Consider the following 143,291-nt stretch of genomic DNA (forward strand, 5'->3'; position numbering starts at 1 on the left):
CCTCCCTTTGTTCCGCGATGCCATAACGCGGGCGAACTCTGAGACTGACTTCTCTTGGTGTAATTGTCACAGAGCGGTAATGGCCGGAGATCCGGGGCGCCTGGGCGGCCCCAATGAAGCCGGTTCCTCTGGCTGCAATGACGTCATGGAGTTAACCTGCATTGGGGCGGGTCCTTAAGGTCAGTGATTTATGAACATTCATCATTATTTCAGCACATTGGTCTTATAATTGTACCTATTTTTCTGACGGGTTTAAAACCTTGTGAGAGACGGGGCCGAGGCTTGGCTTTCAGAGGAGAGGGCCCCGGACCCAGAGCTTCATGACGTTCTCTCACGCTTGGGTGGAGCCCGCCCCTGGCCTGTCATAGGGGAAGGATGAGCCTCGTTCTCAGGCGCCAGAGGAGGCTTCGCCAGGACTGGGGGTAGAACTGTGGAGAGGCAGGCTGGTTCGCAGATTTCACAGGAGGAATTTGATAAGGCGCTTCCGGCGGGAGGACTGTTTCTGGGAGAAGTCCCAGGAGAGTGTGGGTCTCCTAGCTGTTAATAGGGATAATGAGCCCCCGCACCTTTGTTCTGCAAGGTTCTGGGCGGGGGAGTACAGTCTCCCTTCCTGGCTTCTCTTTGTGGCTCCTTCCCCATGACTCCCTCTGCCTTCATTCCCACAAGAAGGGTAATGCCCTCCCTCTTCATCTCTCACTCTGGGAATCCCTCTTCAAGGCTCAGCCCAGGCTCTTCCTCCTTTCGTGCATGTGGCAGGCTTGTTCCGGGATCTCTGGGTGTTAGTGATTTCCCCAAATAGGTTTCCACTTTTCCTTTGTGTCAGTAGGTCTTGTTCCCTTTCTACCCCAGTGGGATGGGGGTAACTTGTAGACAGCTTTGGGGGCTCCCCAGTGCTCAGCCATGTGCCCGACCCTCAGGCCAGACCAGCATTCACAAATGCTTATGGAGTGAACGCTTGAACAAGATGCAGGGCCAACTATCTGATTCAGACTTGGGATGTTTGGTAAGTACCGGACTGGGGCACGTTGGAGTTTGAACCTTGAGAACCACTTCTAGCAGATACAGGGCAGCCTCATGGTTCTTCTCTAGGACGGTCCTGGAATGTGCACAAATGTATCTGATGTTGTAGGAATTGTTAACATTCGGAGCTGTGGCTGTCACCTCCAAGGAGACCCCGGTGCCCTTCTCAGCAGGATCTGTGCAGGGATGTGTTGCAGGACAATCAGAGGAACCTGGCCTGCCTTGGTAAGCACAGATTTTCCTTGTCTCCCAATCTGTCAAGGGCTTTGCTTTCTTTCTTGGTATGAATTATGGGCTTTCCTGAGTGTTTTTATCTCTTGTTTTGCCTAACAGTTTTGAATCTTTATGGACTTGTTGTGAGGGAAAAGACCTTTGTTTTGTACCTCTCTAAAGTGATGCTCCTGAGGTTGTGCCTTATTCACTTTCTGTTCCCTCAGAGATAATATTTAATTATTTTTATATTATTGTATTATAGTATGATGTAATAATATAATGATTATTAAAAATAGTAATCTAACCCTAATATAGTTTTCTGAAGACATGAAAAGTTTCTAACCTGTTATCAGGATGTGTGTCAAATGATTTAATTTTTTTACCTGACTGCAACTCCAGTCTGTGACCCACTTCTCCCTAGTTCCAAAGACTACGAAGAGAGCATCTTATGGTTATACCCTTTAGGACTTCCTTGTTCACTTTTCCCAAGAGAGAGAAGGAACATAGTAGATGGTTTAATAAACGTTTATTGCATTATATTAAATCTGAGATGGTTCCCTGAACTTACTTTTTTTCTATTTCCAACAAACAGGACTTGTAATTTCCAAACCAGATATGATATACCATTAGGAACAAGGTATAAAACTTGGGATGCCAAAGGGAGATGTCTGACGAAGCACCTGTCCATGTAAATAAGTGAAAACCAGATGGGGAAAAGGTACAGCATACAACATCATGAGTGGTCTTTAATAGGAATCACTTATAAAATGTGGATCCAGGAAACTGCCCTTTTATCCCTTCCTAGGAATGTGGGGAAGAGTGGATTTTCTCTGGCAAGAGATCCTTCCCATTTATCCTTTCCTTGTTATCCTGTTATATATTTGTCATTCATTATTTATACCAAAGTCCTTATCAAATTTTCTTTGCATTATTCTATACAGGCTTTCCATGTTTTTATAATGAGTATGTTTATGGGGCTAGCTCAAAAGAAAAAGTTATATACTAAATAGTGCAATTGCATCAGAGTTTAATTATTTTGTTACTTTTACTGCATATTGCCAGTTTGCTTGCTATTGAATTTCTAGCATTCTGCCATAAATGAAGGACTGTACCTGTTTCTTCAACTCTCAGAACATTGAGTTTTGTTGTTTTAATGATCTCTGCTGTATGTTGGCGTTGATCCTCAGCATTGTTCCAATTCATACCTATAGTTACTTAATTGATTAGTAAGGTTTGAATGATTTTTCAATTGATATTTAAATTTGTGTTTGCTTTCATTAGTTTTTCTCTTTATATTATTGGACGATTTATCTGTTATAGATAAGACAGTTTCTCTGACAAATATTTAAACTTTGCTTGTGAATTTAGCAATACTATATACCTTACCTCTGAGGGTAAGTATGTGAGTATGAGCCTTATCAGTTATTTGTTCTCAACCTTAGGTAACTAAAATTCTAAAATTATAGATGTGTTGCAGCCAGTATTGGTGGAGCAAAGTAGTTTTCACACTTAATGAAATCAAAGGCCTTTGATATAGTGAATTTATATATTGTGCAAATTCTTCTTCTATGTGCCCATCAACATGAGAATATTCGTTTCTAAGATATGAATCTTTGTGTCAGGGAGAAGTTTGGGGACATTAAGAGGACATTTCATTTCCTAAAGGCATTTCAGCCTTTTCTCCTTTTCAGTTATTAGCCCAACTTATTCAGAACTTATTAAAAACTAATTCAAAACTAACAAGTTCTCACCTCTTTATTTAATATATGTATACAATGTTCCTCACTGGGAATCTCCCACTTGGGCAATGAAGGGAGGGAAGTACATGTTCTCAACTCTTGTCTGGGACTATCCTTTGTCCTTATAATTCCATAGTATGTTGTATTTTTGTTGTCATCATATCTTTTGTTTGCTCTTCTTATTTCCCTGTAATAGTTCACCTAAGTCTTTCCTTCTTCCACTGATTCTCTCATTGTCATTTTTGAAGTGAGGTAATATTGTGTTATAGGAATGTATCTTAGACATTCCCCCATTATGCATGTTGTGGTAGACACTATTTTCAAGTTGCAAATACAATACCAACAGCAAAAGAAAACAGCATGAGTAGTCACTAGATTCATATACAAGCATTTACAATGTGGGTGTGCCTGGCAATGAAAACAGACAATCGACTGTATATATACTTCTAGAAACATTTTTCCACACTCTTAATGCACAGTATAAGGTCTACATGCCACGAGCATATTGTTTAAACCTCAAGTACAGAGAGAAGTAGAGAGGGAGAAACAGAGACATTAGATGCTCAAAACAAAGAAAGGTTCAGGCAGCCCAGAATCTCATTCTAAATATCATCAGGCTGCTCGAGCTTTATGCTTACAGTTTGAAATAACGGGCAAGTTAGGAGCATAGTATAAACACCATGCAGCTTGCCTTCCTTTCTATGCTCCTACACTGTCTGGTGAAGAACCCTCGTGGTTTGAGACCCAATGAAATTTGGCAAATGGATTATGACCATATAATTCTTTTGGTCGTTTTGTCTTTTATGCATGTTGGTAGACACTTTTCGGTTGCAAATGCATACCAGCAGCAAAAAGAAACAGCTGAAACGTACACTGAATTCCTTATACAGCATTTACAATCTAGGTGTGCCCACAACAATGAAAACAGACAATCTGACACATATACTTCTAAACATTTTCCACAGTTTTATGCACAGTATAAGTTCTACATGCCACGAGCATATTGTTTAACCTCAAGAGTACAGACAGAAGTAGAGAGGAGAAACAGATACATTAAGATGCTCCTCAAAAAACAAAAAAAGAAAGAGTTCAGGCAGCCAAGAATCTCATTCTAAATATCATCCCAGGCTGCTCGAGCTTTATGCTTACAGTTCCCAAATAACGAGAGCAAGTTAGGAGCATAGTATAAACCTGTACAGCCCTTCCTTTCTATGCTCCCTACACTGTCTCCAGTGAAGAACCCTCGTGGTTGAGACCAGCCGAAATTTAGCAAAATGGATGTGACCCATTATAATTCTTTGGTCGTTTATACTTACATGGCCCAGACACTATTTCAGGATTGCAAAATGACACCAGCAGCAAAAACAGCATGGTAGTCACTAATTCTATTTCCATCCTGGGTGTGCTAAGCAATGAAAACAGATAATCGACCCTGCATATGCTTCTAAACATTTTGCACACTTTGTTGTGCACAGTTTAGATTTTACACGCCATTAGCACCTTTTAATCCTCAGGCGTACAGACGGTGGTAGAGAGGAGAAACAGAGACATTAAGGGCTCCTCCCAAAACAAAAGAAAAGTTCAGGCAGCCCAAAGAATCTCATTCTAAATATCAATGGGCATGCTCGAGCTTTATGCTTACAGTTCCAAAATAACGAGCAAATAAGGAGCATAATAAAAACCTCTACAACTTGCCTTCTTTCTAATAACTCCTACACTGCCTCGAACCCTCATGGTTTGGACCAATGAGAATTTAGCAAATGGATGAGTTCCATTATAAATCTTTTGGTCTGTCTTATCCTGTTGTGGTAGACACTTTTTGGATTGCAAATGCAATACCAGCAGCAAAGAAACAGCACAGTAGTCGCTGAATTCCTTATACAAGCATTTACAATCATGGGTGTACTTACAGCAATGAAAACAGACAATCGACCTGTATATACTTTAAACATTCCACACTCTTATGCACAGTATAGATTCTACATGCCACGAGCATATTGGTGACTCATTTTAGAAGTAGAGGAGAAACAGAGACATTAGATGCTACTCCAAAAACAAAGAAAGTTCAGGCAGCGAAGTCTCGTTTCTAAATATCAGGCTGCTCGAGCTTCATCAACTTACAGTTTGAAATAACGAGGAGCAAGCTGGGCATAGTATAAACCTGCAGCTTGCCTTCATTCTATGCTCCTACATAACTCTCCGGTGAAGAACCATAATGGTTTGGACCCAATGAGGCCCCAGCAAAAATGGATGTGACCGTATAATTCTTTTGGTCGTTTATCTTTATCTGCATGTTGTGTTGAGCACTTTTTCAGGATTGCGATACCCAATACCAGCAGCAAAACAGCCCAAGCTGAATCACAATTCCTTATGCAAGCATTACAAGTCCTGGGTGTGCCACAAGCAATGAAAACAGACAATCGACCTGTATATAGTTCTAAACATTTCCACAATTTTATGCACAGTATAAGATTCTGTGCCACGAGCATATTGTTTAAACCTCAAGTACGAACTTCAAGTGAGGAAAAGATGCGATGGGCAACTCCTCCAAAAACAAAAGAAAGGGTTCAGGCACTCCAAGAATCTCATTCTAAATATCATCAGGCTTCTCCCGAGCTTTATGCTTACAGTTTGAAATAACGAGAGCAAAGTTAGGGCATAGTATAAACCTGTGCAAACACCTTCCTTTCTATGCACCTACACTGTCTCTGGTGAGAAGAACCCTCGTGGTTTGAGACCCAATGAAATTTGGCAAATGGATGTGACCCATTATAAATCTTTTGGTCGTCTGTCTTTTATCCATGTTGTGGTAGACACTTTCAGGATTGCAAATGCAATACCAGCAGCAAAAGAAACAGCCCGAGTAGTCACTGAATTCCTTATACAAGCATTTGCAATCCTGGGTGTGCCACAAGCAATGAAAACAGACAATCGACCTGTATGCTAAACATTTGCACACTTTTGTGCTGTTGGTTTACATGCTATTAGCATACCTTTTAATCCTCAAGTACAGAGAGTAGTAGAGAGGAGAAACGGACAGTATGACGCTCCTCCAAAAACAAAAGAAAGGGGGAGTCACAGGCAACCCTAGAGAACTTATAAATCTAGCTTTTTATACTATTAATTTCTTGATTTTTCACAAAGATGTACTAGCTCTGGCAGGGTAGTGTCCATTGCAAGGGACTCCATCTTTAGATAATCGCCAGATGATGTGGAGAGACCCAGAAAATGGTGAATGGAAGGGACCAGACAGGTAAACTGCTTGGGGGAGAGGGTTTGCTTGTATCCCCACAGATGTACAAGGATTCAGATGACTGCCAATGAGCCAAATTCGCTTTGTCCATCAGAGAGAGATGAAAGGAAGGAGAAGACCCAAGAAACATTGGGTGGTTCCATTGCTGACTGTGCTCACCACTGAATGAGCATGGCAGTTATGGCATTTGACTCATGGACATCAAAAATTTTAGGACTTCAAAACCCTCAGGAATCATTGGATTCTCTGAGACATAAGACTGTTGCAGGACTTCAAAATCTGCTGGAATCATTGGATTCCCCACCACATAAAAAGACTGTTGCAGGACATCAAAAATTTGCGGGGATCATTGGATCCCCTGAAATGTGAAGCAATGGACAATAGATTGGTTTTGGACTATCTCTTGGCTGCTGAGAAGGCGTATGTATGAATGTTGTTTACATACGCTCCTTCTAGGACTTCTGGAAATCTTTTACAACACTATGTTGATTCATATTGTTTATTGTATCACTACTTGCATGTACAATTGATGTTTGTTGCACCACATTGAGCCTGCACTGTTTGTGGGGAGAGTCATCACTAATAGCCTGTGCATTATTGATATGTGCTTGTGTAATACCTCCCATGCTGATGGGTTTGTGCATACCTGTTTCTAATAAAACCCTTTAGCCCAGAAACCTGTTAGCAATCCCCACTTCCCTTTGGTGTTTTTCTTCTCCCTTCCTGAGGTGTCAGGGAGGGTATGATCATCTCCTTTTTAGTGCTTCCCTTTCTCATAACTCAGGGGAAGCATGATCACCTCCTTTTTGGTGTTTTCAACTCCTTTCCTGAAGTCCAGGAGGCGTGATCCCCTCGTTTTGCAGGAGTTCCTCCCGAGAAGTCAGGGATGGTGTGACCACCTGTATTCTGACAAAGAAAGCAGGAGATGTAGAGGCTGGAAACTCTTGAGTCGATTGCACTGGGTCAGGACAACTGTGCAGTGAGGACCTGAATACCAATTGGACAATGCTCTATGGGCATATGCTTGGAAAATGGCCCTTCCCACTATCCTGTGCTGACTTGATGATTGGTGTATACAGAGAAATGTAGGATGGACTAGGGGGTGGAGTAAGATGAGCAAGAGTCACTTTGGATCTAGGAGGGAAAAGGAAGGTTGCAGAGATCACCTTTGCTTCTTCACTTCTACTAAAGACCAGAATAAAGACCAGTACTTTAGCAACCCTGACTGGCTGATTCTAAGGTGTCCAGGGTGCTAACGCAGTCATCTGTCAAGCATAACAATACACACAGTGTAGGAAAACCTTTCAGATGAAGGAACTTGTTTGATCCCAGAGAATTTACACCTGAGAGAAACCTTATGCATGCACACAGATTGTGGGAAGGCCTTATTTGAGAAAACAAACAAAAAACTTATTCAACACCAATGGACTCATAGTAGAGAAAAACCTTAGATATAGGTAGAATGTAGCACGTCCTTCCTGTGAAAGACGCATCTTGTACATCACAGTTCATACTGAAGAGAAACCTTATCAGTTTAGTGCATATGGAAAGCCTTTCTGCTTGAAGACAGCTCTTAAACTGTACATCAAAGGGTTCACAGGAGAGAAAAACGTTATGAATTAATCAGGGAAATCCTTCATTCAGAGGACCCATCTTACTACAGAGAGTTCACAATGGAGAGGAGCTTTATTTATAAATGTGAAAAGTCACTTCACCCACATGTTACCAAACACCAGAAAGTTCTAGCAATAATTTTACAAATAATAAATAGGGTGGGGAAAGCTTTCCCTTAGGAGTATAGTTTTTATGTTTATACTACAATGTTTATATTGGAGAGAAATCTTTTGAATGTGTAATGAATGTGGGAATTTGACATCTTCTAATACTAATAAAGTCTTCCGAAGATCATGAATTTCAGGAGGGTTTTAAGCATTGCACACACACTTAGCTAAAATTAGTAATTCTCACAGTAAAATGAAAGCTTATAGGCCAATCCCAAATTTTCCATAGTGGTGCTCCATGGTGCTTTTGTTTACTCAAGTCTTGAAGCACCTTTCTTCCCTACTTTGCATGCTTATTTCAGGTGGCAAGTTATTCTCTTAACAATCTTGATAAATCCCAAGTGCTTCAAAAATTTTGGTGAATCCCGAAAGTGCTTCCTCAATTTCTCTATAAATTCAGAATCACCATCCTTTCTCTTTCCCCTTTTTATCACATAGGAAGATGTTTTAACACTCAATCAAGGTAGGAAGGGATCTCAGGAGTCACTATCTTATTAAGGTTGAGGACATAGGTCCAAAAGCTTGTAATACTATTTTTCAAAGACAACAACAAAAAAAAATTAATGGCATTACAGGATGATGGTTGAAATTTTTGCGTGTGTTTGTGTGTGTTGCAAGGAAATCAAGGGTTAAATGTTTTGCCTATGGTCACACGGCTAGGAAGTATCAGGAAGTGTCTGAGGTGGTGAACTCGTCCTCAGAGTTCCATGGTTGGTGATCAATCTACTATACACATAACTGCCCCTAATTTTTTTTAAAGGCAGTATAGGTGTCATTTATTCAAAAGATCATTTTAAAATCAAATAGTCAAAAGCTTCACAGAGTCTTGGAAGCCATTATCACAATTTTCTAAAAAGTCTCTCAGACAAGTGGTGTCATTGTCCCATGACTGAAAGTATCCAAGTAGCCCTGAGCCAGCATCCCCGTGAGCAGACATGGCTGGTCCCCTTTCCCTCTAGTCAGAAATCAGAGAATGGAACTTGTGAGGGCAAAGGAGCCTAAGAGGCCCATCCGCCAGTAAGTTATGCCGTTAACAATATTTTGATGAATCTTTGAGGTAGATGGTTTTTACATCGACTTTTCCTAGTTACACTATAAGTGATGAGTCGGAGTTCAACCTCAGCTCCACAAGATGACTGTGATTACCCTGAGAATAGCAGTCATGTACACTCACTCCAATGTGTGAGTATGAGTGCTCCATGGAAGTGTCCCCAGAAGGGTGCTTGGGAGAAGTATTTCTGGTCCCCTGTAAAAATAAGGATGGGGGCTCTGAATGCCCCAAGGTGACATCTAGCTCTCAATTATTTTTAGGATTGCTCCAATTTCTTGGTATGGAGAATATGAGAAATAAATATGTCCACATGCCTACTTCAAAAAAGATGTTTATGAGGCAGCTAGTTGGTGCAGTGGATAGAGCACCAGTCCTGAAGTCAGGAGAACCTGAATTCAAATCTGGTCTCAGATACTTAACACTTCCTAGCTGTGTGACCTTGGGCAAGTCACTTAACCCCAACTTCCTCAGCAAAAAAAAAAAAAAAAAGAACAAATTAGCTAGAGGAATTAAAGGGTAGAATACAAAGACTGTTTACCTTCTCTGAGCTCACGCTAGCGGAAAAGAGCATGCAAAGATCTGGCTGGTTGCACCAGCTCCCAGATTTAAAGTCTTAAAAATCTCTATACAATTGTCTGTTGAAAGAAGAAAAGTAAAACAATTGTTGCCACTAGGATTTATATTTTACTGAAAGGATACATATACAAATAAATCAATTCTAGGCAATTTTGAGGATAAGGCAAGTCTTGTCTCTATAGCATCCCCCTGAGTAGTCAGGGTGGTCTAAATATGTGGCTCTAGGCTGACTTCCAGCAAGAGCAAGAGAAGGGACCGTGTGACTGACTGGTCACTCCAGGAAAAATTTAAATAAGGAAAAAACATTGGGTACCAGATAGAAATTCAAGCTATTCCTTCTAAACCTTTTTGGTTTGCTGGTAATTTTTGTTTGAGCTGCTTACAGTATCTTATAAGAGCTTTAAAGAGCGGTACTCAAGTTTACACTAATAGGTTGATTTCTTCCTAAGAAATACTTCCTAACAAAAGATCATTATCGTTACACCCCTATGGACTACTCTACCCTGGTAGCTCCTCTTTGAGCTGCATGGCCCTTCATCCGTCAAGCAGCATGCTGTTTTGGAGCTCAACCCGGATCCACGGACGGACCACCAGTAGAGTGAGATGAGTATTAGAAACTTTATTTTGGATAGCATATGTTGCTATCCCCTTGAGATCCAGGGTGAAGGGGGTCTCTAGGAACCGGATAGGCAGGTCATAACAGGATTGAAGAAGGAGGAGGCGAGGCTGAGCTTTGGGAAGCACTAAGGAGGGCAGCGTGGTACCTGATTGGGCCACGCCTGGGCTGTGCTTACACCTCCACTTAGGACTTGCCTGCTTGCGCCTCAGTACCTCTCATCCCTCAGGCTTCACACTTGACTTAGACACGCATTCCTTGCTCCACAGGGACTTTGCTTGCCATCTCCCTCTTTTTAATGACTAAATATTATTTCTCATGTTGACGAATGAGGTGCTCTTCATACAGCACCTCTAAAATTTTTAAAGTCCATATAAAGCATCCTAACACAGTAGGCAAAAGCAAAAAAACGTAATACAAATGGCTACATAGGGCCCATGGGATACAGTGAAGGGGATTGGAAAATCTGTTGGATACAATCACTAAACAGCCCCAGGCACAGGGTATAGTCATCTCTTTGCTGGCTGTTTCTGGCGTTTCTTGGTCATCTCCTTCTCTTCTTCTTCATGCCCAGCACACAATAGAACTTTCCTTGTCCTTCTTTCCAGGATGGCAAGCCCCATGGGATGCGGAGACAAATATCCGACCCTCTCTGGTACTAAGGATGGACCTTGTAATTTCCTTCCTCGTCTTCAAAAGGACCTCCAGTGTTCTCCTGGAGCTTGAGCGCAGTTTTCACAGGCTTAGTTTTCCATTGCATCTATAAGTTTGTGCCAAATCATGTCATTTTCCTGGAGGCAGCTATCCCCAGCCAGGCACCATGAAATATATAAAGTCTTATCCATCTGCAAATAGAATACATTGAGATTCTGTCTACTTCCTTCCCTTTTTGTTTAATAAGAATTGGCCTTCAGAGTACAATGGAATGACATTCCACTAAGGTCCTTCCTGTAGATTATAAGGGAATGTAACATGTTTAATGGAGAATGTGGCAGGTGGCCATCTGCTTAGATGTAAGCTAGCCCCATTCTTGGTCTTTATGATATTAGAACCATGAAGGAAGTAAATATACAATATTGTGACTGAAGGAATTTCTATGGGAGGCCACAGTGGCCCAAAGGAATCTAGAAAAGGTGTCAATACAAACCTGGATGTCCACACGGCCCACATGTGTCACATCCATTTGCCACAAATCATTGAGGAATAAGTCCTGGGGATTAACTCCTTTACTGAGTGGAGGAGGGAAAAACTGAACTTCCTATCTGTTGGAGCTGATTTGGTGAGGCCATTAAGACGTGTGAAATTACTGGTAAGTGGAAAATCATGGACACATTCAGGGGATCATGGCTACCGTAGGAAGGAGCATTGTAGCTTATGGTGCATCATTGCCCCCAAATATGCACCTCCTGCACAGCACTGATGAGAATATGCATACGGGATATAGTAGGATATTTCCTAGTCTGATCTTTGAGTCAACAAGAAGGTCAACAATTGAAGGATTTCTGAGGGCTGTAGGACAGCATCCCCAATGTCTCTGAGCACTTGGACATATGAGCCATCACGATGGCGATGTTAATGGGCCCTGGTATCTTACATCCACGAGATGCCCTAAAGGCTGCATCAAAGAAATAAGACCTTGACATATATTGCCAATCACTAATTTGTCCAACCAGTTTTGAAATAGGTTCAAGTATTCACCTTGTCTAGTGTAAGTTAAGTATCTGATAAATAACTTTGCAAGTCCCCATGCGGAGTCCCAGGTAAATGATGGGATAGTTATGGCGGGTCACTGGGGCTACCAATGGTCATGCTGGAGCAAAACACTCATTCTTGAAACTGAGACGATTTTCCTGCTACTGATAACGTATATCATCCATATAATGCAGTATCATGGCAGTGTACCTTCTAGTGGTTCTAGCATACTTTCACATACACCTGACATGGTGGGACTCAAACATCCTTGGGAGAACTTTCCATTGGTAGTACAGACTGACACATTGTTTATAGGGGAATGCTAAGCAAATCTTTTTCTCCTCCTGGGATAGAGGATAGAAGACACTATCTTGTATATCTGTTACTGTAACTGTGAGCAGTGGGTGCTAGGTTGGGAGATGGCATGTGCCAGGCCTTGAGGCTCCATAGGTTTCCAATGAGAAGTAGCATTCAGCCCTAAGGTCTAATGGCATTCTTGTTGCCAGATTTTTCTTTTATAATAAATACAGAGCTATTCCATGGGCTGGACGTTGTTTCTATGTCTATATTAGCTATTTATTATCGTTATACAGGTTTGGGCTTTATATAAACTGAGAGAAAGGCCATTGGGGCACAAACCGGGTGTTAGATTTCCAAGATAATGGTTTGGGCGATTTGAAAGGTGGTGTCAAATACAAGTGAGCCCCAATTAAAAAATCCTGTGGAGATGGGCCATATAAACTGAGGCTCCACAAACCTTCAATATGTCCCTGCCCCCATATATTGTGTACCCGAGACTGCAACCACCAGAGTTGGAATATCCCCTCTTTGTCTGCAAACTGCCAGGGCAGATCTTCTGCAATCCTGTGAATGTAGCACAAGGATATCCATTTGAAAGGCACTGGAGCTGATATTCTCGCATCTCTTTTATCATTTCTTCTGAGCTCCCCATCTAAAGTGGCTTTATTATGACGATCAATGATAGCATTATCCACCTGCCAATTTCTGTATAAGGAGGCGGGCTTCTCCTCACCTTTTACTCAACAGACACCTGTGATGGGCACAAATTCAGGAAAAGGTTCATCTGGGCCCTGTTTAATTCTAGTCATTGAGGACCTTTGGCACTTGGTCTTGAATTTTGCTAATCATTCGTTTAGCTTTGATGAGACACAGCTGCATACACACATCATTACATTGGTCTCATTCTTTTATAATTTTCAGCTTTCTGTATTATTTGATATAAACTTGTCTAAAGGTCTCAAAGCACTTCAGCGGGCACAGAGGCTGACAGAGACATATCTCCTCAAGGGAGGCAGAAATTGAAGAGGCCATGCCCAGAGACAGAGGGACCTTCTCTCCTATTAGCTTTCTCCTCCCTCATCTTATCATAATCCTTGCTTGGTTCTTATCCTCTCTCTTTACTTTCTCATTACTCATCTTATCCACCCCTCCTGTTCTGTCATGTTGCTTCCTGCTTCTTTACTCACCTCTCCTTTCTTCTTTCACATCATATCCCTCTTCATCTTCCTAGTTATTTCCTGGGTTCTTCACAGCTAACTTCCGCCAGCTCCATTTTATATGGGCACAACTGGTCTAGTGAGGTGCCAGTTGGACCTCATTTGTTTTATGACCTCTGTTTGCACTTCATTATCTGTTTATGGATTGTGACTGCACCTCTTAAAGTACCCCCAATCATGGTACCATTCTAGGGATGGCTCCCAGAATCTCCTTATCATAGAAATATCTGACTTGCTACCTCCCATTTTAATTTCTTCAATTATATAACAGTATTCTCTAGCTTCCTTCCCTGGTACCTCCAGGTCTGGGACCCTCACAGCAACCTGTCATTTCTTTCTCCCTAGAGCAGAGTTCTGTCTCTCTTCCACCTGAGGGCCTGCCACAAGGTGGTGCTAACCAAATTGTCCCCTCTTCGTGCACCACTTGTTATTTACACCCCTATGGACTACTCTACCCTGGTAGCTCCTCTTTCAGCTTCACTAATATCCGTTCATCAATGGCACAGCTAGGCCACCATGTCTTTGAGAGCTTAACACAGATCCCCAGAGTCAGACCACCAGTAGGTGAGGGTGAGGCAGAGAACTTTTATTACTTAGATAGTATATATATATAGCATATACATATATACCTATGTTGGGGATCCAGAGGTGAGACTCCTCTAGGAACTAGGACTGGGCTTGAGTCATAGCAAGTTTAGCCCGAAGAAGGAGGTCATGCTGAGCTTTGGGGGTACTAAGGAGGAGACGAGGTACCTGGGGTCGGGCATTGCCTCCTGGGGTTATGCCCACTTCCATAGGACTTGCCTGTGCCTCAGCCTCTAAGCCCTCAGGTCCTCCCATGGCAGGCTTGCATTCACTTTGCTCCTAGAGGCACAACCCTTACAATTAGAAATACTGAAGTGCGTGGAAGTCCATTTATCCAGGCAGATGGCGAGCTAAAAAAATCAGGGGTTCTCCTTGGAATATAATGGGACATGAACAAGAGCAAATGAGCTGTTTAGATGGAAATAAGCGAGATTTAGCCCAGGAGGAAATTCTCCAAAATCTTTACAGAGGCAAGCCAGTAAATCAGGGACATGCTGAGTCATCGACTTCTCTATATTTCTACTGCTTTTCAAAGTCCTCATGAGACTTCCGAAAAAGTCTGGAACCACGTGTGTCTCTTTCAAGGAAATCGAGGTATTTCTGTTTTTGGCTCTCAGACCAACACCTCCTCACACAGGCGCATTGTGGTCCTTTGTGCTCAGGAGGACCACGGTGCTTCAGGTCAGGTATGTGGGTCTGGCTGTGGCTGATCGGTCCCAGCATGAGCTGGAAGTCTCTGCCCAAGTCAGGTACAAATAGTCACACCACGAACATCTGAAGTGGGATGTGCCTTCGCTTGTGCATTGCACGTTCCTTCTGCTCGCCAATTATCGTCAAAGGTCCCAGAGACCAAAGCGTTTTGGCTTAAAGCCAAAGCAGGCCGGAACAACAGCGGTTTGTACGAAACGGGGGCTTCCCCTCAGGCGAGGCTCTTTTTCACAGCTTACTCCCACGTGGCCCCCTGGATCAAGGCCCCGGAGAGAGCGGCCGGGACTCTGGGCGCGGGTCAAGACTGACGCCTAAAGGCCAGGTCTGGGAGGCCAGACAAGGGAACAGCGCCCTGCAGGGGTGACAGGAGGAGCTGCCTGAGGCCCAGGCGGGCAGCGCCCACCGGCTCCAACCCCTCTGCCCCGCCCTTCCTTACCCTGCCCTGCTCAAGGGAATGTAAATGTATCTCAATTAATTAATTAACTATTAATAATAACATATGATTATAAATTGTTGCGTATTGTTTTATAAAATTGTGCTATATTAGTTGCTAATTATAAAATAATGAAATAATATGACTAATAAACATATGGTGGGCGGCGGTTACTTTCTAACCTACTAGGACTTGCGGGTCACTGCGAGCATGCGCCACCGATGCGCTCACCAGCCTAAACTGCACTTCCCAGCAAGGCGGGTGCGGGCGCAGCATCCACGTGGTTCCCCTTCAGCTTTTCTGAACCAGAAGTTGCGGGCTCTGTCTCTCCTACTTCGCAGTCCCTGCGGCCCGCTGTCCGGGCCTCCAGCTCAGACCCAGGGCCACTTTTCAAGCAGAGACTCCTCAGCCCCTGGGGCCCCGTGCAGAGTCACGGGACAGGCTCCTTCCTGCATGGCTCCCGCTCGGGGAGGCTCGAGGGAGAAATGGCCTTGAGCTCCCTCCGCCCGCCGCTCCTCGGTGGGTGGGAGCTTGCCCCTCTAGGGGCCCCAGGAGCCAGGGCTTTGAGGGATGGGACCTGGGGATGTGGCGCCGGCTCCGCCCGTCAGCCGCGCCCCAGCGAACGTCTCGCCCGTCCTGCTGCCGAGCCCAGAGGAGGAGGCCCGCCCGGAGTCAGGAAAAGAATCGCGGCGGGACCTAACCATCAGCCGGCGGAACCTTCACCGGGTCTGTTCTGTTATTTTCTCGCATGCCTGGTCCCTCCCCCCATGCCGTTTGTACTCCCTCTTGACCCGTCTCCTCAGCGGGCCCGTCACTTCTTCGCCCTGCTCACCATCCATGGTTTCTCCTTCAGGATCCTCCTCCTCTGCAGGCCGTCTCCCTCAAATTCTCACCAGCCCAGGGGCATGTCCGTCTGATGGGCGTCTCCTCCACGGCCGTGTCTCTCCCTCCACCGACCTGTCTCCCTCCGCCCTCCTGTCTCCTCCATGGGTCCTCTTCCTTCCTGGAGCAGGCATCAAATACGAGCCCGTCTCCCTCAAGGCCAAAATCTCCCCTCCCTTGAGCCCGTCTCCCTCAGGGGACTCCTTCTTGGGACAGCACCTTAGATATTCCATTTTCCCGCCTCCATATTCCGCATCTTCCCTCTGCTAATTGCCCCTCCCCCTTCTCTCGTCTCCTTCTGGCGGCCATGGGTCCGTGTGGGCGAGGCCTCACTGGCACCCACAGGCTCCGCCCTTGTTTGCATGATTTTCGGGTTTCTCCCTGGGACCAGGGCCGCTCAGGGCGAGCATCGTGTTCCCTCCCTTTGTTCCGCGATGCCATAACGCGGGCGAACTCTGAGACTGACTTCTCTTGGTGTAATTGTCACAGAGCGGTAATGGCCGGAGATCCGGGGCGCCTGGGCGGCCCCAATGAAGCCGGTTCCTCTGGCTGCAATGACGTCATGGAGTTAACCTGCATTGGGGCGGGTCCTTAAGGTCAGTGATTTATGAACATTCATCATTATTTCGGCACATTTGGTCTCCTTATAATTGTACCTATTTTTCCTGACGGGTTTAAAACCTTGTGAGAGACGGGGCCGAGGCTTGGCTTTCAGAGGAGAGGGCCCCGGACCCAGAGCTTCATGACGTTCTCTCACGCTTGGGTGGAGCCCGCCCCTGGCCTGTCATAGGGGAAGGATGAGCCTCGTTCTCAGGCGCCAGAGGAGGCTTCGCCAGGACTGGGGGTAGAACTGTGGAGAGGCAGGCTGGTTCGCAGATTTCACAGGAGGAATTTGATAAGGCGCTTCCGGCGGGAGGACTGTTTCTGGGAGAAGTCCCAGGAGAGTGTGGGTCTCCTAGCTGTTAATAGGGATAATGAGCCCCCGCACCTTTGTTCTGCAAGGTTCTGGGCGGGGGAGTACAGTCTCCCTTCCTGGCTTCTCTTTGTGGCTCCTTCCCCATGACTCCCTCTGCCTTCATTCCCACAAGAAGGGTAATGCCCTCCCTCTTCATCTCTCCTCTGGGAATCCCCCTGCTGAGGCTCAGCCCAGGCTCTTCCTCCTTCCGTGCATGTGGCTTGAGCTTATTCGGATCCTCTGGGTGTTAGTGATTTCCCCCAAATGAGGGATTTTCCCACTTTTCATTTGGGTCAGTAGGTCTTGTTCCCTTTCTACCCCAGTGGGATGGGGGTAACTTGTAGACAGCTTTGGGGGCTCCCCAGTGCTCAGCCATGTGCCCGACCCTCAGGCCAGACCAGCATTCACAAATGCTTATGGAGTGAACGCTTGAACAAGATGCAGGGCCAACTATCTGATTCAGACTTGGGATGTTTGGTAAGTACCGGACTGGGGCACGTTGGAGTTTGAACCTTGAGAACCACTTCTAGCAGTTCCAGGGCAGCCACATGGTTCTTCTCTAGGACGGTCCTGGAATGTGCACAAATGTGTCTGATGTTGCAGGAATTGTTAACATTGGGAGCTGTGGCTGTCACCTCCAAGGAGACCCCGGTGCCCTTCTCAGCAGGATCTGTGCAGGGATGTGCTGCGGGACAATCAGAGGAACCTGGCCTGCCTGGTTAAGCGCAGATTCCCCTTGTCTCCCAATCTGTCAAGGGCTTTGCTTTCTTTCTTGGTATGAATTATGGGCTTTCCTAAGTGTTTTTATTTCTTGTTTTGCCTGACAGTTAGGAATCTTTATGGACTTGTTGTGAGGGAAAAGACCTTTGTTTTGTACCTCTCTAAAGTGATGCTCCTGAGGTTGTGCCTTATTCACTTTCTGTTCCCTCAGAGATAATATTTAATTATTTTTATATTATTGTATTATAGTATGATGTAATAATATAATGACTATTAAAAATAGTAATCTAACCCTAATATAGTTTTCTGAAGACATGAAAAGTTTCTAACCTGTTATCAGGATGTGTGTCAAATGAATTAATTTTCTTACCTGAGTACAACTCCAGTCTATGACCTATTTCTCCATCGTTCCAAAGACTAGGAAGAGAGCATCTTATGGTCATACCCTTTAGGACTTCCTTGTTCACTTTTCCCAAGAGAGAGAAGGAACATAATAGATGGTTTAATAAACGTTTATTGCATTATATTAAATCTGAGATGGTTCCCTGAACCTACCTTTTTTCTGTTTACAACAAACAGGACTTCTAATTTCCAAACCAGATATGATATACCATTAGGAACATGGAATAAAACTTGGGATGCCAAAGGGAGATGTCTGACGAAGCACCTGTCCATGTAAATAAGTGAAAACCAGATGGGGAAAAGATACAGCATACAACATCATGACTGGTCTTTAATAGGAATCACTTATAAAAGGTGGATCCAGGAAACTGCCCTTTTATCCCTTCCTAGGAATGTGGGGAAGAGTGGATTTTCTCTGGCAAGAGATCCTTCCCATTTATCCTTTCCTTGTTATCCTGTTATATATTTGTCATTCATTATTTATACCAAAAGAAGTCCTTGTCAAATTTTTCTTTGCATTATTTTCTAAAGGCTTTCCATGTTTTTATAACGAGTATGTTTATGGAGCTAGCTGAAAAGAAAAAGTTATATACTAAATAGTGCAATTGAGTCAGAGTATAATTATTTTGTTACTTTACTGCTTGCTATTCAGTTTCTAGCATTCCGCCATAAATGAGACTGTACCTGTTTCTTCAACTCTGAGAACATTGAGTTTTGTTGTTTTAATGATCTCTGCAGTATGTTGGCGTTGATCCTCAGGGTTCTTCCAATTCATGCCTCTAGTTACTTAATTGATTAGTAAGGTTTGAATGATTTTTCAATTGACATTTAAATTTGTGTTTCTTTTTTCATTTGGATTTTTCTCTTTATAATCTTGGACCATTTATCTGTTATAGATAGACAGTTTCTCTGACAAATACTTAAACTTTCCTTGTGAATTTAGCAATACTATATACCTTACCTCTGAGGGTAAGTATGTGAGTATGAGCCTTATCAGTTATTCGTTCTCAACCTTAGGTAACTAAAATTCTAAAATTATAGATGTGTTGCAGCCAGTATTGGTGGAGCAAAGTAGTTTTCACACTTAATGAAATCAAAGGCCTTTGATATAGTGAATTTATATATTTAATACCTGAAATTCTTCTTCTATGTGCCATCAACACCCATGTGAGAATATTCGTTTCTAAGATATGAATCTTTGTGTCAGGGAGAAGTTTGGGGACATTAAGAGGACATTTCATTTCCTAAAGGCATTTCAGCCTTTTCTCCTTTTCAGTTATTAGCCCAACTTATTCAGAACTTATTAAAAACTAATTCAAAACTAACAAGTTCTCACCTCTTTATTTAATATATGTATACAATGTTCCTCACTGGGAATCTCCCACTTGGGCAATGAAGGGAGGGAAGTACATGTTCTCAACTCTTGTCTGGGACTATCCTTGTCCTTATAATTCCATAGTATGTTGTATTTTTGTTGTCATCATATCTTTTGTTTGCTCTTCTTGCTTCCCTGGCAATAGTTCACCTAAGTCTTTCCTTCTTCCACTGATTCTCTCATTGTCATTTTTGAAGTGAGGTAATATTGTGTTATAGGAATGTATCTTAGACATCTGGAGGCCATGTGTCCCCCCATCCATTAGCATCTCCAGTTTCAGTGAGAGAAATATTAATACTTCGTCTCTTTCATTCTAAATCATCATATAATTGGACCCCTAGATGATTCCCACCTGCTGAGTAAAAGAAAAACTTCAGCCTGATTAGACCAACATAAGACTACACCAGTCCAGGTGAGAGGTAGGTGGGTATAAGCACTTTGACCACAGATCAGTAATGCCCTTCAATACAGGTGGGCTGATTCAAAGATTCTGGTCCTATTAGATACTACAGGATAATACTAGAGTCCTTGTCCCCAGTGGGCCACCCTGGTAAAGAAGTCCATATATTGTCCTTATATTGACGTCTCCATGATTGCTGTTTCCTTTAAAAATACAACTCATAATGTTAGCCTCAGATCTATACTTTATACTCCAAAGTGAAATACCTGGCCCAGGTTGAGTTTCTTAGGCCCTGATACAAAGATTGGGTTGAGATTTCTTTTCCTCCTGCCTCATACACTCTGCTATTTGCCAGGGCCCACATGGGTAACCACGTTTATTCCCAGTGAGTAAAACGATTTCCATCGATTTGGAGGCCAATTCAGATTTCGCATGGTGGAAATTGGCAATAATCTAGTTCCCATCTGAATTAGTGCAAGGACACCATATATCATTGTTAGCACTGAATGTGGGTTTGATTCCACCTTGTTATATTTTGTGCAATCTAATTGGGTTGTCTTGAGCCTCCACAGGTAAGTCCAATTATACTCACTACTTCCCAACCACTCCCCTTCTCAGTCTGATTCAGACAGTATCTGCAGGACAGACTCAGTTAGCAACCATTGATGTTTCTCTTTGTCAGACCAAAATCCCGTCCCATTGTGCACATCCAACCTTTTGCTCAAGAGCCAAGCTGGGCTCAGAGGGACAGCTAACCATGGCCACCGATCGAATTGTTGAGGTCCTCCACAAATCCAGCAATCTCGAATGAAGAAAGTGTCAGCAACTGTCTGTATCAGGTTCTAGAAGCTATTATCTTTTTTTTTTTTTTTTTTTTTAAATTTAGATAGCCTTTTATTTACAGGTTATATGCATGGATAACTTTACAGCGTTAACAATTGCAAACCTCTTGTTCCAATTTTCACCTCTTACCTCCACCCCTCCCCAGATGGCAGGATGACCAGTAGATGTTAAATACATTAAAATATAAATTAGATACACAATAAGTTATACATGACTAAAACGTTATTTTACTGTATAAAAGAATCAGACTCTGAAATATTGATCAATTAGCCTTGAAGGAAATCAAAATGCAGGTGGGCATAAATATAGGATTGAATTCAATGTAATGGTTTTAGTCATCTCCCAAAGTTCTTTCTCTGGGCGTAGTTAGTTCAGTTCATTACTCTCCATTGGAAATGATTTGGTTGATCTCGTTGCTGAGGATGGCCTGGTCCATCAGAACTGGTCATCATATAGTATTTTGTTGAAGTATATAATGATCTCCTGGTCCTCTCATTTCACTCAGCATCAGTTCATGTAAGTCTTTCAGGCCTTTCTGAAATCATCCTGTTGGTCATTTCTTTTTTTTTTTTTTTTTTTAATTTATTAATAGCCTTTTATTTACAGGATATATACATGGTAACTTTACAGCATTAACAATTGCCAAACCTCTTGTTCAATTTTCACCTCTTACCCCCCACCCCTCCCTAAATGGCAGGATGACCAGTAGATTTAAATATATTAAAATATAACTTAGATACACAATAAGTATATATATCTAAAACATTATTTTGCTGTACAAAAGAATCAGACTCTGAATTATTGTACAATTAGCTTGATGAAGGAAATCAAAAATGCATGTGTGCATAAATATAGGGATTAGAATTCAATGTAATGGTTTTAGTCATCTCCCAGAGTTCTTTTTCTGGGTATAGCTAGTTCAGTTCATTACTGCTCCATTAGAAATGATTTGGTTGATCTCGTTGCTGAGGATGGCCTGATCCATCAGAACTGGTCATCATCTAGTATTTTTGTTGAAGTATATAATGATCTCCTGGTCCTGCTCATTTCACTCAGCATCAGTTCGTGTAAGTCTCTCCAGGCCTTTCTGAAATCATCCTGTTGGTCATTTCTTACAGAACAGTAATATTCCATAATTTCATATACCACAATTTATTCAACCATTCTCCAACTGATGGACATCCATTCAGTTTCAGTTTCTAGTCACTACAAAAGGGCTGCTGTTGGTCATTTCTTACAGAACAGTAATATTCCATAATATTCATATACCACAATTTATTCATTCTCAACTGATGGACATCCATTCAGTTTCAGTTTCTCCCGCTACAAAAGGGCTGCACAAACATTCGTGCACATACAGGTCCCTTTCCCTTCTTTAATATCTCTTTGGGATATAAGCCTAGTAGTAACACTGCTGGATCAAAGGGTATGCACAGTTTGATAACTTTTGAGCATAGTTCCAAACTACTCTCCAAAATGGTTGGATTCGTGGAAGCTATTATCTTTCCCTAATAATGGGTTGTGAACCAGGGCTGCAAGGGCAAATGACAACAAGAATAATATGATATACATAATGTCACAGTAGAAGAAAAAGATCAGCTTGTCTCAACACGTTTTTGTTTTGAGCTGTAGTCTCAAGTATCCTTTAGGAACTACAGTCCATTCCTTAGGAGCCTCTACTGGTCCTTTAATTCGAGTGTGATGACTCCAGCCACGTTCACGGGTCCTCACAGCAGTGTCCGAAGTCAGGAGCGTTTGGAAAGGTCCCTCCCAATTCGGAGTCAACTTGTCTTCCCTCCAAGAGCGGATTAGGACCCAGTCCCCAGGTCTGAATCGGTGAACAGCAAAACCTAGAGGGAGAGTCTGAGCAACGAGACCTTTCAATTGTATATTTTGTAAATGATCTACACGGTTTACAATATAATTTCTCAAAAAGATATCTTTAGTCTCAAAAATTGGGTCTGACTTCTTTGGATTCAGTGACCCCAGGTATGGATGACAGAACAATAATTCATAAGGAGACAACCCAATATCCCTTTGAGGTTTTGTCCTAATCCTAAGCAAAGCTAAGGGAAGACACTTAGTCCAAGGCAACCGGATTTCTAAGGTTAATCTAGTAAGCTGTCTCTTAATCTCCTGATTCATCCTCTCTACCTTCCCTGAGTACGGAGGGTACCAGGGAGTATGAAACTCCCAGGTTATCTCCAACGCCTTGACCATGGATTGTAAAGTCTAGCTGTAAAATGTGTACCCTGATCCAAATCAATGCGCTCCACCAATCCGTACCTCGGGATGATCTGCTCTAGGAGCATTTTGGCCACAGCTGATGTAGTAGCGTGGCTTAAAGGGTAGGCCTCCACCCAAGAGGTCAGATGGTCCACTATGACCGGCAAGTATTTGAGACACCCCACAGCAGGTAGTTCGGTATAATCCACTTGTATGCTCTGGAAGGGCCTAATGCCAGGGAGTCTTCCACCTGGTGGAGCTCGTTGGAGAGCTGCCTTATTCGTCCTTTGACAAATGAGACAGCCATCTACCACCTGACGAGCCAAAGTGTATAGTCCAGGTGTCACATACTTAGTGAGCACAGCATCACACAGGTTCTGAACATCCCAATGGCTGCCCTGATGTAAGTGTTGAAGTACATTCTCATACCTGCTTTGGTCAGTGCCTCTCGTCCGTCAGGCAAGAATCAGTATCCCTTAGCGTCCTCCTGGGCTCCAAGGGTCTGGAGCTTTTGCTTCTCACCTAGGGTATAGGATGGTGGAGGCATTTGTGGGGTTAGGGCTGGTATTAACACCATCATGTCCTCAGGACCAGCGGATCCTCCCTCTCCCGCTTGCTTTGCCTCTTCATCTGCCAAACGATTTCCTTTAGCTGTGAAGGAATCTCCAGCCTGGTGCCCCTTAATATAAACAACAGCTATATGCTTAGGCAACATCAAATTAGTCAAAACCTCGGTCACCAAGGCCTCATGTGCCAGTCCCTTACCCTTACTGTTGACTATACCTCGTTCCTCCCAGATTTTCCCCAATACATGTACTACTCCCCAGGCATACTTAGAGTCTGTGTAAATTGTTCCACTCTTTCCACTTAGCTTTCTCAATGCCTGATTAAGGGCATACAGCTCACAAGTTTGGGCTGACCAGCTATCAGGTAGGGATCCTGACTGAACTACTGATAATCCTCCTCCTTCAATGATAGCATACCCATTCTGTCTTTTTCCTTTTACTACTCATGAGGAACCATCTATAAACCAACAAATTTCAGTTGAGAGAGTTTCCTCTTGTAAATCTTCCCTCACTTTAGTCTGTAAATCCACTACATCAATACAATCATGTTCTAATAATGTATGTTCTCCAGGAGAGGCAGACAGAAAACTGGCCGGATTCAAATCTGCATCTTGTGTTAACACTAGATCATCTTTTTCAAGCAGGATGGCCTCATATTTTAGTATTCTAGAATCAGTTAACCACCTCCCAGCCCTTTGATTCAGGATTGACCGGACTTGGTGAGGGGCACACACAATCAAACTTCCCCAATAGTTAATTTTCTACTTTCTTCCACTAGAACAGCTGTTGCTGCCACTGCCTGTATGCATGAAGGCCATCCCCTTGGTACAGGATCTAGAAATTTTGATAAGAAGGCTACTGGGTGCCTCTGACCTCCCCTTATCTGGGCTAACACTCCCAAGGCCACCCCTTGCTCAGTATTAACAAACAGATAGAAAGGTTTCTCCAAGGACAGCAACATTGCTAGGGCTCTCCTCAAATTCTCAAAATCTTCTTGTGTTTCAGGGCTCCATTCTATTTGGTCAGGCTTTTCTTCCAACAAATATATATATAAAGATTTAGTCAACAATGCATATTCATTAATCCAATTTCTGCAATAGCCTACCAGTCCCAAGAATTTCCTGAGTTCTTTTTTTGTCTTAGGCCTGGTCATCTGGAGTATTCCCTCAATTCTAGTTGAATCGAATTTCTTTTGTCCCTCACTTATCAGATGTCCCAAATATTTCACTGTCCTCTCTGCAAACTGTAATTTTTCTTGTGATACTTTTAGTCCCTTTTGACACAGAAAATTAAGTAAATTAATAGTGGTTTGGGCTACACAATCTCTTTTCCTCCCCTTTATAAGCAAGCCATCTACATACTGCAATATTTTAGTCCCCTTATTCGGGTATACACAATTTTCTAATATCCTTTCTAATACTTGCCCAAACAAATTGGGTAACTCAGTATATCCTTGTGGAAGTACATTCCAATGATACTGTTGTTTCCTCCCAGTGTCCGGATCTTCCCATTCAAAAGCAAAAATATTTCTACTCTCTTCTGCCAGGGGACAACTCAAAAATGCATCTTTTAAATCTATCACACTAAACCATGAAGTGTCCTCTGGTATTTTCCCCATTAGGGTATAAGGATCTGGGACTACTGGGTGTGAGGGGAGAACTATCTTATTGATCTCTCTCAAGTCTTGTACCATCCTATAAGTTCCATCTTTTTTTCTTACAGACAGAATAGGAGTATTATATGGTGAAATGCAGGGTTCAATAAAATTTGTATCTAACAACCTCTTTATAACAGGCTGAAGACCCTTTCTTCCTTCTAAAGGGATAGGATATTGCCTCACCTGAACAATAGGTACCCGGTCTCTAATCCTCACTCAGATGGGAGGGATCATAAGACGCCCTGGGTTCTCAGGATCTGCCCACTCCTGAGGATCAATTTGGTTTTTATCTATTTCCCTCATAACATTAGTCCGCACAGGTACCAACAATGATTCTTTTTTTTTTAATAGGCTAATTATTTAGGATATTCTGAGGTGACTAATCTTAAGATTGAAACCTCTTCTTAATTACATCTTACTCCATCCTCTATGAGGATGACCTAGATTTAAAGTATATTCAACATATCTAGATACCATCAGTACTCTATGACGACATTATGCTTCAAAGACATCAGGGACTTGAAATTTTCTCCATTAACCTGAAGACATCTAATCAGTGTGTTCTAGTTGATCAATTATGTTTTTCACTAGGTTCGTTTCTGGGTAAGCTTAGTAGTTCATTCTGCTCCTGAAAGATTTGTTGATCTTGCTAAAATATTCTTAACTCCTCTGAGGGCCCTACATTAATATTTCAAGGCAATCTGAGTGATTATATCAATAATACCAGCCCTGACTCCCCTCCAATCTCCAATTCCATGGCATTATCAGACAAGCACTTGTTTCTCCTACCCTACTTCCTTTTTGGCTAATTTTCCTGTTGGTAATCTGGACCTTAGTCTTCTGCTCCTGATCCAAATTCTACACTCAGTCTCTTGGCTCCACCTATTCTTCAGGTTCCTCTTGGTTTCCAATGCTCCTGGGTCCCTTATAGCCTCCATTCATCAATGAAACCCTGGTGTTCCTGGCTCTCCTTTGGATTCTGCTGGAATAATGCCCTATTTTCATGTCCACATTCTCCCTCGTCTCTTGCTCACCTCTCCTCTCCATTCCCTCCTTTGGTTCTCATCTTTTCCTGGTCCCTTATGCCTCCTTAGAATCCTGTTGTGGCTTCCCAGGATCCCAATGGATCATATCATTCCATCCTCATTTTCTCAATTTCTTGTCTTTCTCTGCCAAGTTGCTCAAACTTGTCTCTTTCCAGTGTCCTCTCATCCCTCCTTAGGTATCAAATTTTGGTGCTTCCGTCCCAGGAAGGTCCCAAAGGAAATCCAATCCAGGCCCTAAATTTTTTCTGGGCAATTTTTCTTTTTAATAAATTTCTTCCCAAAGTTGGACACCAAACTGTAACATTCTTCACCCTCAGGGATTATTCAGGGGCGGTAAATTTTCCTCCCTTCCCAACCCTTTTAAAATTCAGGTTGATTAATTTTTTCCTGGGAATTCTGGGTGCTTTGGTTTTTTTTGTCTCTTCAACTCCTCTTTAACCCACCCAAATTTATCAAGGGTTTTTTTCAAACCCCTGCTTTAATTCCTTCCTTGGAAACCCTTGTTTTTTCCTTTTAGCCTTGGGAATTGTTGGTTTCCCCTTCAGTTCCCTCCAGGCTTTCCCCTCTTCGGGGTGATTCCCCTTTTAATCCCTTCCCCCCCTAGCCTTCCGCCAATTGGGCTAGCTCCTTGGGGAGTAAATAATTATTTTATTCCTTCTCTCTTTATTTCCTGGGCCCCCAAACCCTCCGCTTCCTTTTTTGATCCCAACTTAATCCCCCTTAATAAAATTTTTTTTGGTTCCTAAAGTCCCAAAGATAAAGCCCAATTTTCTCAAATTTCCTTTGAAATACCGGCCAGGGGACCCCCTGAGGAAACTTATTTTCTGTTACCCTAGGATTTCTGGCCTGGTTTGCCTTCCTCCCTTTAAATGGGAAGGTTCTTTTTTTTCTCTTCAACTTTGTTTATAATTTTCCTTTCAAGCACCTTTACCTCCCTTCTTTTCAAACCTCTTTCTTCCTTAAGGGTTTATAGGGGGGCCCCAGGAGGACTTTCCCCTTAGGGGAGGAGCCTTCCCTTGGTTGGGTACTCCCTTGGGGAGTAAATTAGGGAAAAACCATTAAAGGGCCCAAGTTTTCCTGGGCCCTCCCTTTGTTTTCTAACCTCCTTTGGGCTTTAATTTCCTTTTTTAAAGCCCCAATTTCCTTTCTTTGGGTTTCCAATTTTCCTTGGGGCCCAACCCAAAGAAAAAATTTTTGGTTGGCCCTAACCAGGTTGGATAAACTCCTCCCTGGATAGGAGGTTTTTTCCTTAACAAATAAATTTCCTTTGCCAGCAACCCACCCCAACCCTCGGGGTTTGGGGGCCAAACCTCCCCCTACCTTCTTGGTTTCCCCAAACTTAAGGAAGGGAAGGGATTTAATCCCAAGTTCTTTGCTTTTCCCTTTGTTTTCTTTCCCTTTTAAACGCTCCCAAATATTGTAATTTCCTTTTCCCTTCTCCTTTGCCTGTTTTCCCAACCAACAAAAGAAAGGTACCCTCCTTCCAAACCCCGGATTGCCTCAAAGCCCTTTCCTTGGGGTTAAAGGCAATTTCCTCCCACCTTCTTTAAAGAACTTGGGCTTTTTTCTCTTGCTTCCTCGGCCAAAGAGATTTCCAGGTTCGACTTTCCGCTTACTTTTTGGGCATTGTAATTTTCCTAGACTTAAAGGCTTCAGGAATTTTATTTGGTCTTCTTTCCCTTTTTTTTTTTTTTTTTTTAATTCCCAAATAAGGTTCCCCGGTTTGGAGTTTTTAAAGGCTTAAGGGAGGAAGCAGTTCAAACCTTTGGCTTTTGGCCCAAATTAACCTGGGTCAAATCCATTCCCTCAGGACCCTTAAGAAGACCGAATTCCAAAATGGGACAAGTCCTTTTTTTTTTTTTTTTAAATTCTGGCATTCCCGGTTTAAAAAGTTTTTAAACCTTTGAGGGGGGAGTATAAGCTGAAAAAGGGTGTTGGCCAAAACCAGGGGCTTGCCCCAGGCCCCTTTTTTGCCCAGAATTTATCCAAAAAAGCCCCACCCCAGTTCAAAACAAAATTTGCGGTACCATAGGGGGTTCCCTGAAAAGGGAATGTTGAACAGGGGAAAAAACTTTCCCTGCCCCTTCTATCCCTCCTCCTAAGCATGGGATTTTCGGAAATGAAACAGGCCTTATTTAATACTAAAAGGGTTTGAAGGGAACCCTTGCTAACGATTTTGTAGGCCATCTCCTTACTTGGCAATTTTTAAAGGGCCCAAGCAGGGAAGGAGACAGGTTGTTTCCAAAGATCCCAATTTTCTTCCCTGTTTCCAAATTTTTGGGTTGGTTCCTTGGGCAGCCATCCTGGGGAGGAAAACCAGGGGCCAGAAACCGGAGGAAAGCCCAAGGGCAGATGGAAGGGGTCAAAGGAACCAAGGGAAGGCCTGCAGACATTTCAAGTCAGGTGAATCCCAAACCAATGGAAGGAACTGGCTGGAGGACTGGCTTTGGTTCAGGGGCCGTTCTCCGTTATGGAACCAGGGGCCCCCTCATCAAGCAATGGGCCCCAAAAGGACTGCCAGGCGGTCAAGTGGCAACAGAGGCCAAGGCAGCCACCTTGAACCACGGGTACCCAGCTTGATGGCCGGGGCAGAGGCAGATACAGGCCTCAGGCTGCAGTTTTGGCCCAACAACCCACCTCAGTTAGGGAAGGGGTCCTGCCGAGCAGAATCCTCAAAGGCCCTGCATGGCTCCCATTTCTCTGGAAGAACCTGGCCCCAAGATGGTCAAAGGTTGGGAACCATCCAACAGCCTGGTCAAGATGCCCCATCTCGTTGGTGGACCCATGGCCCAGCCCTTGGTTCCCCCTCCATCCTCATAAGCCCCCTATTCCTGGTGCCGCAGCTGGCATGTCTGCCACACAGAAGCCAGGGAATACCACTACCGCGGGGCTGCTGATCGCTCCCAGAATCCCTCCAACCTCGTCGGCCCTCAGGGTCCAGGTTTACATCCTTCAGTATCTCCACGGCTACAAGGAAGGCTCCTATAAGCTACACTGGGCCTGGGCAGTAGGTCAGTTTACATTTAGGGCAAATGATTCTAAGGTTTGGCTGTCCAGGAAATGGTCCCAGGTCTCCTCAACCCCCCCACCCCCCCGCCCCCCACCATGAAGAGGGCCTGAAAAGAGGCCTGCAGGGGCTGCTTTGGATCTAACTGAGGGTCTGCCCAATGGCCTCTAAGTCCTTCTTTGTTACCATGGGGCATCAGCCAGGCGGGGAAAACTCTCAACTTCCTGGAAGAACAAAAATTCTCCTTGGTCCCCCCTGCAAAGCCCCCGCCCCGAGGACAAAGAGCTTCCTTCTGGGATGGAGGTGGGGCTGGCTGAGGTGGAGATGCCAATGTCATTGCACTGGAGAAACATCCATTCAACTGAAGATTTTCTATTCTATTCCAGCTCAAGCTAATAACTCAGTACCCACCAAGCAGGTCTGGGCTTGGAGCCAAAGGGATATAAAAGAGACAGTTTAAACCCTCTCCTTGCAGAGGACCTAAGATGTCAAGGGAATTCTTCCCTGTTTGGCAAGGCCTCCTGGCTGGGAAAATATTCTGCTCCAGGCCGGCCCTCCCTGTATCCTCAACCTATCCTCCCCTGAAAATTTGGCTTTCTTTGGGATCCTCTCTCCCAAACTTTCCTTTATCAGGGCAAGGCTGACTCCCAGTGCCCTGCTTTGATCCAGCTTTTGGGGTTTCCTCATTTGGCCGCACCAGAGGGGTTTCCCAAGGCTCCCACCCCATGCGGTTCCAGGGGTGCAGGGGGCCAAGCCCTCTCTCCCCGGAACCTGCCCAGACCCCATCTTTCCTCCCTGACCCCCAACCCTGACCTCAGCATTTGGTTCCCCACCTCCTCGGGTGACAGCGGGGCCTGGGTCCCGGCCTCTCAGGGGGAGTGGGGCTCCCTCAGCCGGCCCGGGCTCTCTCCCTCCCGGGAACCGTGGCCCCCTCTGGGGCAGGCCTTTAGTCCCTCTTCCCAGCTCTTGGGGAAGATGCCCGTGGAGATGGGCGGCTGCAAGGGGGCCTGGGCTCAGAGGCCTGCCCCTGCCAGGGGTCCCTTGAGCCCCGGGAGGGAAGGGGGAAAGCTGGGAGGAGGAAGGTGCCCAGGCTCCGACTGAATTTAGACCGGCCCGGCCCCACCCTCGGGACAGCGGGAAGACTGGGGAAACTATTCAAAGCCAGAGGGGGGTGGGGGGCCTGCCCGGCCTGGCCCTCAGCAGCGCCCTGTGGGTTCCGTGCTCTTCTGGGAGTCCCTTTCTCCAGGTGTTCGTCAAATTCCAAGGTCAAAGGGGCCAAACCATTTGGGCTCCCAAAATAGCTTGGGAACAAAGGCAGGGGTTTCTTTGTTGCAGGCAGGGGCTCTTCCCCGTCCCGGACCGGGGGCCAGCTTGCTCCCCGTGGCCCCTGGATCCAGGGCCCCAGAGGGGGCGGGGACTCTTGCCCAGGGGGCGGTCCCTTGACCAGGCCCTAAAGTGGTCCCAAGGGAGGAACCAGGGACCCAAGGGGAACAGCGGCCTCTGGGGTGTGACCCAGGGCTGCCCGGGTGGGGGGCCCGGGCCGGGACCCGGCACCCGGCTCCCCATCTCTCCTGCCCTCCCCCGCCCCGCCCCCCTTCCTTACCCTGCCCTTCCTCCCTTCCAAGGGAATGTAAATGCCTCGTTAATTAACCATTTGGAAAATTATGGTTATAAATTATTATTTTTTAATTTTTATTAAATCTGTTCTATATTGAATAAAAATTAAAATATTTAAGTAATATAAATAATTTGGCCTTTGGTTTTATTCCCAACCTTGGGACTTGCAGGTCACTTGGGGAGCCGCACCTCCTCCGGGGAAACTTCCTTCCCATAAGGCCTCGGTTGCCGCGGGGCGCCCGGCATCCCGTGGTTCCCTTCAGGGGCCCGGAACCAGGTTGGGGTTTTCCCCGCCCGGTTGCGGCCACGCTTCCGCCTCCCGCTCGGAACCCGGGCCCGCCCCTCCGAAGCCCGAGGGCCCCTCTCCTCTCAGCCCCTCCGGGCCCGATGCCGGAAGTCACCGGGGATGGAAGGCTCCTTCCTGCCCTTTGGGCCCCCTCCCGGGGGCCCGAGGGGGAGTGGCCCGCCGGGCCCCTCCGCCCGCCCTGCCTCGGTGGTGGGGCGCCCCTGAGGGGCCCGGGGAGGACCCGGGGACCGGGGACCGGGGATGTGGCTCCCCGCCCTAGCCGCGTCCAGCGTGCTCCCTTGTCCCTGCCGGGCCTAGGAGGGAGGGCCGGAAGTCCCAGGGAAAAGGGGTTACGGCAGGATTAATTTGGCGGAACCTTCCCTTTCCTCCGGGTTCTTTCCTGCCATTTTCCCTTGTTGCTCCCCTCCCCCCGCCCTTTTTGCCTCCTCCCCGCCGGCCCGTCTCCCTCCCATGGTTCCTCTCCTCCGCGGGACTCCTTCTCGGGGAAGCCCAGTCCTCCCGTGGGCCCTTTCCCACCCCGGTTCCCCCTTCCCTCTGGTCCTCCCTTCTCTCCGTCTCCAGCTACACCGGCCTTGGGTCTGTGGGGCCGGGGCCTCCCAGGCACCCGGGCTCGCCCCGGGTTTGCAAGTTTTCGGGTTTTCTCCCCTGGGACGGGGACCCTCGGGGGCGAGGATCTGTTTTCCCCCCCTTTTGTTCCCGCGTGCTCCGGGGCCAGACTCGGGACTGACTTCTCTTTGGGTGTAATTGTCAAGGCCGCGTAACGGCAAAGGCGGAAGGATCCGGGAACGCCCTGGGGTGAAAACCGTTTTCCCCTGGGCTTGTGACGTCATGGAGTTTGCTTTTGGGGGGCGGGTCCCAAGGTCAGTGTTTGGAGACATTCATCATTATTTCGGCAATTTGGTCTCCCCATTTGGTCCACCCTGGTGGGTTTAAAACCTTGTGAAGGGGGGCCCGAGGGCCGGCTTTTCCAAACAAGGAGGGCCCCGGACCCCAGAAACTTGGCGGTTCTCTCCAGCGGGTGGAAGCCGCCCTGGCCTGTCTGTCATAGGGAAGGATGAGCCTCGTTTGGGAGGCCCAGGGAAAGGGACTGGGGTAGGGGCTGTGGAGGGGGGCTGGTTCACGGGCCCCCTCGGGAGGGGGGTTGGGGTCCACTCAAGGGCAGCTTCCCTTGGGGAGGACTGTTTCTGGGAGGGTCCCAGGGAGGTGGGTTGGCTGTTAATAGGGATATGAGCCCCCGCACCTTTGTTCTGCAAGGTTCTGGGCGGGGGAGTACAGTCTCCATTCCTGGCTTCTCCTTGTGGCTCCTTCCCCATGACTCCCTCTGCCTTCATTCCCACAAGAAGGGTAATGCCCTCCCTCTTCTTCTCTCACTCTGGGAATCCCCCTTCAAGGCTCAGCCCAGGCTCTTCCTCCTTCCGTGCTGGTGGCGGCTTTTTGGATCCCTCTGGGTGTTGGTGCTTTCCCCAAAATGAATTTTCCCACCTTTTCATTTTGGGGCAGTAGTTCTTATTTTTCTCCCAAGGGGAGGGGGTCTTGTGGGCAACAGGGTTCTTAAGGTGCTCACCCATGTCCCCAACCCTCAGGCCAGACCAGCATTCACAAATGCTTATGGAGTGAACGCTTGAACAAGATGCAGGGCTGGCCATCTGATTCAGACTTGGGGTGCTTGGTAAGTACCGGACTGGGGCATGTTGGGAGTTTTAACCTTGAGGAACCACTTCCTAGGTTCGGGGCAGCCACATGGTTCTTCTGTAGGAGGTTCCTGGAGTATGCACAAACCTGTCTGATGTTGCAGGAATTGTTAACATTGGGAGATGTGGCTGTCACCTCCAAGGAGACCCAGGTGCCCTTCTCAGCAGGATCTGTGCAGGGATGTGCTGCCGGACAACCAGAGGAACCTGGCCTGCCTGGGTCAGCAGAGATTGCCCTTGTCTCCCAATCTGTGAAGGGCTTTCCTTTCTTTCTTGGTATGAATTATGGGCTTTCCTGAGTGTTCTTATTTCTTGTTTTGCCTGACAGTTATGAATCTTTATGGCCCTGTCCTGAGGGAAAAGACCTTTGTTTAATACCTCTCTAAAGTGATTGTATGCTCCTGAGGTTGTACCTTCTTCACTCTCTTTTCCATCAGAGATAATATTTAATTATTTTTAATATTATTTATTATAGTAATTGTAATAATATAATAATTATTTAAAATAGTAATCTAACCCTAGTATAGTTTTCTGAAGACATGAAAAGTTTCTAACCTGTTATCAGGATGTGTGTCAAATGAATTAATTTCTTTAACTGACTACAACTCCAGTCTGTGACCCACTTCTCCCTAGTTCCAAAGACTAGGAAGAGAGCATCTTATTAGGACTTCCTTGTTCATTTTTCCCAAGAGAGAGAAAAAACATAGTAGATGGTTTAATAAATGTTCATTGCCTTGTATTAAATCTGAGATGGTTCCCTGAACCTACCTCTTTTCTGTTTCCAACAAACAGGAACTTGTAATTTCAAACCAATTATGATAACCAATAGGAACGGGAATAAAACTTGGATGAAAAGTGTCTGAAAAAGCACCTGTCCCGTAAATAAGTGAAAACCAGATGGGAAAAGGTACAGCCATAGGAAACATCATGAGTGGGTTTTTTGGGAATAACATAAAATGGGATCAAGGGAAACTTCCCTTGTTCCCTTCCCAGGAATGTGGGGAAGAGTGGATTTTCTCTGGCAAAGAGGCCCATTCAATCCTTCCCTTGTTATCCTTTATATATTGTCATTCATTATTTATAAACAAAGTCCTTGTCAAATTTTTCTTTTAAAATTTTAAAGGGCTTTCCTTTTATAAGGAGAAATTTTTGGAGCCAGCTCCAAAAAAAATTATATACTAAATAGTGCAATTGGTCAGGTATATTATTTTTTTTCTGCTTGCTATTCGCCTGGCTTTGCCTTAAATTAAGGGTTACCTGTTTCTTACTTCAAACATTAAATTTTTGTTGTTTTAAATGGTCTCTGCCCTGTGTTGGCGTTGAATTTAACGTTTTCCAATTCATCCTTTAAGTTTACTTAATTGATTAATAAGGGGTTTGGTGGGTTTTCAATTGACATTTAAATTTGTGTTTCTTTTTTTTTTTCTCCTTTTCATTCTTGGTTTTTGTTTTATAGATAGACGGGTTTCTCTGACAAATTTTAATTTTCCTTGTGAATTTGGTAATACTATATCCCCTCTGAGGGTAAGTCCAAGTTAAGCCTTATCAGGTTTTCTTTCCCCTGGTTAACAAAATTTCTAAAATTATAGATGGTTCGCCAGTATTGGTGGAGCAAAAGAGTTTTCACACTTAATGAAATCAAAAGCCTTTGATTTAGTGACTTTATATATTTGATATCTGAAATTCTTCTTCTATGTGGCATCAACACCCATGTGAATATTTTATGTATGATATGAATTCTTTGTGTCAGGGAGGAAGTTTGGGGACATTAAGGGGACATTTCAGTTCCTAAAAAAGCGTTTTCAGCCTTTTCTCCCTTTTATTTAAACATTTAGAACTTTAAAATAATTCAAAATAACAAGTTCTCACCTTTTTATTTAATATATGTATACATTGTTCCTCACTGGGAATCTTCCACTTGTGCAAATGAAGGGAGGGAAGTACATGTTCTCAACTCTTGGCTGGGACTATCCTTTGTCCTTATAATTACATAGTATGTTGTATTTTTGTTGTCATCATATCTTTTGTTTGCTCTTCTTATTTCCCTGTAATAGTTCACCCTAACTCTTTTTACCACTGAATTCCATATTTGTCATTTTTTTAAAGTATTGTGTTTATAGAAATGTATCTTAGACATTCCCCAATAGAACCTATTAATTTTTTTTATCAGAAAAGAGCTAGGATGAATGTTTTGATGAATGCAAGAGTTTCTTTTCTGTTTTAGACTTTCTTGTAGTGTTGGTATAGAAACTTAATATAAAGTGTAAAAGCTCATTATAGTACACAAAACTAATATGTCATATATTGTATATTTTATTATTTGATAATCTTTATTGATTGAGGAGATAGAAGATATGTTTAAGTGTAATGCAGCAGGAAATGGAATATTTACATTTTTCTCTCTTTCAGGTTGGGACAGTAGGTCTGAAATCAAAAGACAATCCCAAAGCTGGACATTTCTTTGGAGGGAATTAAGGCCCAGGTCTTATAAGGGATGGTAACTTTGGACCCGTGAAGTTGAGTCAAATCCTGGGTTAGGGCACCCAACTAGTAAGGAAAATAATAAATGAATGTAATGAATGTGGCAAGACTTTCAGCCAGGAGACTTAACTTACTCAGTACAGGAAAATCCATATGGGAGAGAAACTTCATGAATGATTAGACTGTGGGAAGGCCTTTGCGGAAGGAAGACCTCATTTTGATATCAGATGATCCATACTTGGGAAATATACTAAGAATGAATGACTATGGGAAGATTTTTCTGCCCTTTGCACAGCTCTGAATTTACATTGAAGAATTGTTTTGGAGGAAAATCTTATTAGTGTAAAGGTTTGTAAGGCCTTTGCCTGATCAAAAACATAAAATCAAAAGATTCATACTGGAGACAAACCTTCTAAGTGCAGTGGAGTGTTAGAGCTTTCCTTCACAAGAGGGGCCTCCTTGATATTAGAATATTCTCACTAGAGATAAACCTTGGCAAGGTGTTTTGCCATAGTACAGTTCTGATCAGGCATCAATCTGGAGAGAAGCTTTATGAATGTAAGCAATGTGGGAAGTTCTTTTGCTTGGAAAAAGTAGGATATGAAGTATACCCTAAAGTTCTCACAGTGCAAAAACTGTCCTTAAAGAACAGAAGAAGCCTAAACCCTTTTAAATGACTTTCAGGGAAATTGATAGGAGATATCCAATGGATGGGTCCAATGTTAGGGATTGACTACCTATCAGTTACAACCATTATGTGACATTTTAACTGGAAACAGTGCTTTAAACTCACCACGCCAGCTTGCAAAAGAAGCTCAAGAGATTTTGAGAGAGGTTGAAGGGTGTGGTTGAAAGTCACACAAATATCCTTAGAAATATAGTTTTTTTTTTACACACAAAGAGGCACCCACAGCATTCCTTCATCAAGCAGACAGTGTGATCGAGTGGGTGAGCCTCCCAACACAACCAGAACAAACTTACTTTTTTGCCAATTCTTGGTGTCTAGAATTTTGTTAAAAGGCCATTAAGGAGCAGTACAAATTCTAGGATAAGACATGATAAAATACACCTTTTTATACTTAATGCCTTAATGTTGCTGTGAAACCATCCCAAATTTCAAATTTTTGGCTTCGGCTCCCATTTGACACAGGGGTCTTTAAGATAACCAACTTTACAATAATGCGATGGATTCTAGAAGAAAAGGTTTCCCAAGTTTTCCCTCTTCAAGGGCCAACCTCTTTGGGTATCCAAACATAATATTTGTATATATATTCTCAGACTTAATTATAAAAGAGTAGTCAGAACTCCTTTTTCAATTCCCCAGCAGGAATGGGGAATTTATGCAATTATTCTAGCTAGCTCTTACTTATCCAGGAGATATACATATATTATCTGATTCAGCCTATTCAAGGGGGTGTGGAACAAAAAATTTCCCACAGCCCAAATACAATTTAGACCAATATATATCACCTTAAAGGAACTTCAACAGCAAGTGAGAAAGCATCCAGGTAAGATTTATATCTTGCCTCCACTGTAGTGGACTTCCAGGTTAAATTTGGGATGTAATTTCCAAAGGCAGATAGCCGCCCTAACCATTTGGCCCAAAACCCTTTTTTCCAAGCAGCCTGAAATCTCATTTCCAAATAAGGGGGGTGGCTTTAAACTTCTTTTGGAAAATAACAAAGAAAACCTAGGAGCATAGTAAAAACCTGTACGGCCTTTCCTTTCTAACCCTACACCCTTCCAATGAAGAACCCTCGTGGTTTTGGACCCGGGAAATTTGGCAAATGGATGTGACCTATTATAAATCTTTTGGTGTCTGTCTTTTATCCATGTTGTGGTGAACCTTTTCAGGATTACCAAATGCAATTACCAGCAGCAAAAGAAACAACCCAAGTAGTCACTGAATTCCCTTATACAAGCATTTGCAATCCTGGGTGTGCCACAAGCAATGAAACAGACAAAACCTGTTGTACTTCCTAAACATTTTGTACACTTTTGTGCACAGTATAAGATTTTACAAACCATTAGGTATTGTTTAAACCTCAAGGGAAGATAGTAGTAAAGAAGAAAGCGGAAAAAAAGTGCACTCCAAAACAAAACTAAGGGTTCAGGCAGCCCAAGAATCTCATTGTAAATATCATCGGCCTGCTTGAGCTTTACGTTTGAGATTTGGAATAACAAGAGAAGGAAGGTAAGGAACATGGTAAAAACCTGTACAGCTTGCCTTCCCTAAAGCTCCTACTGCCTCCAAGGAAGAACCCTTGTGGGGTTTTAGACCCGGAAATTTAACAAATGGATGTGACCCTATTATAAATTCTTTTTGGTTGTCTGTCTTTTTATCCATGTTGTGGTAGACACTTTTTTCAGGATTACCAAATGCAATACCAGCAGCAAAAAAACAGCCCCAGTAGTCACTGAATTCCTTATACAAGCATTTGCAATCATAACTTTACAAGCAATGAAAACAAGACAATCCCTATCTATACTTCTAAACATTTTGCCACTTTTGTGCAAAGTATCAAAATTTTACGGGCCACCTAAGCTATTGTTTAAACCTCAAGTATAGACAGTGAGGAGAAATAGAAGACATTAAGATGCTCCTTCCCAAAAACAAAAGAAAGGGTTTAGGCAGCCCAAGAATCTCATTTCTAAATTCTAGGGCGGCTTTACATTTGCGATTTGGAATAACAAGAGAGGAAGGTAGAACAAAGTAAAAACCTGTACAGCCCCCTTCCTTTCTTGCTCCTACACCTGCCTCCAATGAACCCTGTGATTTGGGCCGATGAAATTTGGCAAATGGTGGCCTATTAAAATCTTTTGGTCGTCTGTCTTTTATCCATTTTGTGGTGAACCTTTTTCAGGATTCCAAATCAATACCAACAAAAAAAAAGCCAGTAGTCACTGAATTCCTTATACAAGCATTAACAATCCTGGGTGTGCCACAAGCAATGAAAACAGACAATAAACCTGTCTATCCTTCAAACATTTGCACACTTTTGTCACAGTATAATTTACAGGCCACTGGCGTTTTTTAAATCCTCAAGTAGGGAACCAGTGGTAAGGAAGGGAGAAAATAGGAGCAAAGATCTCCTCAAAAACAAAAAAGGGTTTGGGCAACCCAAATCTCATTCCTAAATTCAGGCTGCTTTCGAGGTTTTAATTCTTTGATTTGGAATAACAAGAGAGGAAGGTAGGAGCATAGTAAAAACCTGTACAGCTTGCCTTCCTTTCTAAGCTCCTACACTGCCTCCAAGGAAGAACCCTTGTGGTTTGAGACCTGATGAAATTTGGCACATGGATGTGACTCATTATAAGTCTCTTGGTCTTTTGTCTTTTATCCATGTTGTGGTAGACACTTTTTCATGATTGCAAATGCAATACCAGCAACAAAAGAAACAGCCCTAGTAGTCACTGAATTCCTTATACAAGCATTTGCAATCCTTGGGTTATTACCAAACAATGAAAACAGACAATCGACCTATCTATACTTCTAAACATTTTGCCACTTTTTGTCAAAGTATCAAAAGATTTTACAAAATTAACTAATTTGGTTTTAAACCTCAAGTATAGACAGTAGTAAGAGGAGAAATAAGAACATTAAGATGCCTCCTCCAAAACAAAACAAAGGGGTTTGGCAGCCCAAAATCTCATTCTTTTCAGGCTGCTCGGAGCTTTCTGTTTTGGTTTGGAAAACCAACAAGAGAGGAAGGTAGACATAGTAAAAACCACCTTGGCCTTCCTTTCTAAGCCCTCCTCCTCCAAGGAAGAACCCTTTTGGTTTGAGACCCAGGAAATTTAAAATGGATGTGACCTATTATAAATCTTTTATTTGTCTGTCTTTTTTATCCATGTTGTGGTAGACCGTTTTCAGGATTGCAAAGCAATACCAACAAAAAAACCCAGGTAGTCACTTGAATTCCTTATACAAGCATTTTCCAATCATGGGTTTCCCGGCAAATGAAAACAAGACAATGGCCTGTCATACTTCTAATCATTTGGCACACTTTTATGCACAGTATAAGATTTTACAGGCCACTAGCATATTTAAACCTCAAGTATAGACAGTAGTAGAGAGGAGAAACAGAGACATTAAGATGCTCCTCGAAAAACAAAAGAAAGGGTTCAGGCAGCCCAAGAATCTCATTGTACATATCATCGGGCTGCTCGAGCTTTACGTTTGCAATTTGGAATAACAAGAGAGGAAGGTAGGAGCATAGTAAAAACCTGTACAGCTTACCTTCCTTTCTATGCTCCTACACTGCCTCCAATGAAGAACCCCTGTGATTTGAGACCCGATGAAATTTGGCAAATGGATGTGACCTATTATAAATCTTTTGGTCGTCTGTCTTTTATCCATGTTGTGGTCGACACTTTTTCAGGATTGCAAATGAAATACCAGCAACAAAAGAAACAGCCCGAGTAGTCACTGAATTCCTTATACAAGCATTAGCAATCCTGGGTGTGCCACAAGCAATGAAAACAGACAATCGACCTGTCTATACTTCTAAACATTTTGCACACTTTTGTGCAAAGTATCAGATTTTACAGGCCACTAGCGTATTGTTTAAACCTCAAGTATAGACAGTAGTAGAGAGGAGAAATAGAGACATTAAGATGCTCCTCCAAAAACAAAACAAAGGGTTTAGGCAGCCCAAGAATCTCATTCTAAATATCATCAGGCTGCTCGAGCTTTACGTTTGCGATTTGGAATAACAAGAGAGGAAGGTAGGAGCATAGTAAAAACCTGTACAGCTTACCTTCCTTTCTATGCTCCTACACTGCCTCCAATGAAGAACCCCTGTGATTTGAGACCCGATGAAATTTGGCAAATGGATGTGACCTATTATAAATCTTTTGGTCGTCTGTCTTTTATCCATGTTGTGGTAGACACTTTTTCAGGATTGCAAATGCAATACCAGCAACAAAAGAAACAGCCAGAGTAGTCACCGAATTCCTTATACAAGCATTAGCAATCCTGGGTGTGCCACAAGCAATGAAAACAGACAATCGACCTGTCTATACTTCTAAACATTTTGCACACTTTTGTGCAAAGTATCAGATTTTACAGGCCACTAGCGTATTGTTTAAATCTCAAGTATAGACAGTAGTAGAGAGGAGAAACAGAGACATTAAGATGCTCCTCCAAAAACAAAAGAAAGGGTTTAGGCAGCCCAAGAATCTCATTCTAAATATCAGGCTGCTCGAGTTTTACATTTGCGATTTGGAATAACAAGAGAGGAAGGTAGGAGCATAGTAAAAACCTGTACAGCTTGCCTTCCTTTCTAAGCTCCTACACTGCCTCCAAGGAAGAACCCTTGTGGTTTGAGACCCGATGAAATTTGGCAAATGGATGTGACCTATTATAAATCTTTTGGTCGTCTGTCTTTTATCCATGTTGTGGTAGACACTTTTTCAGGATTGCAAATGCAATACCAGCAGCAAAAGAAACAGCCCGAGTAGTCACTGAATTCCTTATACAAGCATTTGCAATCATGGGTGTGCCACAAGCAATGAAAACAGACAATCGACCTGTCTATACTTCTAAACATTTTGCACACTTTTGTGCAAAGTATAAGATTTTACAGGCCACTAGCATATTGTTTAAACCTCAAGTATAGACAGTAGTAGAGAGGAGAAACAGAGACATTAAGATGCTCCTCCAAAAACAAAAGAAAGGGTTCAGGCAGCCCAAGAATCTCATTGTACATATCATCGGGCTGCTCGAGCTTTACGTTTGCGATTTGGAATAACAAGAGAGGAAGGTAGGAGCATAGTAAAAACCTGTACAGCTTACCTTCCTTTCTATGCTCCTACACTGCCTCCAATGAAGAACCCCTGTGATTTGAGACCCGATGAAATTTGGCAAATGGATGTGACCTATTATAAATCTTTTGGTCGTCTGTCTTTTATCCATGTTGTGGTAGACACTTTTTCAGGATTGCAAATGCAATACCAGCAGCAAAAGAAACAGCCCGAGTTGTCACTGAATTCCTTATACAAGCATTTGCAATCATGGGTGTGCCACAAGCAATGAAAATAGACAATCGACCTGTATATACTTCTAAACATTTTGCACACTTGTGCACAGTATAAGATTTTACAGGCCACTAGCGTATTGTTAAACCTCAAGTATAGACAGTAGTAGAGAGGAGAAACAGAGACATTAAGACGCTCCTCCAAAAACAAAAGAAAGGGTTTAGGCAGCCCAAGAATCTCATTCTAAATATCAGGCTGCTCGAGCTTTACATTTGCGATTTGGAATAACAAGAGAGGAAGGTAGGAGCATAGTAAAAACCTGTACAGCTTGCCTTCCTTTCTATGCTCCTACACTGCCTCCAAGGAAGAACCCTTGTGGTTTGAGATCCGATGAAATTTGGCATATGGATGTGACTCATTATAAGTCTTTTGGTCTTTTGTCTTTTATCCATGTTTTGGTAGACACTTTTTCATGATTGCAAATGCAATACCAGCAGCAAAAGAAACAGCCCAAGTAGTCACTGAATTCCTTATACAAGTATTTGCAATCATGGGTGTGCCACAAAGCAATGAAAACAGACAATCGACCTGTATATACTTCTAAACATTTTGCACACTTGTGCACAGTATAAGATTTTACAGGCCACTAGCGTATTGTTTAAACCTCAAGTATAGACAGTAGTATAGAGGAGAAACAGAGACATTAAGATGCTCCTCTAAAAACAAAAGAAAGGGGGAGCCACAGGTAACCCTAGAGACCTTCGAAATCTAGCTCTTTATACTATTAATTTCTTGATTTTTCACAAAGATGTACTGGCTCTGGCAGGCAGGTTTTATAACCCACTGGAAGGGCAGTGTCCAGTGCAAGGGGCTCCACTATCTTTAGATAATCGCCAGGTACTGTGGGGAGTCCCAGAAAGTGGTGAATGGAAAGGACCAGATAGAAACTCCTTGGGGGAGAGGGTTTGCTTGTATCTCCACAGATGGAGAAGGATTCAGATGGGTGCCAATGAGCCGTATTCGCTTTGTCCATCAGAGAGAGATGAAAGGAAGGAGGAGACCCAAGAAACATCGGTTGCTTCTGTTGCTGACTGTGCTCACCACTGAATGAGCATGGCAGTTATGGCGTTTGACTCATGGACATCAAAAATTGTAGGACTTCAAAACCCTCAGGAATCATTGGATTCTCTGAGACATAAGACTGTTGCAGGACTTCAAAATGTCCTGGAATCATTGGATTCCCCATCACATCAAAAGACTGTTGCAGGACTTCAAAAACTTGCGGGGATCATTGGATCCCCTGTCATGTGATGCAATGGACAATAGATTGGTTTTGGACTAACTTTTGGCTGCTGAAGAAGGCGTATGTGTGACTGTTGTTTACATACCCTCCTTCTAGGACTTCTGGAAATCTTTTACAACACTAACACTATGTTGATTCATATTGTTTATTATATCACTACTTGCATGTACAATTGATGTTTGTTGCACCACATTGAGCCTGCACTGGTTGTGGGTAGTGTCATCACTAATAGCCTGTGCATTATTGATATGTGCTTGTGTAATACCTCCCATGCTGATGGGTTTGTGCATACCTGTTTCTAATAAAACCCTTCAGCCCAGAAACCTGTTAGGCAATCCCCACTTCCCTTTGGTGTTTTTCTTCTCCCTTCCTGAGATGTCAGGGAGGGTATGATCATCTCCTTTTTAGTGCTTTCACCTCCCTTCCTGAGAAGTCAGGGGGAGCGTGATCCCCTCGTTTTGGGGTTCTCACCTCCCTGAGAAGTCAGGGATGGCGTGACCACCTGTGTTCTAAAATAAAAGAAAGCAGGAGATGTAGAGGGCTGAAACTCTTGAGTTGATGCTTTGAGGTCAGGACAGCTGAGCACTTGAGGCTAACTTCCAACTGGATAATACTCTGGGCATATGCTTGGAAAATGATCCTTCCCATTATCCTGTGCTGGCTCAATGATTGGTGTATACAGAGAAATGTAGGAGGGACTGGGGGGTGAAGTAAGATGAGCAAGAGTCACTTTGGCTGTAGAGGAGGAAAAAGGAAGGTTGCAGAGATCCTGCTTCCAACCCCTTCACTTCTACCCCTAAAAACCAAGAATAAAGACTAAGAACTTTTGCTTATCCTGACTCTGGCTGATTCTAAGGTATCCAGGGTGCTAATGGGGTCATCACAATAAACCTTAACAATGCACAGTGTAGGAAAACCTTTCAGATGAAGGAACTTGTTTGATCCCAGAGAATTTACACCTGAGAGAAATCTTATGCATGCACACAGATTGTGGGAAGGCCTTATTTGAGAAAACAAACAAACAAACAAAAAACTTATGCAACACCAATGGATTCATAGTGGAGAAAAACCTTATATATAGGTAGAATGTAGAACGTCCTTCCTTGTACATCACAGAGTTCATACTGGAGAGAAACCTCCTCAGTTTACTGAATGTGGAAAGGCTTTTTGCTTGAAGACAGCTCTTAAACTGAACATCAAAGAGTTCAGAGGAGAAAAAAACGTTATGAATTAATCAGGGAAATCCTTCATTCAGAGGACCCATCTTACTACAGAGAGTTCACAATGGAGAGAAGCTTTATTTATAAATGTGAAAAGTCACTTCACAGAAGCCCAGGTTACCAAACACCAGAAAGTTCAAGCAATAGTTTTACAAATAATGAACAGGGTGGGGAAAGCTTTCCCTTAGGAGTATAGTTTACTAAATGTTCATATTGGAGAGAAATCTTTTGAATGTGTAATGAATGTGGGAATTTGACATCTTCTAATACTAATAAAGTCTTCCGAAGATCATGAATTTCAGGAGGGTTTTAAGCATTGCACATGCTTAGCTAAAATTAGTAAAACTCACAGTAAAATGAAAACTCAGAGGCCAATCCCAAATTTTCCATAGTGGTTGCTCCATAGTGCTTTTGTTTACTCAAGTCCTCAAGCACCTCTCTTCCCTACTTTGCATGCTTATTTCAGGTGGCAAGTTATTCTCTTAACAATCTTGACAAATCCCCAAGTGCTTCAAAAATTTTGGTGAATCCCGAAAGTGCTTCCTCAATTTCTCTATAAATTCAGAATCACCATCTGTTCTCTTTCCCCTTTTTATCATATAGGAAAATGTTTTAACACTAAATCAAGGTAGGAAGGGATCTCAGGAGTCACTATCTTTTTAAGGTTGAGGACATAGGTCCAAAAGCTTATGTCTACTATTTTCAAAGAGAACAAAAAAAATTCATGGCATTATAGGATGATGGTTGAAATTCTTGTGTGTGTTGCAAGGCAATCAGGGTTAAGTGTCTTGCCTATGGTTACACAACTAGGATGTGTCAAGTGTCTGAAAGTGAATTTGAACTCATGTCCTCCCGACTCCATTGTTGGTGATCTATCTATTATACCACATAACTGCCCCATTTTTTTTTAAAGGCAGTATAGGTGTCATTTATTCAAAAGAACATTTTAAAACCAAATAGTCAAAAGCTTCACAGTCTTGGAAGCCATTATCACAACTTTCTAAAGTCTCTCGACAAGCGGTGTCATTGTCCCATGACTGAAAGTATCGAAGTAGCCCTGAGCCAGCATCCCCGTGAGCAGACATGGCTGGTCCCCTTTCCCTCTAGTCAGAAATCAGAGAGTGGAACTTGAGGGCAAAGGAGGCCTGAGGCCCATCCCTTGATAGTTATGCCAGTTAACAAATATTTTGATGAATCTTTGAGGTAGATGGTTTTTACATCGACTTTTCCAAGGTTACACAATAAATGATGAGTCGGAGTTCAACCTCAGCTCCTCAAGATTACTGTGATTGCCCTGAGAATAGCAGTTATGTACACTCAGTCCAATGTGTGAGTATGAGCGCTCCATGGAACTGTCCCCAGAAGGAGCATGGCTTGGGAAAGTAATGTTTCCTCCCCTTTAAAATAAGAGGTGGGGGGCTGACCTGAATGATCCCCAAGGTGACATCCAGCTCTCTATTATTTTTAGGATTGCCCCAATTTCTTGGTATGGAGAATATGAGAAATAAATGTGTCCACATGCCTACTTCAAAAAAGATGTTTACGAGGCAGCTAGTTGGTGCAGTGGATAGAGCACCAGCCCTGAAGTCAGGAGAACCTGAATTTAGGGTTGCCAATGTCAACTGCTTTTTGCCAGTCCAGCTTTTGGGGTTCCTCATTTATGACGCACCGCCAGAAGGGGGTTCCCCAAAACTCCCTCCCCATGCGCTGAATCCCAGGGGGTGCAGGGGAGCCAGCCCTCTCTCCCCTGAGCCCCGAACCTGCCACTAGACCCCGTCATTTACCTCCCTGACCCCGAACCCTGACCTCAGCATTTGGTTCCCTGACCTCCTCAGGGTGACGCGGGGGCCTGGGTCCCGGCGCTCTCAGGGAGTGGGGGCTGCCTCACACTGACCGGCCCCACTCTCTCCCTCCCAGGAGCATGTCAGCCCCCTCTGGGCAGGACTCTTCCTAGTCCTCTTGTCCCCAGCTCTTGGGGAAGATGCTGATGGAGATGAACTGACTGCAGAGGGCGCCTGGGCTCAGAGCCTGCCCCTGCCAGAGGTCACAGCCAGGCGGAGGGAAGGAGAAAGCTGGGAGAAGGGCTGCAGCGGCTCCGACTGGTCCCAGACCAGGCCCCATCCCCACCCTCAGGACAACGGGCACGGAGCTGGGAAACTATTCAAGCCAGGGCGGGGTGTAGGGGACACCTGCCGGCCTGGCCTGCTTCCACTGGCACCCTGTGGTCAATCCAGTATCTTCTCCCGGTCCCTTATTCTCCCAGTCTGGCCAAAGGTCAGAGACAAACGTTGGCTCAAGCCAAGCAGGCCCTGAGCAACAGCAGGGGTTCTTTGTGCCCCGAGCAGGGCTCCCTCGGACCAGGGCTATTTTCTGACTTGCTCCCGTGGCCCCTGGATCCCTAGAGGCCCCGGAAGGCAGGCCCGAGACTGCGCAGGCGCGGGTCAAGACCCCGGCTCCCTAAAGTCCGGGTCCCGGGAGAACCAAGGACAAAGGGGAACAGCGCCCTCTGCGGGTGTGAGCGGGAGCTGCCCCTGGTGGGGCCCGGGCAGGAGTTCTTCGGCGCCACCAACCACGACTCTGCCTCCCCCGCCACTTGCCGCCCTTCCTGCCCTTGAGATGTAGTATATCTCAGTCAATTAATTAACTATTAATGAAAATATATGATTATAAATTATTATTTTATGTTTATATAAAAATTATTGTATATTATTAATAAATTATAAAATATTAATGATAATATATAATAATAATTGGGCACAGCCGATTCCTTGCTCTAACCTATGGGACTTACCCGGGTCACTTTCTTGAACATCTTGCCGCGAGTCACTCCCGGAGCCCAAACTTCACTTCCCATAAGGCCGCGTTGCCGCAGGGGGCGGCACTTGGCATCGCACGTGGTTCCCTTCAGAGCTTTCCCAGAACCGGAAGTTGGGGCTCTCGCGCTCTCCCCCTGCCCGCAGTCCCTGCGGCCGCACCTTCTCCGCCTCCCAGCTCAGACCCCAGGTGCCGCCTCCCGAGTTTTCTCCTCAGCCTCTCCGGGCCGATGCAGTCACCGGACCGAGGCTCCTTCCTGCGCTTGTGGCTCCGCTCGAGGAGGCTCCGAGGGGGAGAAATGGCCGCCGGGCTCCCTCCGCCCGCCGCTGCCTCGGTGAGTGGGGGCGCCCCCTGCAGGGGCCCCGGGGACAGGGCGCTTTGGGGACCAGGGACCTGGGGATGTGGCGCCGGCTCCGCCCATCCGCCCCAGCGAACTCCCGCCCATCCTGCTACTGGGACCAGAGGAGGAGGCCCCTTGAAGTCAGGAAAGGGGTCAAGGGAGGATGTCCTGATGGGAGGAACCCTTCACTTGCCTCCTGGGTCTGTTCCTGCCATTTTTACCACTTGTCCTGAATTACCTCCCCAACCGCCCGCCCATGCTCCTCATGACTGGTCTCCCTCCCTGGGCCCGTGCCCTCCAGCGGTCCCTGCCTTCATGGGCCGTGCCCGTCTGCAGTCCGTCTCCCTCCACGCGGGCCCGTACCCTCACGGGCCCGTCTCCTCCATGGGAGCTCCCTTCTTCAGGGACAGCGCCGCGAATCGGCTCCCAGCAGGCTGCTGCCCCGTTGACCGCGCTCGCTTCCCTCTTTGTTGCCCCTCCCTTCTCTCCCGTCTCAGCTACGCGGCCTCTGGTGGGTCCCTGTGGGCGCGGGGGCGTCCTCACACACCCACAGGCTCCGCCCCTTGTGTGCGCAGTTTTCGGGTTTTTCTCCCCTGGGACGGGAGGCCGCTCAGAGGCCGGATCGTGTTTCCCTCCCCTTTGTTCCCGCGATGCTCAGCGCGGAGCCGGGCTCTGAGGGACTGACTTCTCTTTGGTGTAATTGTCGCCAGGCAGCGTGGTAGCGGAAGGATCCGGGAGGCGCCCTGGCGCCCCAATGAGAAGGCCGGTTTTCCTCCTGGGCTACAGCCAATCACAGTGTTAACCTGCTACATTGGAGCAGGTCCTTAAGGTCAGTGATTTATGAACATTCATCATTATTTCGGCACATTTGGTCTCCTCATAATTGTACCTATTTTTCCTGATGGGTTTAAACCTTGTGAGAGCGGGGCCCGAGGCTTCGGCAGCTTTTCCAGAGCAGGAGAGGCCCCGGACCCAGAGCTGTGACGTTCTCTCACGCTTGGGTGGAATACTTCCCTGGCCTGTCTCATAGGGAAGGATGAGCCTCGTTCAGAGCGCAGAGGCCACTTGGGACTGGGGGTGAGGGGGCTGTGGAGGCAGGCTGGTTGGGAGCCCTACACACGGGAGGTTGGGGTCCACTCCGGACAGCTTCCGGCGGGAGGACTGTTTCTGGGAGAAGTCCCAGGAGAGTGTGGGTCTCCTAGCTGTTAGCCACAAGGGATAATGAGCCCTTTTGCTTTGTTCTGCAAGGTTCTGGGCGGGGGAGTACAGTCTCCCTTCCTGGCTTCTCTTTGTGCCTTCTTCCCCATGACTCCCTCTGCCTTCATTCCCACAAGAAGGATAATGCCCTCCCTCTTCTTCTCTCACTCTGGGAATCCCCCTTCAAGGCTCAGCCCAGGCTCTTCCTCCTTTCCTGCATGTGGCTTGAGCTTATTTGGATCCTCTGGGGTATTTTCTTTCCCGGAAATAGAGGATTTTCCACTTTTCCTTTGGGTCAGTGGTTCTTGTTCCCTTTCTCCCCCAGGGGGATGGGGGTGTCTTGCAGACAGCCTTCAGGGTCTCCCAGTGCTCAGCCATGGCACCCCGACCCTCAGGCCAGACCAGCATTCACAAATGCTTACAGATGAATGCTTGAACAAACATAAGGCAGGAGCTGGCCATCTGATTCAGACTTAGGATGTTTGGTAAGTACGGTTCAGGGCACGTTGGAGTTTGAACCTTGAGAACCACTTCTAGCAGTCAGGGGCAGCCATGGTTTCTTCTGTAGGAGTTCCTGGGTATGCAAACCTGTCTGATATTTACTAAGGTGATATTACTTGTTGGGAGATGTGGCTGTCACCTCAAGGACGGTGCCTTCTCAGCCCAGGATCTGTGCAGGGGATGTGATGCCCGGACAACCAGAGAGACCTGGCCTGCCTGTTCTGGGTCCTTGAGATTGCCCTTGTCTCCCAATCTGTGAAGGGCTTTTCTTTCTTTCTTGGTATGAATTATGGGCTTTCCTGAGTGTTCTTATTTCTTTTTTTCTTTCTTTCTTTTTTTTTTTTATTTAATAGCCTTTTATTTACAGGTTATATGCATGGGTAACTTTACAGCGTGTAATTGTAAACCCTCTTGTTCAATTTTTACCTCACCCACCCTCCACCCCCCTCCCCTAGATGGCAGGATGATCAGTAGATATTAAATATATTAAAATATAACTTAGATACACAATAAGTATACATGAGCCAAAAACATTATTTGCTGTACAAAAAGAATCAGACTCTGAAATGTTAGCACAATTAGCTTGTGAAGGAAATCGAAATGCAGGTGGGCATAAATATAGGGATTACTGGGAATTCAATGTAATGTTTTGTCATCTCCCAGGTTCTTTCTCTGGGCATGGCTAGTTCAGTTCATTTACTGCTGCTCCATTGGAAATGATTTGGTTGATCTCTCGTTTATACAGGGATGGCCAGGTCCATCAGAACTGGTCATCATATAGTATTGATGTTGAAGTATATAATGATCTCCTGGTCCTGCTCTGTTTCATAGCATCCAGTTCGTATGAAATTCTCTCCAGGCCTTTCTGAAACCATCCTGTTGCTCATTTCTTATAGAACGATAATATTCCATAACATTCATATACCACAATTTATTCAGCCATTCTCCAACTGATGGACATCCATTCAGTTTCCAGTTTTTAGCCAGTACAAAAAGGGCTGCCACAAACATTCGTGCACATACATGTCCCTTTCCCTTCTTTATAATCTCTTTGGGATATAATCCCAGTAGTAGAGTGTTCTTATTTCTTGTTTTGCCTGACAGTTATGAATCTTTATGGCCCTGTCCTGAGGGAAAAGACCTTTGTTTTGTACCTCTCTAAAGTGATTGTTTGTATGCTCCTGAGGTTGTACCTTCTTCACTCTCTTTTCCATCAGAGATAATATTTAATTATTTTTATATTATTGTATTATAGTATGATGTTATAATATAATAATTATTTAAAATAGTAATCTAACCATCGTATAGTTTTCTGAAGACATGAAAAGTTATCCTGTTATCAGGATGTGTGTCAAATGAATTAATTTCTTTAACTGACTACAACTCCAGTCTGTGACCCACTTCTCCCTAGTTCCAAAGACTAGGAAGAGAGCATCTTATTAGGACTTCCTTGTTCATTTTTCCCAAGAGAGAGAAAAAACATAGTAGATGGTTTAATAAATGTTTATTGCCTTATATTAAATCTGAGATGGTTCCCTGAACCTACCTCTTTTCTGTTTCCAACAAACAGGATTTGTAATTTCCAAACCAGATATGATATACCAATAGGAACAAGGAATAAAACTTGGGATGCCAAAGGGAGATGTCTGAAGAAGCACCTGTCCATGTAAATAAGTGAAAACCAGATGGGAAAAGGTACAGCATAGAACATCATGAGTGGTCTTTAATAGGAATCACTTATAAAATGTGGATCCAGGAAACTTCCCTTGTATCCCTTCCCAGGAATGTGGGGAAGAGTGGATTTTCTCTGGCAAGAGATCCTTCCCATTTATCCTTCCCTTGTTATCCTGTTATATATTCGTCATTCATTATTTATACCAACAGAAGTCCTTGTCAAATTTTTCTTTGCATTATTTTCTAAAGGCTTTCCATGTTTTTATAACGAGTATGTTTATGGAGCTAGCTCAAAAGAAAAAGTTATATACTAAATAGTGCAATTGAGTCAGAGTATGATTATTTTGTTACTTTACTGCTTGCTATTCAGTTTCTAGCATTCTGCCATAAATGAAGGAGTGTACCTGTTTCTTCACTTCTGAGAACATTGAGTTTTGTTGTTTTAATGATCTCTGCCCTGTGTTGGTGTTGATCCTCAGCGTTGTTCCAATTCATGCCTGTAGTTACTTAATTGATTAATAAGGTTTGAGTGATTTTTCAATTGACATTTAAATTTGTGTTTCTTTTTCCATTTGGATTTTTCTCTTTACATTCTTGGACCATTTATGTGTTATAGATAGACAGTTTCTCTGACAAATATTTAATCTTTCCTTGTGAATTTAGTAATACTATATAACTTACCTCTGAGGGTAAGTCTCTGAGTATGAGCCTTTTCAGTTATTCTTTCTCAACCTTAGGTAACTAAAATTCTAAAATTATAGATGAGTTGCCGCCAGTATTGGTGGAGCAAAGTAGTTTTCACACTTAATGAAATCAAAAGGCCTTTGATATAGTGACTTTATATATTTAATATCTGAAATTCTTCTTCTATGTGGCATCAACACCCATGTGAGAATATTTGTATGTAAGATATGAATCTTTGTGTCAGGGAGAAGTTTGGGGACATTAAGAGGACATTTCATTTCCTAAAGGCATTTCAGCCTTTTCTCCTTTTCAGTTATTAGCCCAACTTATTCAGAACTTATTAGAAACTAATTCAAAACTAACAAGTTCTCACCTTTTTATTTAATATATGTATACATTGTTCCTCACTGGGAATCTCCCACTTGTGCAAATGAAGGGAGGGAAGTACATGTTCTCAACTCTTGTCTGGGACTATCCTTTGTCCTTATAATTACATAGTATGTTGTATTTTTGTTGTCATCATATCTTTTGTTTGCTCTTCTTATTTCCCTGTAATAGTTCACCTAAGTCTTTCCTTGCTTCACTGAATTCTTCATATTTGTCATTTTTTAAAGTGAGGTAATATTGTGTTATAGAAATGTATCTTAGACATTCCCCAATAGAACCTATTAATTTTTTTTTATCAGAAAAGAGCTAGGATGAATGTTTTGATGAATGCAAGAGTTTCTTTTCTGTTTTAGACTTTCTTGTAGTGTTGGTATAGAAACTTAATATAAAGTGTAAAAGCTCATTATAGTACACAAAACTAATATGTCATATATTGTATATTTTATTATTTGATAATCTTTATTGATTGAGGAGATAGAAGATATGTTTAAGTGTAATGCAGCAGGAAATGGAATATTTACATTTTTCTCTCTTTCAGGTTGGGACAGTAGGTCTGAAATCAAACAGACAATCCCAAAGCTGGACATTTCTTTGGAGGAATTATGCCAGGCAAGTCTTATAAGGGATGGTATCTTGGACCGTGAGTTGAGTCAAATCTGGAATTGTGGCACCCAGCTAGTGAGGAAATAATAATGAATGTAATGAATGTGGCAAGACTTTCAGCCAGGAGACATATCTTACTCAGTACAGGAAAATCCGTATGGGAGAGAAACTTCATGAATGATTAGACTGTGGGAAGGCCTTCTGCTGGAAGATAGACCTCATTTGACATCAGATGATCCATACTGTGAAATATCCTAAGAATGTAATGACTATGGGAAGACTTTCTGCCTGACTACAGCTCTTAATTTACATTGAAGAATTCATATTGGAGGAAAATCTTATTAGTGTAATGAATGTTGTAAGGCCTTGTGCCTGATCAAAGAACTTACTCAAAAATCAAAAGATTCATACTGGAGACAAACCTTCTAAGTGCAATGAGTGTGGAGAGCTTTCCTTCACAAGAGAGACCTCACTTGATATTAGAATATTCTCACTAGAGATAAACCTTGGCAAGGTGTTCTGCCATAGTACAGTTCTGATCGGGCATCAATCTGGAGAGAAGCCTTATGAATGTAAGCAATGTGGGAAGTCTTTTGCTTGGAAAAAGTAGGATATGAACCAAACCCTAAAGTGCTCACAGTGCAAAAAGTGTCCTTAAGAACAGAGAAGCTAAACACCTTAAATGACTTTCAGAAATTGATAGGAGATATCCAATGGATGCGTCCAGTGTTAGGATTGACTACCTATCAGTTACAACCATTATGTGACATTTTAAGGGGAAACAGTGCTTTAAACTCACCACGCCAGCTTACAAAAGAAGCTCAAGAGACTTTGAGAGAAGTTGAAGTGTGTGGTTGAAAGTCACTCAAATATCCTTAGAAATATCAGTTTTTTACTACACAAGAGGCACCCACAGCATTCCTTCATCAAGCAGACAGTGTGATAGAGTGGGTGAGCCTCCCAACACAACCAGAACAAACTCTTACTTTTGCCAGTGCTTGTGTCTAGAATTTTGTTAAAGGCAATTAAGCGAGCAGTACAAGTATCTGGGATAAGATATAATAAGATATACACCTTTTATACTAATGCACAAATTAATATGTCTACTGTGACATCCCAAGTGTCAAATGTTATGCTTCTGGCTCCACGACGACACAAGAGATCTTATTAAGATAACCAGACTATTACATAATGTACGATGGATTCTAGAAGAAAAGGTTTCTGAAGTTCCTCTTCAAGGGCCAACTCTCTTTACAGATGTATCCAAACATAATATTTGTACTATATATTCTCATGAGGTTAACTATAAAGGGGAAGTGAGTCAGAACTCCTTTTCAGTCCACTCAACTTAGATAGACTAGATTGTATGCAATCATTCTAGCTGGCTCTTACCACCCAATATCCGGGAGATATACACCTTATTATCCTGAGTCCAGCCTATTCAGTAGGTGTGGTACAAAGAATTGCCATAGCCCAAATAAAATTTGTAGCCTGTAATATATAACAGCTATTTAAGGAACTTCAACAGCAAGTGAGAAAGCATCCAGGTAAGATTTATATCTTGTATGTCCACTCTCGTCGTGGACTTCCAGGTTGTATTTGGGATGGTAATTCAGAGGCAGATAGCCTTCTAACCATGTTGGCCAATACTCCTTTATTTCAAGCAGCCTGAGAATCTCATTCCAAATATCATGAGGCTGCTTGAGCTTTATGCTTACAATTTGGAATAACAAGAGAAGAAGCTAGGAGCATAGTAAGCCTGCCTGACTTGCCTTCCTTTCTATGCTCCTACCTGCCTCCAGAAAAGAACCCTCGTGGTTTGGGCCAATGAAATTTGGCATGTGGATGTGACCATTATAAATCTTTTTGAGTCGTCTGTCTTTTATACATGTTGTGGTAGACACTTTTTTTCAGTTACAAATGCAATGTCAGCAGCAAAGAAACAGCCAGTAGTCACTGAATTCCTTATACAAGCATTTGCAATCATGGAATTGTGCCACAAACAATGAAAACGAGACAATCGACCTGTCTATGCTTCTAAACATTTGGCGCACTTTTATACATAGTATAAGATTTTACAAGCCACTAGCATATTGTTTAAACCTCAAGTATAGACAAGTAGAGAGGAGAAACAGAGACATTAGATGCTCCTCCGAAGGCAAAAGAAAGAGGTTCAGGCAGCCGGGAGTCTCATTGTACATATCATCGGGCTGCTCGAGCTTTACGTTTGCGATTTGGAATAACAAGAGGAAAGGTAAAGACATAGTAAAAAACCTGTACAGCTTACCTTCCTTTCTATGCTCCTACCTCAATGAAGAACCCCTGTGATTTGAGACCCGATAGAATTTGGCATATGGATGCGACCATTATAAATCTACTTTTGGTCTTTTTGTCTTTATCCATGTTGTGGTAGACACTTTCAGTTGCAAATACAATACCAGCAAGAGAAACAGCCCAAGTAGTCACTGAATTCCTTATACAAACATTTACCAATTATGGGTGTACCTGGCTCAATGAAAACAGACAATCGACCTGTATATACACTTCAAACATTTTACTGCTTTTGCACAGTATAACATTTACAGGCTACTATTATTGTTTAAACCTCAAGTATAGACAGTAGTAGAGAAGGGAAACAGAGACATTAGATGCTCCTCAAAAACAAAACAAAGTTTCTAGACGGCCCAAGAATCTGTTATGAAATATCATCGGGCTGCTCCAGGCTTTATGTTGTGATTTGGAATAACAAGAGAGGAGGTGAAGACATAATGATATACAACACCTTCCTTTATAATAACTCCTACACTGCCTCAATGAAGAACCCTCTTGGACCCGATGAAATTGGCATAGATTGTGTCCCATTATAAATCTTTTGGTTTTTGTCTTTTATCCATGTTGTGGTAGACACTTTTTCATGATTACCTGCAAATGCAATACCAGCAGCAAAGAAACAGCCAGTGGTCACTAATTCCTTATCCTGACATTTGCAATCATTAGATTGTGCCACAAGCAATGAAAACAGGACAATCGACCTGTATATACTTCTAAACAATTTGCACTTTTGTGCACAGTATAAGATTTGCAAGCCACTGGCGTATGGTTTAAACCTCCGCATTATAAGACAATACTAGAGGAGAAACAGAGACATTAAGATGCTCACTCAAGAAACAAAACAAAGGTTCAGGCAGCCCAAGAATCTCATTGTAAATATCATCGGGCTGCTCGAGCTTTACGTTTATGATTTGGAATAAAAAGAGAGGAAGGTAGGAGCATAGTAAAATCCTGTACAGCTAGCCTTCCTTTCTATGCTCCTACACTGCCTCAAAGAAAGAACCCTTGTGGTTTGAGACCCAGTGAAATTTGGCATATGGATGTGACCCATTATAAATCTTTTGGTCTTTTGTCTTTTATCCATGTTTTGGTAGACCCTTTTTCCGGATTGCAAATGCAATACCAGCAGCAAAAACCCAGCCCGGATGACACTGAATTCCTTTTACAAGCATTTGCAATCATGGGTGTGCCACAAGCAATGAAACAGACAATCGACCTGTCTATACTTCTAAACATTTTGCCAACTTTTGTGCAAAGTACAGCTTGCCTTCCTTTCTATGCTCCTACACTGCCTCCAAGGAAGAACCCTTGTGGTTTGAGACCCGATGAAATTTGGCATATGGATGTGACCCATTATAAATCTTTTGGTCTTTTGTCTTTTATCCATGTTGTGGTAGACACTTTTTCATGATTGCAAATGCAATACCAGCAGTAAAAGAAACAGCCCGAGTAGTCACTGAATTCCTTATACAAGCATTTGCAATCGCCGTTGTGCCACAAGCAATAAAACAGACAATCTATATGCTCATATTCCTAAACATTTTGCACACTTTTGTGCACAGTATAAGATTTTACAGGCCACTAGCGTATTGTTTAAACCTCAAGTATAGACAATAGTAGAGAGGAGAAACAGAGACATTAAGATGCTCCTCCAGAAACAAAACAAAGGGTTCAGGCAGCCCAAGAATCACATTGTAAATATCGGGCTGCTCGAGCTTTACATTTACGATTTGGAATAACAGGAGAGGAAGGTAGGAGCATAGTAAAATCCTGTACAGCTAGCCTTCCTTTCTATGCTCCTACACTGCCTCCAAGAAAGAACCCTCGTGGTTTGAGACCCGATGAAATTTGGCATGTTGATGTGACCCATTATAAATCTTTTGGTCTTTTGTCTTTTATCCGTGTTGTCGTAGACACTTTTTCATGATTGCAAATGCAATACCAGCAGCAAAAGAAACAGCCCGAGTAGTCACTGAATTCCTTATACAAGCATTTGCAATCATGGGTTCACCACAGCAATGGCGACAGACAATCGACCTGTCTATGCTTCTAAATGCTTGTTTACCTGCCAACTTTTGTGCAAAGTACAGCTTGCCTTCCTTTCTATGCTCCTACACTGCCTCCAAGGAAGAACCCTTGTCGTTTGAGACCCAACGAAATTTGGCATATGGATGTGACCAATTATAAATCTTTTGGTCTTTTGTCTTTTATCCATGTTGTGGTAGACACTTTCAGGATTGCAAATGCAATACCAGCAGCAAGAGAAACAGCCCGAGTAGTCACTGAATTCCTTATACAAGCATTTGCAATCATGGTTGTGTCACAAGCAATGAAAACAGACAATCGACCTGTATATACTAATAAACATTTTGCACACTTTTGTGCACAGTATAAGATTTTACAGGCTACTTGCGTAGCTAAAGGTTCCTTTCAACCTCAGTATAGACAGTAGTAGAGAGAGGAGAAACAAGAGACATTAAGATGCTCCTCAGAAACAAAACAAAGGGTTCAAACAGCCCAAGAATCTCATTGTAAATATCATTGGGCTGCTCGAGCTTTATGTGTTTGTAAATTTGGAATAACAAAGAGGAAGGTAGGAGCATAATGAAACCTGTACAGCTTGCCTTCTTTATATGCTCTACTGCTGCCTCGGAAGAACCCTCGTGGTTTGAGACCCGATGAGTTGCTTTATGGATGTGACCATTATAAATCTTTTGGTCTTTGTCTTTATCCATGTTGTGGTAGACACTTTTTCAGGATTGCAAATGCAATACCAGCAGCAAAAGAAACAGCCCGAGTAGTCACTGAATTCCTTATACAAGCATTTGCAATCATGGGTGTGCCACAAGCAATGAAAACAGACAATCGACCTGTCTATACTTCTAAACATTTTGCCAACTTTTGTGCAAAGTACAGCTTGCCTTCCTTTCTATGCTCCTACACTGCGTCCAAGGAAGAACCCTTGTGGTTTGAGACAACAATTTGGCATATGGATGCTGACCATTATAAATCTTTTTAGTGCTTTGTCTTTTTATCCATGTTGTGTTAGACACTTTTCCAGGATTGCAAATGCAATACCAGCAGCAAAGAGAACAGCCAGTGGTCACTGAATTCCTTATACAAGCATTTGCAATCATGGGTTGTGCCACAAACAATGAAAACAGATAATCGACCTGTATACTTCTAAACATTTTGCACTTTTGTGTGCACAGTATAGATTTTACAGGCACTAGCGTATTGTTTTAAACCTCACGTATAGACAATAGTAAGAGAGGAAATAGAGACATTAAGACGCTCCTCCAAAAGCGAAGAGCAACCCTAGAGAACTTCAAAATCTAGCTCTTTATACTATTAATTTCTTGATTTTCCTAAAGATGTACTGGCTCTGGAAGAAGACGGGTTTAGAACCCTGGAATAGAGTGTCAGTGCAAAGGGCTCCACTATCTTTAGATAATCGCCAGGTACTGTAGGGGAGTCCCAGAGAAGTGAGTCAATGTAAGGACCAGATAGAAACTCCCTTGGGGAGGGGTTTGCTTGTATCTCCACAGATGGAAGGATTCAGATGGGTGCCAATGAGCCGTATTAAGCTTTGTCATCGGAGAGATGAAAGAGGAAGACCCAAGAAACTGGTTGCTTCTGTTGCTGACTGTGCTCACCACTGAATGAGCACCTTGGCAGTTGTAGCGTTTGTCTCACTTGGACATCAAAAATTGTGGGACTTCGAAACCCTCCAGAATCATTTGGATTCTCTGAGACGTAAGACTGTTGCAGGACTTCCATCTCCTGGAATCATTGGATTCCCATCACATCAAAGACTGTTGCAGGACAAAACTTGCGGGATCATTGGATCCCCCTGTCATGTAAAACAATGGACAATAGATTGGTTTGGACTAACTTTTGGCTGCTGAAGTAGGCATATGTGTGACTGTTGTTTACCCTCCTTCTAGGACTTCTGAGAATCTTCTTTTCAACACTATGTTGATTCATATTGTTTATTATATCACTACTTGCATGTACAATTGATGTTTACATTGCACCATTGAGTTTGCACTGTTTGTGGGGAGAGTCATCACTAATAGCCTGTGCATTATTGATATGTGCTTGTATAATACCTCCATAGTGATGGGTTTGTGCATACCTCTGTTTCTAATAAAACCCTTCAGCCCAGAAACCTGTGGGGCAATCCCCACTTCCACTTTGGTGTTTCTTCTCCCTATGGTCAGATAGGGGTATGATCATCTCCTTTTTAGTGCTTTCACCTCCCTTCCTGAGAAGTCAGGGGGAGCGTGATCACCGGTTTTTCGATGTTTTCACCTCCTTTCGTGGGAAGTCAGGGAGAGCATAATCCCCTCGTTTTGGGGTTCTCACCTCCCTGAGAAGTCAGGGATGGCGTGACCACCTGTGTTGTAAAATAAAAGAAAGCAGGAGATGTAGAGGGCTGAAACTCTTGAGTCAATGCTTTGAGGTCAGGACAGCTGAGCACTTGAGGCTAACTTCCAACTGGATAATACTCTATGGTCATATGCTTGGAAAATGGTCCTTCCCATTATCCTGTGCTGGCTCAATGATTGGTGTATACAGAGAGAGAAATGTAGGAGGGACTGGGGTGAAATAAGATGAGCAAAGTCACTTTGTGGTTTATCAGGAGGAATAAGGAGAGGTTGCAGAGATCCTGCTTTAACTCCTTCACTTCTACCACTAAAAAACCAAAAATAGAAGACTAAGAACTTTCTGCTTATCTAATTCAAGCTGATTCTAAGGTATCCCAGGGTGCTAATGGGGTCATCACAATAAACATAACAATACACAGTGTGAGAAAACCTTTCAGATAGAAGGAACATTTTTGATCCCACCAATTTACACCTGAGGAGAAATCTTATGCATGCACACAGATTGTAGGAGGCCTTATTTGAGAAAACAAACAACGAGCAAAAACTTATGCAATACCAATTGATTTATAGTGGAAAAACCTTGTATATAGGTAGGAATGTGAGACATCCTTCCTTGTACATCACAGAGTTCATACTGGAGAGAAACCTCGTCAGTTTACTGAATGTGGAAAGGCTTTTTGCTTGAAGACAGCTCTTAAACTGAACTCAAAGAGTTCAGAGGGAGAAAAAAAACGTTATGAATTAATCGAAATCCTTCATTCAGAGGACCATCTTTTCTAGAGAGAGTTCACCAATGGAGAAGCTTTATTTATAAATGAAAGTCACTTCACAGAAGCCAGGTTGCAAACACAGAAAGTTCAAGCAATAGTTTTACAAATAATGAACAGGGTGGGGAAAGCTTTCCCTTAGGAGTATAGTTACTAAATGTTCATATTGGAGAAATCTTTTGAATGTATAATGAATATGGGAATTTGACATCTTCTAATACTAATAAAGTGTTCCGAGATCATAATTTCAGGAGGGTTTAAAGCATTGCATGCTTAGCTAAAATTAGTAAAACTCACAGTAAAGGCGAAAACTCAGAGCCCAACCCAAATTTTCCATAGTGGTTGCTCCATAGTTCTTGTTACTCAAGTCCTCAAGCACCTCTTTTCTACTTTTGCATGCTTATTTCGGTGGCAAGTTATTCTCATAACAATCTTCACAAATCCCAAGTGCTTCAAAAATTTGGCGAATCCGAAATTAACCTCAATTTCTCTTTAGAATTTAGAATCACCATCTGTTTTCTTTCCCCTTTTTATCATATAGAAAATGTTTAACACTAAATCAAGGTAGGAAGGTTCTCAGGAGTCACTATCTTTTTAAGGTTGAGGACATATGGGTCAAAAGCTTATGTCTACTGTTACCTCAAGAGAATAAAAAAAAAAGTTCATTCCATTATAGAATTGATGGTTGAAATTCTTTGTGTGTGTTGCAAGGCAATCAGGGGTTAAGTGTCTTGCCTATGCTTATACAAATGGGATGTGTCAGAGTGTCCAAGTGAATTTGAACTCATGTCCTCCGACTCAATTGTTGGTGATCTATCTATTATGCCACATAACTGCCCATTTTTAAAGGCAGTATAGGTGTCATTTATTCAAAAGGAGTACATTTTCCCAAAACCAAATAGTCAAAAGCTTCACAGTCCTCGGAAGCCATTATCACCACTTTCTAAAAGTCTCTCGACAAGCAATGTCATTGTCCCGTGACAAGAAAGTATCAGAAATGACCAGGCCAGCATACCATTGAACAGACATGGGTAGTCCTTTCCTCTAATTCTAGAAATGGGAAATTGGAACGGGGCAAGGAGGCCTGAGGCCCATCCTTGATAGTTATGCCAGTTAACAAATATTTGATGAATCTTTGGGTAGATGATTTTTTACATCCTGACTTTCCAAGGTTATACAATACATGATGAGTCGGAGTTCAACTTCAGCTTCTCATGATTACTGTGATTGCCCTGAGAATAGCAGTTATGTGCACTCAGTCCAATGGGTGAGTATGAGCGCTCCATGGAACTGTCCCCAGAAGGAGCATGGCTTGGGAAAGTAATGTTTCCTCCCCTTTAAAATAAGAGGTGGGGGGCTGACCTGAATGATCCCCAAGGTGACATCTAGCTCTCTATTATTTTTAGGATTGCCCCAATTTCTTGGTATGCAGAATATGAGAAATGTGTCCACATGTCTACTTCAAAAACGATGTTTACGAGGCAGCTAATTGGTGCAGTGGATAGAGCACCAGCCCTGACGTCAGGAGAACCTGAATTCAAATCTGGTCTCAGATCCTTAACACTTCCTAGCGGTGTGACCTTGGGCAAGTCACTTAATCCCAACTTCTTCAGCAAAAAAAAGAAAGAAAAAATTAACCAGAGAATTTAAGGGTATTAGAATAGAATAGAATAGAAAGACTGTTCCCTTCTCTATGTTCCCACTTCTTGGAAAAGAAGTATGACAAAGATCTGGCTGGTTGTACAGCTCCCAGACTTAAGTCTTAGAAATCTCTATACAATTCTCTGTTGAAGAACAGAAGTAAAACAATTCTTGCCCACATAAAGTTTATATTTTACTGAAAGGATACATATACAAATAAATCAATTCTAGGCAATTTGAGGATAAGGCAAGTCATGTCTATATATGTCCCCCTGGGGAATCTGGGTAGTCTAAATGTGGGTCCTGGGCTGGCTTCCAACCCAAAGAGCAAGAGAAGGGGCCATGGGACTGACTGGTTACTCCAGGAAACATTTAAATAAGAAAAAAAATATCTGGGGGTACCAGATGAGAATTCTGGCTATTCCTTCCTAAAAATTGCTGGTTTAAGTGGTAATTTTTTTGATTTGAGCTGTTTCCCCAGAATCTTATAAAGATCTTTTAAAAAGAGGCAGTGCTTCAAGCTTACACTAGCAAATTTGATTTCTTCCTAACAAATACTGGTTAGAAAAGATTATTATAAATAGTGAGTTCCGTGGAAATCCATTTCTCTCTGTGTTTTTGGGATTGCCTAATTTCTTAGTATACAGAAATGAGAAGTATTGTCCATGCCTACTTCAAAAACGATGTTTACAGGAGGTAGCTAATTGGTGCAGTGGATGGGACACCAGCCCTGACGTCAGGAGGAACCTGAATTTAGGGTTGCCAATGTCAACTTCTTTTTACCAGGTCCAGCTTTGGGGTTCCTCATTTATGGCCTTTTATACAAGGGTTTCCCAAAACTCCCTCCCCATGTGCTGAATCCCAGGGGTGCAGGAGACCAGCCCTCTCTCCCCTAACCCCAGACCTGCCACTAGACCCGTCATTTACCTCCCTGACCCCAGACCCGACCTCAGCATTTGGACCTGGCCTCCTCAGGGTGGCCTTGGGAGCCTAGGTCCCCAGCTCTCAGGGAGTGGGGCTGCCACTCACTGACCCCATCCTCTCTCTCCCTCCCAGGAGCATGTCAGCCCCCTCTGGGCAGGACTCTTCCTAGTCCTCTTGTCCCCAGCTCTTGGGGAAGATGCTGATGGAGATGAACTGACTGCAGAGGGCGCCTGGGCTCAGAGCCTGCCCCTGCCAGAGGTCACAGCCAGGCGGAGGGAAGGAGAAAGCTGGGAGAAGGGCTGCAGCGGCTCCGACTGGTCCCAGACCAGGCCCCATCCCCACCCTCAGGACAACGGGCACGGAGCTGGGAAACTATTCAAGCCAGGGCGGGGTGTAGGGGACACCTGCCGGCCTGGCCTGCTTCCACTGGCACCCTGTGGTCAATCCAGTATCTTCTCCCGGTCCCTTATTCTCCCAGTCTGGCCAAAGGTCAGAGACAAACGTTGGCTCAAGCCAAGCAGGCCCTGAGCAACAGCAGGGGTTCTTTGTGCCCCGAGCAGGGCTCCCTCGGACCAGGGCTATTTTCTGACTTGCTCCCGTGGCCCCTGGATCCCTAGAGGCCCCGGAAGGCAGGCCCGAGACTGCGCAGGCGCGGGTCAAGACCCCGGCTCCCTAAAGTCCGGGTCCCGGGAGAACCAAGGACAAAGGGGAACAGCGGCCTCTGCAGGTGTGAGCGGGAGCTGCCCCTGGTGGGCCCCGGGCAGGAGTTCTTCGGCGCCACCAACCACGACTCTGCCTCCCCCGCCACTTGCCGCCCTTCCTGCCCTTGAGATGTAGTGTATCTCAATTAATTAATTAACTATTAATAATAATATATGATTATAAATTATTATTTTAATGTTTATATAAAAATTATTGTATATTAGTAATAAATTATAAAATATTAATGATAATATATAATAATAATTGGGCACAGCCGATTCCTTTTTCTAACCAATGGGACTTACCCGGGTCACTTTCTTGAACATCTTGCCGCGAGTCACTCCCGGAGCCCAAACTTCACTTCCCATAAGGCCGCGTTGCCGCAGGGGGCGGCACTTGGCATACCAAGTGGTTCCCTTCAGAGCTTTCCCAGAACCGGAAGTTGGGGCTCTCGCGCTCTCTCCCTGCCCGCAGTCCCTGCGCCCGCACCTTCCCGTCCTCCCAGCTCAGACCCCAGGTGCCGCCTCCCGAGTTTTCTCCTCAGCCTCTCCGGGCCGATGCAGTCACCGGACCGAGGCTCCTTCCTGCGCTTGTGGCTCCGCTCGAGGAGGCTCCGAGGGGGAGAAATGGCCGCCGGGCTCCCTCCGCCCGCCGCTCCCTCGGTGAGTGGGGGCGCCCCCTGCAGGGGCCCCGGGGACAGGGCGCTTTGGGGACCAGGGACCTGGGGATGTGGCGCCGGCTCCGCCCATCAGCCCCGCCCCAGCGAACTCCCGCCCATCCTGCTACTGGGACCAGAGGAGGAGGCCCCTTGAAGTCAGGAAAGGGGTCAAGGGAGGATGTCCTGATGGGAGGAACCCTTCACTTGCCTCCTGGAGTCTGTTCCTGCCATTTTTACCACTTGTCCTGAATTACCTCCCCAACCGCCCGCCCATGCTCCTCATGACTGGTCTCCCTCCCTGGGCCCGTGCCCTCCAGCGGTCCCTGCCTTCATGGGCCGTGCCCGTCTGCAGTCCGTCTCCCTCCACGCGGGCCCGTACCCTCACGGGCCCGTCTCCTCCATGGGAGCTCCCTTCTTCAGGGACAGCGCCGCGAATCGGCTCCCAGCAGGCTGCTGCCCCGTTGACCGCGCTCGCTTCCCTCTTTGTTGCCCCTCCCTTCTCTCCCGTCTCAGCTACGCGGCCTGCTGGTGGGTCCCTGTGGGCGCGGGGGCGTCCTCACGCACCCACAGGCTCCGCCTTGTGTGCGCAGTTTTCGGGTTTTTCTCCCCTGGGACGGGAGGCCGCTCAGAGGCCGGATCGTGTTTCCCTCCCCTTTGTTCCCGCGATGCTCAGCGCGGAGCCGGGCTCTGAGGGACTGACTTCTCTTTGGTGTAATTGTCGCCAGGCAGCGTGGTAGCGGAAGGATCCGGGAGGCGCCCTGGCGACCCAATGAGAAGGCCGGTTTTCCTCCTGGGCTACAGCCAATCACAGTGTTAACCTGCTACATTGGAGCAGGTCCTTAAGGTCAGTGATTTATGAACATTCATCATTATTTCGGCACATTTGGTCTCCTTATAATTGTACCTATTTTTCCTGTTGTGTTTAAACCTTGTGAGAGCGGGGCCCGAGGCTTCGGCAGCTTTTCCAGAGCAGGAGAGGCCCCGGACCCAGAGCTGTGACGTTCTCTCACGCTTGGGTGGAATACTTCCCTGGCCTGTCTCATAGGGAAGGATGAGCCTCGTTCAGAGCGCAGAGGCCACTTGGGACTGGGGGTGAGGGGGCTGTGGAGGCAGGCTGGTTGGGAGCCCTACACACGGGAGGTTGGGGTCCACTCCGGACAGCTTCCGGCTTGGGAGGACTGTTTCGCTGCTCTCTCACTGCAAAAACACATCCCGTCTCGTAGCTCTCTCTCTGTGATCCTTCTGACTAAATGCTCCATTTAAAGTATTAATTGCTTTTGTAAATCAATCTCTCTTTTTCTCTTGTCTTTAAATCACCCTTTTTAAAAAACTTTAAACTTTTAAGATTCACAATTAATTTTGAACCAAATTTCATAAAACTTATAATATAGTTTATAAATTACCCAATACATTTCAAAAGCAATATACCACTTAAGTAGGGAGATACAAACATGACCCCCCCCCCCCTTTAAGGTAAAGTACTAGCATTTTGTTTAATAACAATTATTTTGAATTTCAATTTGAAGTCCAACCAAATAATAAAAAAATGAAAAGTTTTTCTCTTCAGTTGTAAAGACCACAATATTCAAATAATTTTTAAGATTTTGACCCAGAATAAATCTAACCTGTGCAAGGCAACAGTAAAAATTATTTCCGCCAATTTCAATTTTATTTCAATTTCAAAATTATAGTACCTTCTTAAAATATAGTAAGTTCCCAAAACTCTTAATCTGATGTTGCAGACAAACATTTACCAAGTTTAACCTTCTTAAACTTTCTTTTCTCTAATTCCATGAAGGCAAATTTACTAATAAAGATTTTTCTTTCTTCTCCTGGCACAATTTTTTACAAACACGCATAGTTTTCCCACAGGTCCAAGAGGTCAGAGAGCCCCAGTGTTCAGCTATTTACCTCTCTTAATCTATTTTTAATCCTCCCTTCCAATATCTGCAATTTCTTGTTTCCAACATACCAATTTAAAATTATTTTAAAATTAGCCGATACTTTAGTTCATGAGATTTCCTGAAATCTACCTAGATATTCCATTCAAACTTCTTTCCTTTAGAAAGCCAGGAAAGAGTTAAGCACCAAATCCTTGCTTTACCTTAAACATTTTTTTTCCTTCTCCCCCTCCACCCCCTTCTCCCCACAAAGCTGAAGATGTTAGGTAGAGGTAGAGGGAGAGAGAAAAAGATTTTTCAAACTTCTTTTTCCTACCTAACCCACTGCCTGGAACACAGAGGCTAGATTCTTATCTCTTATGAGCTTGCTAACTTTTGACACAGAACTGTGAAGATCGCGTATTTTAAAATCAGCACGAGTCAGGAATTCAGGTTAGGGGAAAATCGTCAGTCTTTATTCTCAGTGAAGAAAGATCGGAGGTGGAAGAGAATCGGCGATAGCAATGTGTGCAGCTGAGTCAAGAAGCTAGCTCGACCAGCAGCCACACAACCAGCAGCTCGGAGTCTCGAACCCAGGCCCAATCTCTCCCAGCTTCTCTTCCTCTCCCTCTCTCTGCCTCCACCCACCAAAATCGTCATTTCCTATACAACACATCAGGACTTGCACGGAGAGTGGGCAGGGACCATTCTTTATCCAATCATGTATATTAATAGAGTATAGCCCAATTATTATTTAGCCTCACGTACTTGGGACCTCAGTGCATCAACTCAAACCTCAGTCCATTACACAGAACAGAATGCAAAGCAGACAAACATACACACACAGACAGACCCAGAGGTCTATTTTTCTTGAATTTCCTAGCTAATGTCCTGACATAAATCTTTGGACTGCTTCTGTCCCATTTTACAACCTGGTCTCAAACCAAGTTGTCAGCGGAGGTCCTTCGTTACCCTCACGCCTGCAGTCACCCGAGAGAGGCCTCCTTAGAAAGTCCTTTACCGTTGGGTCAATAGCAGTCCACCAAAGCAATTTTGAGGAGGGCTAGTCCCTCGGGTCTCCCTTGACCCAGCCAATAGACCCCAGACTTTCCAAGCTCACCTCAAGAATAGGTGTTTCTTTTTAGACTGCTGCCGTGGCCCATCAGAACTCTATTTCTCCTTTTCGTCTTCAATTTTGCTTTTCACTGAGTATCTCTGCCTCAGGTCGTTTGTCAGAGAGGGAGGGAGGCTACACACTCAGAGCCAGAGAGCATGGAAAAACTAGCCGTGGGGATGCCTATCCTGTTTGGGGTGGGCAGCCGTATCCCCAAAGACTCATCCCAGACGAGCCCCCAAAACTGAGAGGGATAGAAAATCCTATCTAAAAATGACTACTCAGAGATCTCTCGAAGTAAAAAAGCAGAAAAGTTGTTTATTTAATTAATTCTCATGAGAATGAGCAATTCCACTGTGAGGAGGGAAAGAGAGAGAACTCAGGGTAGAAGGGCTAAAGAAGGGGATAAGGTATACAGTTTTTATAGGTTTTAGATACAAAGGATTACATCATGATTTGGAGAACATTAAGAGATAGATGCCCCCTCACCCCTTAATTGGATGTTATTCGTTCCAACAACAGCAGATTCCTCGTTCTGGGAGGAACCATCAGGCAACTAATTGTCCAAATGTTAGTAACTTGAACAGTGATAAATGCCATCATTTGAGGTTAAATACATATGTCTAAAATCTAAGTATATATTGGCTACCACTCAACATATTCACACAGGTCACAGAGACCTAGAGAAACTCAAAATACAGAAGAGGAAGTTAAATGTCCTTGGAAGTTCAGCTGCTGGAAGTTCTTCAACTACATACATACACACACACACACACACACACACCAGGCAGATAGCAAATAAAAATCAGGGGAGTTCTCTATTTAGAATAAAGGAGGACAAAGACAAGAGTGAATTAGCTCTTTAGACAGGAATCAGCGAGATTTAACCCAGAAGGAAATTCTCCAAAATCTTTCCAGAGGCAAGCCAGTAAATCAGGGACATGCTGAGTCATCGACTTCTCTATATTTCTACTGCTTTTCAAAGTCCTCATGAGACTTCCTAAAAAGTCTGGAACCACGTGTGTCTCTTTCAAGGACATCTAGAATATTTGTCCTTTCCAAAGCTCTCAGACCAACACCACCCCTCACACAGGCTCATTGTGGTCCTTTGTGCTCAAGGAGGACCACACGGTGCCCGGGTCGAGGTATGGTGGGTCTGGCTGTGGCTGATCAGTCCAGCATGAGCTCAGAAGGCTCTACCCCAAGTCGGGTACAAATAGTCCACACGAACATCTGGAGTGGGGATGTCACTAAACTTGTGCATTGCACGTTCCTTCTGCATGCCAATTCTCTGACAGCTGCCCACTCCTTCTCTGCTCCACTTTTGCCAACCGCATATTGATTCAGCTTTCAAGTAAGCAAGAAATTGCTCCTACTTGGAGAAGTGCGCTAATCTGTTAACATTAAGTCTTCTGGTACTCATCTTTCCTTGAAGCCTCTACTTGCCTTGAAAGCAATTTTTTCCAGAAGATCCCAGTTGTTTCCAGAAGATGCCAGTTGTTTCCAGAAGATCCCAATTGTTTCCAAAAGATCCCAATTTCACTCTTCTCCTGTTTCCAGCCCCTTTTGGCTGGCTCCATGGGCAGCCATGCCTGGGAGAGGATAAGCCAGGGGCAGGAGCAGATGAGAGAGAAGCCCAAGGCACATGAAGGTCAAAGGGACCAGAGCAGGCCTGCAGTACATTTTCAAAGTCAGGTGAATCCATCCAGCTCAGGAGAAGCTGGCTGAGGGACTGGCATTCTGAAATTCAAGCCCATTCTCAGTCATATGTACCCAGGGCCCCCACATCAACCGAATGGCCCCAAAGGACCACCAGGAAGTCAGAGTGGGCAACAGAGCCCAAGGCTGCAGCACACCCGAAACCACGGGCTTCCTAGCTGGGCTGGCCGGGGCAGCTGGCGGATGCAGGCTTTGGGCTGCAGTTGGCCCAAGACAGCCCACCTCATGGCAGGACAGGGCCCTGCCAGAGCTAGATCATCCTCGAGGGCCACTGCAGCCTCCGGCTCCCTGCATTTCTCTGAGCAGACATAGACTGAGATGGTCAAAGAGTGGGACCCACCCGGCAGCCTGGTCTAAAGATGCCCCATCTCCGGTGGTGAACCATGGCTGGCCCCATGGGCTCCCCTCCATCCTCTGGCAGCCCCTCTCATCCTGACGCCGCAGCTGGCATGTCTGCCACACAGAAGCCATGGGGTCCCACTACCGCGGGGCTGCTGATCGCTCCCAGAATCTCTCCAGCCTCTGTGGGACCTCAGGTTCCTGATTTCCTTTCCAGTATCTCACCCGGCTAAGAGGCTCCATCCAGGTTACATAGGCAGGCAGTAAGGTCCAGTTACATTAGGTTGGGTTGGATAATCCCTAGGTCTTCTGTCCAGGAAATGGCCCCAGTCTCCCGAGCCCCACCAGGGTGAAAAGGGCCTGGAAACAGGCCTGCAGGGGCTGCTTTGGATCCAACTGAGGGTCTGCCCAATGGCCTCTCCGTCCTTTGTTACCATGGGGCATCAGCAGGACTTGGAGGGACCTGAAACTCTACAATTCCTGGAAGGACAAATTCTCCTGGAATCCTGCCCCTGCAAAGCCCCTGCCCGAGGACAAGCCGCTTCCTTCTGGGATGGAGGTGGGGCTGGCTGAGGTGGAGATGCCTGTCATTGCATTGGAGAAACTCCCACTCAACTGAAGATTTTCTATTCAATTCCAGCTCAAGCTAATAACCCAGCCCCCATGGAGCCGGCCTTGGATTATAAAAGAGACAATTTTAAACCCTCTCCTTGTAGAAGACCTCAGATTATAGAATCCTTCTTCCTGGCCGGAGCCTCTGCTGGGAGGTGTTATTCTCTTCCAAGCGGGCCCTCTCCTGTTCCCTCCACCTATCTCCCCTAAGGGGAGACTCTATGGCCTTGTTGGGATCTCTCTCCCAGAAACTTTCTATTCATGCGGAGCAAAGGCTGACTCCCCAGTGCCAAGAATAAACTGCTTTTTTCCAGTCCAGCTTTTGGGGTTCCCTTTTTATGGCCTTTTTTCCAAGAAGGGTTCCCAAAACTCCCTCCCATCCTGAATCCCAGGGGTGCAGGGGCCAACCCTCTCCCCCTGAGCCCCAGCCCTGCCACTGGACCCCGTTTTTACCTCCCCGGCCCCAACCCCTGACCTCAGCATTTGGTTCCCTGACCTCCCTCAGGGTGGGGGGGCCTGGGTCCCAGCCTCGGGGTGGGGGGCTCCTCACCTGGCCGGCCCCACTCTCTCCCTCCCAGGAGCATGTCAGCCCCCTCTGGGCAGGACTCTTCCTAGTCCTCTTGTCCCCAGCTCTTGGGGAAAGATGCTGATGGAATGAACCCGGCTGGAGGCCCTGGGCTTCAGGCCTGCCCCTGCCAGAGGGTCCCTGAGCCCCGGGAGGGAAGGAAAGCTGGGAGGGAGGGCTGCAGCGGCTCCCTGGTCCCAACCGGCCCATTTACCCTCAGGACAACGGGCACCGGGCTGGGAAACTATTCAGCCCAGGAGGCGGGGTGTGGGAGCCTGCCCGGCCTGGCCTGGCACCCTGGCGCCCCTGGGTCAATCCGTGCTCTTCTCCCCGAGTCCCTTATTCTCCCGGTCTCGTCAAAGGTCAGAGACAAGCGTTTGGCTCCAAGCCAAGCAGGCCCCGAACAACAGCCGGGGTTTCTTTGTGCCCAAACCGAGGCTCTTCCCGTCCCGGACCGAGGCTATTTTCTGACTTGCTCCCCACGTGGCCCCTGGATCCAGAGACCACCCGGAAGGCAGGCCCAGGGGACTCTCCGCAGGCCGGGGTCAAGACCCCAGCTCCTAAAGTCCCGGTCCCCAGGAGAACCAAGGACAAAGGGAACAACCTCTGCAGGTTGGGAGGAGCTGCCCCTTAGGGGGACCGGGGTGGGACTGGCGGCGCCACCGGCTCCCCGCCCCCTCCTGCACCACTCCGCCCCCCCTGCCCCGCCCTTCCTTCCCTGCCCCGCCCAAGGGAATGTAAAATGTATCTCAATTAATTAACTATTAATAATAATATATGATTATAAATTATTATTTTATTTTTTATTAAATTTATTGTATATTATTAATAAATTATAAAATATTAATGATAATATATAATAATAATAATAATTGGGCACAGCCAATTCCTTTTTCTAACTTATGGGACTTGTAGGTCACTGCGGAGCATGCCGAGTCACTCCCAGGCCCCTTTCACTTCCCATAAGGCCGCGTTGCCGCAGGGGGCGGCACTTGGCATCCCACGTGGTTCCCTTAAGCGCTTTCCCGGAACCGGAAGTTGGGGCTCTCGCGCTCTCTCCCTGCCCGCAGTCCCTGCGGCCGCACCTTCTACCTCCAGCTCAGACCCCAGGCCGCCCCTCCAAGCCGAGGCCCCTCTCCTCTCAGCCTCTCCGGGCCCGATGCCGGGGGAGTCACCGGGATGGGGAAAGCTCCTTCCTGCCCGCTTTGGGCTCCCCTCGGGGAGGGGCTCCGAGGGAGGAAATGGCCACTTAGGCTCCCTCCCCCCCCTCCCTCCAGTGGTGGGGGCGCCCCTCTGAGGGGCCCCAAGGGCCCAGGGCGCTTTGGGCACCAGGGACCTGGGGATGTGGCGCCGGCTCCGCCCGTCAGCCACGCCCCAGCGAACGTCTCGCCCGTCCTGCTGCCGGGCCCAGAGGGGAGGGAGGCCCCGCCGGGAGTCAGGGAAAGGGGTCAGGGCGGGATGTCATCAGTGGCGGAACCTTCATTTACCTCCCGGGTCTGTTCCTGCCATTTTCTCCCTTATCCCCGGTCCCCTCCCCCAACCCGCCCGCCATTTTGTCTCCCTCCGCCGACCCGTCTCCCTCCGCGGGCCCGTCTCCCTCCGCGGTCCCTCTTCCTTCATAGACCGTATCCGTCTGCGAGTCCGTCTCCCTCCGCGGGCCCGTCTCCCTCCGCGGGACTCCTTCTCGGGGACAGCGCCGCAGATCGGCTCCCGCGGGGCCCTTTCCCGCCCCCCTTGTTCCGCACCTTCCCTCTGCTAATTGCCCCTCCCCCTTCTCTCCGTCTCCAGCTACGCGGCCTGTGGGTCCCTGTGGGCGCGGGGGCGTCTCCCTTCACGCACCCACAGGCTCCGCCCCTTGTTTGCGCAGTTTTCGGGTTTTCTCCCCCTGGGACCGGGAGCCGCTCAGGGCGAGGATCGTGTTTCCCTCCCCTTTGTTCCCGCGATGCTCAGCCGCGGAGCCGGGCTCCTGAGGACGGCTTCTTTGGTGTAATTGTCCGCAGGAGCCGCCCGGGGCAACGGCGGAAGGATCCGGGAGGCGCCCTGGCGGCCCCAATGAGAAAGGCCGGTTTTCCTCCTGGGCTGCAATGACGTCATGGTGTTAACCTGCATTTGGGGCGGGTCCTTAAGGTCAGTGATTTATTGAACATTTATTTGGCCTTTTGGCTTTAGGTTCCATTTTTCCTGACGGGTTTAAAACCTTGTGGGGGGGCCCGAGGGCGGCAGCTTTTTCCAAACGGGAAGGCCCCGGACCCGACTTGACGTTCTCCAACGCTCAGGTGGAAGCCGCCCTGGCCTGTCTGTCATAGGGAAGGGATGAGCCTTGTTCTCCAGGCGGAGGAAGCCCGCCAGGACTGGGGGTAGGGGCTGTGGAAACGGGCTGGTTACAGGGCCCTCCGGGGAGGGGTTGGGGTCCACTCAAAGGGCAGCTTCCGGCGGGAGGACTGTTTCTGGGAGAAGTCCCAGGAGAGTGTGGGTCTCCTAGCTGTTAATAGGGATAATGAGCCCCCGCACCTTTGTTCTGCAAGGTTCTGGAGTACAGTCTCCCTTCCTGGCTTCTCTTTGTGGCTCCTTCCCCGGTCCCTCTGCCTTTTTCCCACAAGGGTTGCCCTCCCCTCTTCATCTCTTTCCTCCCGGGAATCCCCTTCAAGGCTCCAGCCCAATCTTCCCTCCTTCTGTGCATGTGGCTTGAGCTTATTCGGATCCTCTGGGTGTTAGTGATTTCCCCAAAACGACGGATTTTCCCACTTTTCCTTTGGGTCAGTAGTTCTTGTTCCCTTTCTCCCCCAGGGGGATGGGGGTGTCTTGCAGACAGCTTCAGGGTCTCCCCAGTGCTCAGCCATGTGCCCGACCCTCAGGCCAGACCAGCATTCCTGGCGCTTACAGAGTGAACCCGAAAACAAACAGCATGGGGCTGGCCGTCTGATTCAGACTTGGGATGCTTGGTAAGTACCGGACTGGGGCACGTTGGAGCTTGAACATTGAGAACCACTTCTAGCAGATCCGGGGCAGCCACATGGTTCTTCTGTAGGAGGTTCCTGGAGTATGCACAAACCTGTCTGATGTTGCAGGAATTGTTAACATTGGGAGATGTGGCTGTCACCTCCAAGGAGACCTCCAGTCTCCAAGGAGACCCCGGTGCCCTTCACAGCAGGATCTGTGCAGGGATGTGCTGCCGGACAACCAGAGGAACCTGGCCTGCCTGGGTCAGCAGAGATTGCCCTTGTCTCCCAATCTGTGAAGGGCTTTCCTTTCTTTCTTGGTATGAATTATGGGCTTACCTGAGTGTTCTTATTTCTTGTTTTGCCTGACAGTTATGAATCTTTATGGCCCTGTCCTGAGGGAAAAGACCTTTGTTTCGTACCTCTCTAAAGTGATTGTTTGTATGCTCCTGAGGTTGTACCTTCTTCACTCTCTTTTCCATCAGAGATAATATTTAATTATTTTTATATTATTGTATTATAGTATGATGTAATAATATAATAATTATTTAAAATAGTAATCTAACCCTCGTATAGTTTTCTGAAGACATGAAAAGTTTCTAACCTGTTATCAGGATGTGTGTCAAATGAATTAATTTCTTTAACTGACTACAACTCCAGTCTGTGACCCACTTCTCCCTTGTTCCAAAGACTAGGAAGAGAGCATCTTATTAGGAACTTGTATTCATTTTTTCCCAAAGAGAAAAACATAGTAGTGGGGTTTTTTAATTAAAAATTTGTTATTTTTTCAAAAACAGGACTTGTAATTTCCAAACCAGATATGATATACCAATAGGAACAAGGAATAAAACTTGGGATGCCAAAGGGAGATGTCTGATGAAGCACCTGTCCATGTAAATAAGTGAAAACCAAATGGGGGAAAAGGTACAGCATAGAACATCATGAGTGGTCTTTAATAGGAATCACTTATAAAATGTGGATCCAGGAAACTTTCCTTGTATCCCTTCCGAGGAATGTGGGGAAGAGTGGATTTTCTCTGGCAAGAGATCTTTCCCATTCATCCTTCCCTTGTTATCCAGTTATATATTCATAATTCATTATTTATACCAACAGAAGTCCTTGTCAAATTTTTCTTTGCATTATTTTATAAAGGCTTTCCATGTTTTTATAATGAGTATGTTTATGGAGCTAGCTCAAAAGAAAAAGTTATATACTAAATAGTGCAATTGAGTCAGAGTATAATTATTTTGTTACTTTACTGCTTGCTATTCAGTTTCTAGCATTCTGCCATAAATGAAGGAGTGTACCTGTTTCTTCAATTCTGAGAACATTGAGTTTTGTTGTTTTAATGATCTCTGCCCTGTGTTGGCGTTGATCCTCAGCGTTGTTCCAATTCATGCCTGTAGTTACTTAATTGATTAATAAGGTTTGAGTGATTTTTCAATTGATTTAAATTTTTATTTCCTTTTATTTGGATTTTTTCTCCCAACATTCTTGGAATTTATCTATTATAGATAGACAGTTTCTCTGACAAATATTTAATCTTTCCTTGTGATTTAAGTAATTACTATTCCTTAAACCTTTAGGGTAAGTTCCCAAAGTATTAATTAACAAAGTTAATTTCCCTTTTCAAAAGCCTTTAAGGTAACTAAAATTCTAAAATTTTTTAGTGGTTAACCCTTATGGTGGAGAAAGTTATTTAACTTTGTGTCAAAAGTTTGGGAATTTAAGGGACTTTATTTTTGGTTTCAAATTTTCTTCCTTTGGATTAAACCATTTAGAATTATTTAAATAATTAAAATAGAATTCTTTTTTTTAAATTTAACATTAAAGGAACTTCCATTTTTCCTAAAGCGGTTTCAACCTTTTTCCCTTTTCCAAATTACCCAATTATTAAATTTTAAATTTCACAAAACTTTTGGTTCTCCCTTTTTTTTAATATTATAATCTTTTTCCTTCACTAAATTCTTCCATTTTTCCAAATTTTAAAGGGAGAGGAAATTTAAAGTGTTCTTAACTTCCCTTAACCTAAATTTTTTTTATAAAAACTAGGTAATTTTTGTAATTTTTTTTTATTTTAATTTTCTTTTGTTTGCTTTCTTAATAATGTCCTATTAATAGTTCCAAACCTAAGTCTTTTTGTTATTTAATTTTTATAATTTTATTTTAAAGTAGAAGTAATTTTGTGTTAAGGAAATGGAATATTTAACATTTTCCCCAATTAACCAATAATTTTAAATCAAAAAAACCCAAGGTGGAATTTTTTGGGAATTTAATGCGAGTTTTTTTTCTTGGTTTTAGACTTTCTTGTGGGTGTTGGGTAATAAAAATTAATAATTAAAGTTTTAAAAGCTTCTTATAGTACAAAAACCTTAAAAATTCATAATAATTGTGTAAATTTTTGGGAAATCTTTAATTGATTAAGAAGAAATATTTTAAAATTAATGACCAAATGGAAATTTTCTTTTCCTCTTTTTCATTGGGAACAGGAGGAAAATCAAAAAAATAAATTTGGACCTTTCCTTTAAAGGAATTATCCAAAATCAAAGGGATTATCTTGGGAAAACCCTTTAAATTAAATGTTGGAAATTTCCCCAAAGGAGAAATAATAAATAATGAAATAAATTTGGCAAGGTTTCTGACATACTTCTATCGGAAAATCCTTTGGGAAGAAACCTTATAAATGTTAAGAATGTGGGAAGGCCTTTTGCTTGGAAAAAGGATATTTGACAAACCCAAAAATTCTCTGCCAAATTACAAAAATGTAATAAGGGAAAAGAAAGGCCTAAACACCTTAAATTTACTTGAAATTTTGGAGAATATTAATGGAATGAAGTTGTTAAGGTTGCCCTATCAAGAACCTTATCCAAAAAAAAATTCAAATACCCGGAGACAAAGGCCTTCAAAATTTAAAATTGGGTGTGGAAAATTTCCCCAAAATCCTTAAATATTAGTTTTTCTCACAAGAAAACCCCAGGTTTCCTTCCAAACCAGACAGTTTGATCGGGGGTAACCTAAAAATAAAAAATTTAATTTTTGGGGTGCAAATTTTTTGGCCTTGGAAAAAGTAGGGATAAATGAAAAAACCTTTAAATCTAATGCCAAAAATGTCCTTTAAGAAACCAAGAGTTAAACACCTTAAATTTGACCAGAAATTGATAAGGGAATATTTTAAATGGTCTGGGTTCAGGAAAGGTTTTGAATTCCTTTCAAGGGAAAACCTTTTACAATTTTAAAAAAATTTTAAATACCCATGACTTAACAAAAGGAAGTCAAGAACCCTTTTGAGAGAATTGAATGTTGGTTAAATCACTCAAATTATTATAGGAAATATCATTTTACTGCAGCCACAGTATTTTCAAAAGAAGACAGTTGAATTTGAGTGGGTAATTTAACACCTTCAGGAAACAAACTCTCTTAAATTTTTTGCCAGTCCCTTGTGTCTTAGAATTTTGTTAAAGGAATTGGGCAGTACCTTCTTAAACCATGTTAAGAATTCCCTTTTTTCAAGCAACCAAATTAATTCCAAAATCCCAGAGGCTGTTGGCTTTAACTTACAATTTGAAAACAAGGGAGAAAGTAAAGATATTAAAATATACGTTGGTTCTTTTCTAAGTTCCTCCTTCAAGGGAACCCTTTAAGATGATAAACATAATATTTGACTATAAATTCTTTTGGCTTTTAACTATAAAGGGTTAGGTAGAACCCTTTTCAGGTTCCAATCCAGCAGAAAAGAAAATGAATTGTATGAATTTCCTTAACAAGCTTTAACTTAATAACCAAGGAAAAAACAATTATTTTATCTATCCAAACTTTTCAAATTTTGTGGTACAAAGAATTTAACAGTCCAAATTAATTTTTTAAACCTGTAATAATATAAAAAACCTTAAGGAACTTCAAAACAAACAAAGGTTGGGAAAGCCCAGGAAATTTAAATATCATCAGGCTGCTCGAGCTTTACACTTACAATTTGGAATAACAAGAGAGGAAGCTAGGAGCATAGTAAAAACCTGTACAGCTTGCCTTCCTTTCTATGCTCCTACACTGCCTCCAAGGAAGAACCCTCGTGGTTTGAGACCCAATGAAATTTGGCAAATGGATGTGACCCATTATAAATCTTTTGGTCTTTTGTCTTTTATCCATGTTGTGGTAGACACTTTTTCAGGATTGCAAATGCAATACCAGCAGCAAAAGAAACAGCCCGAGTAGTCACTGAATTCCTTATACAAGCATTTGCAATCATGGGTGTGCCACAAGCAATGAAAACAGACAATCGACCTGTATATACTTCTAAACATTTTGCACACTTTTGTGCACAGTATAAGATTTTACAGGCCACTAGCGTATTGTTTAAACCTCAAGTATAGACAGTAGTAGAGAGGAGAAACAGAGACATTAAGATGCTCCTCCAAAAACAAAACAAAGGGTTCAGGCAGCCCAAGAATCTCATTCTAAATATCATCAGGCTGCTCGAGCTTTACACTTACAATTTGGAATAACAAGAGAGGAAGGTAGGAGCATAGTAAAAACCTGTACAGCTTGCCTTCCTTTCTATGCTCCTACACTGCCTCCAAGGAAGAACCCTTGTGGTTTGAGACCCAATGAAATTTGGCATATGGATGTGACCCATTATAAATCTTTTGGTCGTCTGTCTTTTATCCATGTTGTGGTAGACACTTTTTCAGGATTGCAAATGCAATACCAGCAGCAAAAGAAACAGCCCGAGTAGTCACTGAATTCCTTATACAAGCATTTGCAATCATGGGTGTGCCACAAGCAATGAAAACAGACAATCGACCTGTATATACTTCTAAACATTTTGCACACTTTTGTGCACAGTATAAGATTTTACAGGCCACTAGCGTATTGTTTAAACCTCAAGTATAGACAGTAGTAGAGAGGAGAAACAGAGACATTAAGATGCTCCTCCAAAAACAAAACAAAGGGTTCAGGCAGCCCAAGAATCTCATTGTAAATATCATCGGGCTGCTCGAGCTTTATGTTTGCGATTTGGAATAACAAGAGAGGAAGGTAGGAGCATAGTAAAAACCTGTACAGCTTGCCTTCCTTTCTATGCTCCTACACTGCCTCCAAGGAAGAACCCTCGTGGTTTGAGACCCAATGAAATTTGGCATATGGATGTGACCCATTATAAATCTTTTGGTCGTCTGTCTTTTATCCATGTTGTGGTAGACACTTTTTCAGGATTGCAAATGCAATACCAGCAGCAAAAGAAACAGCCCGAGTAGTCACTGAATTCCTTATACAAGCATTTGCAATCATGGGTGTGCCACAAGCAATGAAAACAGACAATCGACCTGTATATACTTCTAAACATTTTGCACACTTTTGTGCACAGTATAAGATTTTACAGGCCACTAGCGTATTGTTTAAACCTCAAGTATAGACAGTAGTAGAGAGGAGAAACAGAGACATTAAGATGCTCCTCCAAAAAGAAAACAAAGGGCTCGGGCAGCCCAAGAATCTCATTCTAAATATCATCAGGCTGCTCGAGCTTTATGTTTGCGATTTGGAATAACAAGATAGGAAGGTAGGAACATAGTAAAATCCTGTACAGCTTGCCTTCCTTTCTATGCTCCTACACTGCCTCCAAGGAAGAACCCTTGTGGTTTGAGACCTGATGAAATTTGGCATATGGATGTGACTCATAAATCTTTTGGTCTTTTGTCTTTTATCCATGTTGTGGTAGACACTTTTTCATGATTGCAAATGCAATACCAGCAGCAAAAGAAACAGCCCGAGTAGTCACTGAATTCCTTATACAAGCATTTACAATCATGGGTGTGCCACAAGCAATGAAAACAGACAATCGACCTGTATGTACTTCTAAACATTTTGCACACTTTTGTGCACAGTATAAGATTTTACAGGCCACTAGCGTATTGTTTAAACCTCACGTATAGACAGTAGTAGAGAGGAGAAACAGAGACATTAAGATGCTCCTCCAAAAACAAAACAAAGGGTTCAGGCAGCCCAAGAATCTCATTGTAAATATCATCTGGCTGCTCCAGCTTTATGTTTGCGATTTGGAATAACAAGAGAGGAAGCTAGGAGCATAGTAAAAACCTGTACAGCTAGCCTTCCTTTCTATGCTCCTACACTGCCTCCAAGAAAGAACCCTCGTGGTTTGAGACCCGATGAAATTTGGCATATGGATGTTTCCCATTATAAATCTTTTGGTCGTCTGTCTTTTATCCATGTTGTGGTAGACACTTTTTCAGGATTGCAAATGCAATACCAGCAGCAAAAGAAACAGCCCGAGTAGTCACTGAATTCCTTATACAAGCATTTGCAATCATGGGTGTGCCACAAGCAATGAAAACAGACAATCGACTTGTGTATATTTCTAAACATTTTGCAAACTCTTTTGCACAGTATAAGATTTTACAGGCCACTAGCGTATTGTTTAAACCTCAAGTATAGACAGTAGTAGAGAGGAGAAACAGACATTAAGATGCTCCTCCAAAAACAAAAGAAAGGGGAGCCACAGGCAACCCTAGAGAACTTCTAAATCTAGCTCTTTATACTATTAATTTCTTGATTTTTCACAAAGATGTACTGGCTCTGGCAGGCAGGTTTTATAACCCACTGAAAGGGCAGTGTCCAGTGAGGGGCTCCACTATCTTTAGATAATCGCCAGGTGATGTGGAGAGACCCAGAAAGTGGTGAATGGAAGGGACCAGATAGGTAAACTGCTTGGGGGAGAGGGTTTGCTTGTATCTCCACAGATGGAGAAGGATTCAGATGGGTGCCAATGAGCCGAATTCGCTTTGTCCATCAGAGAGCGATGAAAGGACGGAGAAGACCCAAGGAACATCGGGTGGTTCTGTTGCTGACTTTGCTCACCACTGATTGAGCATGGCAGTTATGGCATTTGACTTATGGACATCAAAATTTGTAGGACTTCGAAACCCTCAGGAATCATTGGATTCTCTGAGACATAAGACTGTTGCAGGACTTCAAAATCTGCTGGAATCATTGGATTCCCCACCACATTAAAAGACTGTTGCAGGACTTCATAAACTTGCGGGGATCATTGGATCCCCTGACATGTGAAGCAATGGACAATAGATTGGTTTTGGACTATCTCTTGGCTGCTGAAGAAGGTGTATGTGTGACTGTTGTTTACATACCCTCCTTCTAGGACTTCTGGAAGTCTTTTACAACACCATGTTAATTCATATTGTTTATTATATAACAACTTACATGTACAATTGATGTTTGTTGCACCACATTGAGCCTGTACTGGTTGTGGCGAGTATCATCACTAATAGCCTCTGCATTATTGATATGTGCTTGTGTAATATCTCCCCTGCTGATGGGTTTGTGCATACCTGTTTCTAATAAAACCCTTCAGCCCAGAAACGTGTTAGCAATCCCCACTTCCCTTTGGTGTTTTTCATCTCCCTTCCTGAGGTGTCAGGGAGGGTATGATCATCTCCTTTTTAGTGCTTTCACCTCCCTTCCTGAGAAGTCAGGGGGAGCGTGATCACCTCCTTTTCGGTGTTTTCACCTCCTTTCCTGAGAAGTCAGGAAGAGCGTGATTCCCTCGTTTTGGGTTTCTCACCTCCCTGAGAAGTCAGGGATGGTGTGACCACCTGTGTTCTAAAACAAAAGAAAGCAGGAGATGTTGATGGCTGAAAGTCTTGAGTGATGCACTGAGGTCAGGACAGCCAAGCACTTGAGGGTAACTACCAATTGGACAATACTCTATGGGCATATGCTTAGAAAATGGCCCTTCCCATTATCCTGTGCTGACTTGATCATTGGTGTATACAGAGAAATGTAGGAGGGACTAGGGGGTGGAGTAAGATGAGCAAGAGTCACTTTGGATGTAGAGGAGGAAAAAGGAAGGTTGCAGAGATCCTGCTTCCAACCCCTTCCCTTCTACCCTAGAGACCAAGAATAAAGACTAAGGACTTTTGCTTATCCTGACTCTGGCTGATTCTAAGGTATCCAGGGTGCTAACGCGGTCATCACAATAAACCTTAACAATACACAGTGTAGGAAAACCTTCTTTCAGATGAAGGAACTTGTTTGATCCCAGAGAATTTACACCCGAGAGAAACCTTATGCAAGCACACAGATTGTGGGAAGGCCTTATTTGAGAAAACAAACAAAAAACTTATGCAACACCAATGGATTCATAGTGGAGAAAAACCTTATATATAGGTAGAAGGTAGAACGTCCTTCCTGTGAAAAATACATCATCTTGTACATCACAGAATTCATACTGGAGAATAACCTCATCAGTTTAGTGAATATGGAAAGGCTTTCTGCTTGAAGACAGCTCTTAAACTGTACATCAAACAGTTCACAGGCAGAAAAACGTTATGAATTAATCAGGGAAATCCTTCATTCAGAGGACCCATCCTACTACAGAGAGTTCACAATGGAGAGGAGCTTTATTTATAAATGTGAAGTCACTTCATGGAAGCTCACATGTTACCAAACACTAGAAAGTTCCCACAATAGTTTTATAAATAATGAATTAAGGTGGGGAAAGCTTTCCCTTAGGAGTATAGTTTTTATATTTATACTAAAATGTTCACATTGGAGAGACATCTTTTGAGTGTGTAATGAACGTGGGAATTTGACGTCTTCTAATACTAATAAATTTAGTCTTCTGAAGATCATGAATTTCAGGAGTGTTTTAAGCATTGCACATGCTTAGCTAAAATTAGTAAAACTCACAGTAAAATGAAAACTCAGAGGCCAATCCCAAATTTTCCATAGTGGTTGCTCCATGGTGCTTTTGATTATTCAAGTCCTCAAGCACCTCTCTTCCCTATTTTGCATGCTTATTTCAGGTGGCAATTTATTCTCTTAACATTCTTGACAAATCCCCAAGTGCTTCAACAATTCTGGTGAATCCCGAAAGTGCTTCCTCAATTTCTCTATAAATTCAGAATCACTATCTATTCTCTTTCCCCTTTTCATCATATAGGAAAATGTTTTAACACTAAATCAAGGTAGGAAAGAATCTCAGGAGTCACTATCTTTTTAACGTTGAGGACATAGGCCCAAAAGCTTATGTCTACTATTTTCAAAGACAGCAAAAAAAATTCATGCCATTATAGGATTATGGTTGAAATTCTTGTGTGTGTTGCAAGGCAATCAGGGTTAAGTGTCTTCCCTATGGTCACACAACTAGGAAGTGTCAAGTGTCTGAAGGTGAATTTGAACTCATGTCCTCCCGACTCCATGGTTGGTGATCTATCTACTATACCACATAACTGCCACAATTTTTTTTAAAGGCAGTATAGGTGTCATTTATTCAAAAGAACATTTTAAAACCAAATAGTCCAAAGCTTCACAGTGTCTTGGAAGTCATTATCACAATTTTCTAAAAAGTCTTTCTACAAGTGGTGTCATTGTCCCATGACTTAAAATATCGAAGTAGCCCTGAGCCTGCATCCCAGTGAGTAGACATGGCTGGTCCCCTTTGCCTCTAGTCAGAAATGAGAGAGTGGAACTTGAGGGGAAAGGAGGCCTGAGGCCTATCCCTTGATAGTTATTCCAGTTAACGAATATTTTGATGAATCTTTGGGGTATGGTTTTTTCATCCACTTTTCCAAGGTTACACAATAAGTGATGAGTCGGAGTTCAACCCCAGGTCCTCTGACAGTCTGGCCTTTCCATGGTACCATCCAGTCCCTTCTCTTTGGTAAGGCTTCATTCTCTGCCTGTGCCTTTATTAAATTTCTCGCTTGTGCTATAGCCCTTATTCTAGCCCTATTCCCTGCCTCATGCATCTTCAGTCTTTCTTCACTGGCTCCTTACCAGCTGCATAGAGATATGTTTTTGTCTTGTTACAGGATGTCCTAGCTTTCCCTTCCTTGGCTAACAATTGATTATTTCTAGCTTTTTGAATGGGAGGAAGCAGTAGAATAGCTCATTGCTCCCCCATGTATCTCCTGGCAATAGAGGAATATTTGGGATGTGTGTGGCAGGAGTAACAGAGTTTGACTTCTCTTGTCAGTCTCGAGGTTTTATCTGGAATTCCTACTGGCAAGCTGCTGGCAGGAGGTAATGGAGTGCCAAGGGGAAGGCATGGGATTGGGTTACTGCTTTGGGCCTTAGCAGGTGATTAGAAACATGCGACAGTTTGACTAAAAGCAGGAGGTGGGGCTGCTGTAGTTTGCCAGTTGGTCTTCATTTCTTCTCCCTTCTCCAGGAAGCAAGAACCTGATAACTTCCCTTTTTTCTTGTTTATTTGCAAGATCAATGAGCACACGTAGCTACTGCTCCTCTCGTCTGAGTTGAGTAGAGATGTTTCTCATTTTCCTTATTTTCTTTTCCTCTGCTTTACACCTGTCCAGATTCCTCCTCCCTCCTGCTGCCATTATTAATCCTCTGTCACTCTTAGAACCATGATCAATTGAATCAACTCTGCCATTGCTCTGGTGTAGAGGTCAGTCTGCTCCATTCTGCCCCCATTTACTCCTCTGTAACTAAAGTGCACCACTGTGGCTCCTCCTCCACTATGTTTTATTTCAATATTCCAATTGGACTGTAAGCCTATTAAGGAAAGGGTTTCTTTTGTTTTCTCTATATATGTGTATATATATGTATATCCCCAGTGTTTAGTAGAGGGTTTGGCATATAGTTGATGTTTAATAACTGCTTTTTCATTCATTCATTTCCCTTATTTCCTAGAGGTAAAAATTCCCCAAGGTCTGACATCTGGCTCTCGACTATTCCATACTTTCTGTTGAGACTTCCCCCCGTTAAGGTAACTTAAGTTATTAATAAAAAACTTGCACAATGCACCAGGATTGAGGAAGAAATCAAGAAAAAGGGCTTGGGCAACAGCTGGATGATGTCTTAGTTGTAACCTGAACCTTTACAACTTCAGACACATGCACATATGTGTGCACACATATTATTGATGCCTTTTTTTTGCACTAGACATTTCTCAAAACACTACACAGTGAACCCTCATAGCAAAAATGCTATGCTAAAAGTGAATGCTTCTGACAGTATATGCAACATCCTTCACCTGCAAACTCTCTCCCCGTGTCGTCTAAGGGGAAGAAAGTGAGTGTGTTTTGTGTTTTCTCCAACTTTTGCCATTTTAAAATCTATCAAAAGTATTTTATCTCAGGAAATACAGATGGCATTGTTAGATTTTGAAGTGAAGCTTCAGACCAGACTCAGTCATTATTTACAGGAAGTGTTCTATCTCTCAGAAGTCCAACTGGCTACAAAAGTAGGGAACAGTTAGGATGATCTTTGATCGAACAGAAGAAACTATACACAAGTATAGTGCTAGTGACCAGAAAGTAGAATGGGCAAATTCCAGATTATGCAAACATATGCCAGGGATATTCTAGTGATGAAAAACGGTGGATGCAGGACAACCTGGATCATTGAACTGCATTAGGAAGGAGTGAGGGGGGAGCCACATTTGTGGACACAATGGTAGAGAATACTCTACTCAATACTCTGTATTCTAGAGGAAGAAATTTTATTCTTGTCTTATATTGCAAGCTTATTCCTCATTGCTGCTAGATGGAATTAGTGGACCATTCATGTACTTATTCATCTACATTATTCCTTAACCTCTAGTATTCATGATAAAGGAGGAACAAATCTCAGAAGTTCACCTATCACTTTCCAGCTTTTTACTTCCGAGGTGTTGGAAATTCCTATTGAAACTTGCTGATGCATTGGCTGTGTTTCTGTAAGATATAATCTTAGAGAATTGCCCGGGATGCTGAATGTATAACTGTCTTGCCCATATTTACCAACCAATATGCAAGAGGCAAGACTTGAATCCATGTCTTCCAAGGCTAGTTCTCTGTCCCCTGCACCAAAAAGAATATATTTTTAAAAGTTATCAGTTAAAAGTTGAATCCTCATGTATCTTTGGGTTCATTCACAGAGATTAAAATTGAATTGTTGCTAGCAGTGTAGACTGTTAGTGTTGTGTTGATTTACCCAATAGTAATGCAATAGGATTTTTATGGATGAAAAACAACCAGTTAAAACTGAATGGTAATGGTCTGAATTCGATCTGAAAAATGAAGCAAATTGTAGAATATATAAGAAAATGACACTATATTGCCTAGAAGTAACAACTAAAATAGGGATTTATACATACACATAAAGTTTAAGGGAAATCTATTTTGCCTCAAATGAATTGTAAAGAAGAGGAGTCTCAATCATCCACTTCTGATATGACCAAGAATGTTCATGTTCTAGTATATAAAGAATTCAGCAAAAAATGGAAATAAATTCTTAGATCCTTTTTATTTGGACTCATGATTTCCTCAATGTAGAGAATTCCTTAGAGTATAAACTCCCTCCCCTAATGTAGTTGGGCATCTTAGTTGCCTCGAGGCAGCAGAGTTTAACATTGGCTCAGAGTCATTCATCTAGTGTGTGTTGGATGTAGGACTTGAATACAGATCTTAATTTTAAGGTTATCTCTCTATCCCCATTTGTCTCAGAACATATTAGGTCATTACACAATTAAAAATTGTAACTAAGTTAAAATGTGAACAAAAAATGTAGCCTTAAATGGAGGTTTAATAAGTAATAAACAGGTCAAAGACCAAACCATAGAACAATTAAAAAAATTTCTATGAGAATGATGTGGGCTTGTGGTGAGCACAATATCCTAAGATTATCACAGGCAGCTTAAGCCAGTTTTTCCTTATAAGTTATTGGCACTACCTTCAAGGTTTAGTTCTCTCCAGGGACTAAGGCCTTGGCTATTGATGGAACTTGATGGAACCTTTGTGCAAAACCATTCAGGATACAAGGGGCTGTTGATCTTCCTGGGATCCTGACTGAACCAGCAGAGGAGACCTGGGCTCAAAATTGTATCTGTGATGAATAATCTTGTCCTGCTTTGAAAGTTCTTCCTTCTTGTGGCTAAGTAAACCTTTTATTAACTGTTAATGACCTTTCAGGGTCTCATGTTGTCCCACTTTTGGACCAGAACCACCACATCAGTCTGTTGTAAACGCTGGCTTATTTCAGATCACATTCCAAAATTTGTGTCATGTGGCTAAAGCTTCCCACCAGTCACATCTAGCTGCTCAGTGGTGCCTTTTGTTCCCCCCCGACCTCCACATTGTCAGATTGTTCCACCCAACAACCTCCTGACATCGACTAGAATTTCCCATTATCCTTTAGATTCACTTTCATTTCCACTTGAAGTAGTTCCCTCCAACAATTATCTATAACTACCTGGATAGTAGAGCTCCATTCTTTCACTTTCACCTTTAGAAAGGAGGTCAGTTTGCACTTTATACTTGTATAGAGGCACCTGATGGTACAATAAAGAGAATTCTGAGTGTCAGGATGACCTGGGCTCAAATTAGGCCACACTAGCTGTGTCATCTCTAGCAAGTCACAACTTCTGCCTCAGTTTCCTCAACTGTAAAATGGGAATAATAAAATGGGGGTCCCAATAACACCTACCTCGAAGGGATAGTGGTGAGGACAAAATGAGATATTTGAAAAAAAAGGGGAGGAGCTTAGCACAATATCTAGAACATAGGAAGGGCTGTATAAATGCTTATTCCTTTCCCTTTCTCTACTTAATACATTCATACTTGTTCATGGCATTAACAGATAATGGATTCTGAAAGTCACTACAAAATTTCTTGCCTTCCTCATATTCTTGAAGCAAGGTCATTAGTCCTCATTTTTGTTGGTAGTGGTCAGAGCTGCCTGCCTTTTGGAATCCTAAATTTCCTGCAAGTCTCATTTCAATTGCATGAGACCTCTTCATTATATTGTTTTTTTGAAATGATTTTTTTCAATTATCAAGTATTTAGGGGGTTTCCTATTTTCTTTTCCACCTTTGTTCGTACTGGGGGAAAAAAAGAAAATCCTTGTTACAGATATGCATAGTCAGGCAAACCAGATTCCCACAATGACCAGAAATGTGTGCTTCGCAGTGCACGTTTAGTTCATCACCTTTATTAGGTGGGCAGGTGGTTTTCAAGTCCCACAGCTATTATTGCTCTCTCTCCAACCTCTCCCCTTCCACCATTACTTTGAATTTACTTTGTATATCTGGAATCAGAAAGACCTAAGTTCAAGTTCTGGTTCAATTATTAATGATGTGACTATGGATAAGTCACTTAGCTTCTATTTGCCTTGGTTTACCCCTCTCTGCAATAGAAATGCTAATTTATGTAGCACATATCCTTCCTCCTTCAGATATTAGCAGAGGTTCATACTGCTCCTGCTGGACAGGGAGGTAGAGTTCTGTGGGATGTGACTTCCTTTTAACTATCATGGTTTTCAGCCTCTTTCTCTCTGCCCCCCAAGTGCATGTCCATTTCCATCTCTTCAGCTGACATGCACTTATTGATGTGGATGAGACTATATATGTGGCCCAGTCAAAAGAGTCGCTGTTGTTTGTCTCTGACCTTGGGGAATGAGCAAGATGCCACTTAGGCCTGCCTCTCTTACTCCCCTTTTCAATACCATTGAAAGGATTTTAATATGTATGCTTTGGATCTCTCAGTGGGAAAACTCCTTTTACATAGATCATCAAATTATTCTTTATTCACACAACAAACATTGAAGACCTACTAGGTTCAAGGCACAGGGGATGCAGCTAAAAAAGGGAACCAGTTCCTGCCCTCAAGAAGCTTTCATTCATTTGGAAGGAGATAGTATATAAACACAAAAGTAAAGCCCATATAGAAATTACCATGTAATTCTAAGGAAAGAGCCGTAGAAAGGGGGAATCTGGGTAGGTTTAGTTTATCCCCCTTCATGCAATCTCCAGTCCTCCAGATGTCCCTATTTCTATGAAGGGTATCACCATATTTTGTTAAAGACCATATCTAGATGAAGGGGTGGGTCAATTCTCTGAGAGCCTCCACAGCTGTGAATCACAACACTTGAAGGAATTGCAAAGTAGCCTTTACTTATGCAGATGTTCTTTGTGGATTGAGAATGAGATAAATTGGAGGCAGATGGAAGAGGAGAGAGGTCAGAGAAGCAACTGCCTCTCAGTCTCCTTGTATCATCATCTGTAAAGTATGGGCTAATTCCCTGGAAGGCCTTGAGGTCAGCCAGAGTCAGGATAAATCAAAGTCCTTGATCTTTAGGGGGAGAAGTAAAGGAGGCAGGCGAGCTGCCATGTGGCTCATCAAAGATATATTCTGGATTCTGGAGTCCAGAGTCTCCAGCCTCTCTCCTCCTCGTCCCTGACTTCTCTCCCTCAGCCCTCCAATCCTTGCCTACGATTACCCCACCACCAAGCATTCAGCAAGCCCCAATCCTGAGGAGAGCCATTTATCCAAACATATGCTCATTGAGCCATTATCTCACATGGAAGAGGTAATTAGCATTCAGTGCTCTCTTGTTTGATTCAAGCACACCTTTTTCAGAGTTTCATCCCGCTACAATCATCAGTCTCTCACATGAAGAGATCCGTCCTACAGCTCTGAGTTAGACCTCCAGCAGCCACTGGCAGGTGGCTCCTGTATCACAATTTTTCTAGTCACAACCTTGGAGGCCATCTCTATCACTTACCATATAGAAGTGATGACTGCTGAAATGATTTACTAATGGGGCTCCCTTTTCAAGTCCCTTTCCTTTTCACTCTAACCTATCTGTCAAATAGCTTATCTTCCGAAGGCACAGATCCCTCCTCAAAAGCCTTTAAGTCCATTCTAGATCTACTTCCCAAACTTTTCCTTCATCTGCATTATGTTCCAGCCATCCTGGATAACTTTACAATTTTGCTGTTCCATATCTTGCCTCATGCATTTGGACAGAACCTTCCTCTTTCACTTCCAATTAGAATGGATTCACTTCTCACATCTATCTCCCAGAGCTCTTTTCGTGTGAGACTCATCTCAGGTTCCATCTCCTTTATAAAATTTCTCTTTCTTCCCTCCTTCCTTTCTTCCTTCCTTTCCTCCCTCCCTTCTTCCTTCCCTTTCCTTTTTCTTTTCATTTCCTTAGGCAATTAGGGTAAGGTGACTTGCCCAGGGTCACACAGCTAGAAAGTGTTAAGTGTCTGAGACCAGATTTGAACTCAGGTCCTCCTGACTTCAAGGCTGCTGCTCAATCCACTGTACCACCTAGCTGCCCCAACAAGCCTTTCTTAAAAGAATAAATACATTTATTTATTTATTAGTCATTAAAAAAAACAATTAAATTATAGGCAGATAGGTGACACAGTGGATGGAGTGCCAGGCTGGACTTAGGAAGAACTGAGTTCATATCAGACTTGAACACTTACTGTGTGATCTTGGGTAAATCACTAAATCCTATTTGCCTCATTTTTCTCCTCTGTAAAATAAGCTAGAGAAGGGAATGAGAAACCACTCCAGTATTTTTGCCAAGAAAACCCCAAATGGGATCATGAAGAATCAGACATGACTGAAAAATGACCGGAGGATAACTATATAGCTGGGCACTGATCCTTGGGGATTTCTTCTAATGACCTTCTTACCCAGACTAGTCTTTCACCTGAGTCCCTTAGTCCCACTACCTCCCCTCTCTCTTCTTTAATCTTCTCTCCTCATTTCTTCAACATCTTTTCTTCATTGAAGAGAATGTTTGGAGTATGGTTTTCAGTCAGTGTATTTATTTTGAGAGGTAATTAAGGTAAAGTCATACAGCTAGTAAGTGTTAAAATATCTGAGGTCAAATTTGAATTTGGTCCTCCTGACTCCAGAGCTAGTGTTCAGTCCATTACAGTGCCCTCTAGCTGCTGGCACAACAAGCATTTATTAAATGGATTCTGTAGTTATCCCTTTTACATTTCAGGGCTTAGGGATCCAGCACTCCTGTGATCTGGAAAATCCGTGTAAAATTTATTGGCCTTCCCTTTATACCGGAGAAATTGGAATTTTATTCTTTTTCTTTTAGGGGGCATTTACAGTACCTTATTATAAAATTTGAGTTAAATTTTTGGTCATAGGCAATATGTAGATCCAGGTGATGTTTCTAGCCTTTGCGTGCCATCTGCAGCTCCTGCAAAACCCCTCCCAAATTCCCATTTAATTTCTTCTGTTGACCTTCATTGGGTCAAAACTATGATGGGGAAAGTCATGATATGGAAGGAATAACTGAATGCTCCAGGAACTCGGCTAAGCACTGGAGACACATAAGGCAAAACACAATCTTTCCAAATCTTTCAAGTACTAGACATGAAAAATTGTCAATGTCAGGTGTTATTGTTACTCCTGCTTTTATTGTCTGCTGTACTGACCTTCACTGATCTCTACCGTTCTGACAAAAACAAAACAACGGCAAACGCTGTTTGCCCTTGCTGCCCCTTCCAACTGTCTTTTCCCTTTCATAGCCAATCTCCTTGAAAAGGGTGACTATAAAACGTGTTTAAAATAAATGTACAGGTATAACCAGGGAAAAAAAGAATTTTTTTTAAAAGGGTGACTATATATGCCTTTATTTCCTTACCTCTTGTTTCCTCCTCAACCCTTTGCATTCTGGCTTTGTCCTTTGGCACTTGACTAAAACTGCAGTCCCCGAGTTCTTTCTTCTCTGCTGAAGGTGGTGATTTTTCTTCAGTTCTCATTTCATTTGACCCCTCAGCAGCTAAGTTCTTCAAGTATATGAAGGCCTGTTATGGAGGAGATCAGAGGGTAAAGGAGCAAGGTGTGGTAGCTGCCAAAAGCTGCTAAAGGGTCAAATGTAGACTTGTCCTGAGTGGCAATGGGGGGAAGTGATAAAGATGCAAACTGAGGGTCAGTGGCAGGGGGAAACTTCCTTTCAGTGAGAGAGACAACATAGAAGTTCAATGGGCTTTCACGGGGTGGTGGGCTGCCTCTCACTAGGGATCTTTAAGGGGAAGCTGGGTAATCAAGGAATCAATGAGCAAGCATTGATTAAACCCCTATGGTAGCCAGGGGAAGAGTGACCGGAGCATTGGACCCATTCAGTCAACTAGCTTTGTGTATGTGTGTGGTTTTGGGGGGTTCTTGACAAAGCCAGACACTGTCAGAGCCCTTCTCTGGCTTTGCTCCCTGTTTCAGCTCTCTTGCCAGTTCTGTGTGAGAGTGGGGTGGCATGCCCAAATTAGACTGGTTTCTTAGGAGTTGGTGACAGTTGAGGGCATGGCTGAGAACCTCGCCTGAGAGCAGTGAGGGTGGCTATTCCCTTCTCAAAGCTGCCGTACAGGGGCCTGATGCTGGAGAATCTCGGGAACCTGGGGAAGAACAGCTGGAACTGGGTCTCAGAAGCAAAGCCATCTTTACTTCCTTCCTCAGGAATACCATGGGCTCCTGAGTGTTTAGTAACCCCACTTTGACCTGAAGAGGAGGAGCCATTCTCAATCCTTTTGTGGCCAGGTAACAGGGCATTCCTCCCTATGGTCAGGTGACCATTTGGATTTGGAAAGTGGACACATGATCGTGTTGTCTCAGTGTTGCCCCCACTCTCTATTCCCTCAAGTCAGAGATCTTCCCCTAAAGTCCCAGCAGCCTGAAGCTGTGGAAGGTGCCCATCTTCTCAATGGACCTGACGCACATGAACCAATCTAACCCCTTAAGTGTTTAAATCCTAGGACCAGAGCACAAAGCATCTTCTTATGGAGTCCTTCCTATGATCCTTGGGGCCTTCCCAGAATGCCCACTTTTTCCTCCGAGACAGAAGGAGCAGGGCTGAATTCTGGGATGTTTTTCTGACCCCAATACCTTTTCATTTCCAATGTACAGAACTGGTTGTTTCCAAACACACACAGTTTCCTAGTTTGCCTGAGGGAACATACTTGGGATGGAAGAGGGAGATGTCCAGGAGAAGGATGAAAACCAGAAGGGTTAGGCTTTCTAAGCCCCCTTCTTTCTTCAAATTACCTCGGCTTTTGTATGCCTTCCCGTAGCTCCCTTTATGCTTAAATTTATTCCACAAGCATTTATTAAGTACTAATTATGGGCCAGACACTGTGTCAGGCACTGGGAATACAATTATAAAAATAAAACATTGTCTCTCTTGGAGGACGTTGCATTTTTTTTTTTTTTAGGGACAGGAAGTAACACACAAGTAAACACACACACACACACACACACACACACACACAATTACTTCATTTTTAAAAAGCAAGGTTTGTGGAAAGCCTTAGCAACCAGGGGATCTGGGCTCCGAAGGAAGCTCTGGATCCTAGGAGGCAGCATTACATTCTAGACAGGGAAAATAGTCTGTGCAGGGATGATGATGCAGAAAAGAAAAATGAGAAGAAATATCCAGACAGGTTAGGAGAGAGCAATGTTGGGAAAAGCCAGGAGGAAAGATTATCCGGGAGAAATGCTAGAAGATGTGGAGGTCAGTGATGGTAAAGGCTGCAGAGAGAGTGTGAGGGTCGGGGATGCAGAAAAGGCCAGTGGATTTGGAGTTGCTGTGAAGTGACACTCTGGAAGTGTCCATCATTCATACTTGTTTTTTTTTTAAGTGATAAAACATTAGAGTAATTTATTATTATTATTATTTTGGTATTGTTCAATTCAAATTTACATGCATTTTTCTTTTTCTTGACATTTTTAAGTTCTTTTTTTAGTATAGCTTTTTATTTACAAAACATATGCATGGGTAATTTTTCATCATTGACCCTTTCAAAACTCTCCATTCCAACTTTTCCCTTCCCCTAGATAGCAGGCAGTCCAATACATGTTAAATATATCATTCATACTCGGACAGTTAGCAATTGTTCTCCTCTGACCCAACCACTGGACACACGGATCATTTCTAGCCTTTTGCTGCTGCAAAGAAAGTGATGGTGAGTGTTTCAGTCCACAGATTTCTTTATCTCCTTGACGTAGCATCCATGGGGTACGGATCCACACCAAAGAGTATGAACGGCGTTGCGGCCTTTGTGCTATTCTGATTGCATTAGAGTGAGCCTGATTCTCCACAGCTCCACCAGCATTAGATTTTCCCATTCCATATTAGGGCCATCCCTTCCACATGGTAGAGGCAAGGGACATCCCACAATCTGGAAAATCGAGAACATTTTTTGGTTCTGCTTTGTACTGGGGAAGAAATTTGAACGACTATGGTATTAGACGATCAAAAATTTTGAAATTATACAATGCTGTACATATCTTTTATACATTTCTGAGTTTCTAGACGTTTTCTGTGTCCCTTGTGGCCTCTGGAACTTCTATAAAACTCAATTTCTTATGCTGACCCACAAAATATCACAATAGCAATGGGGAAAGTTGTGATGCGGGAGGGATAACTTCTTTGTTTAATCGGTGTGTGTCAAGGCGGTTCTCATTTACATTCATTTGTGTACTTGGGAGCTTAAACATTTTTTTCCAGTGGCTCATAACAATTTGTTTCTTCTAAGAAATGGGCTCTTTTATCCATTTATGCCAATCCATTTTACATTTTGAATGTCAAAATCCCTTTAATATTATATAATCCAATTCATCATTTTTTTCTATAGTGATTTATGGCTTGCTTGAATGGATGAGTTTCTTTTGTCTCCACAAATATGATAGATGTGTCATTTTGCCTTGTAATAATTTTTAACATGTTTTTCTTTGATCTACTTGGAAGCATCAGACGGGGATCTAATCTCAGTTATCACCATACAGCTGGCCAATTTTCACAACAAATATGACTGAATAATGTTATTCCCTTGCACAATATTTTTGCCGTTTAAGATTTGTTAAATGCTACTCTGCTGGAAACTTTTTATTTATTTTTTTTGGAATGACTCTTCTGCCTGCCCCTCCCTCCCCCATTTATTTTTCCAGCTTTAGTTTAGGCCTATATAACTTTCATGATAGGGGAATTGTGGGGGGAGCTGAGATCCCTCGGGGTTGGGAGTTTTTTCTTCCTTTTCCCCATGTGGGGCTCCTTAATGTCCTCATCTGCTCGTGTACTTTTCCACATAAATTTTGTTGTCATTTTATCCCTATAAAAATGTCTATTGGTATTTGGATTGGTGTTATATTAAATTTATAAATTAATTTTTGTGGTATTCATCTTTCTGACAGTTTGTTCTAGCTTTTGTTAGTGGTTTCTAGAATCGCTGATGAATTTTTGGCTTATCTTACTCCCCGCTGTCTTGATGAAGCGACTTGTCATCTCAATACATTTTTTCTGGTTCAATCTCTTTCTAAATATATACCATCATATATTCTGCAAATAGAGCTATTTTAATGTCTCTGACTATGCTTGCTCCCTTAACGTCTCTTTCTTGTCTTTACTGTAATAGATTGAATTTCTGAAGCTATTTCAAATGGTTTTGAATGAATGAATGCAAAAGTGTTTCTTATACACTTACTTTGTTGTGCTAAGTATTGGGGTTATAAAGCAGAACAAGGTCCTGCTCTCTCGGAGCTCTCATTCTAACAGGGGGAGACTGAACATAGCTATAAAGTAGAAGAGAAGGCCCGGTGGCCTTTGGATACACCATCAGGTCAAATAGCAAGGCCAGATATGGTTAGGGTACATCAATCAGCAGGTTAGATGGCAGTGCCAGGGGTCTGGAGGGTGGTTGGGGAGGCCCAAAGAACCTTAGGAAGCAGCAGCAGCACCCAACATGGTGAGACCTGTTTGATGGTTCTCCCTTCTCACTAGCAGGATTGTCATCAATGACTCTTGGTTCATACCAGCCTTATGAGCAGCCATGTTGCCACTGTGAGTCCCTGGCCATCTCATGGGCCCTGTGGATTGAGTGGGACAAAGGAACCTCAAACTGTTCCTTGATTGGTGGTTGAGAGACAGATGAAGGGAAGAGAGCTATTGTTTCCCCCCAATTTTATTGAGAAAGGCTCCAAGATATCTCCATTAAATGTATACCTGCCTCTTGCTTTCATAAAGATGTTTTTTGTTCTCATTCAGAAAAAAATCCACCTATTACTGGGAAGACTTGGGTTCAAATTCCACTTGTTCCTTCCTACCTGTATGATTGGGGCAAACTATATGATGTCACTGGGCCTCAGCCTCCTTATCAATAAAATGGGGAAGTTAGGCTAGATGGATTCAATGGTCTCTTCTACTTCCATTTCTAGGCTCCTAGAGCTGATTCTAAACTCTAAATTCATAAGAAATGATTGTGAAAATACAAGAAGGACAAGCTCATAGACCCCAGAATTCCTGGTTTTTGAAAGATCCTCTTAGTTATTTTGTTACTCTGATTTAATCACATGACATGAGATTTCCTAGTGCTCTACTTTATTTTGTTGTGGGTTGTTTTCTTAATTGTGAATCATAATTGCCTCTCTTGGCCTAAATTGTACTTCATCCTGAATTCTTTTTTGCTTTTTTTTTTGCTGCTTTTCCCACAATTATTTTTATGTAGGAGTTCATTAAAAATAAAGCTTTGTTGCTTTTCTAGAACCACAAAAACTAATGTTTTGAAGGGAACCAAGAGGCCTCCGAGTCTAACAGACACCCGAATAAGAATCTCTATGATATAATAGAGAAGTTGATTATCCAACTTGGATTTTAAGATTTCTGGTGAGAAAGAACTTGCTGCCTTGTGAGCCAGCCCCACTTTGGAGTAATATAAATTGTCTGGAAGCTTTTCCTGACATCTAGCCTTAATCTGCCTCCTGAAAGCTTCCATCTCTCCCAGTTCTCCCTCCAGGGCCAAGTAGAACAAGGCTAATCCTTTTTCCAGTTTCTTAAATATTTAAAGTCGCCTATCACGTCCCTGCAGGTTAAATATCTTCTGAGTTTTATTTGGCATGAGCTAAAGCATACTGAGCATCCCGGCTCTGTGTGCTCTCCAGCTTTTTAATAAACCGTTGTCCCGAAAACTGGACACAGTGTTCTTGATGTGGTCTGTCCAGGACAGAGGAAGGGGGGATCACACTTTCTGGATGCAGGCCGAGCAGTTAAGGGGTCTGTGACCTGGGGTATCAGTTCCTTCAAGGTTACTCTGCATTCCCCTTTTCCCATTTGTGGTGATCATCCAGCCTGGAGTCTTACCTCTGACACTAATTAAATGTGTGGCCATCAATAAGCCATTTAACTGCTTTTAAACCAGTTTCCTTCTCTGTATAGAAACTGGAGCAGATAATTTCTGTTGTTCAGCATATCTGCTTGGGGATGAGTCATTTGTCAGAACATTTACTCCTGCCTTGAGCTGGATGTGGAGACTTTGTGATCTTCATCCATTTGTCCTGACTCTGCTCTTTATAACAGCATGGACTGACTGGTGCGGGGATTGGCGTTAGCCCCTCCGGGAGTGAGGGAGACCTGGTTCAAATCTCAGCTCTGACTGAATCTGGCTGTAACTGCACCCGTCATTGAACTCCTCAAGGCTTCCCTATCTTGACCTTTGACGGTATCTGAAATCACTGCTTGACCCTCTAGTTAGTAGTTTCTCCTTCCTGATGCCCTCATCCTCTGTCTCCTTGAATTTTTTCTTACAAAAACTTAACGAGTTTCATCTTTGGGTTTGATGGTTCTCCCTTCTCACTAGCAGGATTGTCATCAATGACTCTTGGCTCATACCAACCTTATGAGCAGCCATGTTGTCACTGTGAGTCCCTGGCCGTCTCATGGGCCCTGTGGACTTGGGTGGGACAAAGGAACCTCAAACTGTTCCTTGATTGGTGGTTGAGAGACAGATGAAGGGAAGAGAGCTATTGTTTCCCCCCAATTTTATTGAAAAAGGCTCCAAGATATCTCCATTAAATGTATACCTGCCTCTTGCTTTCATAAAGATGTTTTTTGTTCTCATTCAGAAAAAAAATCCACCTATTACTGGGAAGACTTGGGTTCAAATTCCACTTTTTCCTTCCTGCCTGTATGATTGGGGCAAACTATATGATGTCACTGGGCCTCAGCTTCCTTATCAATAAAATGGGGAGGTTAGGCTAGATGGACTCAATGGTCTCTTCTACTTCCATTTCTAGGCTCCTAGAGATGATTCTAAACTCTAAACTCAGAAGAAATGATTGTGAAAATACAAAAAGGACAAGCTCATGGACCCCAGAATGCCCAGAATTGTTTTCTCAAGGAAGAGAAGAGCCAGGATAGGATTCTCAGAGCAGACCCAGTGGATGTCATCAAGAATGAGTCTATCCCACACAGGCTAACCAAGACTGATTAACCATGGGGTAAACAGAGGTATGAGCTTATTTAAGACGACAAAGTCCAAAGCCTGGACTGTGCTGTTTTTTTTTTTTCCTAATGATAATAATGATGGTAAACTATAATTGGGGCCATTGTTTCAGTGTCCTTTGGGAAATGAAAAAGGAGGAAGGAAGCCTGTGAGCATCATGATTGGGAAGGAAAGAGGGAGTACGTACAGCGTGTCCTATTCCTCAGTGCAAAATCTTGAATTTCTAGAAGACTGGGAACTTTGATTTTTTGCCCCAAAGAACTCTGTGGGCCAATAAAGTCGACATACCCAGGTTCTCTTTGGCCACAGATGAAAGTGGTTTAGGGAACAATGAATCCTAAAGCTTCCCAGGTCACCTTTAAGTGGGTAGCTCAGTACCCAGACTTTCCTGGCCATGTTCCCATGGCTAGCCATCCCTCTGAAGATAAATGACCGTTCACCTTTTTTGTTGGGAGACTGTGGAAAAGATAGTCTTTGAATTTCTAGAACTGGGCACAGTTCTTGTGCATAAGTACTTTAAAATGCTTATGGAAATGGTTTATTTCATAAATTAAAAATAAAATTAAAAAATTCTTGTGGACTAATTATGTCAGCTTATGGTCACTATCACATATCCCTCATTTCCTGTGGTTCTCTTTAATTCATGACCCAGAACCGGAGTGGGGGGTGGGGAGCTGGGGAGTGGGTTGGTCTCCCAGCATGGAGTCCTTTCCTTGCTCTGGCCTCTTTAGAAGGGCCTGGGCTTTCTCAGTATTACTAATCCTGGCAGCTGGATGGAGAGATCCTTTGAGACCCTCTTTCCTCCCCGCCCCCACCCCCGCAGCAGCCCCTGCACTTTGGAGCTTAGGAAACTGAGCTCATGATTGAGGAAATTAGATCCCCAGATGTTTATCCTTGATTGTCCAAGCTTGCTTCAGAGAACTTTCCTTCTGACTCTGGCCCAAAGCTTCTCCAACAAATTCATTTTTCCTTAAAAAAAAAAATTATGAGCTTAATCAAGAAACACAAACACTTTAATATGCAAAGAAAAATATAAGGTTGTGTTTGAAATGATAAACTATTAATGTTCACTTTTTAAAGTGCCCAGAGGGCAGATCTAAAAGTAGAAATGGACTGGATTCAAATTCTGTGTCTGACACATGCTTGCTGGGTGACTGAGGAAGTCCCAGGATCTTTTCGTGTCCCAGGAAGGAGTTTTCTCACCGATGAAATGACAGCCATGGGACTCTTGTCCAAGGACTCAGGAAGCTGGGCTGTTAGGACACTCCTAGCTGTATCCTACATCTACACTGCTCTTCCCAGCTCTCTCTTGGTCTCCCTGGCTTGCTTCAAGACTCAGTTAAGCTCCCCTTCTATAAGAAGTCAATCCATAAACATTTATGAGGCACTTATTGTGTGATACAAAGGCAAACCCCATCTCTGACCTTAAACTCACAATCTACTGGGGGAAGACAATGAGCAAATGATAACTTCCAAATCGAACAAATTGGAAGTAATCTCAAAGAGATCACTAGCATGGAGGATGATGGGAAAAGGCTTCTTGTAGGTGGTGAGATCTTGGTGGGGACTAAGGGAACTGGGGAAATCAGGAAGCTGAGATGAGGCAGAGGAGGCTGGCCTCTGTCCCAGGACATGGAGGGTTTTGTTGGAGGCTCGGTCCCTGGATCTCAGAGTAAGAGGTGGGGCATCTGATGCAAGAAATTTCAAAGGCAGGAAAGGTTTGGAGGGCACCAGGCTGTTGAGGGCTTTAAAAGCCAAAGGACAGATTTGACATTTGGTCCTGGAGGTGATAAGGAACCAAAGGAGTTTGATGGTGATTGCATGATCATCAAAGCTGCTCTTCGGGAGAATCACTCAGACCCCAGTGGAAGATGGGCTGGGGGTGAGGAGAGCCAAGCCTGAGAACCACCAGAGGCTATTCCAGTTTTCCGGGCTTGATGTGGGGAGGGTCTGCAGCAGTATAGGGAGAGATGTCCTGGAGAGAGGAATCGGCGAGCTTTGGCAATGGTCTGGATACGGGCAGGGAGACAAAGCTTGGAGTGAGAGCCGGGGGATGTCACTGACGGGAATGGGAATGTTTGCAGTGGGACTTGAATTGGAGCTGTTGAAAAAGTTGGAAGGTTTCAAGGATGAAACCTTGAAAAATGTTTCAAAACAAAGTTGGGGGAGAGGTTGGGACTGGACAATAAACCTGTGAATGATCTTGAGGGGGAAGTCAATTGAGTGCATGGGAATAGAGATCAGCGACTGAAATGGGGAGATGAAGGCAGAGGGCCCAGGACTGAGTCCGTGGGACACTGACCATCGCCTCCATTGCCATTTGCAGGTTTTCTCCCTCAATGGAGTGGAAGCTCCTTGGGGAGGGGGATTTTGTTTTTTTGCCTCTTTATATCCCCAGCACTTAGCTCAGGGCCTGGCTTACAAGCACTTGCTACATTGTTCAGTTGTTTGACTCTTTGTAACAGAGTTTGGGGTTTTCTTGGCAGAGATTTTGGACTGGTTTGTCATTTCCTTTTGCATCTCGTTTTAGAGATGAAACTGAGGCAAACAGTGTTAAATGATTTGTCCGGGGTCACCCAGCTAGTGTCCGAGGCTGAATTTGAACTCAGTTCTTCCTCAGTCTAGGGGTGGAAGTCTGACTGCTAGCCCCCCAACTGCCTCAATCAGCTCTAAGCATCTGATCCACAGTAAATCTTAATACCTGTTGACTGACTCCCCAGCCCCTGAGTCCCCCGTCCCTCCCCGGCCATCCCACTGAAGGCCTCTGCTAACAAATACAACTAAGCAGAGTCGGTCCACATCTCGGCCATGTCTGAGAACCTGTGTCCACTCCCCGCCTTGAGAGCTGGGGGCGAGCCAGGCCCTCAGCGTGAGCGTCCCCTGACTGGCCTCAGGGGCCGGCGTGGGGAGGGGGGATCTCTAAATAACCTCTTTGACAGCGATGGCATCTCCAAGCCAGCAGCTGTGGCCCAGCCTAGGCCTCCCTCCAGAGCGGAAATAGCTGGGGGCTGAGTTGGGAGAAGTCCGTCCCTTGGGGAGGGGAGGGGGAGCGGAGCACGCCAAGGCCAGCTGGCTTTGCCTCGTTTCCAAGGGAGCTTTCCCAGAGATCCGGCCTCAGCGATGGTGACTAGAGGCAGCAGCTGCAGCAGCCGGCGGGGCCACCTCCCGGGTCCTGCTGTATTGGACTGGCCTTCCCTTCCCCCTTCCCCCCACTCAGAGACCCCAAACAAGAGTGTCGGATTACAAGGTGGTCTGGGAAAGAGGGAAGGGCGCCTCCACGCTGGGCCAGACTGAGCAAATTCCAGGAGGCCCTCCTTTGCTCCGGACTGCTGCCTCCCCCCGCCTCCACCCCCACACTAGGGGCCCATGCACATCCCTTTGACGCTCTTCCCAGTCCCTTTTGGCCGGACTCCTGTAGGTACAGCCCCAGGAGCCTTTGTAACTATAGTAAAGCAACAGCTGCGGCCCAGGCAACATGCTGAGCCTGTGGGTGTAAGGGATGGGGGAGCTTCTGGGGGCCAGACTCTGCACACCAAAGCCCTTAAGCTTCCCAGATCCCCCCCCGCCCCGTGCTATTATTCCCATTGGAAAAAATTGCCTTCCTTTCTCACGCAGTTTGAGCACTGTACAAGGTTTAATACTCTATAGATGCCTAGAGAAATAAAGTTGTTTATCTGCCCCGCCCCCAACAGCAGCAGCCCAGTAGGGAAGCTGCCTCTAGGATAAGCTTGGAGAGGGGATGGGAACCCCAGGTGTTCCCGAGGAGGGAGAGGGGGTGGGATGAGGGCGGCGGACCCTGGGAACTGAGGGGGTCTGGAAGCCTGGGGGCTCTGAGGTCATGGAGGGGAGGTGGAGGCATGTAAACGTGCTTATGAGTGTAACCTTGTATGTTTCTGGGTGTGACGAAGCGTTTGTGCCCATGAGTGTGTGTGAGTGTGACTATAAGTGCGCATGCATGGATGGATGTGTGGAAATCTGAGTGACAGAGTCAGTGTGTGAGATTGTGTGTACATGTAAGTGAATCTAGGAGTGTGACTTTGGGAGAGTGTTTGTGTAACTGTGTATGTGTGTGTGTGTGAGAGAGAGAGCACTTGTGTGTGTTCCCAAGAGCACCAGTGTAAGGGGACACCCTGGATTAAAAGAGCAGATTTTCCTGCCCTGAGAAAGAATGGGTGACAAATCGATTTCCTCTTACCCTAGCCCAGAATGCCATCTGTCAGGCTCTGTAACCTCTGTAACATGTGCTCACACACGCACACACGTATTAGGGTGGCTGGGTTGTATTTCTCCTGCTTGATCTTAGCCAAACAAAGCTCTGATGTCGTCTCCTCTCTCTCTCTCTCTACATCCCTATAGAGATTTCCCTTATTTTGGCTCAAAGTCTCCATTACTGTCTCTGAATTCTCTCTCTACTCAAATCAAGGAGGCAAGATTTGTCCTCTGAAGATCTGGGTCCAACCCTAGTAGCTAAATCTATGATCCCAGGTCCTTCCTTGGAAATATCACAGCTCTGGGAGTCACTTCTCTTCTTTATCTGTTCCCTCAACTATAAAATGGGTCTAATGACACTTTCCCTAGCTCCTTCACAGAGCGATGGGAGCCTGGCTAACTTGGTCTTCTAAAAGGCTGGTTTGCCCTCTTCCTTTTATCTGTGGGAGCAGTGAGGTCCCAGAGACTCTCTTGCTTTCCATAATGTGTCCTTTCTGGCCCTGGCCAGAGATGGGGGGGAAAATCAACTCAGTAAGCTTGGGATTGCTAGCCCCAGGACCTTCGGGAAAATCGGTGCTTCTGGTCCCTGGCAGCAGAAATAAACTGATCTTAGCAGCCATCCCTGTCTCCCAAGGGCCCTCAGGGAGGCAGGACAACTGTGATGGGGCAGGTCCCGTGCCAGAGGAACGTTCCCTGCACCCCCTTTCCTTGAGCAGAAATTCCATTTCCCAGGTGGGTGGCTGGGTGAAATCTTGGGCACTCGAAGTCATATAGACCACAGGCCCAGGTCTCCAGAGGGAGAAAAGCGTCCAGCTTCTAATCAGAGAGAGATGTGCTCATGTTGTTACAAAGTCTTTGGCCCCAAGACTGCTTTGTTCCTCCACTCTCTTTTCTGTAGCAGATTTCTGAAGAGTCCAGGCTTCCCCCCACTCTCTACCCCCCATCCCCAGTCTGACACCGATTCACTCTGGAACCCTCAGCGTCATTTCCGCATTTTGGGCCTCAGCTTCAATCTCTGTAAACAAGGAGACTGATCTCCTCAATTCCCAAGACTTAGCACTTTTTTGAAAAATGGAAACAAAGGCCCAGAAGGAGGAGAGGGGCTTTCCTGGGTTCCCATAACAAAGAGGAAGTCAGGTTTTGTGACTCCTAAGAACTTTTGAGGTTGCTGCCTCTTGAAGCCACCTCCTCCCCTCATCCCTCTAGCCCCTTGGCCATTCACCTCACAGGCTTCTTTTCTCTGGGGTGACTCCTCGGGGGGATTGAGTCGGAAAGAGGGGAGAGGGTCTGAGCACTTGAGGAGAAGTGGGGGAGGAACGGGGACTTGGTGGCTATTTCCAAGGACAAACACAAACATACATCATCTCAAATATCAGAAATCTCTCTGTGATGCTTTCCAGGGCTCAGCCCTCCAAAAGAATAGGATGAATGGGGCTGGAGTCAGCATCTGGTTCCCATCAATTGCAGAGAAAAAGAAGGCAGCCTGGAGAGTGGACTTGTGTTCTCTTCTTCCCTGGAAGAGTGAGTCAGCGTTGTATCCCCTCTGACCCAGGGCCATTTTTTTGCTCATCCCTGCCAATTTTGGCCCAGCCTGCCCCACTCTGGGGCTAAAATCCAGGCACCCCTTGAAAGATCATCTTATCTAATGCCCTCATTTTATTGAGACTGAGGATCAGGGAAGGGGGACTAGGCGACCTTGTAGGGGGTCTTTCCATTAGTAATAGTTCTGTTTGATATAATTTGTACAAAATTACATTCTCTTCTTCCAATTACTAAATACTTTCCCCAGAATTGCCCTACTAGGAGGCATATAGTGGAGAAAACTGAGACACAAAGGAGAAAGAGAGACAGAGAAAGACATATACACAGAGAAAGAGAGACAGAGACAGAGACACACAGACAGACAGAAATACAGAGAGACAGACAGAGATGAGAGGGAGATAGGAATGGACGAAGGGGGAGAAAAAGATGGAGAAAGAGACAGAGGCAGACAGAGATAGGAGAGAGACAGACACAAGAAACAGAGACAAAGACAGACACAGAGACAGAGAAATGAGAGAGACAGAGACAAAGAGACAAGAGACAGACACACAGAGACACAGAGACACAAATTTTTTCCCATCTGGGTCTCAGTTTTGTTGCCATTTCGGAAGAGAGTCATGGCTCCTGCTTTTTCATTCACGGAACTGTGGCAGGATAAAATGTCACCACAGAAAGTGGAGGATGGGTTAGAAATGATGTCCTTAGAAAACTCAGGGTTCTAGGGACTTGGGGAGGGCAGAGGAAGATCTTCCAGGTAGTGTTTGCTATAGAAGGAACAGGGCTGAATTTAGAGTTCTGTGAACTGGAATTGAACCCTGGATCTGACTTCTTAATACCCATGTGACCTTGGCAAATTTATTTGGCCTCTCTGGGCCTCAGTTTACTCATCTATAAAGTGAGGGGGTTAGACAAGAAGCCTCTTGAGTCTCACATGACCCTAAATTAATGATTTCATGGTTAGGATCCTGCTCAATCATGACAATCCTGAGTTTCTGCCCTCAGGGGCAAGGTAGGGGGAGACTCAGAGGCCTGTTCCTGTTGTGACTTCTCTGGCAGGGCTGGTCCGTACTCAGAAGCAATCAGCTTCATATCTGGGGGCAGAACTCACCTCCCTGCCCAAAGCTCTGGGCCTAAAATGGCAGGAAGTCGTCCACTTCCACCCTGAGGAAGGGGTTGAACCAGGTCCGGATTCGCCAGAGAGTCCTCTGGCCAATGATTGGGGGAAGAAGGCACTCATAGGGGGTGGGGTTCACTATATACATATAAAACAAGACGCTGCAGACCAACAGGCACAAACCGGCCTTGCTGAAGAAGGTCCAGGATTTCCTGAGGGCATAGGAGGGAAGAGGAGAAGAGATGAAGTGGGAGGAAGTGCCTCCCTGACACTGCTCTGCCGGGCAGGGTGCCCTAGCCTAGGGCAGAAAGCACGGGATTCGGACAAGCATCCCAGCTCGGTCACTACTTCCCCATGGGATCTTGGCTGGGCTGCTCAGCTCTCCAAGCTTTGGGTTCCAGTTACATAAAATGAGAGATGCCGTCTAGACACCTAAGCTTTCTCCCAGCTTTGACATCTTATGTTCTAGTGGAGGGGTCCTCAAACTATGGCCCACGGGCCAGATACAGCAGCTGAGGACGTTTATCCCCCTCACCCAGGGCTATGAAGTTTCTTTATTTAAAGGCCCACAAAACGAAGTTTTTGTCCAGCCCTCCAACAGTCTAAGGGACAGTGAACTGGCCCCCTCTTTAAAAAGTTTGAGGACCCCTGTCATCTAGTGTTTACGTTCCTTGTTCTAGGAACTCTTTCAGCTCACATTTTTTGTTCTGAGATTTCTTCTAACGTTCTGTGTTCTGAGGCTTCTCCCGCCACTATTCTATGATCTTATTATTTTGAGGGGCTTGGGGGAAAAACCAATAGAATTGCCAAAGAAGTTCATTTCAACCCTCTGTCCTCGATAATTGTGGGTACAGTAGAGTTTTGAGCTAGGAGTTTTGGTCCTAAAGAGATCAAGAATTGGAGCACGGATTATGTTCTCAGAAGCCACCATCTACTGCTTAGAATGCTTCCATCACTGAACATTCTAACTTTAGCATTTCAGAGAGCACCCAGGGCCCAGTCAGTCAAGGAATCCTTTCTGAAATGTTCATGGGGGATAGGGGAGGTGGGAAGCTCTGCTTGAACCACTCCTGTGCCAAGAGGCTCACTACTTCTAGAGGCAGGCCATTTTATTATCGGAGAACTCTAATCATTAGTTTAATACCTTTTAACTTCCAGTTGGTGTTCTTGTTTCTGCCCTGTGGAGCCCAGCAGCAAAAGGCAAATCTTTTTTTCATTTAACAGTCTCTTAAATACAGGAAACCAGCTACCAAGCCATCTCCTTGCGCTAAAATTGCCAAATTGCTTAAGTTGATTCTTATACAACATGGTCTTTGGGCCCTTTACCCATCTCAGGTGCTCTTCTCTGGACACTTTCCACTTTATCAATATCCTCTCTAAAAATGTGGCGCCCAGAACTGTCTGAACCCATCTCAGCTGCCCTTCTCTGGACACTCTCCAGTTTATCAATATTCTCCCTAAAATATGGTGCCCAGAACTGCCTGAACTTCTCAAGAGATGATCTGACAGGGTAGAAGACCATAGGATCATTTCCTCTTTATTCCCGGACACTGCCTCTTGATACAACCTAAGATCCCATTGACTTTCTTGGTTGCTGCCCCATATTACTCTTGTCATATGAACCTTGAAGTTCACTGAGACCATCAGATCTTTTGAGGCAAACTTGGAAAGGTGGTTTTTAAAAACCCTCAAACTCAAACCCTCAAAAACATGATTATATTTTTTATCCCTTTTAATGTCCTTTTATTAGATTTAACTCAATATCCTAGCCTGCCAGAGTCTTTATTTGGCTCTTCATTTAGTAATTCAGTACATTAACCATCCCCCCTAGTATTCAACAAATTTCAGCTGCTATTCTATCCAAGTCACCCATAAGAATATTAAGCCACAGAGACCAAGGATAGATCCCTGAGGCATTCCACTGGTGGCATTTACCCACCCACCCCAACTGGGATCATGCTCTCTCCCACCCCTGCCATCGATAATTTGTGGGTCTCATTGAGCACAACTATGACCAACGAATGGCAAAGCTTGTTGTGTTTCTCCAGGGATTGCCTTGATATGATGTGCTGACCCAAACCACCCTTGAAATTTCTTGTCCTTGGGGCTGAGTTTCCCATGGAATGTAATGGGAAAACTCCACCTACCTGGTCCAGCAGTTGTCATCTTCTTGTACACAGGGTGGTGGCGGCTGAGGTGACTAGGGCAGAAGGAGACAGGGAGGAGCTTACTGGGGGCTGGGAAATGGAAAGGACCTCCCATTCACCCTCCTCCATTTTAACCTGTGGCTCGGAGACATTACAAGATGGAGGACCTCAGGATTATGTGTTTAGAATTGGAAGGAGTTTATAGACCATTCAGGCCAAACTTTTACGGGAAACTTGGACTCGGAGAAATAATGGCCCTTTGGTTCTAACCTTGACTTCCCAGTTGACCATCGTGTCTGTGTGCATATAAAATGCTCCTTTATACACAGACAGCTCATTATACAGCACGCTTACTAAAATCGGTTCCCTATGGGGACAACATCCAAATAGAAGAAGTATATTTCTCATTAAAAGCCAAGGTTAAAAGCTGTGAAAGGACACCGAGCCCAAAGTCAGATTCACTTCCTAACTTGGAAATTGACTACAGTAACAGTCTTGGGCAGACGAGAGTTTAAAGGATTAGGGTGATATTGGGCAAATCACTTAAGCAGTCTGGGACTCGGGGACCTCAGACCATAGAACATAAAACACATCAGAGCTTAGAGATCACCCAGCCTAGTGATTCTCAACTTGTGGATCATAACTCCTGACTGGGGGAGGAGGGGTGGTTCAGAGAGTTATTGCCAAGGGAGTGAGAAGCCATGTATGAACCAAGCATTGTCATTTCAATTTTACCCAGAACCAACAAAACTTGTGCTATGATTTCAGCTGTATGTATGTGGGGAGGGGGGGTTCATGAAGCTTTTTGGCATTAAAAGGGGGGCCCCTCCAGGATTTCCTAGTTGAAAATATTGGGAAGTAATGCCCAAATTTTTCCCCTTCTCCCAGATTTTTTTTTATCAGTCATTTCATTCATATTTAACTCTGTAACCCCATTTGGGATTTTCTTGACAAAGCTACTGAGGTGATATGCCCTTTCCTTCTCCAGCTCATGTTATAAATGAGAAAACTGAGGCAGAGAAGGTTAAGTGATTTGCCCAGGATCGCCCAACTAGTAAGTGTCTGACACTGGATTTGAATCCAAACCTTCTTGATTGCAGACCCATTGTTCTACCCATCAGAGAGCCAGCTAGCTGCCCAGAATTTTACTGAAGGGAAAAAATGGAAGTCTAGTGAGGGAAAACTTATCCAAGATCATGCAGTGAACTGGGGATGGGGCAGGGCTGGTCTGCTCTTTTTCCCGAGCCCACCTGCCTCACTTAAAAAATATTTGGCTCCCACTGACTAACTTGGTGGGAGCAGGAAGGAAAGAAAAGGATGCTCACCTTTTTTTCTGGTATAACCAAGCCTCTCCTGGTCAGACTTTGACTTTGGGCCTTGTCCCTGCGCAAATCCAAGACAGCAGAGACTGTTCCAGAAGCCCTGGGAAATCCAGTTTTCCATGGGCACAGTTCTGCTCTCCCTGGATGTGTGATTGGGGGAGGGAGAGGGTGTCCTGGGATGAAGGTGGCAAGGATGTCTATTAGGCTGGACCCTCCTTCCCCACTTCCTCCACACTCTGAATCTTATTGGGGGTGGGGTGGGTGGGTTAGTGGAGACAGAGCAGCTCCTGCTCTCCATCTATGGGAGGGGGAGGCAGCAGGAGGGAAGGGGGCAGTTCTGGCAGGGCTCATGGCTACACTCAGTGGGGGGGGGGGGGCTATTTGCCTATATTCACCGAAGAATTTCCATTCGAATGTCTTCTACCTCATCTAACACAGTTCGGATATCCTTTTTGAGATTCTGAAACCCAGAAACAGAGGAAAGAGCCTCTGTATTTTCTCAGCCGCCTCCTGCCCCACCCCTTCACTGCTGCTGGGTGTTGACCCTCTACTTCTTTTCCCCCAGTCTATTTGTCCTCATCCACTCCTCCCAAGCCGTCCCCCAGTCCTGTCTCTTTTTTCATTCTACTGCCCTCTGCTGGCTGGCTGCTCCATCTTTTGCATCCTCAAGTCCCCCCAGCCCAGTTTCCTCTTCCATTCCCTCAGCCCACTCTCATCTGGTCCCTGAGAGATCCCTCTGCCCTAAATGCTTGGGATATCTGGGTGGCTGGGGCTCTTCTGAGCTACTGGGTCTCTGGGGAAATGAGTTTGGAAAGAGCTGCCTCTTATAGAAAGGGAAAGAGCTCTCCCGATTTCTGGGTCTGAGCAGCCCCAGCTTGGGTGCCCTCTAGCCCTTCTCTGCCTCTGCTTCTGCCCTAGCCTAGCTCAGGGGCTCCCCACAGGTTTGGTTGGGACCAATAACCCCTCCCCCCCCGTTCCCGCCCGGGAGACCCATCAGCCTACCAGAAGACCTTCAGCCTGGTCAGTTAAGGACATGTGAACTTCACTCATGCCATCCCACACCTGTGCAAGGAGGAACAGCAGACCTGGCTGCTGTCATGGAGTCATGGAGTTGATCCAATTCTTCATATCTTTTCCACTACCCGCTCCACCCCCCATGATGGTCTCTACACGAGGCCGTCACTTGTTTGTCCACAGAAAACCTGCTGAAAATGTGTCCTAGACACTCCTCTGGGAACCAGAAGGGTGAGATATGACTTGGCTGTGACAGCTGTGGAACCTGAGGCAAAAATCCTTGACAGATATCGCCGAGTCTTAAATCGCCTCATCTATAAAATGGGGATGAATACCTACCTCACAGGGCTGCTCTACAATTGAATGTTATCCTTTCCATCACTAATACCATCGGTTTCCTATTCTCTTGTTCTCAGAGAATGACAAAAGGCTCTCAATTTAAAACGAGCAATCGTTCAGTCATTTTTCTGTCACATCCGGCTCTTTATGATTTCATTTGGGTTTTTTTTTGGCAAAGACACCAAAGTGCTTTGCCACTTCCTTTTCCAGCTTATTTTACAGATGAAGAAACTGAGGCAGATGGGATAAAGTGAGTTGCCCAGGGTCACACACAGAAGAAACTAAATTCAAGAGAGCCTCATAGGATCTCAGAACTTCCCAGTAGTTTAGAGGTCAACAGGCCAATTGGTACCCAAACGAAAGGTCAAGTGACATGATCAGGAAAATCTCCAATCAATGATGGAGACAGAGCTAAGACTTTCTGACCACCAAGCCTCTGTTCAAATTCCCACTATGTTAAGCCTACCTTCCTCTAGAAAGAATACACACATAGATCCTTACATCCATGTATATTATACATTTACAAATAGATAAAAATTTGATCCTTATTTAAAGCTCAGGTAGTTTTTATATTATCCCCACTATACAGATTAGAAAACAGACTTGTTCAGAATCAACTGTTTCTAATTCTTAGAAATTTACTTTTAAAGCCCAGGTGGCGTTTATATTATCCCCACTATACAGATAAGGAAACTGAGACTTGCTCAGAATCAAAGCTGGTCAGTGTCTGAAACAGGATTTGAACTCAGGTCTTCTGATTCCAAGCCCAACCCCTGGTTGTTCATCCTTGAACCACTCTGCCCTCTCACCACATCCCATCAACAAATTGCTTAAAGCTATCCTAGAATTTAGTAAACAAAGTATCTTAGAATCCATGAAACAGTCTTTTCAGAAGGGTTTTAGATGATGGAAAAAGTGTTTCTAATTCTTAGAAACATACAATCTAACGCTTAGACTCTTGCCATTAAAGGCACAAAAAAATCCACTCTCCCTAGAAACAAAGTCTCTTAGAATTTTGGCAATAAAATTGAATAATCTTAGAAATCGAGTCTTAGAAGTATCTTAAAGTACAAACACATACAGATGGGCTTTGAGTTCCTGAGTTTTGTTAACATGGTATCTTATAGAACGATATTTCTTAGAATTTTAGGAACAAAATATGAAAAATTCTAAGAAAATAGTGTCCGGATTTTAGAGACAAATTATTTTAGAAATAATAGCGGACTTTTCCAAAGGTTTCCCTATTCAGATATAGAGTGTTCGATTCTCAGAATTATTCAGAGACTGAAACCTTTAGAGACAGAGGAGTTGAATCTACCAGAACATGTTAAACTTTAGAAAGTGAATCTTAAATTGAGTTAGAAGACTCGATTGTTGCTAGATGTTACCATGGAGGCAAATCATAGAAGACTCTGAACTCAGTTTTCCCATCTGTAAATGGGGAGAACAATAATATAAAAATTTTCACCAGATCATGGGTTGAGGACCCTTTTAAGAAAGCTTGTCAGGAAATGCCATCTGCAACCAGAAAAAGAACTAGGGAGACTGAATGTAAATGAACACATGTTATGTTCACATCTTTTTTCTGTTTTTTAAAAATCTCTCCCATGATTTTTCCTTTTTGCTCTGATTTTTCTCTCCCAATATGATTCATAAAGCAATGTGTATTAAAAATAAAGAAGAGATCTTGTTAACCCCATCACTTTTCTAGCTGGGGAAGCTGAGGCCCGTGGAGGGGCTTGTTCAGACTCTCGTGACCCAGATTCAGTCTCAGATCTCCTGCCCCCAGCCTGAGTGAGGCTCTTGGGACCCACTACTGCCTTGATCACTTTTGACAACTACAGAACTTGGCAAACTTGACGCTCTTTAAAAAACAGCAGTGATTGTTGCTATTGTGGTGGTTATTATTATTTGGGGGGATTCAGGGGCAGGGCAGCAGGGAGCAGTAAGAAATTTAGGCTCCAGTCACCCCCGGCCCAAGTCTCGTCACTGGTTTCCCCTCATAGACCCAAGGGTGGGAACGTGTGGACTACGCCAAAGTCTGGCGGGGAAGCTGGGCCTTAGCTGGGGTCAGTTGGTTGGGAGACTGGGGAAGAGACTGGATGACCCTTAAGAGATCCCAACCCAGCGGAGGAGATTGGTGTTTTACCTCTGTGATGGACGTCTTCTTTCTCTCAAATGACAGCCTCATCTTTTGCAGCTCTTTCTGAGGGCCAGAAAGGGGAGCTTAGGAGGGCAGCTCAGCAGACTGAGCTGTGACTGCCCTCCGGCGGGGGCAGTGCCAGGGAAGACGGAGCCATCCAGGATGGAGCAGAGATTCCGAGGAGGGGAGGCCTGTCAGTGGGCAATAAACCCTGCCCTCTGCCACCCCTAGCCGGAGCTCGGGGCCCTTCCTTGCAGGCAGATGGGGGTGAGGTTCTGGGGGAATGAGGAGAATGAGGAGAAGTGGGGAAACATCTGGCAGGTGAGTGTGTGTGTGAGTCCTTCCTGCCTGCAATGGGCCCAGACCTCTTCTTCCCCTCTCCCCAGGAGGCGGTCAGTACCCAGAATTCCGAGCAGTAGTACTACCTCCCCAGGGCATCTCTCTGCAGGGGCCCTTAGGATGATAGGACGGTGAGCTGGGGGAGACCGACTCTCAGGAAACTGGCTCCAATCCTTGAATAACCACATCCCGGTACCGTCAGAGCCACAACTTATACCCAAAGGAAGCCCAGGGCTCTTTCTACCCCAGTCAGGTGCTTCTACTGTCAGAGACTCCTCTGCGATCGGAGGCCAATGGGGACCAGCCACATGGGTCAGCCTCCATTGGGACAAGTGGTCCCTCTAGACTTTGGGCTTCTGTCTTACCTGGGACTTTTCTGTGAAGGGATCCTCACGAGGGCAGATTTTTTGTTTTAGCACCTGTACTGTCCTTGGCTCATCCATCATCTGGGGACACTCCTTGTCCTGGGACATTCCAGGGAGCCCCAAGAAAGTTATTTACCACAGCTGGGCCAGGGGAGGGGGAGCCCTCCTATTCTGACCCACTGCCCCTCCTTCTCCTGCCTCCGTCCCTGCCCCCAGGTTCTCCCCCACTCCCAGCCCAGCATCCTCCTTCAGGTTAAGCACCCCGGCTCCCACTCCCTCCATCTCCATAGGCTGCTGGGATCCTGGGCCCTCACCCAGGCCAGGATCTGTAACTGGCGCTGATGGTTGGGACACACGGGAATAAAGTCCTGCCTTATCTCCCTCGGCTCCATGATGTCTTCAAGTCGTCCCCTCAGCTCCTGGTTCATATCTTTCTGTAAAGAGAGGTGGAGAGGATGCCAGGTAGAGAGGATCCAGGCTAACTTCCCTGTTCTGCTCCTTATTACCCATGAGATCTTAGAAGTAAGTCTCCTAGTCTCTGTGCCTCGGTGGCAAAATGAATGAGTCAGGTTAAATGACTTAAAGTCTCTTTTTATCTGGGCAGCTGGGTGGTGCAGTGGATAGAGCACCAGCCCTGAAGTCAGGAGGACCTGAGTTTAAATGTAGTCTCAGACATTTAACACTTCCTGGCCATGTGACCCTGGACAAGTCACTTAACCTCAATTGCCTCAGCAAAAACAAACAAATTAAAAATAAATGTCCCTTTTATCTCTAAAGCTCATTCAATTGGAAGAAGCTCAATAGGCCCATTTTTCTGATGGGAACACTGAGCCTGGGCCCTGCCGGGGATCAGGTGGGGAGCTGTTTCTATTTTTTCTTCTTCTTGTATTTCTCCATGTGACTGGGAGTAGGATAAAACCAGAAAGTCCAGCTCTAAAATCTGCCCAAATTCTGGCTCTGGGCTCATTCCCTTCTCCAGCCTCTGTCCTGTCCCTTGCTTATTCCCTTCACAGCAGCCACTCTGCACTTCAGTGTGCCCTGCTTTCTGAGAAGGGGGTAGGACTCTCCAAAGCTGCCATTTGGGGGAGAGGAGAGGGCAACAAGTCGGAGAGAAAGGAGAGGGGGCCACTGAGCACCTGAAGCCGGCTGTCTGCCTGGGAGGGAGTTAAGTCCCAAGAAAACCCGGGTCTGGGAAAACCGGGATGGGATTAAGACCCAAGGAATTAGCTTCTCAATCTAGCCTTCTTCACCTGCCAACTCATGAGTATAGGATCTGAAGCTGAGGGGACACTTGGAGTGAAGAATCGGAGCTGGGAGGGCCTTAGAACAGGGGATGTCAGGGCTGGGAGAAGCTTTAAAAATAGGAAATCTATGCCAATAAATCAATCAACAAACATTTAATAATCACCTGGTGGATGCCCCAGGTGCTGGGGATACAAATGCCAAGAACAAATCCTTCCTTGAAAAAAATAATTACATTTACAGATGGGGAAATTGGGATCAAAGAACTTAAGTAAAATGTCCATAGGCATGCACCTAGTAAGTACATAGCCCCTTGGCCACCTGGCTCTCTCACATGCTGTGGCCAAGTCCCTGAGCGTTCCTTCTGTGCCTCATCTAAGACAGGGACAAAGTTATTTGGCATCCTCCCCCCAGAGCCGTCGCGAAGCAGTAAAAAACACAACAAAACCTTATGGTGCAGGAGGAATGGGTTCTTATTATGAGCTCCCCGTTGCACGTGCAGGGCCCCCTTCACTGACTTCCTGTGGCCTAGAGAGCAACAAGTCCTCAGCTGTGTCACTGGGGGCTCCAGAAAGGCTCCAGAATGAAGCAGGGCTCAAATCCTGTCTCCATGACTTGGTGCCCTGTGAGCAGGTTAATTATCCTGCTCTTTAAGGCTGTTGGATCACATGAGTTCTGAGGACTTGTGGGTAATGTCTGGGCTGGCTTTCTGGAGGTCCTTCGGACGGGCCTTGGTCTCAGCAGGATAAACATCATGAGAATGGTCAGGAATAGAGTCTAGAGCAGGGGTCCTCAAACTTTTTAAACAGAGGCCAGTTCACTGTCCCTCAGACTGTTGGAGGCCGGACTACAGTAAAAACAGAAACTTTGTTTTGTGGGCCTTTAAATAAAGAAACTTCATAGCCCTGGGGGAGGGGGATAATTGTCCTCAACTTCCATCTGGCCCACAAGCTGTAGTTTGAGGGTCCCTGGTCTAGAGTCTTTATTCTGGCCCAGTCTTGATCTTAGTGCAGGAGGCAGGAGGCAGGAGGGCTACCAGGAGGATGGTCAAAGATGGAGTGTCTCATTTCCAGTCCTTCTCAGCCCTTAAATACCTTATTATAATTACATCATTACAGCACACTGAGCATGTGGGAACTAGAGAACCATGACATCACTGTGCTGAGTTCTAAGTACATGTGGGAACTAGAGAACCATTATTTCATCAATTACACTGAGTTAACACCTCGTTTTAAGTATCCTTGTTTCAAGTATCTTTCTCCAGAGTTTGGGCCCTCTCTACACCTTTGCATTTATGAACTCTCAAAGTCAAGAAAGGGTCATCCAGATGGAGGGACTGGAGTCCCAACGTCTTATCTTCAGTGTGAGTGAGTGTGTATGTGTGTGTGATTCCTCAAACAGCACTGTCAGGCATATTTAAGGTCACCCCATCTCTAGATCTGGAAGAGATCTTGGAGTTCACCTACTGTGTCATTTTACAGATAGGGAAACTGAGGCTCTGGGAGTCATCTGCCCACAGGTGCTTATTATCTTCTTGATACTTTCAGCTTTCTTGCTTTGGGGACACTGCTCTCTCCTGGTCCCCTTCTTCCCTGTCCTTCAGCTGCCTTTGCTGTCACGTTCTCATGTCAGATTTCCTGTGTGTGTTGCCCAAAGCTCTGCTCTTCGACTTTCTCTTACCACTGTGCCATTTGGTGATATCAATAGTTCCCAAAGGTTTAATAGACATTTTGGGGCCAATGACCCTCAGGTCCATCTGTTCTCCCCTCTACATGTAATCTCTTAACCTCAAGTTTTCCTCACTTGTGAAATAGGGAAATTAATATGAATAGCACCTACCTCACAGGGTTATTGCAAGGATCACGTGAGATAACATGTAAAGAGCAAACTTAGAACTGCTGTATCCATACGATGATGAATGGAGAGCCCTCCCCCCAATAACTCAGGCTGGTGACCTCCAGGTCAGGCTCATTGTGTCTCACACCGGCCACATCTTGCTGTTTCTACCTCCCCAGCATAGCTGGCATCTGCCCCCTGACTCAGTGGCTACCTGCTTTAGACTCATCCATTCTCTAATGGACTCATCTCCAAGCTTCGAGTCTTATTCTTTCCTTCCTCTCCCCGACCAAAATGAAGAACTATCTCACCCCCTTAACCAGAAAATGTCAATGGTTCCTTATTGCCTCTGGGCTTGAATAATTATTTGGAACTTAAAGGTCTTCACATCCTGCCCATTCCCTGTCTTTCCCAAATTTATGATGTATCATTTTCCTTTAGGTGCCCTAAAGTCCAGACAAACTGTTCTTCTTGCTGTTCTTCCCACCAGATATTCATTTTCCCATCTCTGTGCGTTTGCCCAGGCTGTCTCCCATGCCCGAATGCCCTCTCTTCTTCTCACTTTCTCTTCCTGAAAGTCTTGATTTCCTTCAAGTAGGATCTTCCACATGAAGCCTTCCTTCCCTTATTCCAGAGCTGCCTGTGCATCACTCCTTCTCCAGGTTACCTTTTGCAAATACATTCTGTCTCTACCCATACATCTACATGTTGCCTCCCCCACTAGAAAAGAAATTCTTGAGGGCGGAACTGTTTCACTTTTGACTTTGTATCCTCACCAGGGACACACTGTAAATGCTTAAATAACTGCTTGTGGATTGATTGGCATTTTTTCACCTTCCAGGTTAGAGTCTATTTTTTTTTTTGTATTTTTATTTTTTTTCACACCCAGGGTCCTGACAGGCTTTCAAATGAATAGTTTTAGAGATATAAGGAACCTAAAAACTCAATCCTCTCATTTTTCATATGGGGAAACTGAGGCACAAAGAGGCTAATTGACTTGCTGTGGAGAGTTTGAGCTCTTCCCGACTCTACCCTCTATTCATTACCCAGCACTGTTTAAGCACAGGGACAGTTTAGGGGTGCTTTGAGTTCACGAAGCCCCTACCAGTCTTTGGTTGGCCTCCTCTAGCTCCAGGATGGCGTTCCTCTCCTCACAGGGGCTCAGGTTCACCAGTGAGCAACGAAGAAGCCGGGGCTGGGCCATTACCGTGTGGGACTGCAAAGGTGGTGGTGGTGGGGGTGGAGGTGGTGGGTACCCGTGTAATCTCTCTCTGCTATAGTAGGAAGACAAAGAAACAGGCTAGTGAGTGCCGGGATCACCCTATGTTTAGGGTCACCTTGTGAAGATGAAACATGCAGGAGTAGTGGGGTGTGAGGGGTGCAGGGAGACACAGGGAAGACCCAAGGACATGGGGGGGGTGGGAGCATGCACATGTGTGTATGTGTGTGTGCTTATAGGGCATATAAGACAAGGGCACAGTGTGGGCTCAAGGACACTGCGAGAGTTGGGGACCTGGTAGGGTGTGGGGCTTGGAAGTGATAGATAGGGTGGCAGGGTGAAGGTGAGAACTGCTGGAGAGTGATGGGGCAGGGCAGGAGGTAGGAGGTTTTCAGGCTTCGGGGGACCAGGTTTTCTCCCCCAGCTTCTCTCCTTTAACAAAACTCACTACCCATACCTATAAGTAATTTGGGGTCAGCGCTTTGCCTTTGGTTCCCTTAGAGGCGGCCCCATTATTCATAGGACCAAGGCTGAGTGTCCTAGGTTAGAAAGGTCAGGGAACTGGCTTCTGATATCCTTGGGCTAGTGACTAGGGTGACCCAGAGGGGAAAACCTGGGACAGACTCTTCTGGAGAGATACCCTTCACTATGGGCTGAGAAAGATCTGGAATTGGAATTCCCAGGAACTTAGTCTCCATAAAAGATCTGGAGTCTGTCTCCTCTCTCTCTCTTACCATCCCTCAGATCCACTACCTTCTTCCCTTGCTTGACCTGTCTCTCCCTTTCTCAATCGTTTCCACTTTTTGTCTTTCCCCAGTGCCCCAGTTTTTGCCCTTCACATCTGTTCTCTCTCTCCCCGCTTTCTACCTCTTTGCCTTCATCTGTTGTTTTCTTTCTTCTCTTATCTCTACCTGTTTTTTTTTTTTAATCTCTATCTTGGTGCTACTTACCTGTCTGTTTCTTACCTGCTCTCAACTTTATGCCTAAATCTCCGTACTCTATATCTCTGTTATCTTCCTTCCTCCCTTTCTCTGTCTCTTTGTCACTGCTTTTGTCTCTGTCTCTGAATTTTGATCTGTTCTCTCTCCCTTCTGTCTCTGTAACTAGACTCTCACAAGTTGCAGTTGTTTTTTAAATACTCCATCCTTAACTTGAGGTGTGTGTGTGCCTGACCTTGAGCTTCAGCCTAGATCTCCACAGTTTTAATGGCCTAACCCAGCCCCAAACAGCTTCCCTTAACTGCTCCTGAGACAAGGAAAGATGAAATCTTTGAACTAACAGCTAGAACTCTTTGTAAACAGAGATCTAAGTCGCACTGGCCCATAGAGATTATACTGTTCAACCCCTGCTGTTTTCCAAGGATGGGAAACTGAGGTAAGGACTATGTATAGTACAGCTCCTCTCCCCACTCACTCTGCCCACGGTCTGGGTCCAAGTCCCCTGAGTACTTGCCCCCTCCTCCCTTAGGCCCAGGGGTGGGGGTCGAGTCAGTGACTTAGTTTACTCACAATTCCCCGTGTGGGTTAGTCCAGGAATCATCCATCGTGGATCCTGCTGGGAGAGAGACAGAAGTGGGCCGCTGTTTAGGGAAAGGGGAGAGGGGCCTGAGCAGAGGACTTCCGGCCCAGGGAGGGCTCAGTTTCCCTCCTTTTCAGCTCTGGGGCCCCAGTTTCTAGTGTTCCCCCCTCCCTTTCCCACCGGGGCTTTGATGTCTGACCTCAGTCCTCCCCTCCTATATAGACAATGCAGTCCAGCCCCACCTGCGGGGGCCCAATCCTCAGTCCATAGCTTGTCACAAAGGACCCTGGAGGCAAGGGCGGAGCCTAGGAAGGCTGCTGGGAGGAGGGGGAGTCACAATAGGCCCAGAGAGCTGAGCAGGGGAGGCCAGCCCCGGCCTTCTCTCAGTGGCTTCTCCCAGGTCTGCAGCCAACAATCCCCCACTAAACCCTTCAAAACTTGTCTGGGATCTTTAAAACGATAGCGTTTCCTCAGTTCCTAAAACCAGCCAACCGGTCAGTCAGTCAGTCAACAAGCATCGGTAACCGCCTACTGTATACCAGCCATTGCTAAACCCTGGGGGTAGGCAGGAAAGGCAGAGGATGCCCCCACTCTCGTACAGCAAAGGCTTAGGGGGAAAGAGCATGAGCTCTGTTTTGTTGGGTGCCAACTGGTCGGGATGTCAGATGAGCGTCTGGAGACTGGATGTTAGCAGAGAGACTGGGGCTGGACAAGCTGATCTCTTGAGGGGTGAAAGGGAGCTCAGAGGCTGAGTCCAAACTTCCTTCCTTTTTATATATGGGGAAACTGAGTCCCAGAGAAGAAAAAACACTTGTCCAAATTCACCCAGTGATGAGAATCATTTGGCTTAACCTCTACTTCCTGATTAAAAAAAAATCTTTAAATGTTTATTTCATTTCTTCTCCTCTACCAGAGGAGACAACTAGGCAGAGGAGTGGACAGACACTGGGCCTCAAGTCAGGAAGATCTGAATTCAAATCTGGCTTCAAACACTAACTGTGTGACCCTGGGCAAGTCATATCACCTCTGCCTGCCTCAGTTTCCTTAACTATAAAATTCTATAACTATAGATAATAATATATCTACCTTCTGGGGTTCTTAGTACAGTGCTTGCCATATAGTAGTCATTTCCTTTCCTTTCCTTCCTCCCTTCCTTCTTTCTTTCTTCCTTCTTTCTTCTCTCCCTCCCTCCCTCTCTCTTTCCTTCCCTTCTCTCCTTTCCTTTCTTCCTTCTTTCTTCTCTCCCTTTCTTTTTTCCTCCTTTCCTCCTTCCCTCCCTTCTTTCCTTCCTTCCTTCCTTCCTTCCTTCCTTCCTTCCTTCCTTCCTTCCTTCCTTCCTTCCTTCCTCCCTCCTTCCCTCCCTTCCTCCTCCTTTCTCTCCTCCTTCCCTTTTTTCCTTCCTTGATAGTTGTGTCCCCCAAAAGTGTGGATCCCTTAAGGCTGGGGACTTGTTTTTCACCTTCCTTTGTACTCTTGTGTTTAGCACAGCATCTGGCAGATATTAAGCCCTTGAAAAATCTTGTTCGATTTTGTATATGAGGAAACTGAGGCTCAAGGGATTTAGTTGGGCCACAAGCTTGAGACAAATCCCGATTACAGAACTAGGGCTCTGCCTGCACATATTCAGTTGCCTCAGTTGCTTATCATCTGCTGATAAAGTCCTCAAGAAAAGCCAGGTTTCCTAGCCCCTTGCTACCCTTCCGGCTCAGCGAGCCCAAGGCCTCTTCTGAGATGTAAGCCTTCAGCTGGGAGAAATCGGGAGGAGACCCGAGGGGCCGCTGGAGCCAGTTCCAAGCAGCTCCCGAAAGCTGATTGTCAACTGTTCAATGGGAGAACTTGCAAGTTGGAAATTAGAAAACACTAGAAACCAGAGCTTAATGTATGATGGTCTAGTCTTAAGAAAGTGATGGAGAAAATGTTAACAGTAGAGATTAAACTTAAAAATCAGTGGAGTGCCCATTTTCCTCCCCCGGAGAGCAAATTGTTAAACATTTACAGGCATACAACTGGTCCATCCTGGGAGGACCACATCCTGGGGGGGGGGTAGTGGTGAAAACAGAGACCCTAGGCTGCAGCTAGAGGGCCCCTTGAGAGAAAGGTAAATATATCTGGGAAGCAAAAAGGGAGAGCAGCAACCAGGATTATAAAAATTTTCATTATCCTTTAGATCTAGCATCCTGGTCAAAGCTTCTTTGCTCCACCCTGGTTCTGCTTTGATTTTTGTGAATGGATTATTATTTTTTAATAATTATATCTTTTTATTTACAAAACATGCATGGGTCATTTTTCAACATTGACCCTTGCAAAGCCTTCTGGCCCTATCTTTCCCCTCCTGTCCTCCACCTCTTCCCCTAGATGGCTGGTAGACCAATACATGTTAAATATGTTCAAATATATCTTAAATCCAATATATGTGTACATATATATATTTATACAGTTCTCTGGTTGAACAAGAAAAATTGGATCTAGAAAGAAAATTAAAAAAAAAAACCTGAGAAGGAAAACAAAAATGCAAGCAAAAAACCCCAGAAAGAGTGTCAGTGCTATATCGTGATCCACACTCAGTTCCCACGGTCCTCTCTCTGGGTGTAGACGACTCTCTTCATCACTGAACAAGTGGAACTGGCCTGAATCATCTCATTGCTGAAGAGCCACGTCCATCAGAATTTATCCTCATATAGTCTTGTTGTTGCCATGTATAATGATCTCCTGGTCCTGCTCATTTCCCTCAGCATCAGTCCCTGTCAGTCTCTCCAGGCCTCTCTGAGATCCTCCTGCTGGTCGTTTCTTACAGAACAATCATATTCCATAACATTCATAGACCACAACTTACCCAGCCGTTCTCCCACTGACGGGCAGCTGCGAGTGGATTATCTCTGTTTGGGGCAGGCACCTTTGATTTCCTTGACTTGGGGAACTCTTGGGGGAGGAAGCTCCCCGGTGCCTTGCTCTGCCATCTAGAAGCTTAGATCAGGGCCTGGTCTGCTCACCTTCGCTCAGCCCAGAATGAGTCAGAGATGGGGCTTGAACCCAGGCCCCTGATGATCCAAGTCTAGCCCTTCCTTGGATCCAGGATCCAGAGCCGGAAGGCACTGGTGACTCCATTTGGTCCAGTTCTCTCATTTTACAGATGAAGCCAGGCCAGGAAAGGGAGGGCACCCGTGACTGAGGTTACCAAGGCAACAAAGTGGGGACTTGAAGCCAGAACTCGCAGTCCTCTCTCACTGTATTCTGCTGCCTCAGTGGTCCAGTCCTGCTGCTCTCCTCCCCCCTCCCATCCCCCATCCGGCCTCCAGACCTCTCCCAGCTCGTCACTGTTCCTCCTTCTAAAATGTGGAGCCCAGATCAGGTCGCATTTTGATCAAAGTGGAGAATTCTGTCAATGACCACAAGATGGCAGTGAGTCCTCAGGGAATTGAGCCATGCTTTGGGACGGGTGACGGTGAGGAGGACCTGAAGTGGAGATGAGGTCCACGGCCTCAGCTCCCGAGGCTAGCCCAGAGGCTGGAGATCCAAGTCTTCTTCCCCCGAGGCTAGCCCAGAGGCTGGAGATCCAAGTCTTCTTCCCCCGAGGCTAGCCCAGAGGCTGGAGATCCAAGTCTTCTTCCCCCGAGGCTAGCCCAGAGGCTGGAGATCCAAGTCTTCTTGCCCCGAGGCTAGCCCAGAGGCTGAAGGTCCAGGTCTTCTACCCTCTTGTTGCCGTGGGATCCACAGAGAGGGAGGGATGGGAGGTAGTCATTTGGGGGACTGAAGGTGCAAAGTTCTAGAGGTGGGGGTTTGAGCAGACAGTAAGATAGATAGTAAAATAGGGCCTGGATTCAGAAAGACCCGAGTTCAGATTCTATTTGAGTATCTACTAACTGTGTGACCCTGGTCAAGTCACTTTAATTTATCTCATCTGCAAAATAGGGATAATAACAACACCTCACAGAGGTACAATGGGGACAAAGATAAGAGCCTTGCAAACATTAAATGTAAGTGGTATTACAAGGCTCAGACAGGGGGCATTGAAGGAGACAGACACCCCAGGGGAGCAGAGGGAGAGAATGCAAGACTCAGTTTGGTCAGTTCTGCAGGGGTCTGGCAAGGGATCCCCGTTCCCTGTTGGTGGAAAAAATATTGGGGAAGAGCCAAAACCACTGGGAGAGGACCTGGGGGCAGGCCTTACAGTACAATTAGTCTGTGACTCACCACTGCAATTGTATGCAAAGCACTATGAGGTTCCCATACATCCCCAGCCATTATGCACCTGGGGCCTTTCTAAAGAAAACCACATTCATAGGGCAGCTGGATGGCGCAGTGGTCAGAGCCCCAGCCCTGAAGTTAGGAGGACCTGAGTTCAAATCTTCCCTCAGACACTTAGCACTTCCTGGCTGTGTGACCCTGGCCAAGTCACTTAACCCCAATTGCCTCAGCAGAAAAAAAAAAAGAAAAAGCCATGTTCAGAGATCTGGGGCTCTCCTGTATCTCTACTGGGCATGGAGTGCTGGAACCAGTACAAGAGAGGCCCCCAAATCAGCCTGTCTGGGCTTAAACCTCAGCTCTGTCATCTTGGACAAACCACTCCTCTTATAGGAGCCTCAGTTTCTCTAATCAAGTAACCAATGAATCGAGTTTTTGAATCCTAAACGGGCTGTGCCTTTTGTGTTTGCTTTCCCCTCATATCCCCAGAGCTTAATGTGGTGCATCTATAGTAAGTGATTAATAAATGCTTGTTGACTGACTGATTGATGATAAAGACTAGATCAATCTCCGGTGCAGCACTTACCATTTGTGCTAAATTTTGAGGATGCAAAGAGAGGCAAGAGCGCAGTCCTTGTCCACAGAGAGCTTACACTCTACTGGGGGGCACCATATGTACATGGGCTGGCTCCCATAGGCTGGATGGCAAGCAGGAGACAAGAGCATTAGACAGAGGAGAGGGAATAATCATCCTGGGGAATAATCATGGCTGCCATCTTTGGCTCCCTCAGCTTTTGCAGGAGGGCCCAAGGCCAGGCTTTCCTCCATTCCTCCTTAGCCACTTATTAACTACATGCTGGCTAGCTGTTAACCCCCTTTGCCTGGGTGACTCCGAGGGAGCCCGTTCCATCTTCAGGGCTCAGCAAAATCAGCCCAGCAGCCAGCCCTGGCAATGTGCCCAGGCCCCGTGGTGGGACTCGGGAAGCCCGAGACAAAGGTGGAGATGCGCTGGGACCTGCCCTCAAGGAGCTTCCAGCCTTAAATGGGGAGACTGAGCCTGAAGGAATAGCAGATAAATAACATACCCAGTACACGCGGGTAGGAGAGCGGTTAGCGTTGTGAGGAACTCATGAGACACTTGTCACAGCCACAGAAAGGTGTCATTTATTCCGGGAAGTGGCTCACGGGCTAAATCAGACATGACTAAGCAGGACTGGATCATATAGGATTAAACAACATGTTCTGAGAGAAGTCAAACTTTAGAGTTGGAGGGAAGAACAGGGGGGTTAGGGAGGAGTTAGGGAGGGGCCTAGCTGAGAACAAATCTGCAAGCACATCCATGTGGCCAGACACACACTGAGGCAGGACCTGGAAGTAGAGTATGTTTTCCCTCTTTTTTTTAAAAAAAAAGTTTTCTTTTTTTCCTGGTTATATATTTATACTAATTTTTTAAAATAATTTAAAAAATTTTTTATTTATTTTAAAATAAATTTTAAAATACACTTTTTTTTTTTTTTTTTTAATGAATCATGTTGGGAGAGAAAAATCAGAAAAAAAGGGAAAAACCATGAGAGAAAAAAAAAACCAGAAGAAAAAGGTGGGAAAAGTGTCCATAGCATGTGCTGCTTTACATTCAGTCTCCATAGCTCACTCTCTGGATGCGGACGGCATTTTCCAAAGGTGGTTGGGATCGCCCTAGCTCACTGAACCGCTGAGAAGAACCAAGTCTTTCCTAGTTGATCACGGCCCAATCTTGTTCCTGTGCACTAGCTCTGCTCGTTTCCTGTAAATCAGTTCCTGTAAATCTTTCCAGGCCTTTCTAAAATCAGCCTGGTCATTTTTTTACAGAATAATATTCCATTACTTTCATGTGCCATAACTTATCTGGCCATTGGAGTATGGTTTTAGATATTCTAACAAGGCAGTCTAAGGGACTGACCCACCTTTGTGGGAACAGGATGGGTAGATTACAGTTCTTATAAAGTTCCTGCTCCATGTCAGAGCCTCCCTTTCCCTACCTCACAGGGTCATTTTGGGGAAGGCAAATCCTGAAGACAGCCGGGTAGAGCAGATGGAGAGCTTGTCTCCAGTGGAAAAGTCCTGGGTTCAAGAGGAAGGGCTGCCTCAGACACATCCTGATTGTGTGTCCTTAAGCAAGTCATTGTAGTCCCCTCTCAGCAAATTCTTTAAATTGTAGGACAGGTGCAGATCTAGATATTAGGAGAGGGAATTTCCTGACTGGGAATCTCTACTGAGGGAGTCCCAGCTCCTATCCTGCATCCCTGCAGAAAGAGGGATTATGATGGCTCTGTTAATTCTTGGGATAACCTTGGATAAGTTCCTTCCCCTGCCTGTGCCTCAGTTTCCCCAGTGAGTGAATGGAGAGGCCTCTGAGCTTCTCTGGGCTCTGGGTACTCTGATCTTATCTCTCTGCCGTCTCTCTTTTTGCTTAGCTTCCTTCTCCAGTTCTGCAAAGTCCCAGTTGCTAAGCAGTACTCTCTGGACAGCCCGTTGCCATAGCAGCTGCTCCCCTGCCCCCTGGTTGCCATGACGCCCTGGGCGCACACCTGCCCATCTGGTAGATGGGGCTGGGAGCTTCTGTCTTCCCGAATCCCCTCCCGGCTTCCCTTGATGTGGAGAGGAGGGGGCCGATGCTCCTCTCGGCTGCTCTTCTCTCTTGTCTCGGAGGCTCCAGCTCAGGGCAGAGGGTTCTCAGATACTGCTGGCTCTTGGCTTCCTAGATCTTGCCTGTGGCTTAGAACATGCTCCATTTTCTGATACAGCTGAATGAGAACTGGGCTTGGAGCCAGGGAGACTTGGCTCTGAATCCTCATTCTGCCACTCAGGAGCGGTGTGTTCTAGGGCAAAACTCTCCCACTCTCTCAGCCTCAGTTTCACTCATCTGTAAAATGGAACTAATCCTCCACTGATGGGGAAAATGCTTTGTAAATCTCAATTAGCAGCTCAATTAGCAGTGGGCTTTCCTCATGATAATCCTGTGAAATCAGGCAGTATAGACAGGGAAAGAGCACCAGCTCTGAACTCAGATGGTCTATATTCAAATCTCGCCTCTGTTGTGATTGTGGGCACATCATTTTAATCATTCTGGGCCCCAGTGTCCTTATCTGTAAAGTGAGGGAGTTAAACTAGATCGATGACCTCCAAGGTCCCTTTTAGCTCCAGAGCCGTGACCCTCTGATGCTTTCTTGACCTAGAGGAAAGAAGCAGCACCAAACATTGTGTTTAATGCATTACAAATATGATCTTATTTGAATGTTCCTCACAACAACCCTGGGAGGTAGGTGCTATTATCATTTTTGTTTTGCAGTTGAAGAAACTGAGGCAGGTAAAAGGGAGGTGATTTGCTCAGGGTCACACAGACAGCATGGGTCAGGGGTAGGACTCGGACTCAGGTCTTCTTGGCTTATGGGTTACCCCTTTAGTCCCTGTGTCACACTACATCCCATTTATTATTATTATTATTTTGATTACTACTAATACTACTACTATTATTATTCTCATCTTAAAGAGGAATAAACCTATTCCTACAGAGGGGGAATGAGTAGATCTACATGTCAGAGCTAGGATTCAAAGTCCTGGGACTCCAGGAACCATTCTCTTAGACTGGCACCAAGGAGTCTGTGTGGTCTGGATTCAGACCTCCTTATTCTTGGGCAGAGCCCAAAGGGCTTCTGGGAGATCCGATCACCTTGAATCCATTACAGCCCTTTCAGTACGTTAGGGAGGAAGGTTGCTCTGACTGTTCCCATCTGAGGAGAAACGAGGGAAAATGGCCTAGAAGGTCAAAACCGAGAGAAACTTGGTGGCCATAAATTAAGGGGTCAAAGAATGGCCCCAGAGGCATCGAGTCCAACCCATGAGCAAACAAGAATCCTCCTCCACCATTGCCTGCAAGGGGGCACTGAGCCTCTTCCTGAAGGCCTCCGGTGAGGGGCATCTCACTACCCAGAGGCACAGCTCTCCTTGCTGGGAAATTTCTTCTGACATCATGGTTAAATCTGTCTCCCTACCAGTGAATAGGATGCTGGGAAGATTCATCTTCCTGGGTTCCAACCCAGTCTCAGACACTTCCTAGCTGGGTGACCCTGGACCAGTCACTTCACCCGTTTGCCTCAGTTTCCTCGTCTCCAAAAAGGTCTAATCCCTCCACATCTTAGCCAGGAAAGCTTCAAGTGGGGCCCCAGAGTTGGACATGACTGACATGGACCGAACCCGACGCGGCTTTCACCCATAAGCCCCGTTACCGCTCTCTGCGGCCAGGCCGGAGAAGGAGACCCTCCTCCTCATCCGTGAGCGCCCACGGCGGGGATGGGGGAGTGGGGAGGGCGGGGGCGGGGGGCAGCCTGTTGTACCGGAGACAGAGGGCTTGGAGAGGATTCCGGCGCGCGCATCTGCCTTTGACGGAGCTCCCCCAGTCCGCCCAACGAACCGAACCGAACCGAGCCGGCCCAGCGCCACGCGGGGCTCGGGAGATCAAAGGGCCAGTTCTGCCTTTGATTCTTACACGGTCCCAGGGACTTCGGAGTCTCAGTTTCCTCATCTGAAGAATAGGCGACTTGCCTCGTACACGCCAGGAAATCCCTTGCAAACGGCCACGAGGTTCAAATGCTACAAATCAGGGCTTCAGTGTGAAGTCCCGGAGGACGGGGCGCTGCATCGTGCTCATTTGGGCCCTGTTTGGGACGGGAGGGGCCGGCCGGAGGCGGGGGCTCGGCCTTTTCCCCGAGGCCCCGCCAGGTGGCGCTCCAGGCTCAGTCTGCTCCGCGGGACCCTCCCTGGCGCGGGCTGAGCTCCCCCGGAGCTTGCTCCAGCCCCAGCTGCCTTTGTCTAGTCTGGGAAACGTCCGGAGCGGGGCCCGCAGCTTCCGACGGGCTGGATCCCGCCCCGCCCCAAGCAGCTTCTCCCCGAGTTCTAGAATCGGGCCCTCCCGGCCCGCACCCGGCCTCGGTCTACACTTGTCCGGCGGCCCACGGACGGGAGGCTGGCTCTGAGCCCCCTCCCGCTCTCGGCCCGCGCGCCCCCCGCACAGCAGCGGCACCTAACCAGCGCTGGCTGAGGCTGAGCGAGCCATGCTAGCCTGGCGGCTCCCGATCCCGGCCGAGTGCGGGACAGAGAGAGCGGGCGCCCGCGGCGTTAGTGGGCCCTCCCGGGGGCTCCGGGCACGGCGGGACTGGCGGCTCCCGATCCCGGCCGAGTGCGGGACAGAGAGAGGGCGCCCGCGGCGTTAGTGGGCCCTCCCGGGGGCTCCGGGCACGGCGGGACCGGCTCGCGCTCCGGGGGCCGGAGGAGCCCCCTCTCTGCTCTCTGAGCTTCCTCCGCAGCCCCGGCTCTCCCTGTCCCGCTTCTCACAGAGCCGGCGGCGCTTTTGGGTCGCCACGTCCCGCTTCGGGCCGCTGTGACGGACCTTCAGCAGCTCCTCCGTGTGCAGAGGCCGGGCAGCCGAGGCCCGGCCCGCTCTTCTCCTCCCTGCCTGGGCTAAGAGCAGGAACTGGCAGGGGAGAAAGCCGGGCTCTTTCAGACAGGACCGGCTGAAGGTCACGGCCTCCCGGCAGGGCCTCCGTCCCTCCCCTGCGTGCTTCGGCCCGGGCTCGCCAATCGGAGACACGTTGCTAAGCGAATGTTTGCCCAGCCTGCTGGCCCGAAGCTCCCTCCGGGCTCCCAGAGCTCCCGGTCTGTGTGGCAGAGCCCCTCCCGGCTTGGACACTGCAGGTTCTCAGGTCCCTCTCAGTGCCCTCAGCCCTTGCTCCAGGTTCTCCCGTCCCTCCCAGCTCCGAGGGCCCAGGTTCTTTGTTCTAAAATCCCTTCCAGCTCTGACAGCTTCTGTTTTCTATTCTTAGGATGCTCTCGATTCTACTCTCTCTTCTCCTCTGGCCTGTTCCACTCCTAGACTCTCAGCATTTAATACATAGTAAGCATTTAATAAATGCTCTCTCTCTCTCTCTCTCTCTCTCTCTCTCTCTCTCTCTCTCTCTCTCATTTTCCAGACCTAATATTCCCTGATCTGAGGCCCTTCTAGGTTCTCAGCATTTAGTACATAGTAAGCATTTAATAAATGCTCCCTCTCTCTCACTTTCCAGATCTAATATTCCCTGATCCAAGGCCCTTTTAGACTCTCAGTATTTAGTATGCCGTAAGCACTTAATAAATGCTCCCTCTCTTTCTCTCATTTTCCAGACCTAATATTCCCTGACTGAGGCCCTTCCCAACTCTGCCATGTTTTGGTTGTCGAAAGGCAGCACTAGCAGGGAAGAATACTGAGCTGGGTTTGACCGTGTTTTTAGCACTTGTTATTGTTCAGTCATTTTTCAGTCATGTCCAGCTCTTCCTGATCCTCCATTTGGGGTTTCCGTGGCAGAGATCCTGGAGCTGTCTGCCATTACCTTCTCGAACTCATTTTACAGATGAGGAAACTGAGGCAAACAGGGAGAAGTGGCTTGCCCAGGGTCACACAGGGAAAGTGTCTGAGACTGTATTGGAATTCAGGAAAATGAGACTTCTCATCTGCAGGCCCTTTCTTGGACACTTACTAATTTTATAGCCCCAGGCAAAGGACTCTGGGCCTCAGTTTTCCCATCTGCATAATAGCAATAGAATGTCAGTAATCCTCACTTTACAGGATCCTGGGGAGACTCAAATAAATGCGCTCTCTCTCATTTTCCAAGTAGACTGCCTCAAACACCTTAAAGCACTCTAATGATTATAAAAGCTAATTACCGTAGTTTGTTAGAGGTCCCTTCCGGTCCTTACAGGCAATGTAGTAAAGAGAGTAGGAAGTGGGTTGATTGCGCTGGGAATTAAGAGGCCCGGATTCTCATCTAAGCTTTGCTGTTGGTTCCCAGCACAAGTCCTGCCATGACTCTGTTATTCAGTTTTCTCATCTGTGAAATGGGGACAGTAACTTTGTCCTGTAGAAAGCAAATGATGAAGCAGTCTAAGCATGGGGATTGTTTTCATCGGGAGAGATTCCCGGGGGGATTTGAGCCAGGTGGGTCCATGAGAGGGAGACCCTGCGAATAAAGAGGGGCTGAAGCACAGAGATGGGAATGCAGAGCTTAGGGAAAGACTTGCCAGGCCACTTGGCAAGCCCCCTGATTTTTCTTCGGGGTGAAAGGATGAGACAGTGCCCCACAACTCTCCCTGCTCCCAGGGAGTCCCCCCGCCCCTTCTGGGTACCACTATCCACACACAGGCCGAGGGATCCCCCAGAACGGTTGGCCGCCCTCACCCCCCCGCTTCTCTCTTGGAGGCTCGCTCCTTACTTGGGTTGATTCCCTGGTTGGGAACCGCTCACATTTTTTATTTAAGAAATGAGAGAGATAATAAGAATGTCAAGGAAAATTGATTTGGGGATTTTTCAGCCCCTAATAAATTATAGTAATATGTTTATCAGGTAATCCTTTCTCCAAAGGCTCCGGCAGGAAGGGCTCTGTGTGGGCCGGGCAGACATCCTTCCCAGCAGCCCCGCTCACGAGCCCTGGAGCGGCTCGGACCTGAAGACCCGGAGATAATCTGCCTTGTGGCCCAACACGCTGAGGGGATGAAGTGATCCCTGCGGAGGGCACTAGGAGAACCCGGAGCTCAGTCAGGACCTGATCCCTGTGCTCGGGGCTGGGAGAGCGGGAGAGCCACAGACCCTCAGAACTGCCACATTATGTAGTCGGGCAAATTCCGGCTCTGGGAGAGGGGCCTTGGGAGTGTGGCTATCATACACGGAGAACTGTGCAAGAAGTCAGGAAGGCCTGCGTTCAAATCCTGACATTAGCTGTGTGACCCCGGGCAAAGCTCCTCACTTCTGTGTGCCTCAGTTTCTGTCTTTAAAATGGAGATAACTATCTACCTCGCACATATGTTGTAAAAATCAAATGAAATAATATATGTAATGTGATTTACAAACCTTAAAGAGCTATATTATTTCTCCTCCTCTTCTTCCCTTCATTTTCTTCCTCCTCCTCTTCCTCTTCTTCTCTTCTTCCTCCTCCTCCTCCTCTTCTTCTTTTCTTCTTCCTCCTCCTCCTTTTTCTTCTTTCTCCTCCTGCTCTTCCTCCTCCTCCTTCTTCTTTTCTTCTTCTTCCTCCTCCTCCTCTTTTTTCCTCCTCCTTCTCCTGCCTTTCCTCCTCCACCACCACTTTCTTTCTATTATTCTTTTCTACTTCTTGCTCAGTGGACTGTTGCAGAGGGGGATAAAATAACTGCCTTGGGTTATTGAATAAGAGCTTTGAAATGTAAGCGCTCTGGAGGTGTCTTTGGCACAAGTCCCAGAGCAGACAGGGTGATGGGCAAGACATGCACCCAGCTTGTTCCTCCATATCTTCTCCAGATCTTGGGATTTTAGACTTTCTATTCCCTATCAATTAGAGGGGACTCATCCCCTCTGGGCTGGTGACATCCGCTCAAGGTGCTCTTAGGTTTGTATGTGTCTAGGTTATGTCCAAGCGATTGTGGGCAACCCTTGTGCCATTGAATGAACGATTTTTCAAGGCTCTTTTGGAACCTGCACAGATAGAAGGAGGTTTAACATCTGCTAATTTATGAAGGATGGAAAGCTGGGGGTACGGGATTTGGGTCACCTAATTGTGCCTTATTTTGCAGCTTACAGTGATATGTCACATCACTGAATGAAAAAGTCTGCCTTGGTCAATAAGTTTGGGCTCCTTGGGAATTACTGTAATTTTTAGTAATACTGACTTGGGATGATAGTCAATAAACATTTATTAAGCACCAAGTGTGTGTCAGGCATTATGTTAAGCATTGAGGATTAAAGAAAGGTAAAAGACAATCCCTGTCCTTAAGGAGCACATTAGGATCATAGATTTAAAGCAGGAAGTGTCTTTAAGGTCCATTGAGTTCACCACTCTCCCCATTTTACAGATGAAGAAATTGAGAGTCAAAAAGGTCAAGTGGTTTGCCCAAAATCAAACAGGTAAGGGGAGTTGAGGCATAACTTGGACCCAGATCCTCCTTACTTCAAGTTCACTATGCACTCTATGTTCCATCTTTCTTATGGTTTTTATGATTATCATTTATTACCACCATGTAGACAGGTCCAGGAAAGTTTCCTGGAGAAGACAGAATTTGATTTGAGTTTTAAAGGATGAATAAAAATCAATCAAGTAAGGAGGGCTAGGAAAGACATTCTAAGTAAAATAAAACTGTCCTTAAAAGTCCAAAGGCAAGAGGGCCATTGTATGTTAGGAGGGAGTGAGGAGCAAAGAGATAGTTATATCACTGAACTAATACACAGAGGAGATAAGCCTGGAAAAGACAAGTGGGATCATATTGAGGAAGGCCTTGAATGCCAGGCCAAGAATTTTGAACTTTATTAGGCAATAGGGAACCCCCAAAGATTGCTGAAGGGAGGAGAAACATGATCAGTTTTCCCCATAGCAAAGGTGATTCTGGCAATATAAAGGGTAGATCAGAGTTTGGTGACACATGGAAGCCTAAGGGCTTGACTCAAAGGAGAGTGTCAAGGAGTTAATGGGGGTTACAGGAACCCCAGGCTCTTTCTCTGTCTAGACATGCTGCCCCAGAGAAGGGAACTGGTCTTGTTAATATAACAGACTTTTATTTAGTCAAGGGTCTGGTTGGGGGGGCGGTTTAGGGGCATGGCCATAGGGATTATGTAGATTCGATCTGGGCTTGAGGAGTCCAACTCTGTGCCCTGGGCCATGGAGCAGCCCATTGTGTCCAGAGGGCCCTAGCTTTGCATCTGAGACATCTCCACAGTACCAAGGTGCTCCCTGGGTCTCTCCTTCCTATCTGGCTTCTCTCTGGGCCTCTGATTTTGGGAGGAGGTAGAGCAGTGGCTGCTGGGTCCTGCCTTGGTCTCTTAGCAGGGGGAGCTGCTGATGCCAGGCATTTCCAATATTAGCCTCTGGCCCAGATGTAATGCTTGGCCAGCTTTGCAGTGTAGCCTCGGCCTCCATCAGCAGGGCCAAAAGTTCTTCCTATCATCCTCCATCCTTGGGGGTGGGTCTGCTCCAAGCAGGACTACTCTCTTACTGGTCCAGGAGCTTTGATGATGTAGCCAGTGGGGGCTGGGAGGGAGAAGAGAGAAAATCTCCCCCCTCTCCCCACCTAGTTGCCCTCCAGCACTTCACAGAGTCACCTCCAGGAAGCAGTGCTCCCGAGGAGTCTTCCCCTGTTCAAGGAAACAGTGCTCCCCAGGAGTCTTCCCTGCTCAATGGTCTGGCTCTTACAGAGTCCTGATTCTCTTGTCCAATCACAGGATATTTTGCATCTAATATTAAGCCTCAATGCAATGGCCAAGGTCCTGTAATCGTCTCAAGTTGACTGGGGACTAATGATTTACAACTTGTTGCTTAATGGGATTTTAGGGAAACTCCTTGCAACACCTTCTTTCAGCCTTCCCTGACCACAGCAAAGGAGGTAGCCTGGGAAACTCCCTTCTTCCCCACCCCAGCATTGAGTCTGGCTGCCCAGGTGGGACTTTCCCTCCCCATCTGTCGGGAAAAAAAAGTTCTATCAATTAGAATTGTTCACTGGTAGAATGGCTTCCTGGAAGGGGGTGAGTTCCCCCCTCACTGAAGAATGCAAATGGAGGCTGAATGTCGAGGTCATAGAAAAATTCTTGAGGCCATATAACGGCTGAATGTGGGTTTGAAGACAGGATGACATGAATTCAAATCCAGTCTCACGTACTTACTAGCTTTGTGATCCTGCCCAAGTCAATCCACCCGTTTGCCTCAGTTTCCTCATGTGTAAAATGAGCTAGACAAGGAAATGGAAAATCACTTTAATCTTTGTCAGGAAAACCCCAAATAAGGTCATGGAGAGTCAGATATGACTCAGGTGACTGAATGATAAAAACAACAGACTTCCATAGCCTCTCCAATCCTCAGTTTCTTTCTCCGTAAAATGGGAATAATACTAATGAGGTTAGTAATACCTGAAGTCCCTACCCTACAGGTTGTTGTGAGGCTAAAGTGAGATCGAATACCCAGAGCCCTTTGCAAACGTTCCTAAGCTCTCTCAATGCCAGCCGGTGGGGAAGGAGGGGTGGGATTGGATGGTCCCTGCGGCGACTTCTCGTCCTATGTCTTGGGGAGACCTGGAAGGGCCCTTGGTGCAGAGAATGGAGGGGAAGCTCGAAGCTCCATCGTGTAAGATCTCCTGCTTACAGGAGATCCCCCAAGGGGAGCATTGGAGATTGGGGAAGGGGGAGTGAGGGAGAGGGAAGGATTCTAGGGACAGAGGGAAGCTGCTCTTCCTGAGGTGGCCACAAGAGAGAGGAGCTCGCAGAAGGAGGAACTCCCTAGCGGGGGTTCAGCCCAAGTATCCCGGGGAGGTGCTCACTGGTCACTCCAATGAGGGTCTGGCCGGCCGGCCCCCAGCTGCTCTTCCACGTGCATCACCTCGCGGGATGCTCACAACAGCCCGGTGAGGCCCGCGGGAGGGCAAGGGTTCTGCTCTGTACTCCTCATGGGGGAAGCTGAGGGGAAATGACTCTTCCCATGCCGCCCAGCTGGCAAGTGACAGAGCCAGAGCCTCTCCTGCCTGTGAGACCAGGGCACAGTCCGCTGCTCCCACGGCTCAGCTTCTAGAGGTCATGGGATTCCTAGACCTAGAAGGGAGCCTAGGGCTCCCCCAACTAGGCCCCATTTTACAGATGAGGACAGTCAGGAAAACCGGGTTAAGTGCCCTGTCCAGGGTCACACAAGCAGGAAGTATCTGAAACTGGATTTGAAGTCAGGCAGATGAGGCAGGTTTATTGACTCCAGCCCAGAACTCTATGTACTGTGTCCTTTATTATCCCTATTTTACAGGTGAGAAAACAAAAGGGGAAAAGGACTTGCCTAGGACCGTGTGGCCCATAGCTGCCAGAGCCCCCATTCAGATCCCACATCTCCTCTTTCTGTGCTTTAGAGCCATCTTCTCAGGGAAGCTGCCTGAGGCCCCCAGGCTGCCTGGTCCTGGGGGGGGGGGGAAATGGGACTTCATTGGCCCCTGCGAGGAAGGGCTTGAGTGTGGGGGGAGACCGGGGCAGCCTTCATTTGGGCATCAGAAGCTTGAATGCGGCACCTGCCTCTGGCCTTGGAGGCTCAAGGTTAGTCCCAAACTCTGCTGCATCTAGTACTGCTCTGGTTATTTATCACCAGGTGCCCGCCCGGAGCTCCTTCAGCCCCAAAAGGGAGGCATTTGAGGCCCAGAGAGGCCCCAGGAGGACCCAATCAATTGCCATATAAATCCCACCCCATTTTTTAGCAAAGGTTCCTGATGAGTTGGAGCCATGGAGCTGAGGAGAGCCCAGTCTGAGGAGGAGCCGGGGAGCTCCCATGCTTTAGCAAGGGGTGTCCAGGACTGCACCCTTCTAGATGCTGCGGCAGGCCGGGGCTGAGGGCCAAGGGGAGGTCGAGGCTGCCGTGGGAGGGACAGGATCCAGGCTCTGCTGCTTAGGAGGCCCAGGGAGGCCTGAGTTGTTCAAAGAGTACCTGGACTGCACATAGGAGACCTCAGAGAATCTGGCACAAGGCAGACTGTGTTACTCAGAGCCCTCTCCTCTCACCCTTATATATATATTTGCTGCCATTGGGCAGGTTTCTGGATTTCGAACTGGAAGGAACCTTATTCAGTCATTTTCAGTTGGGCTTGACTCTGTGTGACCCCATTTGGTATTTTCTTGGCAAAGATACTGGCGCGGTTTGCCTTTTCTTTTTCTAGCTCATTTTACAGATGAGGAAACTGAGGCAACGGGTGGATTGACTTGGGCAGGATCACAAAGCTAGTAAGTGACTTGAAGTGGTCAGCCATTTCCTTTTTCAGCTCATTTGACAGGAAAGGAACCTGAGGCAAATAGGGTGAGGTGACTTGCCCAGGGTCACACAGCTAGTGCGTATCTGAGGTCAGATTTGAATTTAGGAACATGGATCTTCCTGATTCCAAGCCCAGTGCTCTAGCCACTGCCCCACCTAGGAACATTAGTGGTCATTGAATGCAGTTCCATATACAGAGGAGCCAAACCCAGAGAGATAGGAAGGGACTTCCCAAGATCACACAGCTCAGAGCAGACAGACTCTGGATTCAAAATAAGCCTCCGGACTCCAGGGCTTTTCCCTCTCTGTTGGAAGTGCCTTTAGCCAATTGTATGCAATCCCTACAGTGTATGGTTGGAGAAACTGAGCCCCAGGGAGGAGAAGGTTTTTTCCATGACCATGTGAAACTGGCTGCTTTGAGGTCATAGGACTTTAGAGCTGGGGGTGTGGTTTAACAAGGTCGGTACCTTAGAGATCATCCAGTTCAATTCCTTCCTTTTACAGATGAGTAAACTGAGCCCAGTCAAGTGGATTTCCTCAAGATCACATAAGATGTATTGGCTGAGCAGGGATTTGCGCCCCTCCCCCATCTCTAATTGAGCCCCGTCTCCTGTACCTCTTCCTCTACTCTTTCAACCCCAGTGGGTTCTTTCCCTTTGGTTTCTTGACCCCCTCTAGCCCCTCATCCTTGTTCTCCCCTCAGCTTTCCTCTCTTTGTCATCCTGACCTTGTCTCTAATTGGGCATTTCAAGAAGATCCTTCCCCCTTCTCAGGGAGCTCTTACTCATGTCCTCGTCCTTGACCCACTGTTTCCATCTCCAGCCCCAGTTTCCTCCGCCATCCACTTCTCTTCCCTTCCTCCTGAGCGTTTGCAGGAACCCCACCGGAACCTGTCACAAAACCATGGAGTTTCCCAAGCACTTTCTCCTACTTGACCTCAACTGGGTGGGCACTGATGCTTGGCAGTCCTGATTAACTTCCCATCATACTCCCCTCGGCTGCCATTACAAATTGTCCCAGGTCGTAGCCAGGATGGTGACCTTAGCTTCCCAGGAAATGAGGTTCTCCCACCAAATTACCCAGGTGGGTAATGGAGAGGGAAATGTGCTTCAGAGATCCAGCTGTGAGTCCCATCTCCTCCTCGTTCGCTGTGGGATCTTAGGAAAGGGATTTCTCTGTGGATTTCACGTCCCTCATCTCTGTATGGGGATGCTAATATGTGTACATAGAAGGGCTAGTGCGAGAAAATTGTTTTCTAAACTTTTAAATGGTTAGAGAAGTGGGAGCAATTATTATCTGGGGGAAAGAGATCTCTTATGATCAGTGAAATCTGCTGATCTCTAGTTCTTGGCTTGGGGGAGGGAGCCTCCCTTTCTTAGCCACTTAGTTGATTGGTTCCCTGTGTTTTGAGACCTGTGATACCCAATCCCTTACTACCTGCCTCACCACTTTTACTGATGCTCCAGTCCCTGCCCTCCCTGGCATGTTTGGCCCCAGCTTCCCTTCAAAGACTTGTGAAGTGTCTCTCCTCACCTCAAAGGGGTTGATTAGTAGATTTCAGGGGGAACATTTACTCCTCAGAAATTAGCAACCGCTCCAAATCAGAGCTTAATGTATTATTTTGCTGATTGCCTCGACTTAAGAAAATGAGGGAGAAAATGTTAGTAATACAGATTAAACTTAAAATTGTGTCAGGCTCACATTTCCCCCTCCAAGAGATGGTTGTTAAACATCTACCAGCAGAGCCTTGTTTCTCTTTCTAAGTCAACAAAACAAACGCCCAGCATACCTTTTTTAGCTTTTTATTTTCAAAATATATGCATAGATAGTTTTCAACATTCACCCTCGAAAAACTGTGTTCCTTTTTTTTCTCCCTTCCTTTCTCCACCCCCTCCCTTAGACTATAAGTAATCCAATATATGTTAAACATCAGTGTATCTTTTAAGAGCCTTATATGTTGATTTGTATTGTCCTTCATTGAAAAATCAGACTATTGAAAGATCTCCATCCAGACATTAGTTAAGAACTCTGTATTTGAATTGTTGTTCATCCTTCATTGTCAAAGAGGACCAATGACATCGTGGCTTGACTTGTGCATGGATTGATTGGAATCGAGGCAGAGCTGTCCGAGGTCATCAACCTCACTCTTTCAGAGTCATTGAAGGACAGAAGTCAAGGTTCACAGATAAGGCCTCAGATGTAGTGGATGACCAAGCTGTAAACATAACATGGAGCCACCTTCAGCCACCTTCATGGAACAAATTGTTCTCTTCCATCTATTCCACTGGGGGAAGTCTTCACATGCTTGGGGTAGACATCCCCCCAATTCACCAACAGGTTTGAGGCTATTTACCCTCAACCTGACTGAGCCTGTCTGCCAAGATGGTTTACAGGAGCGTGGCTGCTGCACTTGCCGCAGCTTCCTGGAGCCACAGGTGAGACCCGAGTGATAGGTGGACACCAAAAAGATCAGTCGGCTATCTTCTATAGCAAGGAAGGTCTTTGCCAAAGCTACTCAGTCCGTGGACTCTCCTGCCCCTTCTCCGTCACTTCCTTAGATCAATGTATGAATACCTCTTTCTAGTGCAGCCACAGGAAAAAGAACTATAAAAGTCTCTTTTGCAGTTCAGATTCTCCAGCTTCTGTTCGGTCCAACATCTGTTGAGTTCTTACGTGCTCATCACTATTCTAAGCCTTGTAAAAGCTACAAAAGAAGTTTAAAGGTATGATTTCTTTTTTAAGAAACGTGTGCTTTTATTGGGAAGATAAGACTAACACATGGAGTAATGGTGAGTAATAAAAGACAATCTATAAATGGTAAATTGTGTAATAGAGAAGAGAGAAATCAGTGAGAGCTGTGAGAGTAGCCGAGGAGGGCTTCACAGAAAATGGAAAAGGATATTTGCGAATAGAAGAATGGCTCATTCTGGGAGATAGTAGGAGCTTTGGGCTCAGAGGACCTGACTATAAATTCTGACTTAGGCAACTGCACAATCCAGAGCAAGTCACTTAGCTCTTCTCAAACTTAGTTTATTCCACTGATGAAATCAGGAAGTTGAACAAACAGCTGCTAAATTTCCTTCAACTTCTAAATCTATGATACCATGATCCTTGTATATTAACAGGATATGTAATAAAGGGTGAAATCAAAGAAATATAGAAACTTAGGGACAAGAGGATGTCTAACTTACTGATGTAAAACTTTTTTGTTTCATTTTAAGTTCTGTGTTAATTCTTCCTCCCTACCATCCCCACGTTAGAGAAGGCCACATTTGATACAGATATGTGTATGGAATTATATAATATATACCTGCCTACTTCAAGTCTTTCTTAAAAGATGACGACCGGGCTCTTTTTTTTTTTGCCCATGACTTTCAGGTAAACCAATAATTTTAAAATTATTTCTCCTGGATCTATTTTCCAAGTCAGTTGTTTTTCCAATGAGATACTTCACATTTTCCCTACCTTTTCATTTTTTGCCTTTGCTTTATTGTATCTTGATTTCTCATAAAGTCATTAGCTTCCATGTGCTCAAATTCTATTTCTTTTTCTTGCTGAGGCAATTGGGGTTAAGTGACTTGCTCAGGGTCACACAGCTAAGAAGTGTTAAGTGTCTGAGATCACATTTGAACTCAGGTCCTCCTGACTTCAGGGCTGGTGCTCTATCCACGGGGCCACCTAGCTTCCCCCTCAATTTTATTTTTTAAGGAATGATTTTCCTCAGTGAGCTTTTGTACCTCCTTTCCCAATGAGCCAATTTTGCTTTTTAAGGCATTCTTCTCCTCATTAGCTTTTTGTATTTCCTTTTGTGCCACTCTTAATTCTTTCCCAATTTCCCCTCTATATCTCTTACTTGATTTTCAAAGTCCCTTTTGAGCTCTTCCATGGCATGAACCCAATTCTTATTTTTCTTGGAGGCTTTGGCTGTAGGAACTTTGACTTTGTTATCTTCTTTTGAATATGTGCTTTGGTCTTTCTGGTTACCATAGTAACTTTCTATGGTCAGAAACTTTTTTTGTTTTCTGCTCATTTTCCTAGCCTATTACTTGACTTTTAACTCTTTGTTAAAGTAGGGCTCTGTGCCCAAGATGGAGGGTTTTGTGCAGCTGTTTTCAGAGATCCTTCAAGGAACCTGATCACAAGCCCTCTTTTCTGCCCCGGAGCTGTTAGGAGTGTTCCTACCCCACTGGAGCTGTAAGATCTAATGTAGTGAATAACTTAGTTCTGCTTTGCTGATGCTCAGGCCGGGGATTACAGCCAGGGCTGCGCTTGCACGGATTGCATACCAGCTTCTTAGCCTGTTGCCACAGACCCTCTCCACTGACCTTCTGAGTCCTCCCCGGTGTTCCAGGCTGAGAGGTCCAGAAGCCTCTAGCACTACTGATGATCCAGAATTCCCCCCTCTCACTGATGCTGGGTCTAGCTGAGGCTGGGTTGAGGGTTGAGGTTCCAGCTGGGCTGGTGCAGTCTGTGCTGGGATTTCATGCTAGGCTCCCGCTCTCATTCCACAGACCTTTTCTGCTGACCACCCGGGTCCTCTTTGGTGTCTCTGAGCTGAGAGGTCTGGAAGCCACCAGCTCTACCATAGATTCAGAGACTGAGTTGGGGCCAGAACTGGGGCTGGGTCTACGTGGTCTGCACTGGGACTGCATGCTAGTGTCATAGACCTTTTCTATTGACCTTCTGAATGCTTTTCAGCTGGAAACTATTCTAGTCCATCTTTTGGAATATTGGGGTGCTCTAAAATTTGTTTAGAGTCATTATTTAAAGGAGTTTAGAGCAGTTTGGGGAGAGGTTGGACAAGTTCCTACCTTTACTCCACCATCTTAGCTCTGGGTTACATCAGTTCTTTCTTTAGAGGTGGAGAGCAGCTTAATTCATAGCTGATTCACTTAAAGATTCACAGTTACTCTTCAAACCACATCGCTCTTACTGTATACAATGTTTTCTTAGTGCTACTTGTTTCATTCTGCATTGTTTCATGCAAGTCTTTCCGGGTTATCCTGAAAGCATCCTGCTCATCATTTCTTATTGCACGACCACCTACCAGAGTTTGTTTAGCCTTTGCCCAGGGAGGACATCCCATCATTTTCTGATTCTTTGCTACCACAAAGAGCTGCTATAAATATAATAATAAGATTGAATATTAATAAATAAATATTGAATATATATTTTTATGAATAAATTTTATTAATAAAAAATAAAAAAAGAACATATAAGTTTTTCCCTCTTTTTCTTGATCACTTTGGGAAATAGATCCACTTGTTTTGCTGGATTAAAAGGTATATATTATAAGTTTTCTAACTCTTTGGGCATAATTCCAGATCGCTCTCCAAAATGGTTGCATCGGTTTACAGTTCCACCAGCAGGATATTAATTAGTGTCTCAATCTTTCCCCATCTTTCCAGTGTTTGCTGTTTCTCCTTTCTATCATTTTAGTCAATCTGATAGGTGGGAGGTGGTACCCCAGAGGAGGTTTTTAATGTGCATTTCTCTAATCAATAGTGACTTAGAGCATTTTTCATAGACTAAGCTTTGATTTCTTATTTCAAAAAGTGCTTTTTCATAGCTGTTTGATCATTTATCCACTGGGGAATGACTCATATTCTTGTAAATTTGACAAAGTTTTCTATCTATTTGAGGTGAGAAGCCTTTATCTGAGAAACTGGTTATAAAATTTCTCTTCCCCCAATTTTTCTGCTTTCCTTTTAATCTTGACTATGTTGTTTTTATTGGGAAGAAAACTTTAAAATTTAATATCATCCAAATTATTCATTTTACATTCCGCAGTGCTCTCTATCCCTTATTTATTCACACATTCTTCTTCTACCCATAAATTGGGTAGGTAATATGTTGCATATTTTTCCAATTTAGTTATTATATCTCTATGAATCATATCTTTCTGTATCCATTTTGACCTCCTCTTGGCAAATGGTATAAGATATTGGTCTATATTTAGTTTCTGCTAGACTGCTTTCCAGTTTTCCCAGCAATTTTAAACCAAATAGTGAATCGATATACCCAAAGCTTAGATTTTTATGTTTCTCAAATACAAGGTTACTATAATAATTTATTACTGTGTATTGCATAAATCTGTTCTATCCTTCCATGACTCTGTTTCTCAGCCAGTACAAGATTGTTTTCATAATGACTGCCTTATTATGTAGCTTAAAGTTTGGTACTGCCAGATCCCTTTCCTTTATATTATTTTACTAATCCTTTGTTATTATTGATTTTTTTGTTCTTCCAAATGAATTTTGTTCATTTTTTTCTCACTCAATAAAATAATTTTTGGTATTTTAATTGGGCCAACACTGAATAAGTAAATTAATTTAGGTAGAATTGTCATTTTTATCATATTGTCTAGGCCCACCCACAAACAATTAGTATTCCCTCAATTATTTAAATCTGATTTTACTTGCATTTAAAATGGTTCATAATTATGTTCATGTAGTTCCTGGATTTGTCTTGGCAAGAATACTCCCAGGTATTTTATATTGTCTGGGGCAGCTAAGTGGAGCTAGAGTGCTGGGCTTGGAAACAGGAAGTCTCATCATCAGGAAGACCCTTACTAGCTGTGTGATCTTGGGAAAGCCTCGATTTCCTCATCTGTAAAATGAGTCGGAGAAGATATCTCTGCCAAATAGGATCATGAAGAGTCGACGGGACTAAACCGAATGAACGACAACACAATTTTATATTATTTACAGTTATTTTAAATGATTCAATTTAAATTCACTCATTAATTTTCTATCAACACGAACCTAACTTCAGTTCCTCAGTCCTCCCAGCCTTGAGAGGGAACAGATTCCCAAATCATTAAGCATCTTTATTAAAAAACAACAACAACAAAACGTCTCCAGATCAGAGAGACCAGTTAAGAGGAGGCTATTAAACCATCATTCTTTTCTCCCTCCTTCCCCTCCCCATAATGAAAAAAAAATGAAACTCTTACAACCAATAATCAGTCAAGATGGAATTGGTTTTCCTTTGTTGCGCTTATTTGTCACAAGTTTTCTTTTTCTTCTTTTTGGGGGGTTGGAGATAGAAAATAAACACTTGATAATTGAAAAAATTAATTTTAAAAACAGCAGCTATTTTAATAATTTGGGCAAGACACAGGTGGTCTCGAATTAGGGTGGGAGGCTTGTAGGTGAGAGAGGGGGGCAAATACCTGTGAAGGGGACCCCCCAGACCCGAGAAGCTGATTTATGCAGGGGGATGGTTCAGTAACTGGCTGTACTAGGCAGCCTCTGAGGCTTTGTCCAACTCTGAGGCTTGATAATATGGGGTTAAGAGCATGAAGAGTTTTTGATTTTTTTTGGGGGGGGGCTATTCAGAAGGGAAAGAGGATGAGAAATTTAGAAGCAATATAGCAAGTGAAGGGTAATTCTATTTTAGAAAATGAATTTTCTATCCTTGGTGAGTGGATCTCTAGCCACCGCTCTATCCTCGGCTTGCCTGAGCACCCAGCACCCTCATGCCCAGTTTTCTGCATGTTGTTGGGCGGCTGCAGGGCTGGAAGCAGGAATGGCTCATTGGTCTGGGCTGACCAGTCTCTGGGGGTGAGAAAGTGAGAGAAGAGTCTGGAGGAAGGAGTGATGGTCCTAGGCTGGGCCTGAGGCCAGGGGCGACTCTGATACCCTCCAAGATCTTTGCATTTTCAGTTTACACATCAATAAACCTGGGCTTCAGGAGATGAAATGACTTTTTCAGGGTCATTCAGGTGCTAATGTTTAGGGTCTGGATTTACCAGGAGAAAGTCACAGATCTAAGATCAGACATCCAAGAAGCACCTACTATGTGCCAGGCGATGGGCCTGTGGGAGGATGTGGGAGGATACATAGAAATTTCAGAGACAGTGCTAGTCCCTAAAGCCGGGCAGGGGATCTGGAATGGGCCTTTGATGCTTACTGAGCCAGTCCCTCAACTTCCCATTTCCTCATCCCTAAAATGGGAACAATAATCTTTCTTCCACATAGCTCTGAGCACCTTTCAGGGCCCACCCTCCAGCCCAGCCAGGAGCTCCTCAGCTTAGAAGGGTCCCCTCCTTCCTTGACTTAATGGTGCGAGGATCAGGAGCCTCAGCTTGGACGGGTGATCGTCCTCATGACTGACTCGCTTCCTGATCTGGCTTTTCCGGCTCTTTTCTCTTTATAAAACCGGGGAATTGGAAGGATGTAGCCCTGGCCTTCCTGGTCCCCACCGCCCGATGGCCAAGTGTGACCTTTCACCCCTCCCTGAGTCCTCCCAGACCTCTGCAAGCTCTCTGCCATTGGCTCCAGCACTGGAGCACCTGGGGGGGGGGGTCCTTGCCCCCAGTTCCATGTACCTACTAACATCGGGATTAGACTTTTACAAAGAAATTGCTTCAAAGGCATGAAACGAATATACAGCTTAGCCGCTTCCCGGAGAGTCCGGCCTGGGTTCTGAGTCCACTCCCTGCCCGCCTGGGCTGGATTCCGGGCGCCCTGGATTTGCTGGGCTTTTTGCTGGCTAATGGCTCCCGGGACACCTGCCACCTAAAAGCGAGAAGATGGGACAAGGGGGGAGGGGAGGACAGAGAGGGATGCAGGAGCTCAGGGGCTCAGAGCCGTAACAGAGCAGGTGCACTGCCCCCTCCCCCACCTGTGGGTGAGCTGGGATCTCCAGCCTCCTGCCAGAGCAGAAAGGAGAGAGACCGTCTTGGTCCCGTGAGGTTTTACTGACTCAGATGATCAAAGGAGGCTCGACCTGAGTGGGGACAGTCAGGCTTCTGGGCAAACCCTTTTCAATGGGGGGTTCCCAGTCCTGACCTCCCCTGTTCTAGGCCCCCCCCCCAGCCCTGACATCCTCCCCTGAAGGTTCCTACTTGCACTAACCCAATAACCCCGTGGGATCCCAGCTACCCCGGGCCACCCAGGCTGGGGCCAAAGCCCTCCTCCTATCGCATTGTAGGCCCCACCCCGGGCTGTTCCTGAAGAAAGATTCAGGGTCCAGAGCCACAGTTAGACCCAGAAAATGACAGGAAGAAGCTTGGGGGTAGAACGTAGAACCCCAGGGTGGGGAAGGGCCTAGAACAGGGGGTGTCAGGGTGGGAGGGGCCTAGAACAGGGGGTGTCAGGGAGGGAGGGGCCTAGAACAGGGGGGTCAGGGTGGGAGGGGCCTGAGAACAGGGGGTGTCAGGGTGGAGGGGCCTAGAACAGGGGGTGTCAGGGAGGGAGGGGCCTAGAACAGGGGTGTCAGGGTGGGAGGGGCCTAGAACAGGGGGTGTCAGGGTGGGAGGGGCCTA

General features: G+C 45.0%; 1 protein-coding gene and 4 long non-coding RNA genes across 14 annotated transcripts; 2 read left to right on the plus strand and 3 right to left on the minus strand.

The window, feature by feature from the left end:
• Window positions 1-7,506: 7,506 nt before the first annotated feature.
• LOC116420877 lies at window positions 7,507-19,236 on the minus strand. The gene is made up of 3 exons (XR_004231331.1): window positions 19,226-19,236; window positions 8,166-8,168; window positions 7,507-7,634 (listed from the first exon to the last, which is right to left on the minus strand). It is a non-coding gene; the product is annotated as an uncharacterized LOC116420877 (long non-coding RNA).
• LOC116420875 lies at window positions 16,643-52,496 on the plus strand. 4 transcript variants are annotated; one of them, XR_004231326.1, is made up of 4 exons: window positions 16,643-16,662; window positions 32,983-33,098; window positions 50,284-50,408; window positions 51,997-52,496. It is a non-coding gene; the product is annotated as an uncharacterized LOC116420875 (long non-coding RNA). The 4 variants fall into 4 exon arrangements; XR_004231324.1 differs by lacking the exon at window positions 16,643-16,662 and adding an exon at window positions 32,751-32,856; XR_004231327.1 differs by lacking the exons at window positions 16,643-16,662; window positions 32,983-33,098 and adding an exon at window positions 32,757-32,856.
• On the minus strand, window positions 41,625-77,753 carry LOC116420879. Of its 2 annotated transcripts, none has more exons than XR_004231333.1 (3): window positions 77,727-77,753; window positions 54,349-54,368; window positions 41,625-41,670 (listed from the first exon to the last, which is right to left on the minus strand). It is a non-coding gene; the product is annotated as an uncharacterized LOC116420879 (long non-coding RNA). The 2 variants fall into 2 exon arrangements; XR_004231332.1 differs by lacking the exon at window positions 77,727-77,753 and adding an exon at window positions 56,508-56,616.
• On the plus strand, window positions 71,720-73,520 carry LOC116420874. Its single transcript, XR_004231323.1, has 3 exons — window positions 71,720-71,831; window positions 72,773-72,963; window positions 73,441-73,520. It is a non-coding gene; the product is annotated as an uncharacterized LOC116420874 (long non-coding RNA).
• A 24,516-nt stretch (window positions 77,754-102,269) lies between the features above and the next one.
• LOC100924019 (coiled-coil domain-containing protein 188) lies at window positions 102,270-117,299 on the minus strand. 6 transcript variants are annotated; one of them, XM_031949019.1, is made up of 13 exons: window positions 117,244-117,299; window positions 117,035-117,077; window positions 115,413-115,581; window positions 111,544-111,663; window positions 111,230-111,328; window positions 110,532-110,588; window positions 108,032-108,121; window positions 107,425-107,489; window positions 107,033-107,090; window positions 105,708-105,760; window positions 104,705-104,827; window positions 103,555-103,772; window positions 102,331-102,417 (listed from the first exon to the last, which is right to left on the minus strand). In XM_031949019.1, the coding sequence occupies exons 2-12, from the start codon at window positions 117,067-117,069 to the stop codon at window positions 103,577-103,579; spliced, it is 1,065 nt and encodes a 354-aa protein (XP_031804879.1). In that variant the 5' UTR covers window positions 117,070-117,077; window positions 117,244-117,299; the 3' UTR covers window positions 102,331-102,417; window positions 103,555-103,576. The 6 variants fall into 6 exon arrangements, with proteins under 6 accessions (XP_031804885.1, XP_031804879.1, XP_031804880.1 ...); XM_031949020.1 differs by having other exon boundaries at window positions 117,035-117,080; window positions 117,244-117,288; XM_031949023.1 differs by lacking the exon at window positions 117,244-117,299 and having other exon boundaries at window positions 108,032-108,091; window positions 117,035-117,235.
• Between the last annotated feature and the right edge of the window lie 25,992 nt (window positions 117,300-143,291).

This window comes from Sarcophilus harrisii, chromosome 1 (genome assembly GCF_902635505.1).
Source record: "Sarcophilus harrisii chromosome 1, mSarHar1.11, whole genome shotgun sequence".
Lineage (NCBI taxonomy): Eukaryota > Metazoa > Chordata > Mammalia > Dasyuromorphia > Dasyuridae > Sarcophilus > Sarcophilus harrisii.

Coding starts and splice junctions, on each gene's coding strand:
- LOC100924019 (XM_031949019.1), bottom strand. CDS start 117,069: ATGGATGATTCCTGGACTAACCCACACGGGGAATT. Junction 110,589..111,229: donor CCTTCACAGAAAAGTCCCAG/GTAAGACAGAAG, acceptor TCTGGCCCTCAG/AAAGAGCTGCAAAAGATGAG. Junction 105,761..107,032: donor TGGTTATACCAGAAAAAAAG/GTGAGCATCCTT, acceptor CTTCTGCCCTAG/TCACCTCAGCCGCCACCACC.